Source organism: Leuciscus leuciscus (genome assembly GCF_965113295.1).
Source record: "Leuciscus leuciscus genome assembly, chromosome: 1".
Taxonomy (NCBI): Eukaryota; Metazoa; Chordata; class Actinopteri; order Cypriniformes; family Leuciscidae; genus Leuciscus; species Leuciscus leuciscus.
Genome location: NC_138725.1, coordinates 20,798,564 through 20,941,921, shown reverse-complemented (window position 1 = coordinate 20,941,921; position 143,358 = coordinate 20,798,564). Strand labels below are relative to the sequence as shown.

Below are 143,358 nucleotides of genomic sequence, written 5' to 3'. Positions count from 1 at the left end.
CAGTCAAATTAACAATAAATTAACATGGTGAGTAACATTTTATAAACAATATTGTCAATATTGTTTGTTTTCCCTCTATTTTGCTGACTAGAATTTCAAAATGAAGCCCTACCAGAGTCTCAATGCAACAACAGAAAGCGATTGAACCCTGAATTTTGTGAACAGTTACATAATCCTATATAATTATAAATTCAATTGTTATAAGACTTTACAATATTACTGTTTGTTGTTGTATTTTTTTCAAAACTTGAAACTTGTGTGTGTGTGTGTGTGTGTGTGTGTGTGTCAGTTGGATTTTTTTATGTTTTTGAAATAAGTCTCTGCATGCGCTCCCCCAGCCTGCATTTATTTGATTAAAATATAGTAGCCTAGGCTATAAACTACAGTATTGTGATCTATTATTTTTATATTTTATAATATATTATAATTGTAACGATCTCATAGCTTTATTTATGCAATTGTAAATACAGTGAAAATACATGAATGCCCGATCTGATGCCGCTTTCTGTGTATGCACTGGAAAGATGGATTTTCCTTTAATGATTTAATTTGACTGGTGTTGCGTCCCAGGGCGTATGCATTTGTGTTTTATAATGTGTAAGTGTCACTCATTGATTTATTGAGTGTGTGTGCTGCCAATGGACCCAACGGCCTGCTGGGAGTTGTAGTTTTGTTGTATGTTTTGTCCAATTTCCTGTGCTCCTCCCTGTCCTCATCTAGGTGATGGGACCTACCAGCTGTTCCTCATCAATGGCAAGAGGATCCAGTATTCAAGCAGAGCCGGAGAGAGAGACTGGGAGAGAGTTCTTCTCCCAAGAGCCTGAGACTGGGAGAGAGTTCTTCTCCCAAGAGCCTGAGACTGTTGTGTTACCAGACTTGGAGTGTTGCTCTTGTTGGTGTATGTGAAGCTTAAATGTGTTGTTACGGCTGTAGTGGCAGCTTTGATGTGTTAAGCTTAAACCGAGGTCAACTTAAATGTCTTGTGGCTGTAGTGTACAGCTTTGAATTGCTTGCCCGTTGTTGAGTGTTGGAGCAGTAGGGAGTGGGTGCCATTTTTCTTTTCTCCTGTTTGTTTGTTTGTTTGTTTGTTTTTTTGTTGTTGTTTTTTTTTTTTTTGTTAGTTAGGAAGTAAGGTAAGAGTTGTGTTGTTTATTGTTGTAGGTTAATTAGGTTGTCCTTCTACCGGCTAGTGATCTTTTGTTTGTTTTGGCTTTACCTGCTCCTGAAGAACACGCTTCATTTCTTTTTCTTTTGGAGCTGTTTGTTTAGGATTCTTTTTGCACTGTATTTATCACTTATTGTAAATAAATGTATTGGAAATCTTACTTTGTGTATTGTGTGCTGGCACTCAGTGTAGGTTCACTTTTCTTTGTCGCTGTTCATTTTTTGCTTTAAAGTGACTTTCCCTTTTGCCCCTAGAACATGAATTGGGAACATAACACTGGTAACAGTGGGTATTGTGTAATTATTCTTATAGAATGTAGTCTTTTCTCTCTCTCTCTCTCTGTTTTGCATGCGTGGTCATAATCATTATTGTTGTTATTATTATTCTATATATTTTTGTTTGCCTCTGTCACAGTGTATTCAGTGTATACTGTTCATAGGCAACACCAATAGGTGTCATGTGACACAAAATAAACATATGACCACTGTTGTACAGTATCCATTACTTGGACTTATTTAAATGTAGTATTAAAAAAAAGCCAAAAAGATCGTCGCGCTGCGATGGGAGTATGCCCAGCCAGATCTGCCGAGCCGTCTAGCGATCAATGGGTGAGTTCCTGCCTGTCCGCACTCAACGACAATAGTAAAGGGCGCTCGGCAGCGATTTATACCACAGACTGGGCCTGTCTTTCACTTCGACGGTAACTAAAAAAAAAATTCAAGCTGCGATTTTTTACGATGGAGATCCTCGCGCGATCGAGTGTAGATTGTGTTGAACACGATAAGAACAAAAAATTCTGCGTTTATTCCTTAAAACAGTCGGCATTTCCCACATTGCTTCTGCTCTGCAGCTGCTATTGGCGCACGTCACTGTTATTAAGCGCCTCCTATTGGCGTAGGTAATGTTTACCTCACGATGGTCAAGTATGTAAGGCGAACGGAACGAAACAGTCAAATTAACAATAAATTAACATGGTGAGTAACATTTTATAAACAATATTGTCAATATTGTTTGTTTTCCCTCTATTTTGCTGACTAGAATTTCAAAATGAAGCCCTACCAGAGTCTCAATGCAACAACAGAAAGCGATTGAACCCTGAATTTTGTGAACAGTTACATAATCCTATATAATTATAAATTCAATTGTTATAAGACTTTACAATATTACTGTTTGTTGTTGTATTTTTTTCAAAACTTGAAACTTGTGTGTGTGTGTGTGTGTGTGTGTGTGTGTCAGTTGGATTTTTTTATGTTTTTGAAATAAGTCTCTGCATGCGCTCCCCCAGCCTGCATTTATTTGATTAAAATATAGTAGCCTAGGCTATAAACTACAGTATTGTGATCTATTATTTTTATATTTTATAATATATTATAATTGTAACGATCTCATAGCTTTATTTATGCAATTGTAAATACAGTGAAAATACATGAATGCCCGATCTGATGCCGCTTTCTGTGTATGCACTGGAAAGATGGATTTTCCTTTAATGATTTAATTTGACTGGTGTTGCGTCCCAGGGCGTATGCATTTGTGTTTTATAATGTGTAAGTGTCACTCATTGATTTATTGAGTGTGTGTGCTGCCAATGGACCCAACGGCCTGCTGGGAGTTGTAGTTTTGTTGTATGTTTTGTCCAATTTCCTGTGCTCCTCCCTGTCCTCATCTAGGTGATGGGACCTACCAGCTGTTCCTCATCAATGGCAAGAGGATCCAGTATTCAAGCAGAGCCGGAGAGAGAGACTGGGAGAGAGTTCTTCTCCCAAGAGCCTGAGACTGGGAGAGAGTTCTTCTCCCAAGAGCCTGAGACTGTTGTGTTACCAGACTTGGAGTGTTGCTCTTGTTGGTGTATGTGAAGCTTAAATGTGTTGTTACGGCTGTAGTGGCAGCTTTGATGTGTTAAGCTTAAACCGAGGTCAACTTAAATGTCTTGTGGCTGTAGTGTACAGCTTTGAATTGCTTGCCCGTTGTTGAGTGTTGGAGCAGTAGGGAGTGGGTGCCATTTTTCTTTTCTCCTGTTTGTTTGTTTGTTTGTTTGTTTTTTTGTTGTTGTTTTGTTTTTTTTGTTAGTTAGGAAGTAAGGTAAGAGTTGTGTTGTTTATTGTTGTAGGTTAATTAGGTTGTCCTTCTACCGGCTAGTGATCTTTTGTTTGTTTTGGCTTTACCTGCTCCTGAAGAACACGCTTCATTTCTTTTTCTTTTGGAGCTGTTTGTTTAGGATTCTTTTTGCACTGTATTTATCACTTATTGTAAATAAATGTATTGGAAATCTTACTTTGTGTATTGTGTGCTGGCACTCAGTGTAGGTTCACTTTTCTTTGTCGCTGTTCATTTTTTGCTTTAAAGTGACTTTCCCTTTTGCCCCTAGAACATGAATTGGGAACATAACACTGGTAACAGTGGGTATTGTGTAATTATTCTTATAGAATGTAGTCTTTTCTCTCTCTCTCTCTCTGTTTTGCATGCGTGGTCATAATCATTATTGTTGTTATTATTATTCTATATATTTTTGTTTGCCTCTGTCACAGTGTATTCAGTGTATACTGTTCATAGGCAACACCAATAGGTGTCATGTGACACAAAATAAACATATGACCACTGTTGTACAGTATCCATTACTTGGACTTATTTAAATGTAGTATTAAAAAAAAGCCAAAAAGATCGTCGCGCTGCGATGGGAGTATGCCCAGCCAGATCTGCCGAGCCGTCTAGCGATCAATGGGTGAGTTCCTGCCTGTCCGCACTCAACGACAATATCAAAGGGCGCTCGGCAGCCATTTATACCACAGACTGGGCCTGTCTTTCACTTCGACGGTAACTAAAAAAAAAATTCAAGCTGCGATTTTTTACGATGGAGATCCTCGCGCGATCGAGTGTAGATTGTGTTGAACACGATAAGAACAAAAAATTCTGCGTTTATTCCTTAAAACAGTCGGCATTTCCCACATTGCTTCTGCTCTGCAGCTGCTATTGGCGCACGTCACTGTTATTAAGCGCCTCCTATTGGCGTAGGTAATGTTTACCTCACGATGGTCAAGTATGTAAGGCGAACGGAACGAAACAGTCAAATTAACAATAAATTAACATGGTGAGTAACATTTTATAAACAATATTGTCAATATTGTTTGTTTTCCCTCTATTTTGCTGACTAGAATTTCAAAATGAAGCCCTACCAGAGTCTCAATGCAACAACAGAAAGCGATTGAACCCTGAATTTTGTGAACAGTTACATAATCCTATATAATTATAAATTCAATTGTTATAAGACTTTACAATATTACTGTTTGTTGTTGTATTTTTTTCAAAACTTGAAACTTGTGTGTGTGTGTGTGTGTGTGTGTGTCAGTTGGATTTTTTTATGTTTTTGAAATAAGTCTCTGCATGCGCTCCCCCAGCCTGCATTTATTTGATTAAAATATAGTAGCCTAGGCTATAAACTACAGTATTGTGATCTATTATTTTTATATTTTATAATATATTATAATTGTAACGATCTCATAGCTTTATTTATGCAATTGTAAATACAGTGAAAATACATGAATGCCCGATCTGATGCCGCTTTCTGTGTATGCACTGGAAAGATGGATTTTCCTTTAATGATTTAATTTGACTGGTGTTGCGTCCCAGGGCGTATGCATTTGTGTTTTATAATGTGTAAGTGTCACTCATTGATTTATTGAGTGTGTGTGCTGCCAATGGACCCAACGGCCTGCTGGGAGTTGTAGTTTTGTTGTATGTTTTGTCCAATTTCCTGTGCTCCTCCCTGTCCTCATCTAGGTGATGGGACCTACCAGCTGTTCCTCATCAATGGCAAGAGGATCCAGTATTCAAGCAGAGCCGGAGAGAGAGACTGGGAGAGAGTTCTTCTCCCAAGAGCCTGAGACTGGGAGAGAGTTCTTCTCCCAAGAGCCTGAGACTGTTGTGTTACCAGACTTGGAGTGTTGCTCTTGTTGGTGTATGTGAAGCTTAAATGTGTTGTTACGGCTGTAGTGGCAGCTTTGATGTGTTAAGCTTAAACCGAGGTCAACTTAAATGTCTTGTGGCTGTAGTGTACAGCTTTGAATTGCTTGCCCGTTGTTGAGTGTTGGAGCAGTAGGGAGTGGGTGCCATTTTTCTTTTCTCCTGTTTGTTTGTTTGTTTGTTTGTTTGTTTTTTTGTTGTTGTTTTTTTTTTTTTTGTTAGTTAGGAAGTAAGGTAAGAGTTGTGTTGTTTATTGTTGTAGGTTAATTAGGTTGTCCTTCTACCGGCTAGTGATCTTTTGTTTGTTTTGGCTTTACCTGCTCCTGAAGAACACGCTTCATTTCTTTTTCTTTTGGAGCTGTTTGTTTAGGATTCTTTTTGCACTGTATTTATCACTTATTGTAAATAAATGTATTGGAAATCTTACTTTGTGTATTGTGTGCTGGCACTCAGTGTAGGTTCACTTTTCTTTGTCGCTGTTCATTTTTTGCTTTAAAGTGACTTTCCCTTTTGCCCCTAGAACATGAATTGGGAACATAACACTGGTAACAGTGGGTATTGTGTAATTATTCTTATAGAATGTAGTCTTTTCTCTCTCTCTCTCTCTGTTTTGCATGCGTGGTCATAATCATTATTGTTGTTATTATTATTCTATATATTTTTGTTTGCCTCTGTCACAGTGTATTCAGTGTATACTGTTCATAGGCAACACCAATAGGTGTCATGTGACACAAAATAAACATATGACCACTGTTGTACAGTATCCATTACTTGGACTTATTTAAATGTAGTATTAAAAAAAAGCCAAAAAGATCGTCGCGCTGCGATGGGAGTATGCCCAGCCAGATCTGCCGAGCCGTCTAGCGATCAATGGGTGAGTTCCTGCCTGTCCGCACTCAACGACAATAGTAAAGGGCGCTCGGCAGCAATTTATACCACAGACTGGGCCTGTCTTTCACTTCGACGGTAACTAAAAAAAAAATTCAAGCTGCGATTTTTTACGATGGAGATCCTCGCGCGATCGAGTGTAGATTGTGTTGAACACGATAAGAACAAAAAATTCTGCGTTTATTCCTTAAAACAGTCGGCATTTCCCACATTGCTTCTGCTCTGCAGCTGCTATTGGCGCACGTCACTGTTATTAAGCGCCTCCTATTGGCGTAGGTAATGTTTACCTCACGATGGTCAAGTATGTAAGGCGAACGGAACGAAACAGTCAAATTAACAATAAATTAACATGGTGAGTAACATTTTATAAACAATATTGTCAATATTGTTTGTTTTCCCTCTATTTTGCTGACTAGAATTTCAAAATGAAGCCCTACCAGAGTCTCAATGCAACAACAGAAAGCGATTGAACCCTGAATTTTGTGAACAGTTACATAATCCTATATAATTATAAATTCAATTGTTATAAGACTTTACAATATTACTGTTTGTTGTTGTATTTTTTTCAAAACTTGAAACTTGTGTGTGTGTGTGTGTGTGTGTGTGTGTGTCAGTTGGATTTTTTTATGTTTTTGAAATAAGTCTCTGCATGCGCTCCCCCAGCCTGCATTTATTTGATTAAAATATAGTAGCCTAGGCTATAAACTACAGTATTGTGATCTATTATTTTTATATTTTATAATATATTATAATTGTAACGATCTCATAGCTTTATTTATGCAATTGTAAATACAGTGAAAATACATGAATGCCCGATCTGATGCCGCTTTCTGTGTATGCACTGGAAAGATGGATTTTCCTTTAATGATTTAATTTGACTGGTGTTGCGTCCCAGGGCGTATGCATTTGTGTTTTATAATGTGTAAGTGTCACTCATTGATTTATTGAGTGTGTGTGCTGCCAATGGACCCAACGGCCTGCTGGGAGTTGTAGTTTTGTTGTATGTTTTGTCCAATTTCCTGTGCTCCTCCCTGTCCTCATCTAGGTGATGGGACCTACCAGCTGTTCCTCATCAATGGCAAGAGGATCCAGTATTCAAGCAGAGCCGGAGAGAGAGACTGGGAGAGAGTTCTTCTCCCAAGAGCCTGAGACTGGGAGAGAGTTCTTCTCCCAAGAGCCTGAGACTGTTGTGTTACCAGACTTGGAGTGTTGCTCTTGTTGGTGTATGTGAAGCTTAAATGTGTTGTTACGGCTGTAGTGGCAGCTTTGATGTGTTAAGCTTAAACCGAGGTCAACTTAAATGTCTTGTGGCTGTAGTGTACAGCTTTGAATTGCTTGCCCGTTGTTGAGTGTTGGAGCAGTAGGGAGTGGGTGCCATTTTTCTTTTCTCCTGTTTGTTTGTTTGTTTGTTTGTTTTTTTGTTGTTGTTTTGTTTTTTTTGTTAGTTAGGAAGTAAGGTAAGAGTTGTGTTGTTTATTGTTGTAGGTTAATTAGGTTGTCCTTCTACCGGCTAGTGATCTTTTGTTTGTTTTGGCTTTACCTGCTCCTGAAGAACACGCTTCATTTCTTTTTCTTTTGGAGCTGTTTGTTTAGGATTCTTTTTGCACTGTATTTATCACTTATTGTAAATAAATGTATTGGAAATCTTACTTTGTGTATTGTGTGCTGGCACTCAGTGTAGGTTCACTTTTCTTTGTCGCTGTTCATTTTTTGCTTTAAAGTGACTTTCCCTTTTGCCCCTAGAACATGAATTGGGAACATAACACTGGTAACAGTGGGTATTGTGTAATTATTCTTATAGAATGTAGTCTTTTCTCTCTCTCTCTCTCTGTTTTGCATGCGTGGTCATAATCATTATTGTTGTTATTATTATTCTATATATTTTTGTTTGCCTCTGTCACAGTGTATTCAGTGTATACTGTTCATAGGCAACACCAATAGGTGTCATGTGACACAAAATAAACATATGACCACTGTTGTACAGTATCCATTACTTGGACTTATTTAAATGTAGTATTAAAAAAAAGCCAAAAAGATCGTCGCGCTGCGATGGGAGTATGCCCAGCCAGATCTGCCGAGCCGTCTAGCGATCAATGGGTGAGTTCCTGCCTGTCCGCACTCAACGACAATATCAAAGGGCGCTCGGCAGCCATTTATACCACAGACTGGGCCTGTCTTTCACTTCGACGGTAACTAAAAAAAAAATTCAAGCTGCGATTTTTTACGATGGAGATCCTCGCGCGATCGAGTGTAGATTGTGTTGAACACGATAAGAACAAAAAATTCTGCGTTTATTCCTTAAAACAGTCGGCATTTCCCACATTGCTTCTGCTCTGCAGCTGCTATTGGCGCACGTCACTGTTATTAAGCGCCTCCTATTGGCGTAGGTAATGTTTACCTCACGATGGTCAAGTATGTAAGGCGAACGGAACGAAACAGTCAAATTAACAATAAATTAACATGGTGAGTAACATTTTATAAACAATATTGTCAATATTGTTTGTTTTCCCTCTATTTTGCTGACTAGAATTTCAAAATGAAGCCCTACCAGAGTCTCAATGCAACAACAGAAAGCGATTGAACCCTGAATTTTGTGAACAGTTACATAATCCTATATAATTATAAATTCAATTGTTATAAGACTTTACAATATTACTGTTTGTTGTTGTATTTTTTTCAAAACTTGAAACTTGTGTGTGTGTGTGTGTGTGTGTGTGTGTGTCAGTTGGATTTTTTTATGTTTTTGAAATAAGTCTCTGCATGCGCTCCCCCAGCCTGCATTTATTTGATTAAAATATAGTAGCCTAGGCTATAAACTACAGTATTGTGATCTATTATTTTTATATTTTATAATATATTATAATTGTAACGATCTCATAGCTTTATTTATGCAATTGTAAATACAGTGAAAATACATGAATGCCCGATCTGATGCCGCTTTCTGTGTATGCACTGGAAAGATGGATTTTCCTTTAATGATTTAATTTGACTGGTGTTGCGTCCCAGGGCGTATGCATTTGTGTTTTATAATGTGTAAGTGTCACTCATTGATTTATTGAGTGTGTGTGCTGCCAATGGACCCAACGGCCTGCTGGGAGTTGTAGTTTTGTTGTATGTTTTGTCCAATTTCCTGTGCTCCTCCCTGTCCTCATCTAGGTGATGGGACCTACCAGCTGTTCCTCATCAATGGCAAGAGGATCCAGTATTCAAGCAGAGCCGGAGAGAGAGACTGGGAGAGAGTTCTTCTCCCAAGAGCCTGAGACTGGGAGAGAGTTCTTCTCCCAAGAGCCTGAGACTGTTGTGTTACCAGACTTGGAGTGTTGCTCTTGTTGGTGTATGTGAAGCTTAAATGTGTTGTTACGGCTGTAGTGGCAGCTTTGATGTGTTAAGCTTAAACCGAGGTCAACTTAAATGTCTTGTGGCTGTAGTGTACAGCTTTGAATTGCTTGCCCGTTGTTGAGTGTTGGAGCAGTAGGGAGTGGGTGCCATTTTTCTTTTCTCCTGTTTGTTTGTTTGTTTGTTTGTTTGTTTTTTTGTTGTTGTTTTTTTTTTTTTTGTTAGTTAGGAAGTAAGGTAAGAGTTGTGTTGTTTATTGTTGTAGGTTAATTAGGTTGTCCTTCTACCGGCTAGTGATCTTTTGTTTGTTTTGGCTTTACCTGCTCCTGAAGAACACGCTTCATTTCTTTTTCTTTTGGAGCTGTTTGTTTAGGATTCTTTTTGCACTGTATTTATCACTTATTGTAAATAAATGTATTGGAAATCTTACTTTGTGTATTGTGTGCTGGCACTCAGTGTAGGTTCACTTTTCTTTGTCGCTGTTCATTTTTTGCTTTAAAGTGACTTTCCCTTTTGCCCCTAGAACATGAATTGGGAACATAACACTGGTAACAGTGGGTATTGTGTAATTATTCTTATAGAATGTAGTCTTTTCTCTCTCTCTCTCTCTGTTTTGCATGCGTGGTCATAATCATTATTGTTGTTATTATTATTCTATATATTTTTGTTTGCCTCTGTCACAGTGTATTCAGTGTATACTGTTCATAGGCAACACCAATAGGTGTCATGTGACACAAAATAAACATATGACCACTGTTGTACAGTATCCATTACTTGGACTTATTTAAATGTAGTATTAAAAAAAAGCCAAAAAGATCGTCGCGCTGCGATGGGAGTATGCCCAGCCAGATCTGCCGAGCCGTCTAGCGATCAATGGGTGAGTTCCTGCCTGTCCGCACTCAACGACAATAGTAAAGGGCGCTCGGCAGCGATTTATACCACAGACTGGGCCTGTCTTTCACTTCGACGGTAACTAAAAAAAAAATTCAAGCTGCGATTTTTTACGATGGAGATCCTCGCGCGATCGAGTGTAGATTGTGTTGAACACGATAAGAACAAAAAATTCTGCGTTTATTCCTTAAAACAGTCGGCATTTCCCACATTGCTTCTGCTCTGCAGCTGCTATTGGCGCACGTCACTGTTATTAAGCGCCTCCTATTGGCGTAGGTAATGTTTACCTCACGATGGTCAAGTATGTAAGGCGAACGGAACGAAACAGTCAAATTAACAATAAATTAACATGGTGAGTAACATTTTATAAACAATATTGTCAATATTGTTTGTTTTCCCTCTATTTTGCTGACTAGAATTTCAAAATGAAGCCCTACCAGAGTCTCAATGCAACAACAGAAAGCGATTGAACCCTGAATTTTGTGAACAGTTACATAATCCTATATAATTATAAATTCAATTGTTATAAGACTTTACAATATTACTGTTTGTTGTTGTATTTTTTTCAAAACTTGAAACTTGTGTGTGTGTGTGTGTGTGTGTGTGTGTGTCAGTTGGATTTTTTTATGTTTTTGAAATAAGTCTCTGCATGCGCTCCCCCAGCCTGCATTTATTTGATTAAAATATAGTAGCCTAGGCTATAAACTACAGTATTGTGATCTATTATTTTTATATTTTATAATATATTATAATTGTAACGATCTCATAGCTTTATTTATGCAATTGTAAATACAGTGAAAATACATGAATGCCCGATCTGATGCCGCTTTCTGTGTATGCACTGGAAAGATGGATTTTCCTTTAATGATTTAATTTGACTGGTGTTGCGTCCCAGGGCGTATGCATTTGTGTTTTATAATGTGTAAGTGTCACTCATTGATTTATTGAGTGTGTGTGCTGCCAATGGACCCAACGGCCTGCTGGGAGTTGTAGTTTTGTTGTATGTTTTGTCCAATTTCCTGTGCTCCTCCCTGTCCTCATCTAGGTGATGGGACCTACCAGCTGTTCCTCATCAATGGCAAGAGGATCCAGTATTCAAGCAGAGCCGGAGAGAGAGACTGGGAGAGAGTTCTTCTCCCAAGAGCCTGAGACTGGGAGAGAGTTCTTCTCCCAAGAGCCTGAGACTGTTGTGTTACCAGACTTGGAGTGTTGCTCTTGTTGGTGTATGTGAAGCTTAAATGTGTTGTTACGGCTGTAGTGGCAGCTTTGATGTGTTAAGCTTAAACCGAGGTCAACTTAAATGTCTTGTGGCTGTAGTGTACAGCTTTGAATTGCTTGCCCGTTGTTGAGTGTTGGAGCAGTAGGGAGTGGGTGCCATTTTTCTTTTCTCCTGTTTGTTTGTTTGTTTGTTTGTTTTTTTGTTGTTGTTTTGTTTTTTTTGTTAGTTAGGAAGTAAGGTAAGAGTTGTGTTGTTTATTGTTGTAGGTTAATTAGGTTGTCCTTCTACCGGCTAGTGATCTTTTGTTTGTTTTGGCTTTACCTGCTCCTGAAGAACACGCTTCATTTCTTTTTCTTTTGGAGCTGTTTGTTTAGGATTCTTTTTGCACTGTATTTATCACTTATTGTAAATAAATGTATTGGAAATCTTACTTTGTGTATTGTGTGCTGGCACTCAGTGTAGGTTCACTTTTCTTTGTCGCTGTTCATTTTTTGCTTTAAAGTGACTTTCCCTTTTGCCCCTAGAACATGAATTGGGAACATAACACTGGTAACAGTGGGTATTGTGTAATTATTCTTATAGAATGTAGTCTTTTCTCTCTCTCTCTCTCTGTTTTGCATGCGTGGTCATAATCATTATTGTTGTTATTATTATTCTATATATTTTTGTTTGCCTCTGTCACAGTGTATTCAGTGTATACTGTTCATAGGCAACACCAATAGGTGTCATGTGACACAAAATAAACATATGACCACTGTTGTACAGTATCCATTACTTGGACTTATTTAAATGTAGTATTAAAAAAAAGCCAAAAAGATCGTCGCGCTGCGATGGGAGTATGCCCAGCCAGATCTGCCGAGCCGTCTAGCGATCAATGGGTGAGTTCCTGCCTGTCCGCACTCAACGACAATAGTAAAGGGCGCTCGGCAGCCATTTATACCACAGACTGGGCCTGTCTTTCACTTCGACGGTAACTAAAAAAAAAATTCAAGCTGCGATTTTTTACGATGGAGATCCTCGCGCGATCGAGTGTAGATTGTGTTGAACACGATAAGAACAAAAAATTCTGCGTTTATCCCTTAAAACAGTCGGCATTTCCCACATTGCTTCTGCTCTGCAGCTGCTATTGGCGCACGTCACTGTTATTAAGCGCCTCCTATTGGCGTAGGTAATGTTTACCTCACGATGGTCAAGTATGTAAGGCGAACGGAACGAAACAGTCAAATTAACAATAAATTAACATGGTGAGTAACATTTTATAAACAATATTGTCAATATTGTTTGTTTTCCCTCTATTTTGCTGACTAGAATTTCAAAATGAAGCCCTACCAGAGTCTCAATGCAACAACAGAAAGCGATTGAACCCTGAATTTTGTGAACAGTTACATAATCCTATATAATTATAAATTCAATTGTTATAAGACTTTACAATATTACTGTTTGTTGTTGTATTTTTTTCAAAACTTGAAACTTGTGTGTGTGTGTGTGTGTGTGTGTGTCAGTTGGATTTTTTTATGTTTTTGAAATAAGTCTCTGCATGCGCTCCCCCAGCCTGCATTTATTTGATTAAAATATAGTAGCCTAGGCTATAAACTACAGTATTGTGATCTATTATTTTTATATTTTATAATATATTATAATTGTAACGATCTCATAGCTTTATTTATGCAATTGTAAATACAGTGAAAATACATGAATGCCCGATCTGATGCCGCTTTCTGTGTATGCACTGGAAAGATGGATTTTCCTTTAATGATTTAATTTGACTGGTGTTGCGTCCCAGGGCGTATGCATTTGTGTTTTATAATGTGTAAGTGTCACTCATTGATTTATTGAGTGTGTGTGCTGCCAATGGACCCAACGGCCTGCTGGGAGTTGTAGTTTTGTTGTATGTTTTGTCCAATTTCCTGTGCTCCTCCCTGTCCTCATCTAGGTGATGGGACCTACCAGCTGTTCCTCATCAATGGCAAGAGGATCCAGTATTCAAGCAGAGCCGGAGAGAGAGACTGGGAGAGAGTTCTTCTCCCAAGAGCCTGAGACTGGGAGAGAGTTCTTCTCCCAAGAGCCTGAGACTGTTGTGTTACCAGACTTGGAGTGTTGCTCTTGTTGGTGTATGTGAAGCTTAAATGTGTTGTTACGGCTGTAGTGGCAGCTTTGATGTGTTAAGCTTAAACCGAGGTCAACTTAAATGTCTTGTGGCTGTAGTGTACAGCTTTGAATTGCTTGCCCGTTGTTGAGTGTTGGAGCAGTAGGGAGTGGGTGCCATTTTTCTTTTCTCCTGTTTGTTTGTTTGTTTGTTTGTTTGTTTTTTTGTTGTTGTTTTTTTTTTTTTTGTTAGTTAGGAAGTAAGGTAAGAGTTGTGTTGTTTATTGTTGTAGGTTAATTAGGTTGTCCTTCTACCGGCTAGTGATCTTTTGTTTGTTTTGGCTTTACCTGCTCCTGAAGAACACGCTTCATTTCTTTTTCTTTTGGAGCTGTTTGTTTAGGATTCTTTTTGCACTGTATTTATCACTTATTGTAAATAAATGTATTGGAAATCTTACTTTGTGTATTGTGTGCTGGCACTCAGTGTAGGTTCACTTTTCTTTGTCGCTGTTCATTTTTTGCTTTAAAGTGACTTTCCCTTTTGCCCCTAGAACATGAATTGGGAACATAACACTGGTAACAGTGGGTATTGTGTAATTATTCTTATAGAATGTAGTCTTTTCTCTCTCTCTCTCTCTGTTTTGCATGCGTGGTCATAATCATTATTGTTGTTATTATTATTCTATATATTTTTGTTTGCCTCTGTCACAGTGTATTCAGTGTATACTGTTCATAGGCAACACCAATAGGTGTCATGTGACACAAAATAAACATATGACCACTGTTGTACAGTATCCATTACTTGGACTTATTTAAATGTAGTATTAAAAAAAAGCCAAAAAGATCGTCGCGCTGCGATGGGAGTATGCCCAGCCAGATCTGCCGAGCCGTCTAGCGATCAATGGGTGAGTTCCTGCCTGTCCGCACTCAACGACAATAGTAAAGGGCGCTCGGCAGCGATTTATACCACAGACTGGGCCTGTCTTTCACTTCGACGGTAACTAAAAAAAAAATTCAAGCTGCGATTTTTTACGATGGAGATCCTCGCGCGATCGAGTGTAGATTGTGTTGAACACGATAAGAACAAAAAATTCTGCGTTTATTCCTTAAAACAGTCGGCATTTCCCACATTGCTTCTGCTCTGCAGCTGCTATTGGCGCACGTCACTGTTATTAAGCGCCTCCTATTGGCGTAGGTAATGTTTACCTCACGATGGTCAAGTATGTAAGGCGAACGGAACGAAACAGTCAAATTAACAATAAATTAACATGGTGAGTAACATTTTATAAACAATATTGTCAATATTGTTTGTTTTCCCTCTATTTTGCTGACTAGAATTTCAAAATGAAGCCCTACCAGAGTCTCAATGCAACAACAGAAAGCGATTGAACCCTGAATTTTGTGAACAGTTACATAATCCTATATAATTATAAATTCAATTGTTATAAGACTTTACAATATTACTGTTTGTTGTTGTATTTTTTTCAAAACTTGAAACTTGTGTGTGTGTGTGTGTGTGTGTGTGTGTGTCAGTTGGATTTTTTTATGTTTTTGAAATAAGTCTCTGCATGCGCTCCCCCAGCCTGCATTTATTTGATTAAAATATAGTAGCCTAGGCTATAAACTACAGTATTGTGATCTATTATTTTTATATTTTATAATATATTATAATTGTAACGATCTCATAGCTTTATTTATGCAATTGTAAATACAGTGAAAATACATGAATGCCCGATCTGATGCCGCTTTCTGTGTATGCACTGGAAAGATGGATTTTCCTTTAATGATTTAATTTGACTGGTGTTGCGTCCCAGGGCGTATGCATTTGTGTTTTATAATGTGTAAGTGTCACTCATTGATTTATTGAGTGTGTGTGCTGCCAATGGACCCAACGGCCTGCTGGGAGTTGTAGTTTTGTTGTATGTTTTGTCCAATTTCCTGTGCTCCTCCCTGTCCTCATCTAGGTGATGGGACCTACCAGCTGTTCCTCATCAATGGCAAGAGGATCCAGTATTCAAGCAGAGCCGGAGAGAGAGACTGGGAGAGAGTTCTTCTCCCAAGAGCCTGAGACTGGGAGAGAGTTCTTCTCCCAAGAGCCTGAGACTGTTGTGTTACCAGACTTGGAGTGTTGCTCTTGTTGGTGTATGTGAAGCTTAAATGTGTTGTTACGGCTGTAGTGGCAGCTTTGATGTGTTAAGCTTAAACCGAGGTCAACTTAAATGTCTTGTGGCTGTAGTGTACAGCTTTGAATTGCTTGCCCGTTGTTGAGTGTTGGAGCAGTAGGGAGTGGGTGCCATTTTTCTTTTCTCCTGTTTGTTTGTTTGTTTGTTTGTTTTTTTGTTGTTGTTTTGTTTTTTTTGTTAGTTAGGAAGTAAGGTAAGAGTTGTGTTGTTTATTGTTGTAGGTTAATTAGGTTGTCCTTCTACCGGCTAGTGATCTTTTGTTTGTTTTGGCTTTACCTGCTCCTGAAGAACACGCTTCATTTCTTTTTCTTTTGGAGCTGTTTGTTTAGGATTCTTTTTGCACTGTATTTATCACTTATTGTAAATAAATGTATTGGAAATCTTACTTTGTGTATTGTGTGCTGGCACTCAGTGTAGGTTCACTTTTCTTTGTCGCTGTTCATTTTTTGCTTTAAAGTGACTTTCCCTTTTGCCCCTAGAACATGAATTGGGAACATAACACTGGTAACAGTGGGTATTGTGTAATTATTCTTATAGAATGTAGTCTTTTCTCTCTCTCTCTCTCTGTTTTGCATGCGTGGTCATAATCATTATTGTTGTTATTATTATTCTATATATTTTTGTTTGCCTCTGTCACAGTGTATTCAGTGTATACTGTTCATAGGCAACACCAATAGGTGTCATGTGACACAAAATAAACATATGACCACTGTTGTACAGTATCCATTACTTGGACTTATTTAAATGTAGTATTAAAAAAAAGCCAAAAAGATCGTCGCGCTGCGATGGGAGTATGCCCAGCCAGATCTGCCGAGCCGTCTAGCGATCAATGGGTGAGTTCCTGCCTGTCCGCACTCAACGACAATAGTAAAGGGCGCTCGGCAGCCATTTATACCACAGACTGGGCCTGTCTTTCACTTCGACGGTAACTAAAAAAAAAATTCAAGCTGCGATTTTTTACGATGGAGATCCTCGCGCGATCGAGTGTAGATTGTGTTGAACACGATAAGAACAAAAAATTCTGCGTTTATCCCTTAAAACAGTCGGCATTTCCCACATTGCTTCTGCTCTGCAGCTGCTATTGGCGCACGTCACTGTTATTAAGCGCCTCCTATTGGCGTAGGTAATGTTTACCTCACGATGGTCAAGTATGTAAGGCGAACGGAACGAAACAGTCAAATTAACAATAAATTAACATGGTGAGTAACATTTTATAAACAATATTGTCAATATTGTTTGTTTTCCCTCTATTTTGCTGACTAGAATTTCAAAATGAAGCCCTACCAGAGTCTCAATGCAACAACAGAAAGCGATTGAACCCTGAATTTTGTGAACAGTTACATAATCCTATATAATTATAAATTCAATTGTTATAAGACTTTACAATATTACTGTTTGTTGTTGTATTTTTTTCAAAACTTGAAACTTGTGTGTGTGTGTGTGTGTGTGTGTGTCAGTTGGATTTTTTTATGTTTTTGAAATAAGTCTCTGCATGCGCTCCCCCAGCCTGCATTTATTTGATTAAAATATAGTAGCCTAGGCTATAAACTACAGTATTGTGATCTATTATTTTTATATTTTATAATATATTATAATTGTAACGATCTCATAGCTTTATTTATGCAATTGTAAATACAGTGAAAATACATGAATGCCCGATCTGATGCCGCTTTCTGTGTATGCACTGGAAAGATGGATTTTCCTTTAATGATTTAATTTGACTGGTGTTGCGTCCCAGGGCGTATGCATTTGTGTTTTATAATGTGTAAGTGTCACTCATTGATTTATTGAGTGTGTGTGCTGCCAATGGACCCAACGGCCTGCTGGGAGTTGTAGTTTTGTTGTATGTTTTGTCCAATTTCCTGTGCTCCTCCCTGTCCTCATCTAGGTGATGGGACCTACCAGCTGTTCCTCATCAATGGCAAGAGGATCCAGTATTCAAGCAGAGCCGGAGAGAGAGACTGGGAGAGAGTTCTTCTCCCAAGAGCCTGAGACTGGGAGAGAGTTCTTCTCCCAAGAGCCTGAGACTGTTGTGTTACCAGACTTGGAGTGTTGCTCTTGTTGGTGTATGTGAAGCTTAAATGTGTTGTTACGGCTGTAGTGGCAGCTTTGATGTGTTAAGCTTAAACCGAGGTCAACTTAAATGTCTTGTGGCTGTAGTGTACAGCTTTGAATTGCTTGCCCGTTGTTGAGTGTTGGAGCAGTAGGGAGTGGGTGCCATTTTTCTTTTCTCCTGTTTGTTTGTTTGTTTGTTTGTTTTTTTGTTGTTGTTTTGTTTTTTTTGTTAGTTAGGAAGTAAGGTAAGAGTTGTGTTGTTTATTGTTGTAGGTTAATTAGGTTGTCCTTCTACCGGCTAGTGATCTTTTGTTTGTTTTGGCTTTACCTGCTCCTGAAGAACACGCTTCATTTCTTTTTCTTTTGGAGCTGTTTGTTTAGGATTCTTTTTGCACTGTATTTATCACTTATTGTAAATAAATGTATTGGAAATCTTACTTTGTGTATTGTGTGCTGGCACTCAGTGTAGGTTCACTTTTCTTTGTCGCTGTTCATTTTTTGCTTTAAAGTGACTTTCCCTTTTGCCCCTAGAACATGAATTGGGAACATAACACTGGTAACAGTGGGTATTGTGTAATTATTCTTATAGAATGTAGTCTTTTCTCTCTCTCTCTCTCTGTTTTGCATGCGTGGTCATAATCATTATTGTTGTTATTATTATTCTATATATTTTTGTTTGCCTCTGTCACAGTGTATTCAGTGTATACTGTTCATAGGCAACACCAATAGGTGTCATGTGACACAAAATAAACATATGACCACTGTTGTACAGTATCCATTACTTGGACTTATTTAAATGTAGTATTAAAAAAAAGCCAAAAAGATCGTCGCGCTGCGATGGGAGTATGCCCAGCCAGATCTGCCGAGCCGTCTAGCGATCAATGGGTGAGTTCCTGCCTGTCCGCACTCAACGACAATAGTAAAGGGCGCTCGGCAGCCATTTATACCACAGACTGGGCCTGTCTTTCACTTCGACGGTAACTAAAAAAAAAATTCAAGCTGCGATTTTTTACGATGGAGATCCTCGCGCGATCGAGTGTAGATTGTGTTGAACACGATAAGAACAAAAAATTCTGCGTTTATCCCTTAAAACAGTCGGCATTTCCCACATTGCTTCTGCTCTGCAGCTGCTATTGGCGCACGTCACTGTTATTAAGCGCCTCCTATTGGCGTAGGTAATGTTTACCTCACGATGGTCAAGTATGTAAGGCGAACGGAACGAAACAGTCAAATTAACAATAAATTAACATGGTGAGTAACATTTTATAAACAATATTGTCAATATTGTTTGTTTTCCCTCTATTTTGCTGACTAGAATTTCAAAATGAAGCCCTACCAGAGTCTCAATGCAACAACAGAAAGCGATTGAACCCTGAATTTTGTGAACAGTTACATAATCCTATATAATTATAAATTCAATTGTTATAAGACTTTACAATATTACTGTTTGTTGTTGTATTTTTTTCAAAACTTGAAACTTGTGTGTGTGTGTGTGTGTGTGTGTGTCAGTTGGATTTTTTTATGTTTTTGAAATAAGTCTCTGCATGCGCTCCCCCAGCCTGCATTTATTTGATTAAAATATAGTAGCCTAGGCTATAAACTACAGTATTGTGATCTATTATTTTTATATTTTATAATATATTATAATTGTAACGATCTCATAGCTTTATTTATGCAATTGTAAATACAGTGAAAATACATGAATGCCCGATCTGATGCCGCTTTCTGTGTATGCACTGGAAAGATGGATTTTCCTTTAATGATTTAATTTGACTGGTGTTGCGTCCCAGGGCGTATGCATTTGTGTTTTATAATGTGTAAGTGTCACTCATTGATTTATTGAGTGTGTGTGCTGCCAATGGACCCAACGGCCTGCTGGGAGTTGTAGTTTTGTTGTATGTTTTGTCCAATTTCCTGTGCTCCTCCCTGTCCTCATCTAGGTGATGGGACCTACCAGCTGTTCCTCATCAATGGCAAGAGGATCCAGTATTCAAGCAGAGCCGGAGAGAGAGACTGGGAGAGAGTTCTTCTCCCAAGAGCCTGAGACTGGGAGAGAGTTCTTCTCCCAAGAGCCTGAGACTGTTGTGTTACCAGACTTGGAGTGTTGCTCTTGTTGGTGTATGTGAAGCTTAAATGTGTTGTTACGGCTGTAGTGGCAGCTTTGATGTGTTAAGCTTAAACCGAGGTCAACTTAAATGTCTTGTGGCTGTAGTGTACAGCTTTGAATTGCTTGCCCGTTGTTGAGTGTTGGAGCAGTAGGGAGTGGGTGCCATTTTTCTTTTCTCCTGTTTGTTTGTTTGTTTGTTTGTTTGTTTTTTTGTTGTTGTTTTTTTTTTTTTTGTTAGTTAGGAAGTAAGGTAAGAGTTGTGTTGTTTATTGTTGTAGGTTAATTAGGTTGTCCTTCTACCGGCTAGTGATCTTTTGTTTGTTTTGGCTTTACCTGCTCCTGAAGAACACGCTTCATTTCTTTTTCTTTTGGAGCTGTTTGTTTAGGATTCTTTTTGCACTGTATTTATCACTTATTGTAAATAAATGTATTGGAAATCTTACTTTGTGTATTGTGTGCTGGCACTCAGTGTAGGTTCACTTTTCTTTGTCGCTGTTCATTTTTTGCTTTAAAGTGACTTTCCCTTTTGCCCCTAGAACATGAATTGGGAACATAACACTGGTAACAGTGGGTATTGTGTAATTATTCTTATAGAATGTAGTCTTTTCTCTCTCTCTCTCTCTGTTTTGCATGCGTGGTCATAATCATTATTGTTGTTATTATTATTCTATATATTTTTGTTTGCCTCTGTCACAGTGTATTCAGTGTATACTGTTCATAGGCAACACCAATAGGTGTCATGTGACACAAAATAAACATATGACCACTGTTGTACAGTATCCATTACTTGGACTTATTTAAATGTAGTATTAAAAAAAAGCCAAAAAGATCGTCGCGCTGCGATGGGAGTATGCCCAGCCAGATCTGCCGAGCCGTCTAGCGATCAATGGGTGAGTTCCTGCCTGTCCGCACTCAACGACAATAGTAAAGGGCGCTCGGCAGCGATTTATACCACAGACTGGGCCTGTCTTTCACTTCGACGGTAACTAAAAAAAAAATTCAAGCTGCGATTTTTTACGATGGAGATCCTCGCGCGATCGAGTGTAGATTGTGTTGAACACGATAAGAACAAAAAATTCTGCGTTTATTCCTTAAAACAGTCGGCATTTCCCACATTGCTTCTGCTCTGCAGCTGCTATTGGCGCACGTCACTGTTATTAAGCGCCTCCTATTGGCGTAGGTAATGTTTACCTCACGATGGTCAAGTATGTAAGGCGAACGGAACGAAACAGTCAAATTAACAATAAATTAACATGGTGAGTAACATTTTATAAACAATATTGTCAATATTGTTTGTTTTCCCTCTATTTTGCTGACTAGAATTTCAAAATGAAGCCCTACCAGAGTCTCAATGCAACAACAGAAAGCGATTGAACCCTGAATTTTGTGAACAGTTACATAATCCTATATAATTATAAATTCAATTGTTATAAGACTTTACAATATTACTGTTTGTTGTTGTATTTTTTTCAAAACTTGAAACTTGTGTGTGTGTGTGTGTGTGTGTGTGTGTGTCAGTTGGATTTTTTTATGTTTTTGAAATAAGTCTCTGCATGCGCTCCCCCAGCCTGCATTTATTTGATTAAAATATAGTAGCCTAGGCTATAAACTACAGTATTGTGATCTATTATTTTTATATTTTATAATATATTATAATTGTAACGATCTCATAGCTTTATTTATGCAATTGTAAATACAGTGAAAATACATGAATGCCCGATCTGATGCCGCTTTCTGTGTATGCACTGGAAAGATGGATTTTCCTTTAATGATTTAATTTGACTGGTGTTGCGTCCCAGGGCGTATGCATTTGTGTTTTATAATGTGTAAGTGTCACTCATTGATTTATTGAGTGTGTGTGCTGCCAATGGACCCAACGGCCTGCTGGGAGTTGTAGTTTTGTTGTATGTTTTGTCCAATTTCCTGTGCTCCTCCCTGTCCTCATCTAGGTGATGGGACCTACCAGCTGTTCCTCATCAATGGCAAGAGGATCCAGTATTCAAGCAGAGCCGGAGAGAGAGACTGGGAGAGAGTTCTTCTCCCAAGAGCCTGAGACTGGGAGAGAGTTCTTCTCCCAAGAGCCTGAGACTGTTGTGTTACCAGACTTGGAGTGTTGCTCTTGTTGGTGTATGTGAAGCTTAAATGTGTTGTTACGGCTGTAGTGGCAGCTTTGATGTGTTAAGCTTAAACCGAGGTCAACTTAAATGTCTTGTGGCTGTAGTGTACAGCTTTGAATTGCTTGCCCGTTGTTGAGTGTTGGAGCAGTAGGGAGTGGGTGCCATTTTTCTTTTCTCCTGTTTGTTTGTTTGTTTGTTTGTTTTTTTGTTGTTGTTTTGTTTTTTTTGTTAGTTAGGAAGTAAGGTAAGAGTTGTGTTGTTTATTGTTGTAGGTTAATTAGGTTGTCCTTCTACCGGCTAGTGATCTTTTGTTTGTTTTGGCTTTACCTGCTCCTGAAGAACACGCTTCATTTCTTTTTCTTTTGGAGCTGTTTGTTTAGGATTCTTTTTGCACTGTATTTATCACTTATTGTAAATAAATGTATTGGAAATCTTACTTTGTGTATTGTGTGCTGGCACTCAGTGTAGGTTCACTTTTCTTTGTCGCTGTTCATTTTTTGCTTTAAAGTGACTTTCCCTTTTGCCCCTAGAACATGAATTGGGAACATAACACTGGTAACAGTGGGTATTGTGTAATTATTCTTATAGAATGTAGTCTTTTCTCTCTCTCTCTCTCTGTTTTGCATGCGTGGTCATAATCATTATTGTTGTTATTATTATTCTATATATTTTTGTTTGCCTCTGTCACAGTGTATTCAGTGTATACTGTTCATAGGCAACACCAATAGGTGTCATGTGACACAAAATAAACATATGACCACTGTTGTACAGTATCCATTACTTGGACTTATTTAAATGTAGTATTAAAAAAAAGCCAAAAAGATCGTCGCGCTGCGATGGGAGTATGCCCAGCCAGATCTGCCGAGCCGTCTAGCGATCAATGGGTGAGTTCCTGCCTGTCCGCACTCAACGACAATAGTAAAGGGCGCTCGGCAGCGATTTATACCACAGACTGGGCCTGTCTTTCACTTCGACGGTAACTAAAAAAAAAATTCAAGCTGCGATTTTTTACGATGGAGATCCTCGCGCGATCGAGTGTAGATTGTGTTGAACACGATAAGAACAAAAAATTCTGCGTTTATTCCTTAAAACAGTCGGCATTTCCCACATTGCTTCTGCTCTGCAGCTGCTATTGGCGCACGTCACTGTTATTAAGCGCCTCCTATTGGCGTAGGTAATGTTTACCTCACGATGGTCAAGTATGTAAGGCGAACGGAACGAAACAGTCAAATTAACAATAAATTAACATGGTGAGTAACATTTTATAAACAATATTGTCAATATTGTTTGTTTTCCCTCTATTTTGCTGACTAGAATTTCAAAATGAAGCCCTACCAGAGTCTCAATGCAACAACAGAAAGCGATTGAACCCTGAATTTTGTGAACAGTTACATAATCCTATATAATTATAAATTCAATTGTTATAAGACTTTACAATATTACTGTTTGTTGTTGTATTTTTTTCAAAACTTGAAACTTGTGTGTGTGTGTGTGTGTGTGTGTGTGTGTCAGTTGGATTTTTTTATGTTTTTGAAATAAGTCTCTGCATGCGCTCCCCCAGCCTGCATTTATTTGATTAAAATATAGTAGCCTAGGCTATAAACTACAGTATTGTGATCTATTATTTTTATATTTTATAATATATTATAATTGTAACGATCTCATAGCTTTATTTATGCAATTGTAAATACAGTGAAAATACATGAATGCCCGATCTGATGCCGCTTTCTGTGTATGCACTGGAAAGATGGATTTTCCTTTAATGATTTAATTTGACTGGTGTTGCGTCCCAGGGCGTATGCATTTGTGTTTTATAATGTGTAAGTGTCACTCATTGATTTATTGAGTGTGTGTGCTGCCAATGGACCCAACGGCCTGCTGGGAGTTGTAGTTTTGTTGTATGTTTTGTCCAATTTCCTGTGCTCCTCCCTGTCCTCATCTAGGTGATGGGACCTACCAGCTGTTCCTCATCAATGGCAAGAGGATCCAGTATTCAAGCAGAGCCGGAGAGAGAGACTGGGAGAGAGTTCTTCTCCCAAGAGCCTGAGACTGGGAGAGAGTTCTTCTCCCAAGAGCCTGAGACTGTTGTGTTACCAGACTTGGAGTGTTGCTCTTGTTGGTGTATGTGAAGCTTAAATGTGTTGTTACGGCTGTAGTGGCAGCTTTGATGTGTTAAGCTTAAACCGAGGTCAACTTAAATGTCTTGTGGCTGTAGTGTACAGCTTTGAATTGCTTGCCCGTTGTTGAGTGTTGGAGCAGTAGGGAGTGGGTGCCATTTTTCTTTTCTCCTGTTTGTTTGTTTGTTTGTTTGTTTTTTTGTTGTTGTTTTGTTTTTTTTGTTAGTTAGGAAGTAAGGTAAGAGTTGTGTTGTTTATTGTTGTAGGTTAATTAGGTTGTCCTTCTACCGGCTAGTGATCTTTTGTTTGTTTTGGCTTTACCTGCTCCTGAAGAACACGCTTCATTTCTTTTTCTTTTGGAGCTGTTTGTTTAGGATTCTTTTTGCACTGTATTTATCACTTATTGTAAATAAATGTATTGGAAATCTTACTTTGTGTATTGTGTGCTGGCACTCAGTGTAGGTTCACTTTTCTTTGTCGCTGTTCATTTTTTGCTTTAAAGTGACTTTCCCTTTTGCCCCTAGAACATGAATTGGGAACATAACACTGGTAACAGTGGGTATTGTGTAATTATTCTTATAGAATGTAGTCTTTTCTCTCTCTCTCTCTCTGTTTTGCATGCGTGGTCATAATCATTATTGTTGTTATTATTATTCTATATATTTTTGTTTGCCTCTGTCACAGTGTATTCAGTGTATACTGTTCATAGGCAACACCAATAGGTGTCATGTGACACAAAATAAACATATGACCACTGTTGTACAGTATCCATTACTTGGACTTATTTAAATGTAGTATTAAAAAAAAGCCAAAAAGATCGTCGCGCTGCGATGGGAGTATGCCCAGCCAGATCTGCCGAGCCGTCTAGCGATCAATGGGTGAGTTCCTGCCTGTCCGCACTCAACGACAATAGTAAAGGGCGCTCGGCAGCGATTTATACCACAGACTGGGCCTGTCTTTCACTTCGACGGTAACTAAAAAAAAAATTCAAGCTGCGATTTTTTACGATGGAGATCCTCGCGCGATCGAGTGTAGATTGTGTTGAACACGATAAGAACAAAAAATTCTGCGTTTATTCCTTAAAACAGTCGGCATTTCCCACATTGCTTCTGCTCTGCAGCTGCTATTGGCGCACGTCACTGTTATTAAGCGCCTCCTATTGGCGTAGGTAATGTTTACCTCACGATGGTCAAGTATGTAAGGCGAACGGAACGAAACAGTCAAATTAACAATAAATTAACATGGTGAGTAACATTTTATAAACAATATTGTCAATATTGTTTGTTTTCCCTCTATTTTGCTGACTAGAATTTCAAAATGAAGCCCTACCAGAGTCTCAATGCAACAACAGAAAGCGATTGAACCCTGAATTTTGTGAACAGTTACATAATCCTATATAATTATAAATTCAATTGTTATAAGACTTTACAATATTACTGTTTGTTGTTGTATTTTTTTCAAAACTTGAAACTTGTGTGTGTGTGTGTGTGTGTGTGTGTGTGTCAGTTGGATTTTTTTATGTTTTTGAAATAAGTCTCTGCATGCGCTCCCCCAGCCTGCATTTATTTGATTAAAATATAGTAGCCTAGGCTATAAACTACAGTATTGTGATCTATTATTTTTATATTTTATAATATATTATAATTGTAACGATCTCATAGCTTTATTTATGCAATTGTAAATACAGTGAAAATACATGAATGCCCGATCTGATGCCGCTTTCTGTGTATGCACTGGAAAGATGGATTTTCCTTTAATGATTTAATTTGACTGGTGTTGCGTCCCAGGGCGTATGCATTTGTGTTTTATAATGTGTAAGTGTCACTCATTGATTTATTGAGTGTGTGTGCTGCCAATGGACCCAACGGCCTGCTGGGAGTTGTAGTTTTGTTGTATGTTTTGTCCAATTTCCTGTGCTCCTCCCTGTCCTCATCTAGGTGATGGGACCTACCAGCTGTTCCTCATCAATGGCAAGAGGATCCAGTATTCAAGCAGAGCCGGAGAGAGAGACTGGGAGAGAGTTCTTCTCCCAAGAGCCTGAGACTGGGAGAGAGTTCTTCTCCCAAGAGCCTGAGACTGTTGTGTTACCAGACTTGGAGTGTTGCTCTTGTTGGTGTATGTGAAGCTTAAATGTGTTGTTACGGCTGTAGTGGCAGCTTTGATGTGTTAAGCTTAAACCGAGGTCAACTTAAATGTCTTGTGGCTGTAGTGTACAGCTTTGAATTGCTTGCCCGTTGTTGAGTGTTGGAGCAGTAGGGAGTGGGTGCCATTTTTCTTTTCTCCTGTTTGTTTGTTTGTTTGTTTGTTTTTTTGTTGTTGTTTTGTTTTTTTTGTTAGTTAGGAAGTAAGGTAAGAGTTGTGTTGTTTATTGTTGTAGGTTAATTAGGTTGTCCTTCTACCGGCTAGTGATCTTTTGTTTGTTTTGGCTTTACCTGCTCCTGAAGAACACGCTTCATTTCTTTTTCTTTTGGAGCTGTTTGTTTAGGATTCTTTTTGCACTGTATTTATCACTTATTGTAAATAAATGTATTGGAAATCTTACTTTGTGTATTGTGTGCTGGCACTCAGTGTAGGTTCACTTTTCTTTGTCGCTGTTCATTTTTTGCTTTAAAGTGACTTTCCCTTTTGCCCCTAGAACATGAATTGGGAACATAACACTGGTAACAGTGGGTATTGTGTAATTATTCTTATAGAATGTAGTCTTTTCTCTCTCTCTCTCTCTGTTTTGCATGCGTGGTCATAATCATTATTGTTGTTATTATTATTCTATATATTTTTGTTTGCCTCTGTCACAGTGTATTCAGTGTATACTGTTCATAGGCAACACCAATAGGTGTCATGTGACACAAAATAAACATATGACCACTGTTGTACAGTATCCATTACTTGGACTTATTTAAATGTAGTATTAAAAAAAAGCCAAAAAGATCGTCGCGCTGCGATGGGAGTATGCCCAGCCAGATCTGCCGAGCCGTCTAGCGATCAATGGGTAAGTTCCTGCCTGTCCGCACTCAACGACAATAGTAAAGGGCGCTCGGCAGCGATTTATACCACAGACTGGGCCTGTCTTTCACTTCGACGGTAACTAAAAAAAAAATTCAAGCTGCGATTTTTTACGATGGAGATCCTCGCGCGATCGAGTGTAGATTGTGTTGAACACGATAAGAACAAAAAATTCTGCGTTTATTCCTTAAAACAGTCGGCATTTCCCACATTGCTTCTGCTCTGCAGCTGCTATTGGCGCACGTCACTGTTATTAAGCGCCTCCTATTGGCGTAGGTAATGTTTACCTCACGATGGTCAAGTATGTAAGGCGAACGGAACGAAACAGTCAAATTAACAATAAATTAACATGGTGAGTAACATTTTATAAACAATATTGTCAATATTGTTTGTTTTCCCTCTATTTTGCTGACTAGAATTTCAAAATGAAGCCCTACCAGCAGGGGCGTGTCTAGAGCATTTTCAGTGGGGGGGCCATGCTGGGGCACTGCCTCCAAATGGGGTGGCCGCCAGTGACCAAAAAAAAAAAGAAGCTAAATTCTACAGTAGCCTATATTACGTAAATCCTACTGATTTTATTTTTTTAACTTGAATAAAGTTACTTGTAAACAAATGTAGTAATAAAGCACATTTTTGATTAATTTAGTTTTTTGTCATCCCTGCATCCATTAAGTTAAATTTGAGAGCCAGTGTTTATTATTTTTTGTGTTTTCATAAAACTAACAAGTTTATAAAATAAAAGCAATTTTAATAATGAGCCATTTTAAAAACCCAGAAGCAGAAACGATGTCAACTATTTTCTTTTAATTAGTTTGGCCATTACAATATACAGTAGTTTTATTCACAATCTCTTTCAAATAATAATAATAAAAAAATAAAATAAAAACAAATTCCCCCCACTGTAATAATTCAAATGGTTTGGCCAAAACATCAGTGTTTCATTCAGCATTTCTTTCAGACTCATTTACAAAAAAGCTGAGTAACTCAGAGTTAAAGGGATGGTTCACTTTGAAATAAAATTTTGGTATGTTTTAGCTTACGTATGTTTAAGGGCATTCAAGATGTAGGTGTCTTTTTTTCCGCAGTAGTTTCAATTTTGATATTTTTAGGTCAAACCATTCTCTATAATGCAGGTCTATGATCACTATCTCAAAGAGCATGCACAATGAAGTCCAAATTAAACAATTCCCCATCGTAAGTACACATTGATGGCCTAAGACACGAAACGAGCGGTTTGTGTGAGAAAAAGAGCAGTATTTATATCGTTTTTACCTCTACACAACCACGTCCAAGTGATCTGAGGGCGCGCGCGCTTCCTGGTGTGTGACGTGTGCGCGCGTTCTAGCTGTCTGCGCAAGCTCCGGAAAGAGCCGGATGTGTACAAGAGGTAAAAAACGATATAAATACTGTTCGTTTTCTCACACAAACCGCTCGTTTCGTGTCTTAGGCCATCATTGTGTACTTAAGATGGGTTACTTACTCACAACTTGCGACCGTTGTTTCTCTGGCGCTGCACTTCTTTGAATCGCGAACTTCAGTAGAGTCTATAAACTGATTTGGCCGTAAAATGAACCAATCACAAGACATCTTATAGGGGGGGCACCTGGGGTGGCCAATCGAATTTCAGGGGGGGCCGGTGCCCCCCCTGGCCACCACGTAGACCCGCCCCTGCCTACCAGAGTCTCAATGCAACAACAGAAAGCGATTGAACCCTGAATTTTGTGAACAGTTACATAATCCTATATAATTATAAATTCAATTGTTATAAGACTTTACAATATTACTGTTTGTTGTTGTATTTTTTTCAAAACTTGAAACTTGTGTGTGTGTGTGTGTGTGTGTGTGTGTGTCAGTTGGATTTTTTTATGTTTTTGAAATAAGTCTCTGCATGCGCTCCCCCAGCCTGCATTTATTTGATTAAAATATAGTAGCCTAGGCTATAAACTACAGTATTGTGATCTATTATTTTTATATTTTATAATATATTATAATTGTAACGATCTCATAGCTTTATTTATGCAATTGTAAATACAGTGAAAATACATGAATGCCCGATCTGATGCCGCTTTCTGTGTATGCACTGGAAAGATGGATTTTCCTTTAATGATTTAATTTGACTGGTGTTGCGTCCCAGGGCGTATGCATTTGTGTTTTATAATGTGTAAGTGTCACTCATTGATTTATTGAGTGTGTGTGCTGCCAATGGACCCAACGGCCTGCTGGGAGTTGTAGTTTTGTTGTATGTTTTGTCCAATTTCCTGTGCTCCTCCCTGTCCTCATCTAGGTGATGGGACCTACCAGCTGTTCCTCATCAATGGCAAGAGGATCCAGTATTCAAGCAGAGCCGGAGAGAGAGACTGGGAGAGAGTTCTTCTCCCAAGAGCCTGAGACTGGGAGAGAGTTCTTCTCCCAAGAGCCTGAGACTGTTGTGTTACCAGACTTGGAGTGTTGCTCTTGTTGGTGTATGTGAAGCTTAAATGTGTTGTTACGGCTGTAGTGGCAGCTTTGATGTGTTAAGCTTAAACCGAGGTCAACTTAAATGTCTTGTGGCTGTAGTGTACAGCTTTGAATTGCTTGCCCGTTGTTGAGTGTTGGAGCAGTAGGGAGTGGGTGCCATTTTTCTTTTCTCCTGTTTGTTTGTTTGTTTGTTTGTTTTTTTGTTGTTGTTTTGTTTTTTTTGTTAGTTAGGAAGTAAGGTAAGAGTTGTGTTGTTTATTGTTGTAGGTTAATTAGGTTGTCCTTCTACCGGCTAGTGATCTTTTGTTTGTTTTGGCTTTACCTGCTCCTGAAGAACACGCTTCATTTCTTTTTCTTTTGGAGCTGTTTGTTTAGGATTCTTTTTGCACTGTATTTATCACTTATTGTAAATAAATGTATTGGAAATCTTACTTTGTGTATTGTGTGCTGGCACTCAGTGTAGGTTCACTTTTCTTTGTCGCTGTTCATTTTTTGCTTTAAAGTGACTTTCCCTTTTGCCCCTAGAACATGAATTGGGAACATAACACTGGTAACAGTGGGTATTGTGTAATTATTCTTATAGAATGTAGTCTTTTCTCTCTCTCTCTCTCTGTTTTGCATGCGTGGTCATAATCATTATTGTTGTTATTATTATTCTATATATTTTTGTTTGCCTCTGTCACAGTGTATTCAGTGTATACTGTTCATAGGCAACACCAATAGGTGTCATGTGACACAAAATAAACATATGACCACTGTTGTACAGTATCCATTACTTGGACTTATTTAAATGTAGTATTAAAAAAAAGCCAAAAAGATCGTCGCGCTGCGATGGGAGTATGCCCAGCCAGATCTGCCGAGCCGTCTAGCGATCAATGGGTGAGTTCCTGCCTGTCCGCACTCAACGACAATATCAAAGGGCGCTCGGCAGCCATTTATACCACAGACTGGGCCTGTCTTTCACTTCGACGGTAACTAAAAAAAAAATTCAAGCTGCGATTTTTTACGATGGAGATCCTCGCGCGATCGAGTGTAGATTGTGTTGAACACGATAAGAACAAAAAATTCTGCGTTTATTCCTTAAAACAGTCGGCATTTCCCACATTGCTTCTGCTCTGCAGCTGCTATTGGCGCACGTCACTGTTATTAAGCGCCTCCTATTGGCGTAGGTAATGTTTACCTCACGATGGTCAAGTATGTAAGGCGAACGGAACGAAACAGTCAAATTAACAATAAATTAACATGGTGAGTAACATTTTATAAACAATATTGTCAATATTGTTTGTTTTCCCTCTATTTTGCTGACTAGAATTTCAAAATGAAGCCCTACCAGAGTCTCAATGCAACAACAGAAAGCGATTGAACCCTGAATTTTGTGAACAGTTACATAATCCTATATAATTATAAATTCAATTGTTATAAGACTTTACAATATTACTGTTTGTTGTTGTATTTTTTTCAAAACTTGAAACTTGTGTGTGTGTGTGTGTGTGTGTGTGTGTGTCAGTTGGATTTTTTTATGTTTTTGAAATAAGTCTCTGCATGCGCTCCCCCAGCCTGCATTTATTTGATTAAAATATAGTAGCCTAGGCTATAAACTACAGTATTGTGATCTATTATTTTTATATTTTATAATATATTATAATTGTAACGATCTCATAGCTTTATTTATGCAATTGTAAATACAGTGAAAATACATGAATGCCCGATCTGATGCCGCTTTCTGTGTATGCACTGGAAAGATGGATTTTCCTTTAATGATTTAATTTGACTGGTGTTGCGTCCCAGGGCGTATGCATTTGTGTTTTATAATGTGTAAGTGTCACTCATTGATTTATTGAGTGTGTGTGCTGCCAATGGACCCAACGGCCTGCTGGGAGTTGTAGTTTTGTTGTATGTTTTGTCCAATTTCCTGTGCTCCTCCCTGTCCTCATCTAGGTGATGGGACCTACCAGCTGTTCCTCATCAATGGCAAGAGGATCCAGTATTCAAGCAGAGCCGGAGAGAGAGACTGGGAGAGAGTTCTTCTCCCAAGAGCCTGAGACTGGGAGAGAGTTCTTCTCCCAAGAGCCTGAGACTGTTGTGTTACCAGACTTGGAGTGTTGCTCTTGTTGGTGTATGTGAAGCTTAAATGTGTTGTTACGGCTGTAGTGGCAGCTTTGATGTGTTAAGCTTAAACCGAGGTCAACTTAAATGTCTTGTGGCTGTAGTGTACAGCTTTGAATTGCTTGCCCGTTGTTGAGTGTTGGAGCAGTAGGGAGTGGGTGCCATTTTTCTTTTCTCCTGTTTGTTTGTTTGTTTGTTTGTTTTTTTGTTGTTGTTTTGTTTTTTTTGTTAGTTAGGAAGTAAGGTAAGAGTTGTGTTGTTTATTGTTGTAGGTTAATTAGGTTGTCCTTCTACCGGCTAGTGATCTTTTGTTTGTTTTGGCTTTACCTGCTCCTGAAGAACACGCTTCATTTCTTTTTCTTTTGGAGCTGTTTGTTTAGGATTCTTTTTGCACTGTATTTATCACTTATTGTAAATAAATGTATTGGAAATCTTACTTTGTGTATTGTGTGCTGGCACTCAGTGTAGGTTCACTTTTCTTTGTCGCTGTTCATTTTTTGCTTTAAAGTGACTTTCCCTTTTGCCCCTAGAACATGAATTGGGAACATAACACTGGTAACAGTGGGTATTGTGTAATTATTCTTATAGAATGTAGTCTTTTCTCTCTCTCTCTCTCTGTTTTGCATGCGTGGTCATAATCATTATTGTTGTTATTATTATTCTATATATTTTTGTTTGCCTCTGTCACAGTGTATTCAGTGTATACTGTTCATAGGCAACACCAATAGGTGTCATGTGACACAAAATAAACATATGACCACTGTTGTACAGTATCCATTACTTGGACTTATTTAAATGTAGTATTAAAAAAAAGCCAAAAAGATCGTCGCGCTGCGATGGGAGTATGCCCAGCCAGATCTGCCGAGCCGTCTAGCGATCAATGGGTGAGTTCCTGCCTGTCCGCACTCAACGACAATATCAAAGGGCGCTCGGCAGCCATTTATACCACAGACTGGGCCTGTCTTTCACTTCGACGGTAACTAAAAAAAAAATTCAAGCTGCGATTTTTTACGATGGAGATCCTCGCGCGATCGAGTGTAGATTGTGTTGAACACGATAAGAACAAAAAATTCTGCGTTTATTCCTTAAAACAGTCGGCATTTCCCACATTGCTTCTGCTCTGCAGCTGCTATTGGCGCACGTCACTGTTATTAAGCGCCTCCTATTGGCGTAGGTAATGTTTACCTCACGATGGTCAAGTATGTAAGGCGAACGGAACGAAACAGTCAAATTAACAATAAATTAACATGGTGAGTAACATTTTATAAACAATATTGTCAATATTGTTTGTTTTCCCTCTATTTTGCTGACTAGAATTTCAAAATGAAGCCCTACCAGAGTCTCAATGCAACAACAGAAAGCGATTGAACCCTGAATTTTGTGAACAGTTACATAATCCTATATAATTATAAATTCAATTGTTATAAGACTTTACAATATTACTGTTTGTTGTTGTATTTTTTTCAAAACTTGAAACTTGTGTGTGTGTGTGTGTGTGTGTGTGTGTGTCAGTTGGATTTTTTTATGTTTTTGAAATAAGTCTCTGCATGCGCTCCCCCAGCCTGCATTTATTTGATTAAAATATAGTAGCCTAGGCTATAAACTACAGTATTGTGATCTATTATTTTTATATTTTATAATATATTATAATTGTAACGATCTCATAGCTTTATTTATGCAATTGTAAATACAGTGAAAATACATGAATGCCCGATCTGATGCCGCTTTCTGTGTATGCACTGGAAAGATGGATTTTCCTTTAATGATTTAATTTGACTGGTGTTGCGTCCCAGGGCGTATGCATTTGTGTTTTATAATGTGTAAGTGTCACTCATTGATTTATTGAGTGTGTGTGCTGCCAATGGACCCAACGGCCTGCTGGGAGTTGTAGTTTTGTTGTATGTTTTGTCCAATTTCCTGTGCTCCTCCCTGTCCTCATCTAGGTGATGGGACCTACCAGCTGTTCCTCATCAATGGCAAGAGGATCCAGTATTCAAGCAGAGCCGGAGAGAGAGACTGGGAGAGAGTTCTTCTCCCAAGAGCCTGAGACTGGGAGAGAGTTCTTCTCCCAAGAGCCTGAGACTGTTGTGTTACCAGACTTGGAGTGTTGCTCTTGTTGGTGTATGTGAAGCTTAAATGTGTTGTTACGGCTGTAGTGGCAGCTTTGATGTGTTAAGCTTAAACCGAGGTCAACTTAAATGTCTTGTGGCTGTAGTGTACAGCTTTGAATTGCTTGCCCGTTGTTGAGTGTTGGAGCAGTAGGGAGTGGGTGCCATTTTTCTTTTCTCCTGTTTGTTTGTTTGTTTGTTTGTTTTTTTGTTGTTGTTTTGTTTTTTTTGTTAGTTAGGAAGTAAGGTAAGAGTTGTGTTGTTTATTGTTGTAGGTTAATTAGGTTGTCCTTCTACCGGCTAGTGATCTTTTGTTTGTTTTGGCTTTACCTGCTCCTGAAGAACACGCTTCATTTCTTTTTCTTTTGGAGCTGTTTGTTTAGGATTCTTTTTGCACTGTATTTATCACTTATTGTAAATAAATGTATTGGAAATCTTACTTTGTGTATTGTGTGCTGGCACTCAGTGTAGGTTCACTTTTCTTTGTCGCTGTTCATTTTTTGCTTTAAAGTGACTTTCCCTTTTGCCCCTAGAACATGAATTGGGAACATAACACTGGTAACAGTGGGTATTGTGTAATTATTCTTATAGAATGTAGTCTTTTCTCTCTCTCTCTCTCTGTTTTGCATGCGTGGTCATAATCATTATTGTTGTTATTATTATTCTATATATTTTTGTTTGCCTCTGTCACAGTGTATTCAGTGTATACTGTTCATAGGCAACACCAATAGGTGTCATGTGACACAAAATAAACATATGACCACTGTTGTACAGTATCCATTACTTGGACTTATTTAAATGTAGTATTAAAAAAAAGCCAAAAAGATCGTCGCGCTGCGATGGGAGTATGCCCAGCCAGATCTGCCGAGCCGTCTAGCGATCAATGGGTGAGTTCCTGCCTGTCCGCACTCAACGACAATATCAAAGGGCGCTCGGCAGCCATTTATACCACAGACTGGGCCTGTCTTTCACTTCGACGGTAACTAAAAAAAAAATTCAAGCTGCGATTTTTTACGATGGAGATCCTCGCGCGATCGAGTGTAGATTGTGTTGAACACGATAAGAACAAAAAATTCTGCGTTTATTCCTTAAAACAGTCGGCATTTCCCACATTGCTTCTGCTCTGCAGCTGCTATTGGCGCACGTCACTGTTATTAAGCGCCTCCTATTGGCGTAGGTAATGTTTACCTCACGATGGTCAAGTATGTAAGGCGAACGGAACGAAACAGTCAAATTAACAATAAATTAACATGGTGAGTAACATTTTATAAACAATATTGTCAATATTGTTTGTTTTCCCTCTATTTTGCTGACTAGAATTTCAAAATGAAGCCCTACCAGAGTCTCAATGCAACAACAGAAAGCGATTGAACCCTGAATTTTGTGAACAGTTACATAATCCTATATAATTATAAATTCAATTGTTATAAGACTTTACAATATTACTGTTTGTTGTTGTATTTTTTTCAAAACTTGAAACTTGTGTGTGTGTGTGTGTGTGTGTGTGTGTGTCAGTTGGATTTTTTTATGTTTTTGAAATAAGTCTCTGCATGCGCTCCCCCAGCCTGCATTTATTTGATTAAAATATAGTAGCCTAGGCTATAAACTACAGTATTGTGATCTATTATTTTTATATTTTATAATATATTATAATTGTAACGATCTCATAGCTTTATTTATGCAATTGTAAATACAGTGAAAATACATGAATGCCCGATCTGATGCCGCTTTCTGTGTATGCACTGGAAAGATGGATTTTCCTTTAATGATTTAATTTGACTGGTGTTGCGTCCCAGGGCGTATGCATTTGTGTTTTATAATGTGTAAGTGTCACTCATTGATTTATTGAGTGTGTGTGCTGCCAATGGACCCAACGGCCTGCTGGGAGTTGTAGTTTTGTTGTATGTTTTGTCCAATTTCCTGTGCTCCTCCCTGTCCTCATCTAGGTGATGGGACCTACCAGCTGTTCCTCATCAATGGCAAGAGGATCCAGTATTCAAGCAGAGCCGGAGAGAGAGACTGGGAGAGAGTTCTTCTCCCAAGAGCCTGAGACTGGGAGAGAGTTCTTCTCCCAAGAGCCTGAGACTGTTGTGTTACCAGACTTGGAGTGTTGCTCTTGTTGGTGTATGTGAAGCTTAAATGTGTTGTTACGGCTGTAGTGGCAGCTTTGATGTGTTAAGCTTAAACCGAGGTCAACTTAAATGTCTTGTGGCTGTAGTGTACAGCTTTGAATTGCTTGCCCGTTGTTGAGTGTTGGAGCAGTAGGGAGTGGGTGCCATTTTTCTTTTCTCCTGTTTGTTTGTTTGTTTGTTTGTTTTTTTGTTGTTGTTTTGTTTTTTTTGTTAGTTAGGAAGTAAGGTAAGAGTTGTGTTGTTTATTGTTGTAGGTTAATTAGGTTGTCCTTCTACCGGCTAGTGATCTTTTGTTTGTTTTGGCTTTACCTGCTCCTGAAGAACACGCTTCATTTCTTTTTCTTTTGGAGCTGTTTGTTTAGGATTCTTTTTGCACTGTATTTATCACTTATTGTAAATAAATGTATTGGAAATCTTACTTTGTGTATTGTGTGCTGGCACTCAGTGTAGGTTCACTTTTCTTTGTCGCTGTTCATTTTTTGCTTTAAAGTGACTTTCCCTTTTGCCCCTAGAACATGAATTGGGAACATAACACTGGTAACAGTGGGTATTGTGTAATTATTCTTATAGAATGTAGTCTTTTCTCTCTCTCTCTCTCTGTTTTGCATGCGTGGTCATAATCATTATTGTTGTTATTATTATTCTATATATTTTTGTTTGCCTCTGTCACAGTGTATTCAGTGTATACTGTTCATAGGCAACACCAATAGGTGTCATGTGACACAAAATAAACATATGACCACTGTTGTACAGTATCCATTACTTGGACTTATTTAAATGTAGTATTAAAAAAAAGCCAAAAAGATCGTCGCGCTGCGATGGGAGTATGCCCAGCCAGATCTGCCGAGCCGTCTAGCGATCAATGGGTGAGTTCCTGCCTGTCCGCACTCAACGACAATATCAAAGGGCGCTCGGCAGCCATTTATACCACAGACTGGGCCTGTCTTTCACTTCGACGGTAACTAAAAAAAAAATTCAAGCTGCGATTTTTTACGATGGAGATCCTCGCGCGATCGAGTGTAGATTGTGTTGAACACGATAAGAACAAAAAATTCTGCGTTTATTCCTTAAAACAGTCGGCATTTCCCACATTGCTTCTGCTCTGCAGCTGCTATTGGCGCACGTCACTGTTATTAAGCGCCTCCTATTGGCGTAGGTAATGTTTACCTCACGATGGTCAAGTATGTAAGGCGAACGGAACGAAACAGTCAAATTAACAATAAATTAACATGGTGAGTAACATTTTATAAACAATATTGTCAATATTGTTTGTTTTCCCTCTATTTTGCTGACTAGAATTTCAAAATGAAGCCCTACCAGAGTCTCAATGCAACAACAGAAAGCGATTGAACCCTGAATTTTGTGAACAGTTACATAATCCTATATAATTATAAATTCAATTGTTATAAGACTTTACAATATTACTGTTTGTTGTTGTATTTTTTTCAAAACTTGAAACTTGTGTGTGTGTGTGTGTGTGTGTGTGTGTGTCAGTTGGATTTTTTTATGTTTTTGAAATAAGTCTCTGCATGCGCTCCCCCAGCCTGCATTTATTTGATTAAAATATAGTAGCCTAGGCTATAAACTACAGTATTGTGATCTATTATTTTTATATTTTATAATATATTATAATTGTAACGATCTCATAGCTTTATTTATGCAATTGTAAATACAGTGAAAATACATGAATGCCCGATCTGATGCCGCTTTCTGTGTATGCACTGGAAAGATGGATTTTCCTTTAATGATTTAATTTGACTGGTGTTGCGTCCCAGGGCGTATGCATTTGTGTTTTATAATGTGTAAGTGTCACTCATTGATTTATTGAGTGTGTGTGCTGCCAATGGACCCAACGGCCTGCTGGGAGTTGTAGTTTTGTTGTATGTTTTGTCCAATTTCCTGTGCTCCTCCCTGTCCTCATCTAGGTGATGGGACCTACCAGCTGTTCCTCATCAATGGCAAGAGGATCCAGTATTCAAGCAGAGCCGGAGAGAGAGACTGGGAGAGAGTTCTTCTCCCAAGAGCCTGAGACTGGGAGAGAGTTCTTCTCCCAAGAGCCTGAGACTGTTGTGTTACCAGACTTGGAGTGTTGCTCTTGTTGGTGTATGTGAAGCTTAAATGTGTTGTTACGGCTGTAGTGGCAGCTTTGATGTGTTAAGCTTAAACCGAGGTCAACTTAAATGTCTTGTGGCTGTAGTGTACAGCTTTGAATTGCTTGCCCGTTGTTGAGTGTTGGAGCAGTAGGGAGTGGGTGCCATTTTTCTTTTCTCCTGTTTGTTTGTTTGTTTGTTTGTTTTTTTGTTGTTGTTTTGTTTTTTTTGTTAGTTAGGAAGTAAGGTAAGAGTTGTGTTGTTTATTGTTGTAGGTTAATTAGGTTGTCCTTCTACCGGCTAGTGATCTTTTGTTTGTTTTGGCTTTACCTGCTCCTGAAGAACACGCTTCATTTCTTTTTCTTTTGGAGCTGTTTGTTTAGGATTCTTTTTGCACTGTATTTATCACTTATTGTAAATAAATGTATTGGAAATCTTACTTTGTGTATTGTGTGCTGGCACTCAGTGTAGGTTCACTTTTCTTTGTCGCTGTTCATTTTTTGCTTTAAAGTGACTTTCCCTTTTGCCCCTAGAACATGAATTGGGAACATAACACTGGTAACAGTGGGTATTGTGTAATTATTCTTATAGAATGTAGTCTTTTCTCTCTCTCTCTCTCTGTTTTGCATGCGTGGTCATAATCATTATTGTTGTTATTATTATTCTATATATTTTTGTTTGCCTCTGTCACAGTGTATTCAGTGTATACTGTTCATAGGCAACACCAATAGGTGTCATGTGACACAAAATAAACATATGACCACTGTTGTACAGTATCCATTACTTGGACTTATTTAAATGTAGTATTAAAAAAAAGCCAAAAAGATCGTCGCGCTGCGATGGGAGTATGCCCAGCCAGATCTGCCGAGCCGTCTAGCGATCAATGGGTGAGTTGCTGCCTGTCCGCACTCAACGACAATAGTAAAGGGCGCTCGGCAGCGATTTATACCACAGACTGGGCCTGTCTTTCACTTCGACGGTAACTAAAAAAAAAATTCAAGCTGCGATTTTTTACGATGGAGATCCTCGCGCGATCGAGTGTAGATTGTGTTGAACACGATAAGAACAAAAAATTCTGCGTTTATTCCTTAAAACAGTCGGCATTTCCCACATTGCTTCTGCTCTGCAGCTGCTATTGGCGCACGTCACTGTTATTAAGCGCCTCCTATTGGCGTAGGTAATGTTTACCTCACGATGGTCAAGTATGTAAGGCGAACGGAACGAAACAGTCAAATTAACAATAAATTAACATGGTGAGTAACATTTTATAAACAATATTGTCAATATTGTTTGTTTTCCCTCTATTTTGCTGACTAGAATTTCAAAATGAAGCCCTACCAGAGTCTCAATGCAACAACAGAAAGCGATTGAACCCTGAATTTTGTGAACAGTTACATAATCCTATATAATTATAAATTCAATTGTTATAAGACTTTACAATATTACTGTTTGTTGTTGTATTTTTTTCAAAACTTGAAACTTGTGTGTGTGTGTGTGTGTGTGTGTGTGTGTCAGTTGGATTTTTTTATGTTTTTGAAATAAGTCTCTGCATGCGCTCCCCCAGCCTGCATTTATTTGATTAAAATATAGTAGCCTAGGCTATAAACTACAGTATTGTGATCTATTATTTTTATATTTTATAATATATTATAATTGTAACGATCTCATAGCTTTATTTATGCAATTGTAAATACAGTGAAAATACATGAATGCCCGATCTGATGCCGCTTTCTGTGTATGCACTGGAAAGATGGATTTTCCTTTAATGATTTAATTTGACTGGTGTTGCGTCCCAGGGCGTATGCATTTGTGTTTTATAATGTGTAAGTGTCACTCATTGATTTATTGAGTGTGTGTGCTGCCAATGGACCCAACGGCCTGCTGGGAGTTGTAGTTTTGTTGTATGTTTTGTCCAATTTCCTGTGCTCCTCCCTGTCCTCATCTAGGTGATGGGACCTACCAGCTGTTCCTCATCAATGGCAAGAGGATCCAGTATTCAAGCAGAGCCGGAGAGAGAGACTGGGAGAGAGTTCTTCTCCCAAGAGCCTGAGACTGGGAGAGAGTTCTTCTCCCAAGAGCCTGAGACTGTTGTGTTACCAGACTTGGAGTGTTGCTCTTGTTGGTGTATGTGAAGCTTAAATGTGTTGTTACGGCTGTAGTGGCAGCTTTGATGTGTTAAGCTTAAACCGAGGTCAACTTAAATGTCTTGTGGCTGTAGTGTACAGCTTTGAATTGCTTGCCCGTTGTTGAGTGTTGGAGCAGTAGGGAGTGGGTGCCATTTTTCTTTTCTCCTGTTTGTTTGTTTGTTTGTTTGTTTTTTTGTTGTTGTTTTTTTTTTTTTGTTAGTTAGGAAGTAAGGTAAGAGTTGTGTTGTTTATTGTTGTAGGTTAATTAGGTTGTCCTTCTACCGGCTAGTGATCTTTTGTTTGTTTTGGCTTTACCTGCTCCTGAAGAACACGCTTCATTTCTTTTTCTTTTGGAGCTGTTTGTTTAGGATTCTTTTTGCACTGTATTTATCACTTATTGTAAATAAATGTATTGGAAATCTTACTTTGTGTATTGTGTGCTGGCACTCAGTGTAGGTTCACTTTTCTTTGTCGCTGTTCATTTTTTGCTTTAAAGTGACTTTCCCTTTTGCCCCTAGAACATGAATTGGGAACATAACACTGGTAACAGTGGGTATTGTGTAATTATTCTTATAGAATGTAGTCTTTTCTCTCTCTCTCTCTCTGTTTTGCATGCGTGGTCATAATCATTATTGTTGTTATTATTATTCTATATATTTTTGTTTGCCTCTGTCACAGTGTATTCAGTGTATACTGTTCATAGGCAACACCAATAGGTGTCATGTGACACAAAATAAACATATGACCACTGTTGTACAGTATCCATTACTTGGACTTATTTAAATGTAGTATTAAAAAAAAGCCAAAAAGATCGTCGCGCTGCGATGGGAGTATGCCCAGCCAGATCTGCCGAGCCGTCTAGCGATCAATGGGTGAGTTCCTGCCTGTCCGCACTCAACGACAATAGTAAAGGGCGCTCGGCAGCGATTTATACCACAGACTGGGCCTGTCTTTCACTTCGACGGTAACTAAAAAAAAAATTCAAGCTGCGATTTTTTACGATGGAGATCCTCGCGCGATCGAGTGTAGATTGTGTTGAACACGATAAGAACAAAAAATTCTGCGTTTATTCCTTAAAACAGTCGGCATTTCCCACATTGCTTCTGCTCTGCAGCTGCTATTGGCGCACGTCACTGTTATTAAGCGCCTCCTATTGGCGTAGGTAATGTTTACCTCACGATGGTCAAGTATGTAAGGCGAACGGAACGAAACAGTCAAATTAACAATAAATTAACATGGTGAGTAACATTTTATAAACAATATTGTCAATATTGTTTGTTTTCCCTCTATTTTGCTGACTAGAATTTCAAAATGAAGCCCTACCAGAGTCTCAATGCAACAACAGAAAGCGATTGAACCCTGAATTTTGTGAACAGTTACATAATCCTATATAATTATAAATTCAATTGTTATAAGACTTTACAATATTACTGTTTGTTGTTGTATTTTTTTCAAAACTTGAAACTTGTGTGTGTGTGTGTGTGTGTGTGTGTGTGTCAGTTGGATTTTTTTATGTTTTTGAAATAAGTCTCTGCATGCGCTCCCCCAGCCTGCATTTATTTGATTAAAATATAGTAGCCTAGGCTATAAACTACAGTATTGTGATCTATTATTTTTATATTTTATAATATATTATAATTGTAACGATCTCATAGCTTTATTTATGCAATTGTAAATACAGTGAAAATACATGAATGCCCGATCTGATGCCGCTTTCTGTGTATGCACTGGAAAGATGGATTTTCCTTTAATGATTTAATTTGACTGGTGTTGCGTCCCAGGGCGTATGCATTTGTGTTTTATAATGTGTAAGTGTCACTCATTGATTTATTGAGTGTGTGTGCTGCCAATGGACCCAACGGCCTGCTGGGAGTTGTAGTTTTGTTGTATGTTTTGTCCAATTTCCTGTGCTCCTCCCTGTCCTCATCTAGGTGATGGGACCTACCAGCTGTTCCTCATCAATGGCAAGAGGATCCAGTATTCAAGCAGAGCCGGAGAGAGAGACTGGGAGAGAGTTCTTCTCCCAAGAGCCTGAGACTGGGAGAGAGTTCTTCTCCCAAGAGCCTGAGACTGTTGTGTTACCAGACTTGGAGTGTTGCTCTTGTTGGTGTATGTGAAGCTTAAATGTGTTGTTACGGCTGTAGTGGCAGCTTTGATGTGTTAAGCTTAAACCGAGGTCAACTTAAATGTCTTGTGGCTGTAGTGTACAGCTTTGAATTGCTTGCCCGTTGTTGAGTGTTGGAGCAGTAGGGAGTGGGTGCCATTTTTCTTTTCTCCTGTTTGTTTGTTTGTTTGTTTGTTTTTTTGTTGTTGTTTTGTTTTTTTTGTTAGTTAGGAAGTAAGGTAAGAGTTGTGTTGTTTATTGTTGTAGGTTAATTAGGTTGTCCTTCTACCGGCTAGTGATCTTTTGTTTGTTTTGGCTTTACCTGCTCCTGAAGAACACGCTTCATTTCTTTTTCTTTTGGAGCTGTTTGTTTAGGATTCTTTTTGCACTGTATTTATCACTTATTGTAAATAAATGTATTGGAAATCTTACTTTGTGTATTGTGTGCTGGCACTCAGTGTAGGTTCACTTTTCTTTGTCGCTGTTCATTTTTTGCTTTAAAGTGACTTTCCCTTTTGCCCCTAGAACATGAATTGGGAACATAACACTGGTAACAGTGGGTATTGTGTAATTATTCTTATAGAATGTAGTCTTTTCTCTCTCTCTCTCTCTGTTTTGCATGCGTGGTCATAATCATTATTGTTGTTATTATTATTCTATATATTTTTGTTTGCCTCTGTCACAGTGTATTCAGTGTATACTGTTCATAGGCAACACCAATAGGTGTCATGTGACACAAAATAAACATATGACCACTGTTGTACAGTATCCATTACTTGGACTTATTTAAATGTAGTATTAAAAAAAAGCCAAAAAGATCGTCGCGCTGCGATGGGAGTATGCCCAGCCAGATCTGCCGAGCCGTCTAGCGATCAATGGGTGAGTTCCTGCCTGTCCGCACTCAACGACAATATCAAAGGGCGCTCGGCAGCCATTTATACCACAGACTGGGCCTGTCTTTCACTTCGACGGTAACTAAAAAAAAAATTCAAGCTGCGATTTTTTACGATGGAGATCCTCGCGCGATCGAGTGTAGATTGTGTTGAACACGATAAGAACAAAAAATTCTGCGTTTATTCCTTAAAACAGTCGGCATTTCCCACATTGCTTCTGCTCTGCAGCTGCTATTGGCGCACGTCACTGTTATTAAGCGCCTCCTATTGGCGTAGGTAATGTTTACCTCACGATGGTCAAGTATGTAAGGCGAACGGAACGAAACAGTCAAATTAACAATAAATTAACATGGTGAGTAACATTTTATAAACAATATTGTCAATATTGTTTGTTTTCCCTCTATTTTGCTGACTAGAATTTCAAAATGAAGCCCTACCAGAGTCTCAATGCAACAACAGAAAGCGATTGAACCCTGAATTTTGTGAACAGTTACATAATCCTATATAATTATAAATTCAATTGTTATAAGACTTTACAATATTACTGTTTGTTGTTGTATTTTTTTCAAAACTTGAAACTTGTGTGTGTGTGTGTGTGTGTGTGTGTGTGTCAGTTGGATTTTTTTATGTTTTTGAAATAAGTCTCTGCATGCGCTCCCCCAGCCTGCATTTATTTGATTAAAATATAGTAGCCTAGGCTATAAACTACAGTATTGTGATCTATTATTTTTATATTTTATAATATATTATAATTGTAACGATCTCATAGCTTTATTTATGCAATTGTAAATACAGTGAAAATACATGAATGCCCGATCTGATGCCGCTTTCTGTGTATGCACTGGAAAGATGGATTTTCCTTTAATGATTTAATTTGACTGGTGTTGCGTCCCAGGGCGTATGCATTTGTGTTTTATAATGTGTAAGTGTCACTCATTGATTTATTGAGTGTGTGTGCTGCCAATGGACCCAACGGCCTGCTGGGAGTTGTAGTTTTGTTGTATGTTTTGTCCAATTTCCTGTGCTCCTCCCTGTCCTCATCTAGGTGATGGGACCTACCAGCTGTTCCTCATCAATGGCAAGAGGATCCAGTATTCAAGCAGAGCCGGAGAGAGAGACTGGGAGAGAGTTCTTCTCCCAAGAGCCTGAGACTGGGAGAGAGTTCTTCTCCCAAGAGCCTGAGACTGTTGTGTTACCAGACTTGGAGTGTTGCTCTTGTTGGTGTATGTGAAGCTTAAATGTGTTGTTACGGCTGTAGTGGCAGCTTTGATGTGTTAAGCTTAAACCGAGGTCAACTTAAATGTCTTGTGGCTGTAGTGTACAGCTTTGAATTGCTTGCCCGTTGTTGAGTGTTGGAGCAGTAGGGAGTGGGTGCCATTTTTCTTTTCTCCTGTTTGTTTGTTTGTTTGTTTGTTTTTTTGTTGTTGTTTTGTTTTTTTTGTTAGTTAGGAAGTAAGGTAAGAGTTGTGTTGTTTATTGTTGTAGGTTAATTAGGTTGTCCTTCTACCGGCTAGTGATCTTTTGTTTGTTTTGGCTTTACCTGCTCCTGAAGAACACGCTTCATTTCTTTTTCTTTTGGAGCTGTTTGTTTAGGATTCTTTTTGCACTGTATTTATCACTTATTGTAAATAAATGTATTGGAAATCTTACTTTGTGTATTGTGTGCTGGCACTCAGTGTAGGTTCACTTTTCTTTGTCGCTGTTCATTTTTTGCTTTAAAGTGACTTTCCCTTTTGCCCCTAGAACATGAATTGGGAACATAACACTGGTAACAGTGGGTATTGTGTAATTATTCTTATAGAATGTAGTCTTTTCTCTCTCTCTCTCTCTGTTTTGCATGCGTGGTCATAATCATTATTGTTGTTATTATTATTCTATATATTTTTGTTTGCCTCTGTCACAGTGTATTCAGTGTATACTGTTCATAGGCAACACCAATAGGTGTCATGTGACACAAAATAAACATATGACCACTGTTGTACAGTATCCATTACTTGGACTTATTTAAATGTAGTATTAAAAAAAAGCCAAAAAGATCGTCGCGCTGCGATGGGAGTATGCCCAGCCAGATCTGCCGAGCCGTCTAGCGATCAATGGGTGAGTTGCTGCCTGTCCGCACTCAACGACAATAGTAAAGGGCGCTCGGCAGCGATTTATACCACAGACTGGGCCTGTCTTTCACTTCGACGGTAACTAAAAAAAAAATTCAAGCTGCGATTTTTTACGATGGAGATCCTCGCGCGATCGAGTGTAGATTGTGTTGAACACGATAAGAACAAAAAATTCTGCGTTTATTCCTTAAAACAGTCGGCATTTCCCACATTGCTTCTGCTCTGCAGCTGCTATTGGCGCACGTCACTGTTATTAAGCGCCTCCTATTGGCGTAGGTAATGTTTACCTCACGATGGTCAAGTATGTAAGGCGAACGGAACGAAACAGTCAAATTAACAATAAATTAACATGGTGAGTAACATTTTATAAACAATATTGTCAATATTGTTTGTTTTCCCTCTATTTTGCTGACTAGAATTTCAAAATGAAGCCCTACCAGAGTCTCAATGCAACAACAGAAAGCGATTGAACCCTGAATTTTGTGAACAGTTACATAATCCTATATAATTATAAATTCAATTGTTATAAGACTTTACAATATTACTGTTTGTTGTTGTATTTTTTTCAAAACTTGAAACTTGTGTGTGTGTGTGTGTGTGTGTGTGTGTGTCAGTTGGATTTTTTTATGTTTTTGAAATAAGTCTCTGCATGCGCTCCCCCAGCCTGCATTTATTTGATTAAAATATAGTAGCCTAGGCTATAAACTACAGTATTGTGATCTATTATTTTTATATTTTATAATATATTATAATTGTAACGATCTCATAGCTTTATTTATGCAATTGTAAATACAGTGAAAATACATGAATGCCCGATCTGATGCCGCTTTCTGTGTATGCACTGGAAAGATGGATTTTCCTTTAATGATTTAATTTGACTGGTGTTGCGTCCCAGGGCGTATGCATTTGTGTTTTATAATGTGTAAGTGTCACTCATTGATTTATTGAGTGTGTGTGCTGCCAATGGACCCAACGGCCTGCTGGGAGTTGTAGTTTTGTTGTATGTTTTGTCCAATTTCCTGTGCTCCTCCCTGTCCTCATCTAGGTGATGGGACCTACCAGCTGTTCCTCATCAATGGCAAGAGGATCCAGTATTCAAGCAGAGCCGGAGAGAGAGACTGGGAGAGAGTTCTTCTCCCAAGAGCCTGAGACTGGGAGAGAGTTCTTCTCCCAAGAGCCTGAGACTGTTGTGTTACCAGACTTGGAGTGTTGCTCTTGTTGGTGTATGTGAAGCTTAAATGTGTTGTTACGGCTGTAGTGGCAGCTTTGATGTGTTAAGCTTAAACCGAGGTCAACTTAAATGTCTTGTGGCTGTAGTGTACAGCTTTGAATTGCTTGCCCGTTGTTGAGTGTTGGAGCAGTAGGGAGTGGGTGCCATTTTTCTTTTCTCCTGTTTGTTTGTTTGTTTGTTTGTTTTTTTGTTGTTGTTTTTTTTTTTTTGTTAGTTAGGAAGTAAGGTAAGAGTTGTGTTGTTTATTGTTGTAGGTTAATTAGGTTGTCCTTCTACCGGCTAGTGATCTTTTGTTTGTTTTGGCTTTACCTGCTCCTGAAGAACACGCTTCATTTCTTTTTCTTTTGGAGCTGTTTGTTTAGGATTCTTTTTGCACTGTATTTATCACTTATTGTAAATAAATGTATTGGAAATCTTACTTTGTGTATTGTGTGCTGGCACTCAGTGTAGGTTCACTTTTCTTTGTCGCTGTTCATTTTTTGCTTTAAAGTGACTTTCCCTTTTGCCCCTAGAACATGAATTGGGAACATAACACTGGTAACAGTGGGTATTGTGTAATTATTCTTATAGAATGTAGTCTTTTCTCTCTCTCTCTCTCTGTTTTGCATGCGTGGTCATAATCATTATTGTTGTTATTATTATTCTATATATTTTTGTTTGCCTCTGTCACAGTGTATTCAGTGTATACTGTTCATAGGCAACACCAATAGGTGTCATGTGACACAAAATAAACATATGACCACTGTTGTACAGTATCCATTACTTGGACTTATTTAAATGTAGTATTAAAAAAAAGCCAAAAAGATCGTCGCGCTGCGATGGGAGTATGCCCAGCCAGATCTGCCGAGCCGTCTAGCGATCAATGGGTGAGTTGCTGCCTGTCCGCACTCAACGACAATAGTAAAGGGCGCTCGGCAGCGATTTATACCACAGACTGGGCCTGTCTTTCACTTCGACGGTAACTAAAAAAAAAATTCAAGCTGCGATTTTTTACGATGGAGATCCTCGCGCGATCGAGTGTAGATTGTGTTGAACACGATAAGAACAAAAAATTCTGCGTTTATTCCTTAAAACAGTCGGCATTTCCCACATTGCTTCTGCTCTGCAGCTGCTATTGGCGCACGTCACTGTTATTAAGCGCCTCCTATTGGCGTAGGTAATGTTTACCTCACGATGGTCAAGTATGTAAGGCGAACGGAACGAAACAGTCAAATTAACAATAAATTAACATGGTGAGTAACATTTTATAAACAATATTGTCAATATTGTTTGTTTTCCCTCTATTTTGCTGACTAGAATTTCAAAATGAAGCCCTACCAGAGTCTCAATGCAACAACAGAAAGCGATTGAACCCTGAATTTTGTGAACAGTTACATAATCCTATATAATTATAAATTCAATTGTTATAAGACTTTACAATATTACTGTTTGTTGTTGTATTTTTTTCAAAACTTGAAACTTGTGTGTGTGTGTGTGTGTGTGTGTGTGTGTCAGTTGGATTTTTTTATGTTTTTGAAATAAGTCTCTGCATGCGCTCCCCCAGCCTGCATTTATTTGATTAAAATATAGTAGCCTAGGCTATAAACTACAGTATTGTGATCTATTATTTTTATATTTTATAATATATTATAATTGTAACGATCTCATAGCTTTATTTATGCAATTGTAAATACAGTGAAAATACATGAATGCCCGATCTGATGCCGCTTTCTGTGTATGCACTGGAAAGATGGATTTTCCTTTAATGATTTAATTTGACTGGTGTTGCGTCCCAGGGCGTATGCATTTGTGTTTTATAATGTGTAAGTGTCACTCATTGATTTATTGAGTGTGTGTGCTGCCAATGGACCCAACGGCCTGCTGGGAGTTGTAGTTTTGTTGTATGTTTTGTCCAATTTCCTGTGCTCCTCCCTGTCCTCATCTAGGTGATGGGACCTACCAGCTGTTCCTCATCAATGGCAAGAGGATCCAGTATTCAAGCAGAGCCGGAGAGAGAGACTGGGAGAGAGTTCTTCTCCCAAGAGCCTGAGACTGGGAGAGAGTTCTTCTCCCAAGAGCCTGAGACTGTTGTGTTACCAGACTTGGAGTGTTGCTCTTGTTGGTGTATGTGAAGCTTAAATGTGTTGTTACGGCTGTAGTGGCAGCTTTGATGTGTTAAGCTTAAACCGAGGTCAACTTAAATGTCTTGTGGCTGTAGTGTACAGCTTTGAATTGCTTGCCCGTTGTTGAGTGTTGGAGCAGTAGGGAGTGGGTGCCATTTTTCTTTTCTCCTGTTTGTTTGTTTGTTTGTTTGTTTTTTTGTTGTTGTTTTTTTTTTTTTGTTAGTTAGGAAGTAAGGTAAGAGTTGTGTTGTTTATTGTTGTAGGTTAATTAGGTTGTCCTTCTACCGGCTAGTGATCTTTTGTTTGTTTTGGCTTTACCTGCTCCTGAAGAACACGCTTCATTTCTTTTTCTTTTGGAGCTGTTTGTTTAGGATTCTTTTTGCACTGTATTTATCACTTATTGTAAATAAATGTATTGGAAATCTTACTTTGTGTATTGTGTGCTGGCACTCAGTGTAGGTTCACTTTTCTTTGTCGCTGTTCATTTTTTGCTTTAAAGTGACTTTCCCTTTTGCCCCTAGAACATGAATTGGGAACATAACACTGGTAACAGTGGGTATTGTGTAATTATTCTTATAGAATGTAGTCTTTTCTCTCTCTCTCTCTCTGTTTTGCATGCGTGGTCATAATCATTATTGTTGTTATTATTATTCTATATATTTTTGTTTGCCTCTGTCACAGTGTATTCAGTGTATACTGTTCATAGGCAACACCAATAGGTGTCATGTGACACAAAATAAACATATGACCACTGTTGTACAGTATCCATTACTTGGACTTATTTAAATGTAGTATTAAAAAAAAGCCAAAAAGATCGTCGCGCTGCGATGGGAGTATGCCCAGCCAGATCTGCCGAGCCGTCTAGCGATCAATGGGTGAGTTCCTGCCTGTCCGCACTCAACGACAATAGTAAAGGGCGCTCGGCAGCGATTTATACCACAGACTGGGCCTGTCTTTCACTTCGACGGTAACTAAAAAAAAAATTCAAGCTGCGATTTTTTACGATGGAGATCCTCGCGCGATCGAGTGTAGATTGTGTTGAACACGATAAGAACAAAAAATTCTGCGTTTATTCCTTAAAACAGTCGGCATTTCCCACATTGCTTCTGCTCTGCAGCTGCTATTGGCGCACGTCACTGTTATTAAGCGCCTCCTATTGGCGTAGGTAATGTTTACCTCACGATGGTCAAGTATGTAAGGCGAACGGAACGAAACAGTCAAATTAACAATAAATTAACATGGTGAGTAACATTTTATAAACAATATTGTCAATATTGTTTGTTTTCCCTCTATTTTGCTGACTAGAATTTCAAAATGAAGCCCTACCAGAGTCTCAATGCAACAACAGAAAGCGATTGAACCCTGAATTTTGTGAACAGTTACATAATCCTATATAATTATAAATTCAATTGTTATAAGACTTTACAATATTACTGTTTGTTGTTGTATTTTTTTCAAAACTTGAAACTTGTGTGTGTGTGTGTGTGTGTGTGTGTCAGTTGGATTTTTTTATGTTTTTGAAATAAGTCTCTGCATGCGCTCCCCCAGCCTGCATTTATTTGATTAAAATATAGTAGCCTAGGCTATAAACTACAGTATTGTGATCTATTATTTTTATATTTTATAATATATTATAATTGTAACGATCTCATAGCTTTATTTATGCAATTGTAAATACAGTGAAAATACATGAATGCCCGATCTGATGCCGCTTTCTGTGTATGCACTGGAAAGATGGATTTTCCTTTAATGATTTAATTTGACTGGTGTTGCGTCCCAGGGCGTATGCATTTGTGTTTTATAATGTGTAAGTGTCACTCATTGATTTATTGAGTGTGTGTGCTGCCAATGGACCCAACGGCCTGCTGGGAGTTGTAGTTTTGTTGTATGTTTTGTCCAATTTCCTGTGCTCCTCCCTGTCCTCATCTAGGTGATGGGACCTACCAGCTGTTCCTCATCAATGGCAAGAGGATCCAGTATTCAAGCAGAGCCGGAGAGAGAGACTGGGAGAGAGTTCTTCTCCCAAGAGCCTGAGACTGGGAGAGAGTTCTTCTCCCAAGAGCCTGAGACTGTTGTGTTACCAGACTTGGAGTGTTGCTCTTGTTGGTGTATGTGAAGCTTAAATGTGTTGTTACGGCTGTAGTGGCAGCTTTGATGTGTTAAGCTTAAACCGAGGTCAACTTAAATGTCTTGTGGCTGTAGTGTACAGCTTTGAATTGCTTGCCCGTTGTTGAGTGTTGGAGCAGTAGGGAGTGGGTGCCATTTTTCTTTTCTCCTGTTTGTTTGTTTGTTTGTTTGTTTGTTTTTTTGTTGTTTTTTTTTTTTTTTTGTTAGTTAGGAAGTAAGGTAAGAGTTGTGTTGTTTATTGTTGTAGGTTAATTAGGTTGTCCTTCTACCGGCTAGTGATCTTTTGTTTGTTTTGGCTTTACCTGCTCCTGAAGAACACGCTTCATTTCTTTTTCTTTTGGAGCTGTTTGTTTAGGATTCTTTTTGCACTGTATTTATCACTTATTGTAAATAAATGTATTGGAAATCTTACTTTGTGTATTGTGTGCTGGCACTCAGTGTAGGTTCACTTTTCTTTGTCGCTGTTCATTTTTTGCTTTAAAGTGACTTTCCCTTTTGCCCCTAGAACATGAATTGGGAACATAACACTGGTAACAGTGGGTATTGTGTAATTATTCTTATAGAATGTAGTCTTTTCTCTCTCTCTCTCTCTGTTTTGCATGCGTGGTCATAATCATTATTGTTGTTATTATTATTCTATATATTTTTGTTTGCCTCTGTCACAGTGTATTCAGTGTATACTGTTCATAGGCAACACCAATAGGTGTCATGTGACACAAAATAAACATATGACCACTGTTGTACAGTATCCATTACTTGGACTTATTTAAATGTAGTATTAAAAAAAAGCCAAAAAGATCGTCGCGCTGCGATGGGAGTATGCCCAGCCAGATCTGCCGAGCCGTCTAGCGATCAATGAGTGAGTTCCTGCCTGTCCGCACTCAACGACAATAGTAAAGGGCGCTCGGCAGCCATTTATACCACAGACTGGGCCTGTCTTTCACTTCGACGGTAACTAAAAAAAAAATTCAAGCTGCGATTTTTTACGATGGAGATCCTCGCGCGATCGAGTGTAGATTGTGTTGAACACGATAAGAACAAAAAATTCTGCGTTTATTCCTTAAAACAGTCGGCATTTCCCACATTGCTTCTGCTCTGCAGCTGCTATTGGCGCACGTCACTGTTATTAAGCGCCTCCTATTCATAGATGCCACCGACGTCACAACAAATAGAACGCCGCCATATTTGCGACCGACTCGCCCGGTATGGCCGCCCAAACTGCCCATTTGAATGAGAGAGAGAGACAGAGATACCTGGAGAAAAATTATATTTTAGGCTCCGATCCTTATTTGTTACCCCCAGTTTTCTTTAGTCCATTATTATCTGCCCCAGACTTGCCCCAATTGGCCTTTCATGATATAGAAATACTTAAGTCATAGAGCTTCATGGCGCGCGTTCATGAGAGTCGAGGCGATGTCATGAATGAATCTATGAATCTGCAGCTGTTCAGCATGAATGAATCTATCTAATCCGTCCATCAGCACAGCCAGAGACATCAGCCGAATATGATAAAATACTGCCATATCTGTCCGAAAGAACAGATGTTCAATTACAGAGAGAAGGTTTAATACACACAAATATCGAAATGAAAGAATCTTTCGAGTCGAATCTTTTTGAATGATTCACTCACGATTCGGCTGCGATTAAAAGCTATCAAGAGGTAAGGTCATCAGTGATTATAATATAACGACTTAAATTGCAGTTTGTTCGTCACATAAAGCTATCATATGAATAAATAACTATATTAATATAACGGACGAGTCGTATTAGATCACTTTTATGATACTTTTGTGATGTTTTTTTTGTCTTTTATTATTATTATTTTTTTGCGTGACAGCCCCCAGTAGGCTAACGTTACTCATTCAATTTCATTACATCGACAAGAAGAGTCTCCATTAGGCTACATATTCAAAAATGTCCCTTTGTCTTCCACGGAAAGTAAACTTAAGGGTTTGCACATGAAGGTGAGTAAATGACGGCAGAATTATCATTTTTGGAAGAACTAGTCCTTTAATATGCATTTCAAGGATGATATTATGCATCGTCTGCAGAGCTAACGTTACTTACACAAAATAACATCTAAAGCGCATGTGACGAAGACAATATCTTTATGAACTTCAGAAAAATATTTCTTAGATTTAGGTAGGTATTAACTAACAGACAGACAAACAGTTATATTCAAAACAACCCCAAATCTTACTAACTTACCATGATAAAGTGCATTTAAACAGATCCAACAATAAAATGAAGACAAAACATTATCTGTCTGTATAATGTTGGCCACTGAGAGTATAATGGAAATATAATTAACCACAAACCAACATGAGACTTCAAGTCTTTTAAATAAATGATTCTCTTCTTTTGGTATAGAATAAAATACCAGTTCAGGGTTCCTCTTTAGGCTGTTGTTGCAGCCAACTGCACAACATATTGCAGGCACTACTGACACCGGCGGTCGCAAAGATGGCGGCGCAAAGCTACAGTGACGTCATGTGAATCGAATGAATTGGCGTAGGTAATGTTTACCTCACGATGGTCAAGTATGTAAGGCGAACGGAACGAAACAGTCAAATTAACAATAAATTAACATGGTGAGTAACATTTTATAAACAATATTGTCAATATTGTTTGTTTTCCCTCTATTTTGCTGACTAGAATTTCAAAATGAAGCCCTACCAGAGTCTCAATGCAACAACAGAAAGCGATTGAACCCTGAATTTTGTGAACAGTTACATAATCCTATATAATTATAAATTCAATTGTTATAAGACTTTACAATATTACTGTGTGTGTGTGTGTGTGTGTGTGTGTGTGTGTGTGTGTGTGTGTGTGTGTGTGTGTGTGTGTGTGTGTGTGTGTGTGTGTGTGTGTGTGTGTGTGTGTGTGTGTGTGTGTGTGTGTGTGTGTGTGTGTGTGTGTGTGTGTGTGTGTGTGTGTGTGTGTGTGTGTGTACAGATGCTTGAAAATATTAGGCTAGAAATATCTAATAGTGAATTAATAACTAAATTAGCCTAAATAAAAAATGTAAATGTCACAGGCCGGGGTGGGCCAATCAGGCTGCACCCACCCCTGGAACCCCTCTTTCACCCTTGGGGAGTCGGACAGAGGCCAAGCACAACAACAACAGAGAGAATGATCAAAAAGGTATATTTTATTTATGATTAGAAGGTTAAAAGTCTTAAAAGGTAGAGGTCCGGTGAGTAGGATTTCTTCGGTTCCCAGGCCAGAAGGGGAGCCTAGAGGACTTCGTGGGATTGCCGTCAGGTAAGTGTATGGTACGTGTGTCTTGTAAGGAGGAAGAGGAAAGGGGGAGGGGTTTATGGCCAGGGGCGTGGGTCCTCTGACCGAGGTCTTTCACCGCCCACCAGATGGCGGCGGCTTTCCCTTCTGTCTTTCCCAAAGGCGGACAAACACACAGAGCAGGCGAAAGGATGACCAACTGGATTCTTTTACTGTGGAGCAGCCAATGGACAATCTCTCACAGTCTTCCTCAAAGGCGGGCGTACACACAGAGCTGGTAAGAGGCGATTTCTGCAAGCAGACAGGTGAGCATTCATGTAAATCTTCGTGGTTCACATAAGACAGAGGACTTACAACTGGAGTCTTTCACTGCAAAGCAGCCGACGAACAGTTTCTCGCAGTCTTCCTCAGAGGCGGGCTTCACACAGAGCTGGTGAGGGGTTAATTCTGCAAAGCAGACAGGTGAGCATTCATGTAAATCTTCGTGGTTCACATAAGACAGGGGACTTACAACTGGAGCCTTTCACTGCAAAGCAGCCGATGAACAGTTTCTCGCAGTCTTCCTCAGAGGCGGGCTTACACACAGAGCTGGTGAGGGGTTAATTCTGCAAAGCAGACAGGTGAGCATTCATGTAAATCTTCGTGGTTCACATAAGACAGGGGACTTACAACTGGAGCCTTTCACTGCAAAGCAGCCGATGAACAGTTTCTCGCAGTCTTCCTCAGAGGCGGGCTTACACACAGAGCTGGTGAGGGGTTAATTCTGCAAAGCAGACAGGTGAGCATCCATGTAAATCTTCGTGGTTCACATAAGACAGGGGACTTACAACTGGAGCCTTTCACTGCAAAGCAGCCGATGAACAGTTTCTCACAGTCTTCCTCAGAGGCGGGCTTACACACAGAGCTGGTGAGGGGTTAATTCTGCAAAGCAGACAGGTGAGCATCCATGTAAATCTTCGTGGTTCACATAAGACAGGGGACTTACAACTGGAGTCTTTCACTGCAAAGCAGCCGATGAACAGTTTCTCACAGTCTTCCTCAGAGGCGGGCTTACACACAGAGCTGGTGAGGGGTTAATTCTGCAAAGCAGACAGGTGAGCATCCATGTAAATCTTCGTGGTTCACATAAGACAGGGGACTTACAACTGGAGTCTTTCACTGCAAAGCAGCCGATGAACAGTTTCTCACAGTCTTCCTCAGAGGCGGGCTTACACACAGAGCTGGTGAGGGGTTAATTCTGCAAGCAGACAGGTGAGCATTCATGTAAATCTTCGTGGTTCACATAAGACAGGGGACTTACAACTGGAGTCTTTCACTGCAAAGCAGCCGATGAACAGTTTCTCACAGTCTTCCTCAGAGGCGGGCTTACACACAGAGCTGGTGAGGGGTTAATTCTGCAAAGCAGACAGGTGAGCATTCATGTAAATCTTCGTGGTTCACATAAGACAGGGGACTTACAACTGGAGTCTTTCACTGCAAAGCAGCCGATGAACAGTTTCTCACAGTCTTCCTCAGAGGCGGGCTTACACACAGAGCTGGTGAGGGGTTAATTCTGCAAAGCAGACAGGTGAGCATCCATGTAAATCTTCGTGGTTCACATAAGACAGGGGACTTACAACTGGAGCCTTTCACTGCAAAGCAGCCGATGAACAGTTTCTCACAGTCTTCCTCAGAGGCGGGCTTACACACAGAGCTGGTGAGGGGTTAATTCTGCAAAGCAGACAGGTGAGCATCCATGTAAATCTTCGTGGTTCACATAAGACAGGGGACTTACAACTGGAGTCTTTCACTGCAAAGCAGCCGATGAACAGTTTCTCACAGTCTTCCTCAGAGGCAGGCTTACACACAGAGCTGGTGAGGGGTTAATTCTGCAAAGCAGACAGGTGAGCATTCATGTAAATCTTCGTGGTTCACATAAGACAGGGGACTTACAACTGGAGCCTTTCACTGCAAAGCAGCCGATGAACAGTTTCTCACAGTCTTCCTCAGAGGCGGGCTTACACACAGAGCTGGTGAGGGGTTAATTCTGCAAAGCAGACAGGTGAGCATCCATGTAAATCTTCGTGGTTCACATAAGACAGGGGACTTACAACTGGAGTCTTTCACTGCAAAGCAGCCGATGAACAGTTTCTCACAGTCTTCCTCAGAGGCGGGCTTACACACAGAGCTGGTGAGGGGTTAATTCTGCAAGCAGACAGGTGAGCATTCATGTAAATCTTCGTGGTTCACATAAGACAGGGGACTTACAACTGGAGTCTTTCACTGCAAAGCAGCCGATGAACAGTTTCTCACAGTCTTCCTCAGAGGCGGGCTTACACACAGAGCTGGTGAGGGGTTAATTCTGCAAAGCAGACAGGTGAGCATCCATGTAAATCTTTGTGGTTCACATAAGACAGGGAACTTACAACTGGAGTCTTTCACTGCAAAGCAGCCGACGAACAGTACTCCTGAGTCAGTGATTCAGTATTTCACAACGTTTTTCTTCTCTGTAAAATATATCATAGTTAACTTCTTCACACAATCACAGTATTGTAATGCAGGTCAGTAGATAGGCTCCAGCAGATTTAAGTGTATAAATTCACACAACGAGACCGTGCATCACATCACTTCATCACTGCAAGTCATCACTCCAAAGGGAAATACAAAGCTTAAGGCCGTCGCCCATTTCCTAATCAGCATTTACAACAACCATCTTCACATGTGAAAAGTCAGCGATCGAATCTCGTACTCACAGTTCTCATCAAGTTTTCCTTATTCCAGCGTCTTCCCTCTTTCCACGAACGTGCCTGAATCAACACCTGCCCTTGAATGACCGTGCCCGTGGCCCATTCACTCTCATCACAGCTCAGCCCCGAACTCAGCTCCAAACATTGCTGTAAGCACTGCACAAGCACCACCCCAAAACACCGCGTTCTCCCTCTCCCTTTACCTCTCCTTTTATGCTCCTCTTAGCGTGTCTCGCTCTCAGCCTTCGCTCACCTCGGGCCCAGCTGCCGGTGATCTCGGATAATTAATTCCTGTTTACGGGGCGCTTACGCTGGTTCAGGCTGTGTAGGTGTTTCACTGTTTAGGTTCCGGGGGAGTCGCGGCAAATTTTAGTTCCGCTTTACAGGGGACTGATGTATTTAGTCACCCCGTGACATAAACATTTTGAACGTTGTTTTGATAAGTCTTTTTTACCAAGATTTAAATCTGTAGCTATAGGCTAGCGCTGCGCATGTGTAGGCCTATTCTCATACGTTGCGGAGTTTTAGGTGGGCGGAGACTCTATTTCTCATTCATGTGCTTTGCGGGACAGCGTAAGAGATATTGTTAGCTAAAAACTAAACAAAAGTTTATGTTAAAAAGTTTTGCTTATAATCTATTTGTTTGATGTATTTTTTAACTGTTGTAGTTTGATATGTTTGATATGTTGCTCACGTTTGAAACATTGTTTAAAAAACATAATTTACCATTTTTCTGGTATCTTTAAAAGTCGTTCGTGAAAGACATTCTATAACTTTCTATAGACATTCTATAATATTTTTTTTTACAGGTTTTAAAATCTGTAGGTGAAGGAAAACATTCTAACTTGTTTTACATTTTTCTGATAGGCCTAACGTTTTAAATACTACACCTTTGTATTTTAAAGGTCTGTATCATTTTAAAAAGTTATATGTGAAAGTGTTACATGTCTGTGAAAAGAAAACTGTTTGCCTGCCGCTTACGTTTCACGGTTTTACAGTTTAAATCACATAGTTTTGAACAGATTTATTATTTTTTTACTCCAAAACGCATTCTCAAACAATGATCAGATTTCTCCATTGGGAGATGTGGATTATCCTATCGAAGAGTGAATAAATCAGTAGTGAATATTTGTTAACTTCACCAAAAGTCCAAAATTAACTGAAACATGAGTTTTTTTATTTTTTAAACAACTATTATTTTTTATAAATGTTATTTACTAGTGTAATTATAAATAAATCTAGCGTTAGGTGGGCGGAGACTCTGCTTCACACATGATCTATACTCAATCATGTTTCTACCGGCGATGAGTGATGTAGTATCATACGGAACTTAAAACTAAACTTTAGTAGCATATTGTATTTTAGTTGACGTTGTTTTGAACGTTTTTTTAATTTTTTTTATCTGTATGTGAACGACCACATTCTAACTATTTTCAGATAACGTTGTAAAATGTACGAATACTAAACCATTGCATTTTAACTTTATGCCGTGTTTTTAAAAAGTTTTACATATATATGGAAAGCAAAACTTTTCTTTAATTAAAAATGTATGAACGCTAACGACATGTGTATTTTAAATTTATATATTATTTTTAAAATGTGTGTTTACCACCCTTTGTATTTTAATGATAAACATTGTATTAATGTCTTTTTTTGTATGTGATTGTGAAAAGTACACCTTTAAATGTGGACCGTGGGAATTTTCCCACGTTGGAGGGCTCAGTCCAAAAGTTGGGAGGAGTGGGGGTCGGTGTTTGTGTGAGTGTGAGTTAAATATAATTTCTCCTATGACATAGGCGAAGCAAGGCATAGCATGTTTATTAATATAGCACATTTTATACACTGGCAATTCAAAATACTTTACATTGAAAGCAAGAAAGGATTAAATAATCACAAAATGTATTCAGCCAATCGATGCTTTTCTGTGGGTATCCATTCGTTGCAGCCGGTAATCCTATTGGTGCGTATCCATCAACAGATCCAAATGTGTCGCTCCATTTTAAAAAAAGCTACGTGATTTTAGAAAAAATCTGTTCCAACTAGGGATGCACCGAAATGAAAATTCTTGGCCGAAACCGAAAACCGAAAAAGAGGAAACTAAGGCCGAAAACCGAAACACCGAAATAAATTATGCCAATTATTAGTACCATTGCATTTATGGCTATGACTGTGTACTAACTTTACTATAATCAAGGCATTGCATAAATTAATATTAAAGTTTCAAAGAATAAATCAATTAAAATTGTATGCAAATATTTATTTAGCACATTGCAAAGTATAAAATTAAATGTTTAACTTGACCCCACTCATGTGTACATTAAATAATAATGTAAAAGCCTACTGGCCTGCAGAAAGGTTTAAAAATGAAATGTTCTCTCATAAAAACAAAGTGCATTTAGGTCAATACTGCCATAGCCCATAATAATATCTGCAGCTATATGCTCATGGACGTGAGTTGCAAAAACCATAAACAGCTAAGGTAAACACACACACCTCTGATAAATTACGGCTGCTCTGCACACACACGCAAAGTCTCTCGCTCCTTCTCTCTGCCGCGCGCGCGCTCATGCTCGCTCGCGATTCCGGGAGATTTAAACTAATTTGCGGGCATCAGGGAGCCGCTATCAATACGCGGGAGACTCCCGGAACTTCCGGAAGACTTGGGACGTCTGTGTTTTAAAAATCGCTGTCCGTGGGTCACTCTCAGATATATTGAAATACGTCCACACCGCAGATATGTTGCTTCAGACAAGCACGTGCAGGTCGCGGTATCTGCTGTTTGCGTCATCACAACATTTCGGCCGTATTGTTTCGGTGATAAAAGTCTTTCGGCCGAAAACCGAAAATGCACTTTTGGGCCATTTTCGGCCGAAAATTTTCGGTGGCCGAATATTCGGTGCATCCCTAGTTCCAACACATGTAAACATTCCATTGAAACATGAATTTTAAATCGTAGTAGGCTATTTTAAATGCTCATCCTCAGAAATAGGCTACGAACATTTGGGTACATCCATTCCAAAAAAGTATGTAAACGTAATCCTCTGGGTGTTTTTTTATATAATCCGTGAGAAGTCGGTATCTTGCAACCGTGGTTAATCCAGCCCACTCTGCTATGAAAACCGGTTCACTCCCATCATCTTTCAAATCTCTCCATTCTCCTGTATAAAATAAAATCCAATCCCTTTCCGTAAAAAAACAAATTGGGATCCTCTGTTGTATTCGTTGTGAATCGCTCGTCGTTATCCATTAACCAATCTGACTTCGCACGCACGTCCTCCAGAAAAGTATTTCACTTGCGCTCCGCCGGCTCGTGGAGAAATCGCGTTAAACGGGTCCTGGTAACTATGTTTTTTTTTTTTCGCGGCGCTAAGGTCGAATCCTCCATAGCTTCATCAATGTTTCAGGAGTTTTGGGGTCTGACGTAGCCATAGTGTTCTACTTGAATAAAACCACAAGTAGCTCTTGTCATGTTTGCGCTCCTTTTTAAACAGCTCATGTGACTGTGATGCTGTGGGAGGGGGATTCCCGTGAGTGATGTCATTTTAGGGAGGCCCTTAAATCAAAATTGACCTATGAGCTTTGAGAGGGGCGTGTTAGGGGGTGTGGTCTCTCCGGGCCGTTGCATCGGTTTTCTTTGGTCATTTAAGTCTGGCCACTGAGATGACCGGATGTGTTTTCTTTTTGGGAGCTTGAAGGGGGGTGTGGGAATTTCCCACGGTGACACCTGTTGGGGGGGGGCTAGGGGCGGGGTTTGTGTGTGTCTCTCTGTAGGCCTCAGAGTACTTCATTTCTGTCTGACCTGTGGACTGAATGGACGCTCTCCACTTTGCTCCACTACAACGAAGCACTTATATATCTTTAAACTCCGAGTCTTTAACAACTGGGTATGTAAAAACGTAACACTTTTTAAACTAGTTTGTGTTTTATGTAAAAGTTTTACAAATACTGTCTGAAAGTTAAATGCTTACAAATCAATCTTTTCTGTAAATTAAAAAAACTCTTAACTTGTTTTAATGTTTTAACATCTTTAAATAACACTAACTCATTTTTAATATCTCTTTTAGAGAAAAATGCAATTTTAACTTATTTCATTGATGTTTTGAAAGTGATGAATGTACATCTGTCTTCTTTAATAAAAACACTGATCTCACACTCTGGCTATGTCTTTATTGTACATTTTTTTTAAAGTTTTAATTTACACTGTTTAGAACTACTGAGCGTGCGAAATTTTCCCACGCTTCAGATGTTCAACCCCTAAGGAGGCGTGACACAAATCCGATTTTCCCACGGTGTACGTACAGCCCATAAGTGGGAGGAGCTAGCGTGGGAATATTCCCACGTCAAAAAGGGGCGGGGCTTAGAGGGGCCATAAATCACTCAAAAGTGACATATGGTATCCCTCTATACTCTCTCTGGCCTATTTATTGGGGTAAGCAAATATCCGTGCAGATTTTAGTGGGAAGGAATTATTGGAACGTTGGAGTGGAAAAAGAAGCACTGATGAATGATACTCCACAAACATCTTCAGATTTTAGTTTTATTGTACATAAAAAAAATAATAATCAAAAAGGGGTAAATTGTGTCAAATGAATCTAAATTCATTCTAATTTTAAATTTTAGATACACTTATAGAAACAAATAAACTTTACATAAAATAAACATAAAATTACTTAAAAAGCATTGGACTACCTGCAAAAAAAAAAAAAAAGAGTTTGAAATTCAGTTTATTCTGTGGAATCAAAACTGATATGGAGAATTGTGAAACCATGATATTGTTACTGTGAAGTAAAATTGAGATTTTGGTCATATCGCCCATCCATATCCTTTGCTAGATATCAGAAAAGGTTCCCACAGTTTTACATACATGAGTTTTTTAATAGTGTTCACCACTTGTAATAGACTACATTGTAACCAGAAATAAGTATATAAATGGCTGCTATTTTGCATATGTTTATTTGTAATTGCCAGAAAGAAAGAAAGAATGACAGAGAGGGCAGAGATGAGTTTAGGAATGTAAAGTCAGTAGGCCTGTGTAGTTTCTTCATTCACTGTGACCTATACCTGCACTGGATGGCCAATTTCACATTTTTGTATATTTTCAAAATACAAAATACTGTATTTGTATTTAAATACATTTTTCCACACAGTATTTTGTATTTGTATTTTAAATACATTTCCATGTCATGTTGCTGAAATGATGTATTAGCAAACCTTATTTAGCATTACATATCGCTAGACTAATTACTTACATACTGTAACGTTAGTTACCGTTATATTATCTTACTAGCTATTTATAACTTATAGAAAGAGTGCAACATTATAAAGTTACATTACATGTATTGCAAAATACGTAATGATTTGAGGACCAAGTTTGTAGTCAAAGTATATTGCAGGCCATAGTCAATGTAAAGGATATTGTTGATGTTTCGTCCCTACCAGTGAATGTGCGATAACTGTTTATCCGCAGTCATCAGCATATGTTTACTAGCCTGCGCGTTCACGACAGGCTCCGTTGTGGTGGAGAAGGAGCTGTGGAGAGAGGGCTGTAGCGCAGCAGAGAGCGAGGGGGAGTAACCTGTAAGATGTGCTTGTTCAGATTTTCAGGCTAAGTCAACATTTTCTAAAACACCCTACCGCAGCTTTAATTAGGAAATCCTCCACATTTAATTTCATTTTATTTCCTACCGTATCAGAGAGAAAAGCAGAGGCGCACTGATCTGCCAGTCATGGGTCTTTCACTATGTTTGCACAGTGATGCATTTAAAAGTTAATGGCCAAACGGAGCTTTATAAAAGTTAACATTGTTGTTGCTATTGAATATAACATGGATAACATTAAATACATATTTTTATCAGATTAAATGTTGATTATTAGTCAGTCAAATCCCTTTATCTAAACCTCTCTACTTAACCATCTGTCGTGCACACCCAGCATAACACTTTTTACTCGTGTTTGTAGTTCCTCCTCCAAAAGCCAATGGGTTGTGGGCAATATTAGCCTTTGTAGTGAGCACTGCAGGGATCTACACTTTGAAAATCTACCAGAAATAGTAGACCATCTGGGGACTTTTGACATACTCTTTTCAACATACTATGATTTGGGACACACTTTTCTAATCTCACATTTAAGATGGATATTACATGCATTGGGACGCTGCGACGGTACAAACTTTTTGTGTCTTAAATCAAATTCAATTATTACATTTTTTATGCCACTATCCGGAGACCTTTAACCATCTATTCTTTCATAATCCAATCAGATATAATTAGATTTTCTTAGAAACTTTGCATAAGGATCTGAAACCGCACGTATGCATATTCTTAAATAAACCAGTGTTTGGTTCCCCCTGAGGCTCTTTACTCATGCTAAGCATGCGTCATATCTGGATTCATCTTCAGCTGTAATTTATCACTGCAGTAATCGTGCGTTATTGATATAGCAGCCCTATCATTCCACAGCATAATCTCCAGTAATGTTGTGAACATCAGATTGATGTTATGAACACATCAAGCACAAAAACAGTTTGAAACACTACATATAAATGTAGACACTCACAGACATCAACATTTAACACATGAATCTCAACAATGGTGACAATCAACATAATATTCAGATAAACAGACCAACTCTGAACATTACAAAACAAGCTACCAAAAGAAAAGGTTGCACATGTTGTGGCCTTCTTAATCCAAGGGCATCTTCTGTTTGGAGTTGGTGATGGGGCATTCTTTGTGAGTTTTCTGGTTTTGTCATTGTTATCATTGCGTTGAATGCATTTTGTATAGTGAAAATTGATGTTTGATATTGTTTGGAACAGCATGTTTCTGTTGTTAATAATATGCATGCATGTTTTCAAGTGACATTGCTTAACATCTTTGATATTGTTTGCAAAAGACATGTTGTGCCATGCCCCTGTCCTTTCTGCTCCAAGTTTTGCTCTGTCCTTCAAGTTGTAGGTGGATGCAAGTTCTTCAGCGGCAGGTGCTGTTTTGCTGCAAGAAGACTCGGCTGGTGTAGAGCATCCTGAGAGTTACTTCTCCAAGAAGTTGGGAGGTAGTTGTAATCCGGTGGTGGTTTACACTGATCACAAACCCTTAGTATTCCTTTGGAGAATGTGTAACTCAAATCAATCATTCTTTAATCATTCAAGAATGCAGTCTTGACATTCGGCATCGAAAAGTTTCAGAAAATATTGTTGCCGATGCACTTTCTAGAGTATACAGTGTGGATGATTAGGATGCAAATAACAAGTATAAATGTTTTTGGGAATATCTAATTTAATTTCTAACATTTCTTTGGGATTATTGTTTGTAACTTATGGGTGGGGGTGTTACGTCCAAAGACGTATATTTTTGTGAGAGCTGCATGGTACAGTGGTATGTGTTTCATTCTTTCTGTTGTTTTTGTTTTGTGTCTCTTGCTCTCCTATGGCTCCTCCCACTCTTTCACTCTGCCAGGTTGCTGATTGCATCCCCAGCTGCACCTGCTTACCAACCAGGAGGGAAGCAGCATAAAAGCAAGCAGAACTCTCAATTGTGGAGAACTTTTCTCCAGAGCATGGTCTGTGTCCTGCCTGGTCCAGTTGTTTGGAGCTGTTGTGCACCTTTTTTTTGTGGATCTGTGCTGTAGCCTGCTCATTGTTGAATGCTGTAGCCTAATGGTGCGTTCACACCGGACGCGAACAGCGCGTCAGGCGCGAGTGATTTCAATGTTAAGTCAATGCAAAGACGCGTTACGCGCGTAAAAAATTCCTGCGGCGTGAATGAGGCGTAGAGCGCGGCGCGGAAGACGCGAATATGCCTCATTCGCGCGTCAAGTTCGCGCGAATGGCGCGAATTGAGCGTCTGGCGCGTTAAGCGCGTTATGCGCGAATGTTTTATGTAGTGCTTTTTGTGCATTCTCGTGTTTGACGCGAATTCGCGTCTGCCGCCCGAGTTGAAAAATCTGAACTTCTGCGTCAATTCGCGCCGCGTTAACCAATCAGGAGCCTGCTTGCTGCTGTCACGTGGTGAAGTGACAGTTTACAATGTTATTTTATGTTTGGCCTCAATAAATTATTTTGTAATATGACTAAAATGCACAACAAAGCAAATCTTTCACATAAAAACTCGATTTCAATATATGAGAGATAACGTTACTCATTTTGTATTGAATGCTATTTATTCCATATCTATTCTAGATTATATGAAACATTATTATTCTAATGTAAAGACAACAAACACAATTTAGTGTATAAAAACAAAAATCACAGGACAGGTTTCACTTTTGGAGGCTGACTTCATTTATTATCAAAACAAAAATAAATGACAGATTAGGTGGGTGCGTGCGAGGGTGAACCTCGCGCCGGGCTGTAGAGCGCGGGCTCGTCAGGCAGCGACCACTCGAGGCCGAGGCCTTACGGCCTACGCTGTCCTCGTCAGCGTCCTCACCGTTAGGTCCACCAAACCTAGCTCCTGGAGCAAATTGTGAAACTCCTGAAACCCTCCGGAGGGTCTGGTGGACCCGAGTACAGCGACGATGTCCCCTACGCAGCTGTTTCTGCTCTCCAGAGCATATACGAGCGATGACTCTTGCGCTGGGTACAAAGTCAATTGCGCTGGGTGTAAGATAGGGCCCTACAAGTGTTAACATCTTCACAACATGTGTTGTCCCTGAGCATACACACTACAAGTGTTAAAATCTACACAACATGTGTCATTTTTAACACAGCTCTTTTTACGGGTTGTGGTGTTAAACCAAATGTAATAAAATAAAATAAAATCTGAACAAAATGGCTTCTTTAAAAGCAAAAATCAGTTTCTAGAGTGACCTGGATTTCTTCCAGTTTCTCAAAGAAGAAACTCTGAGAATCTTCTCATCAGATTTTGAAAGTTTTCTTGGAACAGAATCCTTGTAAAACACTTCAGTTCATTTTCACTTCAGTTCTCTAATACATGTTGTTTCACTTCTGCATCTGGAGCGGAAGCAGGTTTTTTCAAAGTCAGAGCATCTCTGTTTTCCTCCACTGAGTGATTCAGGGCAGGTTTCTCTCTTAGTGAGCGGGAGGCTGGAAATGTGAACCCTGGAGTCATTAGAGAGCACTTTGAAAAATCTCTGCTTGTACTGTTCATCTCTGTGTTTCTTAGTGAACTCATTTATTTATTTTGGTGGAGAAAATATACAAACTAATGAGTGGTGTCTCTGGCTCTATATTTCTGATGGAGCAAAAGCGATCACTTGCTCAACCCCAAATAAGGGCTAATAGAAACAACTCTAATACACAGCAAAAACTCCCGTGTTAAATTAACTCTCCTGGGAGTTCATTTGGCTCCAGACTCATAAGTCTTAAATTGTTAAAATATGATTATTAAATGAACACTGAAGCAGTGTTAAAGTTAGAGAAAATTAAGTGATTAAATGAGCAATGATTGAGCATTATTGAAGACACCTGGGGACTCATTTATAACCGTTGCGTACGCACAAAACAGGACCTGAAAGAGACGTACTCCACTTCACACACATAAGTTGTGATTTATAAAAACAAAACTTGACGAGAAAATTTGCGTACCTGCATGCAAACTCTGCGTACGAACCCATGCGTACGAACATCTGGAGATGGAGCAGTTTGGCGACACCGATGGTGAGCTGGAGTTAAGTGTCTTTTTGGTCACTTTTAGACAGAACATTTTAAGAAAATTATACATGTACAGAAAGATAATACAAATATAATTTCACTCACCAAGCCTATCGCATGAAGCAAACATCTATACTTTCTTAAATGTCCGCGCTAATGAGAGCGTTGGGCCATTTAGTGAAACTGACGCATATTTATCTAACTGCAGATCAAGAAAAATCATAAATCTTCATTATGAGTCCTAATCATAAATACAATGCATGTTCACAATAACAGTTTAAATAAATAAAATAATGATTTAAACTATGTTTTACTTCTGATATAAATTTTACTTCTGATATAAATCTGATAAAATTTAGATTAAACATTCTCATTAATGAAGTTAAATACTTAAATTAGTACATGAAATCATTACTGAGAAGTTACAATATATATATATATATATATATATATATATATATATTCAATAAATATAAATATTTATATATTCAATAAATATAAATATTTGTAGTGGATGTCATGCTTTTTTACACTTTTCCTCTGGCATGTTGTGTTTTAATGTTTTAACTACAGAGAGAATTGCTTATCATGATAACAGCAGATTGTCAGAGAAAATATTTTCGTTCAAATAATGCACAACAAGGTCTATCTGTTTCCATTAAAGATATAAATCAATTAATACAATTTGGCCAGTGGAAAAGATTGAGGAAAACTTTCTCTGAAATATAAAATATATTTTATACTATTTGATTCATTTATTCAAAACCAAGGCAAGGATAGGCTACCAAATTATTGTTATCAATGTAATGTGATGACACATCCGTATCTCATATTTTCCTAATGTCTTGTACCATTAAATTTGGTATCACGTGGATGCATGCAATGCAAATGATATGCAGATGAGTATATGCATAGTAAAACTAGGCATTGTAAGCTCATATATGGTTATTTCAGGGAGGATACGCATGTGTGCACAATCGTCCACTGACTGGGATTTATAAAGTGTATTTTGCGAAGGTTCTGGCGTACAAACGGTTTTATAAGTTTGAATATTACGCCATTTTTGGCTTTCAGGCGCACGTACAATTTTAGTAAGGATCCTACGCACAGTTTTATAAAAGAGACCCATGATGTTAACAAGCAGAATCATCAAAGGAGAAATCACCTTTAAATCACCTTTAAACATTTCATTCATTTCAATGACAACATGGCACCCAACAACAGTGATAGACTTTTCAAAGTCAGGTCACTTATTGATTCACTTATTGATTCGCCATTCAAAGGAAAATCAAGTCTCAAGCAATATATCCCCAATAAGCTATACAAATGGGGATACAAGATATTTGTGCTTTGCGACACAAAAGGCCTGGGGCCTCATGTACAAAGACTTGCGTTGAATTCATACTAAAACATTGCGTACGGACAAAGCTGTAAATGTGCGTACGCACAAAAAAACCCAGATGTATGAATCTCTGCGTACGAAGGATCCCACGCATATTCTCTTTGTACATCCCAGTTAACGTAAAATTGAGCGCACATGCACGAGCACAACGCCCCACCCAGTCTCCTCCCTTAATTAAATTAATTTAAATATGGTAATGAGTCCAGTTTGGCAAAAGAAAGCAGTAAGAAAATGGCGGCAAGAAACGAAACTTTACAGAGAGTGAATTGGAGGTGCTACTATCGGAGGTAGAAACGAAAAAAAAAAATATTTGGAACTTTGTCCTCCGGAATTAATAACAAAAGGAAAAAATATGAGTGGGAGAGTTTGGCTGATGCCGTCAATGCGGTGGGATCTGAAAGTCGCACTGTAGAGTAGACTGAGTACAGATGAGACACTTTTTGCGTTTAGATTTTTCACACAAAAAAATAGACACTGAAAAGAAGTGAATTTCCACATGACACGACACACGACATTTCATTACCTTGTAGACTAAGATATTATCAATCAATAATACCCACAAGTAGTTTATATTTTCCACAATTAGCTCATAAAAATAAGGTGCTTTTTGTCTCAACTTTGTCTCAACTGTACCCATATCATGTGGTACAGTTGAGACAGTGCATGGTACAGTTGAGACACCCCATCTTTAATGATGTGAAGGTAACAAACCATTCATTGTAAATAAATTAAAAAATAAAGACAAATAAAGAAAATAACAATTGGGCAACATTTTTGTTTATTCATTCATTTATATTCATTCATTTTATTTAAATTAGCACTGGTTAAAATGTATAAAGCAGGAACAAGATATGTAACAATATTTATTAATAAAACACAGTTTAAATATCACAAATATCACATTTTATTTTCATTTGCATCCTATGCTGGCTAATTACGGCGTTTAAACTGTTATCATAACACTGAACAACTAAACAATGTTATGTTAACATTACATTAGTTCCTAATAGAACTCTATCGGGGGTACAGTAGATATGTGTCACAACTGTCCCCCGCTGGCCACCTCGCACATTTCTCTAGATTTTGCAATTACCTTGCATGACACAATACCATGAAATACAGAATAACGTTTGTGGTGATACCAGTTACGTTTAACAGTCACATAAGGATAACAAGCTACTGTATTCATTGTGGAGAGTGCATGGTGAAGTGAACGTCATATCTTAGAAAAAAAAAACTTTCCCCGATATCTTCGGATCGGAGATGCGTCCGTTGTTCAAATTTCCCACGATCAAAGAGGACACAAATACGCATGTGCACAGCAAAAATCACAACTTGTGCTTGCTGCGAACGCAAGTTATTTAAGGTGTCTCAACTGTACACATGTTTCAACTGTACACAGTCTACCCTAAATGACCTTAAAAAGAAATGGTCTGATATAAAGGTGGACATTACACCAAAGCTGCCATTGCCATAGACTAAGGGTTGTATCAAGGTTGATAGAATATTCCCATAAGGCTCGACAATATATGTCAATTATTTTATGAATTGCAAATTAATAGCAATGCTTCCCACAGGTGGTGGTGCGATAGACTTGTAGAACAATTCGTTGTGTAATGTTTGCAACTTCACTTCATTGCCTGTAAGAGTCGCCAACGGACAAAAACAATGAGAAATGTACGTACGCCAGACATGAAATTGGCGTGGAGGAACGCACGTTCTCGCGTTAATTTCACTGTTAGTACATACGACCATAAGCGTGAAAGCTGGCGTACGCAACGTTTTTGTGCGTACGCAAGATTGATACATGAGGCCCCTGGTGCATTCATTTGACATCTTTGCAGGGAAAATTGAGCCTGTACAAGGACAACCAGACATTGGGGCAAGTGGAAACATTGTGCTAAAGCTTGCACAAGTTATCCATGGTGCTGTCAATCATCTGGTGTACTTTGACAACTGGTTTTCCTCCTTGGATTTCTTTGTTGCTCTTGCAAACAATGGGATACCAGCTCTTGGGACTGTACGACAATGTCGCCTGCGAGGGTGCAGTTTCAGTGCAGACACAGAAATGAAGAAGAAGGGAAGAGGCACACTTGAAGAGCAACAGGTTTTGTTGATAATGTGGAAATAAGAGCAGTCAAATGGTTTGACAACTGAGGGGTGATCGTTGCAAGCACTTTTGCCAGTGCACAGCCTGTTTCCAACATTGAAAGATGCGATAAAAATCTGAAACAGAAAGTGACTGTGGAATGGCCAAGCATCATCAGCCTGTACAGCAAGTTCATGGGCGGCGTTGATGCTCTTGATGCACTGATTGCATATTACCGCATCCACATAAGGATACTCATACTGTGAGCAGGTCATGTTTTCTCTTGCAGTAACAAATGTGCTTTATAAACACAATGTTGGAACAGTCAGAGAAAAACTAATATTAAAAAGTGAAAAGGGTCAAGGGCCCAGCTAAAGCAAACACTGACCACCAAAATGGTAACTTGAAAATAAAAATTCCATAAAACATTACCGTCTAAACTTCTGTTAAATCTCAAGAACTTTTGTCGATGTATGACAGAAATAAAGTCAAACTGGTAATAATAAGTGCAACAATGTGTAATGACTCGAAGTCAGTTGTAGTTCTTGTGTTTCTCTTTTTTCTGTTATTGTTTTTTCTCTTTCCATCAATGATTCTGCTTATTAACATCAGGTATCATCAATAATGCTCAATCATCACTTAATTATCTCATTAACTTCAACACTGCTTCAGTGTTCATTTTAACACCCTGTAGTGTGGACACATATGTACACTGAGGAGTGTTAATTTAACACTGGGGATTTTGCTGTGTCCAGAATATTACACAGGGATAAGTTACGTAAAATAAAGTGTATCAAGATTGTACTTAATTGTACTTCATGTGCATCTATAAACCTTATCCATCTCGGCTTATTACATATGTGTAACAGTAGCTGCCTATTACATGTGCGTAATTACAATCTGTTCCATAACTTAGTTACATGTTAATTACATTTTGTTACATGTTATTACAACGTCTACTGCTAAGTAATTAATTAAGTAATTACTCTGTAACACGGACACTGTCAAATAAAGTGTTACCCTCTTTTTTCACTTTGTGAATATGGTCATTGTCAACAGCTGGATGTTGTATCGGCGGGATTGTGAGTCACTGACAGTCCCAAGAAAGAAGAAGAATGATTTGCTTGCTTTCAGAACATCTATTGCATAGGCACTCTGCATGCAAGGCAAGAATCTGTCAAAGAAGAAGAGGGGGTGGCCTTCATTGGATGTTGAAAGGGAGATTGAGAAGAAGAAACATCGAGGTCCATCTACTGTTATGCCGACACATGAAGTCTGTTCAGATGCTGTGGGTCACTAGCCAGTGATTGAAAGTGAGCGACAACGCTGCAAACTCCCACAGTGCAAGGGCCAGACTGTAATCAAATGTGCAAAGTGCACCGTTCACCTGTGCCTCAACAAGAACAAGGACTGCTTTCGTGAATTCCACAAGTAAGACTGTCTCATGCAAAGACACTTCAAGTGACATGGTCACTTTCCACATGACCCAGTTTCACATGACAGATGAAAAGTTCAGTAAATGCTTGTATCCTGAGAACTTTGAAATCTAAAAGCAGGCCAGTAAAGTTTGAGAAACCCTGCCCGAGTGACTCATGCATACTGTTTCATGTATCTGCTAAACAAATCAATCTCACAATAAGCACATTAGGCAATCTGAACTTGCACATTAGGCAACACTTTAAATCATCCACCCTTTCTCCAGAGCTGTTAATTTCACATATTATAGTGTGTTCTTTTGTTCACTATGCACTGGAGAAACAGGGAAAGAGTTAAACAGAGTGTAACATGGAATGTATAAAAACTACTGTCAATGTTAGGGAGTAGGAGAGTGTTTTGTTTCTTGCTGTTGTCAAGATTCATTCATTTGTCAATTCAAGTTGAAAAGTTCTAACAACTTTGTGACATGAATAAAATCTACATACCTGAGATGGGAAAATGTGTTTTATTAATTTTACCATTTTGTAAAAAAAATACCATAAATGCCTCTTGTCGCTAATTTGCATCATACCTAAATTTATATATATTCTATTTGCTATAGACAAATTAACAATCTCAACTTGCCAGAAACACACATAATAATTTTTTTTTTATATAATTGTAAATAAATTCAGGCGTCAAGGGGTTAAAGAATAGCACAGTTCACTCCACAACTATAACGATAACCGCACAGAGAAACAATATTGTTGGAATTACTTCTAGAACTATATTTTCTCCAGCTGAAAAACTTGTTTTGGATATTAATGTTGATATTGCTATTTACCTGTCTCAAAGAAATATTATTTTGCTTGCTTTTAAGTTTATGCCATATAAAGATTGAATGCCATATAAAAATGTAATGCTGCTAGGAAAGAACCAGCAATTCTTAAAATGGTGTTAAAGTAGAAACAAATGCATTTGACTTCCTCTTTTTTTTTTTTTTTGAAAAACAGGATGAGATAAGCAAAGTTGTGAAAGTTAGTTTCCTGAACTTAATGTTTCTTAAAAAACATATGTTTCTGAACTTAATGTTTCATATACTGATTGGCTTCATCACTGCCTCCTCTCCACCAGTAAGCTGGTGTGTGATGGGTGTTCTGGCGCAATATGGCTGCCGTCGCATCATCCAGGTGGATGCTGCACATTGGTGGTGGTTGAGGAGATTCCCCCTTCTATGTAAAGCGCTTTGAGGTCTCAGAAAAAGCGCTATATAAATGTAACGAATTATTATTATTATTATTAACCAAACATAGAGGTTGGGGGTGAAACACAGGGGTGAAGAGAACAAGTTGAAACTACCAGACCGACGAAGACTACAGTGAGCAAGAGTGTTAGAAGAAGACAACAGCGTAAATGACAGAGGAAGGATGGTTTGTATAACTACAAACTGAACCTCAAAAAAGCAGCACAAGTGAGTCTTCTCCGTCATTCCTGAAAGGCTTCAACCTGCGGGCGGGGGAATAATATGAGTGAGCTGATTCAACTGGAGAAGCACATCCTTCCCACAGCATCAAATCAGTGTCAAAATGACAATAATGTATAGCTATAGGATATAAAAATGACAAACATTCAGTAGTCATTTGGTTTGTATACATAGATTATGTGTCTTGGCTTTTTTTTTGCTTTTTTTTTTCTGAAAGTCATGTGATTTACTGGAAAGAGAGAGCAGACATGTGACATCTCAGTAACATGCAGATCCTGATTGGCTGACATGCATCTTGCATAACATGAGTACACTTATTTAAGCCCACAACGTAACGGCAAAATAATACAGCAGAAGAATTCAAGAAAACAAGACACATCTCTTTGGAACACACATTTTCTCAGGTTTGACTTTTTACACATTTACATTTATTTGTTATTTCACTTTTACTTAAAAACATTTAATCATTTCTAATTCATGCGCGTTTTGGGAATGTTTTTTTTGTTTTGTTTTTGGCTATTCAGAATGTATCCTGTTTTTTTATGTTGTGCATGTGTGTCTCACGCAGGTTATAGGCAGATTAGTGATTTTTAAATGTGGAAGCGCTGAACGCGTTTTAATGCATGGTTAGACAGTAGGATACACCTCATCGATGCAGCAAGCAGATAAGCCCAGAACGAGCCCATTTATATAGAAACCCTTTCCAAAAAAATTTGAATATCATGGAAAAGTTTATTTATTTCCATAATTCCATTCAAAACATTAAACTTCCAAAGATTTTAGATTCAGGGCCCACAATTTAAACAATTTCAAGTATTTAGTTGTTTATTTGTACATAATTTGGGCTCCCAGCTCATAAAACCCACGAAAATAGGATTTCAAAAGAATTTAATATTACATGAAATCACACAGTAATTACACAGTGATACCATGGTCATTGAACCAGGTTTTGGTTCTTTTGGCAGTGTGGGCAGGTGCAAATCCTGCTGGAAAATGAAGGAAGCCTGAAGTGCTCTGAAAATGTCCTGGTAGACGGCTGCGTTGACTCTGGATTTAATAAAGCACAGTGGACCAAAGTCCTCTTTTCTGATGAGAGCAAATTTTGCATCTCATTTGGAAACCAAGGTCCCAGAGTCTGGAGGAAGAATGGAGAGGCACACAATCCAAGATGCTTGAAGTCCAGTGTGAAGTTTCCACAGTCTGTGTTGGTTTGGGGAGCCGTGTCATCGGCTGGTGTTGGTCCACTGTGCTGTCCACTCAATGCAGCCGTCTACCAGGACATTTTCAGAGCACTTCATGCTGACTTCATTTTCCAGCAGGATTTGCACCTGCCCACACTGCCAAAAGAACCAAAACCTGGTTCAATGACCATGGTATCACTGTGTAATTACTGTGTGATTTCATGTAATATTCTATTTTTTAAAAATCCTGTTTTTGTGGGTTTTATGAGCTGGAAGCCCAAATTATGTACAAATAAACAACTAAATACTTGAAATCGTTTAAGTTGTGGGCCCTGAATCTACAGGGTGGGCCATTTATATGGATACACCGTAATAACATGGGAATGGTTGGTGATATTAAAGTCCTGTTTGTGGCACATTAGTATATGTCATGGTCACCACCCATCTTGAGGAGTGTGCCCCCTCACATATACTAATGTGCCACAAACAGGACTTTAATATCACCAACCATTCCCATGTTATTATGGTGTATCCATATAAATGGCCCACCCTGTATAATCTATGGAAGTTTAACGTTTTGAATGGAATTATGGAAATAAATAAACTTTTCCATGATATTCAAATTTTTTGGAAAGGGTCTGTAGTGTTGTGCCATGTTTGAGAAGTTCATTCAATAAGGATGATTATCGGAGTGCATATAAAGTACAAATTTGCTTGATTAGAGACAATTGAAAAGATTTGTTTGTTTTTTTGCCGAGTTTTGTACATCATACGTTTTGATTGAGAAGCAGTGTTATGGATTAAGTGCTCAACTGGACTGATCACGTTGAGTTTTCCGAACGTGTTGTACGTGAGGTAGAAACCACTACAGAACCGAAGCACCAGGGGCCTCATTTATAAAACTTTACGTAGGATTTGCGTCAGAAGTGGCGTACGGATGAAACATAGGACGTGCGTACGCACAGAAATATTCGGATTTATAAAACCGTGCGCACGCACATCCTACGCAGTTTTCCCTTAATAAATCACAATCAATTCTAAATGTAGCGCAGCTTTTGCGGCTTCATGTCACGCCCATAGTTGCCCATAAATAGTCTGTGAAACGCCCACAAGTTAATATTCATAGATTGCGAAATCATGGCAAACACAGAGGAAAACCAAGAAACGTAACTTCACTCACGCGCAAGCGTGAAGCGCATGATCAGCCATTGTGCGTCATTACGCATTGTACTTTTATAAGTAATGGTTGTTCAGCCAACGAAGCGTTTTTTAGAGTGCTGTTACCAAAGTCACTGTAAGAAGAATCTCTAGAACTATGAATAACTTGTATGATATTTGACAAATACAACTTTATCAGTATCTTGGTGTTTACTGATTATTCCTAAAAAATAATAATTGTTTTAACTATGTTGAAAATGACAAATTCTGGAAACTTTGTTGCAAATTGGGAACCACATATAAAATAAATGTAAAATAAAACAGTTAAAATAGTATTTAGCTTGATCTGATGTTGACAATAAATATAAAAATGTCTCAAACCTCCCTTTACTGACCATTTGTTGAAGAAAAAAAACCCAGAACATTCTGTACCATTTCATAGTTGAACTGTTTATCTAAAAGTGATGAAGTGCTTGAATGTTTCTAACATGGATGTTCTTCGGCATCATGAATGAACGAAGAATAAACACCAACCTTTTTGTTCTTCAGGATCTTCAGTGTGTTTCATTCTGCAGGGTTCTGGATCACTCATGTTCTCACTGTCCTCTTTAATAAACTCAGTCTTTGCAGATTTCAGCTCTTCCTGATGCTCTGATGCTCGTCTTCACTTGTAGCTGATGGGAATTTACAGCATTTATTGGATATTTGCTATGGGAGGAGCTTCACTGATGATGTAATTGAAGTGGGAGGAGTTTCGATGATGATGAATTGCAGTAGGAGGAGCTTCAATGATGATAAGCTTGTTCGACTGGAATCGGCGCTGCACAGACCGAATGACAGTGATCAGTGAATGACATCAAAGTACCACGAGAGCGAATAGAGAGCAGAGAGCAGCTCCTTATGCTTTTGAATTGCTCTCACGGTGCTTTGATGTCATAATCCGATTGGTCTGTGCAGCGCCGATTCCAGTCGAACAAGCCTAATGTGATTACAGTGGGATGAGCCGATCTGCCAAAATAAAATAAAAAATCTATTACTGAGTTTGTTTTTATAATAAAATGACACTTATGTCTGTCTATCTATTCATCGTAGGCTACAGTAACTGATGCCAATTCATGAATTATTTTTAATGCTAATACTAACATTATTTTGCTTCACTAAGATACAGGTATCTAGAAATAAAGAAAATAATATAAATACTCAGCTCGTACTGACATCAACTAGAAAATAACTTCATTGTGTGACATACGCTATTGTTATTGAACTTTTGTTACATCATTTTGACACATCCCATATATCACATAACATGTAAACATGTTATTCATTATCTGGATGTGTTTTCTGGTCATGTTACTATTGAAGCTGATGTGACATTATATATAATAATATATTATTATTAACTGATAATAACTGATATTATCTTTTTATGCTGGGTTAATTTCTTCAGAATCAGAAACAAATGCTCCCACCCAGAGCTCTGTTTGTCACAGTTACCCAAACAAGTCCAATACAGAAAGTGATTTTTTCTTCTTCTTCTACGTTTGTAGCAACAATGACATCCGGACAGCTGCTTTTCACATTAAGTGAATCATGGGGTTATCAAACAAACCCCCTCCTCAAAATCAACAAACCGCACCACGCGATGAGCTTCAAGCAAATACAAATCACACATTGGCTCCAGCTAGTCGCAACAAATGGTCGTTTCGCGACACTTTATGGCCCTTTTGAGGGTAAACTAGACACATGACACCACATCCCCCAGCCTTGCAAAGTTTCTGCATTCCAAGCCCCCATTTCTCTCTATGTGCAAAGAGATAACGAAACTCTATGCGACATTCCAGACTGAGAAGTCACCACACATAAATGCACAAATGTCCTTTGTATGTAACTCAGATGTTCTGAAATTAGCGAATCATGATTTTCATACACAACCTCTTTTGTCAGAGGAGAAGACAAGAACTTCTGTTTTGACCGCCTTAGGGTTAATTCCCTAGTGCTGAAACCTCCCGCAGCACCGCGTGACTTTACACACCCACAGATTTTCCCTTGACTTACCATAGGACATTACCAACATGTTGATATATTTCTGAGGTGCCTTTTGTTATGACCATGTCATATTGGGGTGTCTACGATTTTGTAATGTGGTAATCAAGACTTTAAATGTGTGTAATTCTGCATATCTCCTGTAACTTCGCATTGCTACAACCTTCATGTGATGCGTTTGATGTCTTTGTAATTCTCTTAATCTAACAGAATCGAATTCCAATAGCAGAATGCAGTAATATACATTGTTTACACATTTCATATTTCTGGAACCGAAAGGCTTAAGTCAATCGTCACTGTAACTCGAGCCAGGAGACTGTTCCAAACGAACAAAGGGATCTTCCCGCCTAAGAAAATCTCGACAGCTGATTCGTCCTACACGAAGGAGGGGACGGCACATGGGACACTGATAAAAGTCCAAACCCTCTCTCAACTCTCTCAACTCTCTCAACTCATCCTCTCTTCGGACCTTCTTCTCCCCGGCGCAGCGCTTCTCCAAGGAACATCTGAAGGAGGCCCTGGTCTTCTCTATCGAGCGAGCACATGTTCGAGTCGTAGCTGCGCCCTTTGCAACCAAGACTTTAAACCTCTCCCATCCCGGGAGATTAATCTTATTTTCCGGTAAACGTTACATTCAGTGAGCCTTTTTAACTTCTCGCGACACCGGAAAACCCAGCAGAAACAGGACACCACCCTCGCTTCCTGCATCAGCCTCAGCCTCACACGAAAGAGCACAGAATTCTGCAAGTAACTTACATTATCTGATAACGGCTGTTTCCAGGGGTCTCGTGAACAAAGGTCTCTGTATGTAATAATTACTAACTTTCCCTTCTCTTTCTTTTCTTTCTTTCATTTCATCTCATTCTGATCACTTATGTTATTGTTTGGTTATATGTTTGTTTGTTTATTGTTTGCATTGTTACGTACGTTTATATTCGTAGCTCATATAATCTTTAGTTTCACATTTATTAAAATTCATAAATACTTTTCACTGTCTCTGTGTTTGAAAATCCACCTTATAAGTCAATGAAACTAAAAGATCTAAAGCTACAAGCTTGTTATTATAGACTACAATTGAGTAGTTTTAATTAATAAACTCAGAAAGTTTGATGTCCGTGGCCAGAACATAAAACTTTCTTGGAGTTTGTAAATACCCCTTCTTAACTGTAATGATCTTACATTTATTCGCTGGACGAATTGAATGGTGATCAGACCAGTTACAGAACAAGGTAATCTCGATAATTGATAAAATAAATGTACATGCGACTTATGAATTATGACCATGAGTCATAATTATTAATATTTCCAAAATTCCCTATATTCTTGAGCTAATTCACATTTACCCCGAGTCATTATTGTTACATGTTATTGGTGGAGAATGCGGGCAGTTTCAAACTTTATTTGGCGGACAAATTCATTTTCAGTTGAATGTGTATTATGGCTATTTAATAATTGTACACGCGTTTTGAATTGTGAGATAAGTCGCTAAAGCGAACTCACTCAGCTGACGTTAGGCACAAAGCCAGCTCAGCTCTTCAAATGAACAGTTTCAAAAATGTCTAAGCATTTTTATCACTGTTAAGTGCTAAAACTGCAGTTCATCATTTTACATTTGTCCCTGTAAAGACGAAGCAAACTCTTTGCAGTGGGTACATGGAATATGATTTAAACCGACTAAATAAGAAATCTCTTCTTTTTAGTGCGAAGACGTAAATCTGATCTGGGCAGTGCCTCAGTTTTTCAGTCGTAATAGGCCTTACTATATACAATACGTTAACGATAAAACTCCTGGTCAAAAATTGGCCTCGCGATCCAATTTTGTAAACCTAATGCATATCACAAATTTTGATTAATGTTTATGGGAGGTGGAACAGATGCAATAATTCCTGTTCACAGATGTATTAAAACAGAAGAAATAATTCCTGTTCACAGATGTTTAATTCCTGTCCTGCTCACAGCTCTATATATTAAAACAGAAGAAATAATTCCTGTTCACAGATGTTTAATTCCTGTCCTGCTCACAGCTCTATAAATTAAAACAGAAGAAATAATTCCTGTTCACAGATGTTTAATTCCTGTCTTGCGCACAGCTCTATTAATTAAAACAGAAGTATTGATACCTGTTTTTATTTAAACCGTTCCATGTATAATGTGTAATTAAACAGACGTGTAATCCCTGTTAGTCACATGTTGTGAAACCCGCGTAATTTTTCGCATGCAACCGAGCGCAAAATGAGCCCATATTTCAGATAAAAGATAAAAATCGGCAGTCTGAATACCCCACTGACCAACACTAGAGGGCAGCCTTTAGGTGGGTGGCAGTTCTCAAATTACGCGCCCCACCGACGTCATCCTGCATGAGCGCAATAACGCCCTCTGGTGGACGCTCTCAGATAATACCTGCTTTCATTTTTCTGCTAATAATTTTCCTTTTTCTCTCCCCCGAGGATAGAATGAATGGTTTGACTCAAATATTCACCTGCATTCAAAGCTTAGCTTATGCTGATATTATTTGGAGTTAGACAATTCTTCTTTTCTGTTTTGACTGTCACACTTTAAGTGAAGTTCGAAAAAAAACCCGTTTCGAATTAAAGCTTAGATTTGATCCACCTAGTCCACCTAGGAGGAAGCACGCCACCGTGTGGCCATCTTGGTTCGACTTATCAATATCTGTTTCACCCCCAGTCTGCATTGAAGTGTCTCAACATTGCTACCCTTCTCGTTTGATTATTTTATAATCAATACTAATAACTTCAGTGTTATTGTAAGGATTATAGGAAGTCATTCTGATTTTTCAGTTTAATTATTGTATAATTAGTATTGATACTCCACTGTTATCATTCTAATTTTCTTTTCTTCTTTATTATTATTTGGACCTCTCCTTGCATGCTTATTTGAGTTTTAATTTAAACCAGTTTGAATTTTAATTTAAATTGTGTTCACTAACAACCAGGTGGACCACGGAGAAGGAATACGCCCCTTTCCTTTGTGGCACAAACCCACTGCGGGGCCTATCCCTCTGCCTGCGTCTCAAGCCTGTGTTGTTTATTTGAATTTTATTTCATTGATAATTTTTTTTTTCTCTTTCCCCAGCCTCTTCAAAGGGGGGGGTAGGTTATTCCGATAATAAACCATCAGTTATCATAATCCTTTTCATTGTATCATTATTTAGTAAAGCCTTTGCCTCTGACTCCTGCATACATATTTACTCAATTTGATGAAACCAGAAAGCCTTAATTCACTTTAAGTCTAACATCTTAATCCCTTATTGTGTATCTATTGGCAGGACTCAGTCAGTGCACTGTGGTGATCCGAAAGTCATCTCTGGTGGTTTCCGGTGGGCGGGGATCATCTGTCCGGCGTTACTGACACTGCGCTCCGTCTGGTGTTGGGACAGTCGGAGAGTCTGACCGCGCCCGCTGGTTTCCACCTGGATGACCTCTATTCACCCCAGGTAAACTGAAATTTGATAAAACCCATCCACTTATTATGAACCACAGAATACTAGATATTCCTCCGGATATATTTTAAGTGTTTGGCCCACCTTTCTCTCTCTAAGACACACCTTCTTTCGAGGTCCTGTCCCGATAATCCACGCATCTCCTGGCCCTATCAGGAACTCTAGCAGTGTTAATAGGCTTAGGCCTCTTTATTTTCTTTAATTTTTTTTTATAACACTCCCCGTGTTATTGTTTGTGACATTTCATTGCAGACCAATTCACTTCCTTGTGTTGTGTTTCCCTCTGATCTTCCCTACCTTCAACTTTGTCTTTTTCTCCATTCTGTTGTGATTTGTTTCTCTCATTTCACTTAGACACAGAACCTAAGAGAGACCCCAGGAAAGCTGAATAATAGAGTGACGATCAAAGCAGGCGTCGCTAGATGACCCCAGGCTACCGCCTGTCCAAATCTCTATTGTGGGTTTTACCCATACCCACGAAATTACCCATACCCACGGCATAGCCGTATGAGTATAGCTCATTAACCCAAAAACAAACTTGTATTTTGTCTCTTTTTGTGTGTGTGCTGTGCTTCTCTCGCTCACAGTAAGCCGAGATGTCAAGCTCACCCAGTCCCTCAGTCCGCTGGGACGACCTCGAGACATGGCTGCGAGAAATGACAACAACCGTTCTACCCCAGGACGCCGCTGACCCACAATGCCTGGACCAGTTGAGACCTACGATCCAACCCAGAAGTACGACCACGAGCAGCTAGCCAAAATCTTCGGAAAACTCGCACTCAACCTCGTCACCAAGGCCCGGGTTAGCGAAAGGACCAACCTCGACCTGGAGCAGAAGGCAGCCGCACTACAGCTCCAGGCCACAGAAGCCCGGAAGGAGCGAGCTCACACACAGAGTCGTCTAGACCAGCTACTCTTCCTGACCGAGGAGGAGGACGAGACGGACACAACGCTACAACAGGAAGTTGAAAGACTTCAAAATGCCTTGGACGATCTTCGTCGGCACACAGACCAAAGACAGCAGTCGGAGGAAAACACCCGGAAGGAACTCAACGAAAGGCTCCAACGGGCTGAAGCTCTCCTTGAGAGAGCAGAGACTGAAATCCATCAGCTCAGTCAGCAGAGACACGATCTCAGAGACGAACTTGACATTGTTCGCAGAGAACTGAGACATTCTTACAGACTTAACAGTGACCGGGAAGGGGAAGAACATCTCACACCATTTCCCCCTTCCAGCGAGTCCACGCCTGTCAGCCAAACACCAAAAGCTAAAGGGGGCGGAGCTGTAAAGGGTCAGAATCCTCTCCAGACGGATTGGGCCCCCAGCAACAGCTCTCCTCCCACAAGCCTTGACAAGCTGGCCAGAAACATTCCTACGTTTGCCGGGGACAACAGTGTAAATTCGTATATTTGAGACATTGATTTTCACCTACAAACTGTCGCCAACGTGACAGCTTGGGACAAATTGTACTTGTTAAGAATCACCTGAAGCAGAGATGTGCGTAGTTTTCTGGATCGTCAACCAGAGACTGTCAAAGCAGATTACAAGCAACTGCGACAAGCTTTGATCCGTGAATTCTCTGACCCAGAATCAGACCAAGGGTTTATCACGGCATTTGACGTCAAACAGGCCCGACTTGAACACCCACACTCCTACTATGGCCGACTCCGACAAACGTTCTTCGGAGCAATCAACACACCACATATGGAAGAAGATATAACCTTTAGAACTTTGTTTCTGCGGAATCTGCATAGCACCGTGAGTAAACATCTCGGTGTGCTCGTCTGCCCACGAACCATGTCTACTCGAAAACTCAGAGACCTAGCCCACAAGGCTTACACCAAGCAAAGGGCTATGGATGAAAAGACTGTAAAAACACACACAATCTACTCCGTCTCTGAGCACTGCTCAGAGTTAGACACAGAAATTGTCCAACAACCCCCCAGTCACAGACCTTACCACAGAGAATCAACACCGTTCCAGGCCAGCAGATGGCAGCACAACTGTGACGGTGCTCATCCAAAGCATCGGACCGAGCACTCGGAAAGATTCTGGAACCAGCATCACTCGCCGTCCAGAACTCCAAGCCCAGACCGTCGAACCTGGAACCACTCTCCCCAGAACACTGGTGAGCCCGAGTCTTCTCACACAACAGATGAAGACAGTGCAGCCACGTCTGACACAGACACAGAAAACGAACACTAACACCGACTGCTTCAAGGTCATGACTGAACTGCAGTTGAGTAACCAGACCAATGTCTGCACCACATACAGACAACCCACCCACCCACCCTAACGATTGCACAGCACAAACGAACTTTACCAACTACACTGCACGCCTCAGAGCCGCTTACGCTACCTCCGCTGTGTACAAAGAAAGTCATGCGGGCCTCTGATGAACAGACTTTTCCTTTGCCATCCCACACCTTGGTGACCTGTCATGGTACCATCTTACGAAAACAACCTGAACCAGACAGCACTGGAACTCCCATCCTCCAAGAACTACAACTTCACCTTAGATCCAAATCTGGACCTCTGGTTTGAGAAAAGGGGGGGGGGGGGGGTCCAAACTCATGAACATTGCTCCTGTCAACACAGCCCTCCAAGCATGGGCAAATGCCCAGCCTGAATACCTCACCTGTGTCCAAATCTGGACCGCAGCTGACACTGTGCTGTGTCTCTCCACGGTCACCGACCACGCCCCGACACTCGTCTTGGCTTTCATCCTGTACAGGATTCAACGAGATGTGAACATCTACAGCCAAGCTCACGAAAGCCGTGTCCGAAGGTCTCAGAGGGAATCCCCGGAAAGGGGGTGCCAAGTCAGAGACCACGCCGAACCTCCGCGAGCTGAATCCTCAGCTTCTAAGTACCATCTGCTATCCTACCATCATGATCCACCTGCTACACGGCCATCAGGATTCACCTGTCATCCATTGTGCTAATTTGTTGTTCGATGAAGTCCATCCCCGGGCTTCATCTAACAAAAAGGGGGAATTATGTAGCAACAATGACATCCGGACAGCTGCTTTTCACATTAAGTGAATCATGGGGTTATCAAACAAACCCCCTCCTCAAAATCAACAAACCGCACCACGCGATGAGCTTCAAGCAAATACAAATCACACATTGGCTCCAGCTAGTCGCAACAAATGGTCGTTTCGCGACACTTTATGGCCCTTTTGAGGGTAAACTAGACACATGACACCACATCCCCCAGCCTTGCAAAGTTTCTGCATTCCAAGCCCCCATTTCTCTCTATGTGCAAAGAGATAACGAAACTCTATGCGACATTCCAGACTGAGAAGTCACCACACATAAATGCACAAATGTCCTTTGTATGTAACTCAGATGTTCTGAAATTAGCGAATCATGATTTTCATACACAACCTCTTTTGTCAGAGGAGAAGACAAGAACTTCTGTTTTGACCGCCTTAGGGTTAATTCCCTAGTGCTGAAACCTCCCGCAGCACCGCGTGACTTTACACACCCACAGATTTTCCCTTGACTTACCATAGGACATTACCAACATGTTGATATATTTCTGAGGTGCCTTTTGTTATGACCATGTCATATTGGGGTGTCTACGATTTTGTAATGTGGTAATCAAGACTTTAAATGTGTGTAATTCTGCATATCTCCTGTAACTTCGCATTGCTACAACCTTCATGTGATGCGTTTGACGTCTTTGTAATTCTCTTAATCTAACAGAATCGAATTCCAATAGCAGAATGCAGTAATATACATTGTTTACACATTTCATATTTCTGGAACCGAAAGGCTTAAGTCAATCGTCACTGTAACTCGAGCCAGGAGACTGTTCCAAACGAACAAAGGGATCTTCCCGCCTAAGAAAATCTCGACAGCTGATTCGTCCTACACGAAGGAGGGGACGGCACATGGGACACTGATAAAAGTCCAAACCCTCTCTCAACTCTCTCAACTCATCCTCTCTTCGGACCTTCTTCTCCCCGGCGCAGCGCTTCTCCAAGGAACATCTGAAGGAGGCCCTGGTCTTCTCTATCGAGCGAGCACATGTTCGAGTTGTAGCTGCGCCCTTTGCAACCAAGACTTTAAACCTCTCCCATCCCGGGAGATGAATCTTATTTTCCGGTAAACGTTACATTCAGTGAGCCTTTTTAACTTCTCGCGACACCGGAAAACCCAGCAGAAACAGGACACCACCCTCGCTTCCTGCATCAGCCTCAGCCTCACACGAAAGAGCACAGAATTCTGCAAGTAACTTACATTATCTGATAACGGCTGTTTCCAGGGGTCTCGTGAACAAAGGTCTCTGTATGTAATAATTACTAACTTTCCCTTCTCTTTCTTTTCTTTCTTTCATTTCATCTCATTCTGATCACTTATGTTATTGTTTGGTTATATGTTTGTTTGTTTATTGTTTGCATTGTTACGTACGTTTATATTCGTAGCTCATATAATCTCTAGTTTTACATTTATTAAAATTCATAAATACTTTTCACTGTCTCTGTGTTTGAAAATCCACCTTATAAGTCAATGAAACTAAAAGATCTAAAGCTACAAGCTCGTTATTATAGACTACAATTGAGTAGTTTTAATTAATAAACTCAGAAAGTTTGATGTCCGTGGCCAGAACATAAAACTTTCTTGGAGTTTGTAAATACCCCTTCTTAACTGTAATGATCTTACATTTATTCGCTGGACGAATTGAATGGTGATCAGACCAGTTACAGAACAAGGTAATCTCGATAATTGATAAAATAAATGTACATGCGACTAATGAATTATGACCATGAGTCATAATTATTAATATTTCCAAAATTCCCTATATTCTTGAGCTAATTCACATTTACCCCGAGTCGTTATTGTTACAGTTTATGCTCCACACCTTTTTTATTTAGAGACTTGCTAGAAAGTTCATATATTGTGTTTGTGATAAGCCATGGATACAAGTTGAGATGGAGCAATGTAAGGAGAAAGAAAAACTTGCTTTGGTTTGTTACATCACCTTCCCAATAAGGAACATCCATACCAAATACGGCCTGGGTCTGTTTTTCATTTATGACTCTCTCACTCTCTGTTTGCTTTTTCCTTCTTCTCTCTGCAGAGGAAAGTAGGAGGCGTGGAAACATTGTGTGGCTTTTCTCCAGGATTCTCTGAGTAGTGTGTTCTGTCCCAGGCTGGAGTGATTGGCACTGCTCCTCTGGAGAGCACACAGTCAGCTCAACGGACGAGAGTCTCACAGCAAAGCTCAAGCACACAAGCTGATCAGCATCATCTGTGTCTGACCCATCCATAACAGTTCACAGAAGGAAGATACCAGATAGAAGATAATGACCTAAGAGTTGTCTTTTTGCAGATATTTGAAATTCCATAGAAAGACAGCGCTCTGAATTCTGTATTCCAGGGGTAAGTGGCTTAATTGTGCAAATACATCTTTGCAAAAGGAGCGTTTAAGTGCATGAGTGAGACTGTGCAAGATGGTGTGGCTGTTAGTGTGTTTTGAGGCATGCATTCTAAAAAATGTGCTAAAATCCATTTTACTCAAATCTGCCGTTGCATACCCTATAAAGCTTGGTTTGTTCCAATGAACACATTGTGTAGGCAGTTTTACTTCTTAATTATAGTTTTAATGTTAAGAATTTACTGGGTACTGTAAATTCCAAAGCTTTGGGAGAAACAGGGAATTGTTCTTGCACCACAGGAAAAGGCATTGCAGAAGAGGCAGAGCAAAGTGCTCAGATAATAGAATACATGAGGAGGGGTTGTGTGCTAAGGCAGTGGTTCCCAAAGTGGGTGCCGCGGCAACCTGGGGTGCCGTGACAACTGGCTAGGGGTGCCGCAGAATCTCAGCTTTATTTTCCAATTTAAACAGCCTAAAAAAATCGTACCATATAATAACCTTTTACAGCCAAGGATATAATCGTTAACGAAAACGAACGCAAAAGCGATTTACACAAACGCTATTTAAAACACGCAGAGTATTCGTTCAACTGCATTTCCTTTCCCTGCTCTCGTCTCTGTCACTCATGCGTCTCTCACATGCGCGCGCGCGCACACACACACACACACACACACACATACACAACCCCTCCCCTCCGTGCACACCGCGTCTCCATGAGAACGAGTGTTCGTTCGACGTTGAAAGCAAGCAAGTTCGCGAAAGGTTGGTATCTCTATCTCGTGAACACCTTTACACAATCACACATTAAAAAGTGGTATAAAAATATTTTCAATTCTGAATATAATTTTGTCAGTGTGTTATTGTCGACCCGAGAAGCGATTGCGCCTTCTTTAGAAAGTTAACTAGTCGCAAGTTTGAGGTAAAATGCACTTTTTGGTTGTGGTTGTCGATGTCAAAACACTATATAAGCTGTGATTCAAATATTAAATAATGTTATGTCATTATGTCTTTTTGAATCTTGCCCCTGACAAATAACCCAAATAAAAAAAAAAACACTTAACTAACACTAAAACTAATAAAAACTAAAAGAAAACTAAGCATTTTCAAAAAATAAAAAATAAACTAAACTAGCAAACCCACTTTAAAAACGAATTAAAACTAAACTGAATTTGAAAACAAAAAGTCAAAACGAAATAAAAATAAAAACTAGCCTAATGAAAAATGCAATAGGCTAACCCTGTTTACAGCATATTTTAAAATCATATCAAAACACCAACATATGCATGTCCAAACAAAAATGAATAAGCGAAAAAACACTGATATATTTCATACATTTAAAGTTGAAATGTTTATTTACCGCTAATTGGACTGTTCTCGGTCCGCTCGCTCCGCCCTTTGTAGTGGTGCGCGCTCAATTTTAGCCTATATTTCACGCAGATTGACAGGACAGGGCAAATATGGATAAATTTATAGGTTTAAACAAAAGAAAAGCAGAAATGTCACAGCCAAGAAGACCGACGGACATCAACCTGGGACCACCACCACCCAAAAAAAATAAAACTAGACAGTACTCTGAAAGCTACCTGGCTTACGGTTTTACATGGATCGGAGATGCTAGCTGTCCCACGCCTGAATGCCTCGTCTGCAGGGAAAAGCTATCAAATGCAGCAATGGTACCGAGTAAGCTGAAGAGACATTTAGACACGAAACACCACGGTTTAACCAGCAAAGACATAGAATACTTCAAGCGACTAAAAGCACAAAATGTTAAACAGAACCAACAAATGATGTCATGTGTGCGTGTGTCTGATAAAGCTCTGGAGGCAAGCTTCTTAGTAGCAGAGCTAATTGCCAAATCAAAGAAGCCCCATAACATTGCTGAATCACTCATTTTGCCAGCCTGCAAAAAAATCGTAGGGGTAATGATAGGTGAGGACGCTGTCAAAGAAATGGACAAAATCCCATTATCTGACAACACAATTAAACGTCGCATTGATGACATGGCTGCTGATATAGAAACACAACTAACCGAAAAACTAAACAAAAGTGGCAAATTTGCACTCCAAATTGATGATTCTACGGACTGCAGTGGACACTGTCATCTCCTGGCCAGTGTGCGATATACTGATGAGGAATTAATTATGGAGAATTTTTTTTTCTGCAAAGAACTAACAAGTCGTGCAACAGGGGAAGAAATGTTTATTGTCATCGATACGTACTTGAAAGAATGTGGTCTAAACTGGGGCATGTGTCATAGTATTTGCACAGATGGAGCTGCATCTATGACTGGAAAAGTAAAAGGACTGGTAACTATGGTGAAGAACCAAAACCCAGATGTGCAGATTACCCACTGCATGCTGCACCGCGAAGCACTCGTCGCAAAAGCAATGCCCCCAGACCTGACTGTAGCATTAGAACAAGCTGTCAAAATTGTAAACTACATTAAGTCACGACCATTGAAGTCCCGATTGTTTAACATACTGTGCAATGAAATGGGGTCTGAGCATCAGAGTCTGCTGCTGCATACGGAGGTGCGCTGGCTGTCACGGGGCAAGGTGCTTTCCCGTGTCTATGAGCTTCGAGATGAACTCAGGCAGTTTTCAACTGAGCACGACATACCCCACAAAGAACAGATCAACGACGACTCGTGGTGGGCTAAGATTGCATACCTCGCAGACATTTTTAGTCACTTAAATGAGCTTAACACAAAGATGCAAGGAACGAAAGAAAACATTTTAACAGCAACAGACAAACTTAACGGTTTCAAGGCCAAACTCAAGCTGTGGCAAGAAATTCTGAAAAATAAAAACATTGACATGTTTCCCTTAACAGCAGAGGACCCCGCTCGCAAGACTCCAGTTCTATTCAAATCTATAGCTGCACATCTGAAGACGCTACAGGAAAGGTTTGAGGTTTACTTCCCCGCTGGCGCTGATAATGAAAACTTTGACTGGATCCGTGACCCCAACAAAGATGTTGCCAATCAAATCGCAAGAAGAACTGGCGGAACTTCTTATGGATCGCACTTTAAAATTAAAATTTGGAGAAATGTCTTCAGATGAATTTTGGCTGCATGTGGGACACGAATACCCATCTATCTCAGAATGCGCCGTCAATGTGCTGTTGCCGTTTTCAACCTCTTACTTGTGCGAGCTAGCGTTCTCATCCCTAGCATACGTGAAAAACAAAAAAAGGCAGCGTCTGTCAGTGGAGCACGATCTACGAGTTGCACTATCCTCAATCAACCCCCGTATCAAGAGGCTGTGCTCGCAAAAGCAGGCACATGTGTCCCATTAAAATGCCCGCGACAGTTCCCTGCAAAGATATTTTATTTTTTAAGTTATAAGTTATAAGGTCAGGTTTGAACAAAGCAAACGAGGAACTAAATAAAAAAATATTTGGAGTTGTTTATTATTAAAATAATTAATTATTATGTTTAAATCAGTTTTGTTCCAATGATTCTCACATACAGTAGCCTAATTGATTAAAATCAGTCTGTTGACGTGTGTCCAGTTATAAATGGACATATGATTCATCTGAAGGGGTTGTTTCGCCTCATATTATGTCTGTTGTGATGCATTCATAATAAATTCATGCTGCTTTTTATGCTTCATTTGTTGTTTGCTCATCTGGATATAATTGTATATATGTATGTACAAATGTTCGGTTAGTTTAATTGGGTTAGGGTGCCGTGGAAAAAAAAACACTACAAAAGGGTGCCATGCTTTCAAAAAGTTTGGGAACCACTGTGCTAAGGGTGTGTTCAGAGTGAGAACTTCAGCAAAGTTTTTGAGACAACTGTTACAGTATGTAATCAAGTGTTTGTGATATGGTTGCACAGAACCTAATTGATTCTGGTGTGTAAAATCCACATTTTACTAGAAGGATGTTTTGTAGAATTATCACCATAACTGTTTGGTTGAGTTGTTATGCTGCTTTTTGTTTAGAAAGATTATATCTAACACACCCGGATGAGGATAATACTAATTATGAGCTGGTTTAAACAGAAGCAAGAAGCAGAACAAGTCAGGAAGCTATGTTGCACTTTTCTACCACTGCAGACACTATTCAGATTTTTTTTTAAATTGTATTGAAGCTTCTGCCCAGCACTGTAAAGACAGGGTGATGTGAAACACTTTTTCCACTGTCCCTGCCAGATTGACAAAGAATGCTGGGAGAGTTAGACATTAATCTTAAGTGAAGCAGAACCAGATGTGGACCCTTGAAAACACCAGAAAAATTTGATTCATTACAGTTCTTTCCCACTGACATACATACATACAGGAATACAGACATAATTGTCACACATGCAACACCGTAGGGTACTAATAATCACTGTTTAGGGGTAGATGAGGTATAAAGGTTTACTTCTTATAGTACTGTCCCGGTGACAAGCTAAAGGTAAAAAAAAAAAAAAAAAAAAAAAGTGTGGCCTCTCCAATGTTGGGCCAAGAGGTTGTTATCCCCACTTAGACCACTAGAGGCCAGTGTTGAAACCTTTAATAACCTTTAATGAATTAGGCAGCAAAATCATGCTGGAAAATCCTGTGAGAGATTTCCATGATTTGAAAGTGTAATATTTTTGCAGTGTGCAGTTGCTTTTATTGTTGTTTTTGCCTCTGATTCATGGAATTTGTGATTAATTAAATGTATTTGTTATTTCTTTCTTTGTATAGTGACAACAATTCACATGGAAATGCCAAGTTTTTCATATGGCTGTACTTGTAGGAAACCAAGTACTTCTCTGACACACTGCTATTTAAAACATGCAGTTCACATAATGTTATATAGTGTACGTTTCCATGTAAGACCATTGTGTGCTGAAGTCTGAAAATATTTTTAATTATTCTGCATCCAAATGAACTAAATGCCAACCGAAAGAACTCACAAAGTAATCTTGTTTATGGACCTCTTATTTTAGGTTTTAGCTGTGATAGATGTGATCAATAAGTTTTGTTCTGTTAGTATTGATTTGGTAGAAATTTATGTTGCAGTTTATGCTATTTATTTATGTTCCTGGTCTTTTGTGCACAATGCACGTAATTAATTTAAACTATATGGGTAAGGAGAGACCCTGATTGTAAAACGCTGTGGGTGTACAATAATAAAATGTGCTATATAAAAGCTTCATTCATTAATTCAATTATTCACACACACACACACACACACACACACACACACACACACACACACACACACACACACACACACACACACACACACACACACACACACACACACACACACACACACACACACACACACACACACACACACACACACAGATAGAAAGATAGATAGATAGATAGAAAGATAGATAGATAGATAGATAGATAGATAGATAGATAGATAGATAGAAGTTTACTTATGGAAGTAAAAATGTTGTTAGCAACTCTTTGTGTTGTTAACAATGATGTTTTTAAACAATGATGTTTTTAAAGAGTAGCATACAACATAATTAACATAATTGCAATTCATTCTTTGTGTTGTAAAATGGCAGGTGCATTTCTAATAAATTAATTAAAACTATGATTTAAAGGCACATTTCATTCAATATTGAGCTGAATAAAACTGGAATGTTTGACTTGGGCCAATCAATTATTTTTCAGAACAAATTAAACTGTCCCAAATGGGTTTGGTCACGTTGACAGTGATGTTTTTATAGGTCTAACTCTGAGAGCCTCTTAACATGCACTATAAATTAATATGTATTCCTCAAGTTTTTTTATTTTATCACATTTGCGTGTATGGTAACATGGCAGCCAACCACCAAAACTAATTAATTTGTACTATGACTCAAGGATTCAGTTCAGCAAATCTGAGACTGATGTGATGGAAAGCATGTCATTTTCCTATAGTCCAGTCTAAAAGGTTTTACAACAGTACTTTTCAGTGTGATTCTGAGCTCAACAAGGAGGGGACATTCTGTGTCCTGGCATCTGTCTGTCCACAAGCTATTGCATTTTTGTTTGTGCCCAGTACTCTGATGCTTTTTTTTCTTAATGTGTGAACCTCTTATTGCTTTGTGGTATTTACTGGCAAGTGAGGACAGTTGATGTGGGAAGAAATCCTTTTCCTCCTGAAATCCTGAAATCTGACAGCTGTGTGGATTTGGCTCATGGGGTGGAAACAGGTCACATAAATCTCACTGTGCTGCCAAAACTTTTCCTCTCCTAAAAATAAGCGTAAACAGTCCTGAGGTATTTCAGAGAATGTTTATGTCATATTTTATGAGTAAAGATGAGAACACAAACAACCCAATAAGTGATTATTTTTAGAATATTGACCTTTTGAGACCTATAATTTGATAGCAAAACATTATCAAACTGTCCAAAGTTATGACAGAACTGTGGATGAACAACAGTCATATGTGTTTGTGCCATTGGAAGTGAGTACAAGTTCTGGCACAAAGTGATGATGAGTGAGAGAAACAAAGCTTCAGAGGTGTATATACTCCATATAGTATGGTGTAAATTCTTCCCAAAAACTTAAAAGCAGTTTTGTTTTGTTTTTTCAGCTGTCTATTCCGATGCTTTTGTGGACAATGGGGAAGAACCGGTTGTTACTGTATGCCCTTTTGGGTATAATGGCTTTTGGTCTATTCCCAAAACTTGAAGCTCAGGATGGTAAGTTAAGTTCAGCATTTTTTTTTTTTTTTTTTTTTTTTTTTTTTTTGAGATGCAAACTTCCAGTTATGAGTGAAGACATGTTAATTTTACTGTGCTGCAGACAATTCACAAGTAAAAATCATAAATGTTTTTGTTAAATATTCAGTTTTTATTAGACCCCCCATTAATGCTGGTCACTTGAGTTAAAAATTTGAAATATAAAGACAGTGAAGAGAAACATCTACAGTTTCAGTAAAGGGAGTTGAGCACGTATTTAAATAACTGATTTAAATACTGTAAAGATATTCAGAGTGGTGTGCTGTAGTTTGTTTAGAGCTCCCAATGATCAAGAAGAATTCAACAGAACACAGAATTTCAAGTTTACACTAATCCTGAAGGGTCTCAAGAGCTACTGTCAGCATTGGGAATGGCCACAGCCAGTTAATATTGACAACGGGTAATTCATGCAAAACGTTCCCAGAAATAACCCAATTAACATTCCCCCACACTGATAACATGACTAGTTTTGTCACATTCACATTTTCTGTCTGCTGTGACTCCTCTGTTTTTAGTGCCTTCTCGAAAAGAGGCGTGAGATAATGGATTTTAGGTGTAACAGATTTTCAAAACCACCAACATCCATCCAACTGTCTTTCTGTCTCTCATCATCCGTTCACTAATTTATCCATAATTTCTGTACTAAATTCAAAAAAAAAAAAAAAAAGTAGATTCACTTCAAATCGGATGCCTAAATTCTTTAAAGTATGGCAAGGTGTCACTGATTTATGTCTTTGAGACTTTAGAGATCATCAGCAGCTGATGATGGCTAACCACCCAGCGCAGCTTATGTCTTGAGAGCTTAATGTCTGATACGTATGTGTGTGCTGACTGTCTTCACTGTTTAACCATATAAAAAAGAAAAAATGTTTCTCCACCATTGATACAGTGATGAACCCATATGTTTTCATCTTTGAAATGTTTGCTATGCATTTTTCACTAAATTCAAACATTAAAGACCCCGTAAATCAAAATTTAGTTTTGGAAGTAGAATAAAGTTTTGTCACTTTTACTCAATATGCACTTTCCTTTTAGCCATCAATATTTTTCTTGAAAATCAGGCCTAATGTATTGATGACTTGTCTTACTGATGTCCCTCACTTTAATATCTGCTGCAACCGATCATCAAGCAGTAGCCTAAATTTCTGAAGGGTCAGTAGCCTAAATTAATTTACACCCTTCTACACCCTTCTAACCGTCAAGATGGGTGTGGCCAGTGTGTATATAACGAGGGCTCACGACCTTATACTCTTAATTGACGGATCAGAGAGCGTTGGAGCTGCCAACTTCCCCCTCATCAGTGATTTGGCTGTCCAAGTGATTGAGGGGCTTGCTGTGGGCAGGGACGCAATCCGTGTAACCCTCGTGCTTTATGGTGCAGATCCCGAAATTCAATTCTATCTCAATAGCTATGACAACAAAGAGAGTGTCCTCGGTGCTCTCCGGGGGCTTGAGTACCCTGGCGGGACTGAGTCAAATCTGGGGGCCGCCTTGGAGGAGGTGGTAGACAGTCTGTTGGGCCAAGATGCAGGAGGCAGGGCAGCGGAAGGGGTGCCCCAGGCACTGGTGGTAATAAGTGCTGGGGAGTCCACTGATGATGTCAGTCAGGGCGAGAGGGCCCTAAAGCAGGCCAGTGTGTACACCTTTGGTATTGCTGCGGGTGATTCTGCTACTGCCCAACTGGAAGCTATTGCTACAGACAAAAGCTTTGTTCTGTCCGCTCCTGATGTCAAAACAGTGGCAAGCATGGTGACCAGATACTGCCATACATTAATGGGGTCGTCGAGCACACCATTGTGATTCAAACAGATTTCACAGAAGGTATGTAATTACCGTATGAGAGGGATTCCATAGAGAAACTGAAGAAAAAGGAAATAATAACAGTACATTGTCATGGGCGTGGACATCTAAACAAATAATAATAATAAAAAAAACGTAATATTTTTAGGTGAAAGGTTTTAGTGACCCAAAATATCTTTCTTTCTTTTTTTTTTAAACAACATACGCATGGTGTGTTTACAAATGATCCATACAAACGTACTCGGTTACCTAATGTAACCTCGGTTCTCTCTAGAAGAGGGAACGAGTATTGCGTAAGTTGCTTACGCTACGGGGAAAGTCTTCTTTCTTCGAGATCTGAAGCCAAAAATTATCCTTAATTTTGTATTCATTGTCAACGCAGTGCGGCAGCCGGCAGACCAAGGCAGGCTATATAAGCGTGCTCATTGGCTGCTCGGCGGCAACTGCTTAAGCCTATCAGTGAGCCTCGTGAAACGTGGCCTCCAATGAGGGTGCTTCGCGCCCTCCACACCCTTCTAACCGTCAAGATGGGTGTGGCCAGTGTGTATAACGAGGGCTCACAGGCTGAATATCTGGTTTTCGTAGTCTGAAGCGCAAAAGCTCGTGGCGCGACACGGCAGGTTACGCAATACTCGTTCCCTCTTCTAGAGAGAACCGAGGTTACATTAGGTAACCGAGTACGTTCTCTTACGAGAGGTTCTCTCGTATTGCGTAAGTTGCTTACGCTACGGGAACCCCTTGCAAACGCCGTGCGCGCCGAGCATCCAGCACATGAATCCCAGGGAGGCCGGGGAAAAACATTCTGCTGGAACAGGTGGCCGGTCGGAGAGACGGGCCAACACAGTACAAAGCACTTCACTCAGTGTATAAAATAGAGCGGCGCGGCCGGTCTATAAGTATATATCAGTGCAAAACAGTGGGGCCGGCAACGCGAGCCCATACAGTACATAAGCACACATTAGGGTAAGAAAAGAGCGACATCATCGGTCTTTTACGAAGAGAATAACCCCCCGCGCAACAGAGTGGAAGACGGGCGGCCAGCAGCGCGGGCCAGCACCGGTAAACAGCGCGTAACGGGGAATGAGAAACAGAGCGGCCCAGCTGGTCTGAGTATAAAACACTTCACCCTAAGTACCATACCAGAAATATCGCCAGCATGTGAACGTAGTCTGCACATAAGCGACTGGGCAGAGCATACATGTCACTTATACTGACAGCAATTTAGCCTGTAAGGCGGGAACTTCCAGGTTATAAAACCTCACGAATGTCGATGGGGAGGCCCAGCCCGCCGCCATACAAATATCGTGGATAGAAATTCCACTGGACCAGGCCCGCGAAGAGGCCATGCCTCTAGTAGAGTGGGCTCTGATACCCAGAGGGCACTGCAGGTGTTTGGAGGCATAAGCTGCTGCAATCGCGTCCACTATCCACCTGGACAGGCTCTGTTTCGAGGCGGCGAGACCCTTGGTGCGTCCACCGAAGGAAACAAAGAGCTGCTCGGAACGCCTGAAAGCGGCGGAGCGCGTGAAGTAAACTCTCAGCGCCCTGACAGGGCATAGGAGGTTATCACTGTCCCCATTATCATGATGCTGACAGAGCCGAAAGGGAAATGATTTGTGCCCTAAAAGGGGTTCCAATCTCTTTGGGGATGTAACCGTGTCTCGGTCTGAGAATGACTTTCGAGTCGTTCGGTCCGAACTCAAGACATGCAGGGCTAACAGATAGCGCGTGCAAATCCCCCACGCGTTTTACTGAAGACAGAGCTATCAGAAAAACGGTTTTGAGCGACAGGTACTTTAAATCCACGGATTCAAGCGGTTCAAAGGGAAAAGCCTTCAGGGCCTCCAGGACCAAGGACAGATCCCAAATAGGAACCGAGGGGGGCCGCGGGGGATTCATCCGTCTAGCTCCTCTGAGGAAGCGGATAATAAGCTCGTTCCTTCCTATTGCCTGGCCGCGCGTCGTCTCAGCGAACGCTGCAATAGCCGCCACATACACTTTGAGCGTGGAAGGGGACCTGCCTTTGTCCAACAGCTCTTGTAGGAAGGAGAGCGGAGAGCACCCGTGAGACCCAAGGATCCAAGCTCTTAGTAGCGCACCATTTAGAAAACACCGACCATTTAGACGCGTAGAGCCGTCTCGTGGAGGGAGCTCTAGACTGCGTGATCGTGTTCACGACCCCTTCTGGCAGGTCAACGGGTATCCGTTGATTACCCATGCATGCAGAGACCATCATTCTGGATGGGGATGCCAGATCGATCCACCGGCTTGAGAGAGGAGATCCTTTCTCACCGGGATCGGCCATGGGGATGAGTGCGACAGCCTCACTAGCTCTGGGTACCAGGTTTGGTTCTCCCAACACGGGGCTATAAGAAGCACTGGGTGGTGCGTTTCCCTGATCCTCGTAATGACCTGTGGTAACAGGGAGATCGGGGGAAAAGAGTACAGCGGGAGGCTGGGCCATGTCTGGGACAGCGCGTCCTCGCTTTTCGAGAAAAATTTCGGGCAGTGAGCGTTGTCTCTCGACGCAAAGAGGTCGACCTTCGCTCTGCCGAATAGGCGCCAGAGAAACTAGACTGCCTGGGGGTGCAGGGACCATTCTCCCGGGGGAATGATGTCTCTGGACAGTCTGTCTGGACCGACATTCAGGTGGCCTGGCACGTGCGCGGCTCTCAGCGAGCGGTGAGCCCACACGAGAAGGCGTTCTGTCAGCTTGCACAGGTTCCTGGATCTGACACCGCCCTGTCGGTTCACATAGGATACCACGGACATGTTGTCCGAGCGGACTAGCACATGGTGATCCTGTATGAATGGGAGGAAGCGCTTGAGCGCGTTCTCGACCGCTATCATCTCCAAACCGGTTTGCCCTCGAAAAGAGCGCCCCAACCTGAGGTGGAAGCGTCCGTCGAGATAACTTTGCGGTGTGAGATGGCTCCCATTGTCACTCCCCGCTGGTACCAGTCGGCCGCTAACCAGGGCTTAGGTGCTGAAACGCAGCTCTGAGTCACTCTGATTCGAATGCCGCCGGAAGCCCAGGCTCTGTGAGGCACTCGGGCATTCAGCCAGCGTTGTAGCGGGCGCATACGTAACAGACCCAGCTGAAGCACTGCTGCAGCTGAAGCCATACAACCCAGCATCCTCTGAAATGTCTTGAGAGGTGCGGTGCTGCCCGGCTGGAAGGACGCGGCCAGGTGTCGAAGCAGCGTGCGCGCTGTGTCGACAGGCGGGCCGTCATTGCCACAGTGTCCAGATCCAAACCCAGAAAAGAGGTTGATTGACTGGGCACTAATGAGCTCTTGGTCCAGTTGACCGTGAGCCCCAGGCTGTCCAGGTGACTTAGAAGCACTGTTCTGTGGGCGATGAGTTCGGCCTCTGACTGTGCTAGAATTAGCCAATCGTCCAAGTAGTTCAGAATTCACATTCCCCGACCCCTCAGGGGAGCGAGAGCCGTGTCCATGCACTTCGTAAATGTACGGGGTGCCAACGACAGGCCGAAAGGCAGGACGGTGTACTGATATACCTGACTGTCGAAGGCGAATCTCAAGAATGGCCTGTGACGGGGTATTATCTGGATCTGAAAGTACGCGTCTTTTAGATCGAGAGATATAAACCAGTCCCTCGGGCGAATTTGCGCGAGAATTTGCCTGGTTGTGAGCATTTTGAACGGTCTTCTCTTAAGAGCCTTGTTCAAACGTCTTAGATCCAAAATTGGTCTGAGAGCACCGTCCTTCTTGGGAACGAGGAAATAACGGCTGTAAAAGCCCGACTCGCTCATAGAAGGGGAAACCGGTTCTATAGCCCCTTTGCACAGAAGTGTAGCTATTTCTGCTCGAAGTAGATGTGCTACTTCTCCATTCACTCTCGTCTCGGTACGCGCCTGAAAGCGCAGGGGGCGGCGAGCGAACTGCAGAGTATAGCCCTTTTTTACTGTGCTTAGCACCCATTCTGATGCGCCTGGAATAGCTTCCCACACTTTTGAGTCTGAAGCCAGGGGCAGAATGGCCTCCGGGCTCTGATCACCGCGCGTCGCGGGCTCGAGAGCTCGAAACGGAGGGGTGGGCGCAGCGCGCGCGCTCTTGGTGCTTAGATACGGCGGATCGCACGCAGCGATAGCTGGCCGTTTTACACACAGTGTCCCGGTGGCTTGGACGGGGAACATATAGTGTGAGGCGCGACGCGCCAGGGCGGCGTCGGGGGCGAAATGTTCGTTAGTATGTGTGAGCGCTCGAGGGCGGGCACAGGACTTGCATTTAAAACATGACCGGTCGTGAGAGGCCGTGTGACAGAGCGGGCAGTGAGTAGGTGTGGGCACGGTGAGGTGGACACGTGACCTACTTTTAACACTCGAGCGGCTTCTGCCTGCTTTATGAGAGTGGGCTCTGTGAGAGACACGGGATTTGTAGTGCTTGTGTGCAGGGGTGAACACGGAAACGTGGGCACATTCACTGCATTTGAAACACATACGGCGTGAGCCGTGCAACCAGACATTATGCTCATTAGAGATTTCTCTGGGTCGCCGTGAGAACGGTGGTTGCGCGCAGGCGAGCGGGTAGATATACCGGCTCGTTGACTGCGAGGTAAACATCTGCAGTAGCTGTGGCAACGGGGACTGACAGAGCGTGACGCTTTGACAGTGGTACAGCCGCAGCGGGACTTAACCGTCTTTTCTTCCCTCGTGTTTAGACGCTCATAAATACTCGAGCACCATGAGTAGGAGTGGTACGAGAGGCGGGTTCGTTTTCTGTATGTAAGAAAAACTGGCCGCGAGCTCGGAGAAGCGAACAGCATACATTTTTATCTGCCGCGAGAGCCAGGATCGAACACGGGTCTCTAGGGCGAAAGCCTATGATTCTGCCACTGAACCACAGGGGAGAACACATTACCTTTCAGTTAGCGCGAGGATATAAGAGAGCGACCTCATGTTTGTTTGCAGGCGTGCGTGTATAAAAACAGGCTCGTTTACTGCAATAGTAATATTTCCAGCCGCCTGAACTTAAGAGGGGACTGAGAAATGTGTGAGAATTGGCGGTTTGTCCGGCCACAGCGGGACTAAAACACTCTCTCTCCTCTTTTCGCCGGTGAGTGAGGTGCGCGCGCTGAACGTTGCTCATGACCGTCCGCTCTGTTATCCCTTGTGAACAACGGCGCAATCTGCGCGGCCCAACAAGGGGGAGAGCGGGTTCGCTTTCTGTATGTAAGAAAAGCTGGGCGCGAGCTCGGAGAAGCGAACAGCATAAATTTTGAACTGCCGCGAGAGCCGGGATCGAACCATAGACTGTAAAAAATATGGACAAAGCGTCTGTGACGCTTGACGCTTGACGCGGAAAATCGCCTGATTTTCCAAGATGGCGCCACCCATACCCCCCATAAACGGCTTCAAACCCGTTCTTCAGAAAGTCTATGGGTGGCGCCATCTTGGAAAATCTTGGGAAATCCTAACCCCGCCCACCTTCTGACGCAGCGCGCGTCACTCAGCTCGCTCTGCTACTCCGGTTATCTCTGTGTATATTTTAGGTAACGAAATATATTATAAAACATCATACTAACTCTTTTCGGTTTCATTTAAATAAATCTTAAACATTATAGCCACACAAATGTGGTTCAGGCAATGCGTATTGATCACTGCACATAACGTTTGCCTATTTATATATAAAAATAAAAAATATATAAAACACAAACCTGCCTCTTTTCGTTTTAAATATAATATAAAAATATTAAACATTTTAATATGGTCCAGGCAATTTGTGCATTTGTACTAAACAACAGATGTGGCAGTAAACAACATTACAGATCATATTCGTTGTATTAAAATTTAAAATGACAAAACTCAACCCAGTCTCTTTTTGTTAAATTTCACTTTTATCAATATTAGCCATTGATAAAAGGTACAAGAAGCTATACAAATAAAGCAAACAATTCAGTCAAACATACAAAGTCAGCGCTCGAGTCTAACCATAATGTCACAACGGTAAAATTAAATAGCTTATAAAGTTATGAAACTTCCCCTCAGCCAAAACGATTGGCCAGGGAACAAATTATAGAAATTACAAGACCAAAAATCGCCCGTTAGATATACACAAGACGAATTATATCTCATGTTTAACCACTACAGAGACGCCAGAGTCCACGGCAAACCTCGTCAAGCCGAGGAAAGGCTGTTCCAGGCGGGGTACATGAGCTCCGAGCGCCCGGTCATCAGTGGATCTCAAAACTGGATAAAATTTTCATAAATCTTTATAAATAAACCACAGATTTGAGCTTTAAACAACTACATTCTCGCCTGAAAAACTCTTAAAACTACATTTCATGATACAGAAACAGTAGTATTATATGTCAACTGTATTAAAAAATGGCGCTTCTTATGTTGTCATTCTCCGTGGCGCTGCCTTGTCAGCTGTCAATCAAGCTGTCAATCAAAGTTAACCACGCCCTTATTGTCATACATTTTATATCTAAATACGATCTAAACTAACGAGTTAGAAAAAAATTCACAGCCCTCATGGTTGTCAGGCACTCGGAACCTATCGAAAAATACAATAAAAGTCCATGGGACCAACCTGTAAAAACATGAATTTATGCTGTGAAAACGGACATTTTAACATGGGGGCTATGGACATTTGCTCCCTTTTGGGACCTTCCCCTAGCGGATTTTCGATGTATTGCAGTTTTTCGCACTTCCGGATAGGCTTCATTTTTCAGATCAGAGGGTTGCCGCTTGGATCGAACACGGGTCTCTGGCGCGAAAGCCTAAGATTCCGCCACTGAGCCACAGGGGAGAATACAATAGCTTTCGGTTAGAGCGAGGATATAAGTAGCGACTGGGCTATTTGAATCATTCGTTCGTTTTGTTCTGAATTAACAAATTCTGACTCTCTGTGTTCTTTTCGGTACATTCCTTCATAATTACAAATCATACGCCGGCTCCAGAGAGACTGGAGCAAATGGACTTTTCTGACACTTATGGCATCTCAGAGATACTCCAGAAACCTGAAACCAACATTCTTCTTCCCTGTGGGGAGCTTCAAAAGGACCCACAGAGAGATAACGAAACTTTCTATGTGACACACACACACACACACACACACACACACACACATACACGTCTATATTACTAACAGGGGACTATCGCTCTACACTGGCCAAGAGGGGACTAGTGTTTCTGGTCATTTTGAAGGAACAAAAATGACATACAAAATTTTCTTTTAAGCTCTTTTTTCATAATATAACTTCAAATATGCATTTTTTTATTTAAAAAAAAACATGCCAAGTGGGGACCTGAAACTCTGAACGATCTCTATCTATACTAGTGGGGACTTGATAGCCTGCAATGGAGCTGTGTGTGTGTGAACAGTGAAGTGAACTGGCAGAGAAGTCTGCCTTCATTATGTAACTCTCTCTCTCTCTCTCTCTCTCTCTCTCTCTCTCTCTCTCTCTCTCTCTCTCTCTCTCTCTCTCTCTCTCTATATATATATATATATATATATATATATATATATATATATATATATATATATCCTATCAGTTATCAAAAAATTTTAAATACGATTTGTTTTAGGAAAGACCATTTAAATCTACAACGGGGTAAAAAATACAGACGGCCCGACGGCAACAGTTCAAAAGCAGAGGCGAGAATATCCTCTTATCATTCATAATATTATTTTTCTTATTTAACGCTCTCTCTTCATAGATACTTTCTATGCTTGGTTATGCAGTCCCTAACAATTTACTTGTTACTACTTTTCTTAATAATTTCTTCTGTACCTCAGTAGCAGTTCCATACCAACAAATAATACAGAATATCATAACACTTTCAATGAAAGCACTATAAAACATCAGAAGCTTTATGTTGTGGACATTACAGCAAAGTTATTGCTTTAAGAAATTCATTCTCTGTTGTGGCCTATTAATTAAAACATAATTTCTACTCTAATAAAATCAATAGACATGTCCTTATTTTTCTGTTTCCTTTGTTTCTAGGATGTTGATGTACAGAGATATTCAGTGTTTGAAATATTGCTCAATTTAAATGCAACCAAACATATGTCGTTCGTTACCATCCAACAGTGGACCTTTCTTTAAGATCTAATTCAAAACTTTTGAGTTGACTTGCTGCATCTGGTCATTTTGAAGAAACAAAAATGAAATCATTTTTTTCATAATATAACTTTAAAAAAAATTAAAATAAAAAAAATGAAAAAAAATAAACATGCCAAGATTGAATCTCAACTCTGAACGATCTCTACCTATACAACAGTGGACTCACAATAGCCTGCAATGGAACTGTGTTAGTGTGTGTGAATAGTTAAGTATGTCTTTATTTTGTAACTATAAGTTATATATATTTATATATAGGCCTTCATAGATACTTTCTATGCTTGGTTATGCAGTCCCTAACAATTTACTTGCCATTGTTATGTGCCATTGCACTCACACATACATGTCTATATTACTAACAGACCAATGTCACTCTACACTGGCCAAGTGAGGACTCAATGAACGATGTCTATCTATACAAGTGAGGACTTGAACAGTGTGTGTGTGTGTGTGTGTGAACAGTGAAGTGAACTGGCAGTGAAGTCTGTCTTCATTATGTATATATAGTATATTATATAGTATATTATATATTATGCCTTTTATCATTCATAATATTTGTTTATTTTATTTAACACTTATTTTCTCTCTTCATAGATACTTTCTATGTTTGGTTATGCAGTCCCTTTAGGGTTTATAGGATTAATCAAACAGAAATAGCTCTTTAAGGTAACGATTTCAGGTCACTATAGTGACCTATATTTAGTATAGCGTAAAGCATACTTTATACAGTGAATAATGATTTTATTAATCAAAATGAACTTCGCGTCCCCAGTTGGATGGTAAAGAACGATACGTGTTTGGCTGCTTTGTACATTTCTTGCCATCACAAACACACTGTAAAGATTTTGGAGGTCAATCTCAAAATGTTATGTCGAAAAACTAAAGTGCAATAAATAATACACGCTTTAGGGTCTGTTTACACGACATCATTTTCAACTGAAAACTGAAAACGTTTTGGCCGTTCATTTCAACGAAAATGCCATTTTGGGGGCCTGACAATGAAAGCTTTTGAAAACGAGTTTTTGTGAGCTCATCTAAAGTGAGGACTAGTTATGCCTTGTAAAGCATTTATAAAGGAGATTTAAAGGCTGTTAATATTTCTATGTTCTCTATCGTGTTGTGTTTGTTTCCTTTTTCTGTTTAGAAGATAACTGAGTCTTTAAATCTCCTTTATAAATTATTTACAAAGCATAACTAGTCCTCACTTTAGATGAGCTCGCAAAATAGTGAACTGACCACTACTAAATGCTTTATAACTGCCTGAATCTACTACATTTACTCACACTTTCTAAGTGATCTTATTAATCACTGTAAACACCTAAATAACTGATTTGTAAATAATGCTATACTTCATTTAGAAATGATAAATTGATTTAATAAAGTATGAAAATGCAATTATTAAACACATTATAGATATGCTTCTAACTCAATAATACAGCGTTTAAAGGTGTATTTATAAACTGCTTACTAATGTCTGCTTTATGAATTATGATTTATCTGTTTACCAATGCTTAACTAATGATTAATAGGATGCAGTTTTTATAAAGGGTTACCATATATATTATATTATATTTCTCAAAATATAACTTCAAATTTGCTTTTTTTTTATTAAAAAAAAAGCATGCCAAGAGGGGATCTGCAACTAAATGTTATAATTATAATGTAATTATTATTATATTAAGATATTAATAATGTGACTGATAGTATTGGCTGCCTATTAATTAAAACATAATTTCTACTCTTAAAAAAAATCAATAGACATGTCCTTATTTTTCTGTTTCCTTTGTTTCTAGGATGTTGATGTACAGAGAAAGTCAGTGTTTGAAATATTGCTCAATTTAAATGCAACCAAACATATGTCGTTCGTTACCATCCAACAGTGGACCTTTCTTTAAGATCTAATTCAAAACTTTTGAGTTGACTTGCTGCATCTGGTCATTTTGAAGAAACAAAAATTAAATCATTTTTTTCATAATATAACTTTAAAAAAATCAAAATAAAAAAAAATAAAAAAATTAAACATGCCAAGATTGAATCTCAACTCTGAACGATCTCTACCTATACAACAGTGGACTCACAATAGCCTGCAATGGAACTGTGTGTGTGTGTGTGTGTGTGAACAGTTAAGTATGTCTTTATTTTGTAACTATAAGTTATATATATTTATATATAGGCCTTCATAGATACTTTCTGTGCTTGGTTATGCAGTCCCTAACAATTTACTTGCCATTGTTATGTGCCATTGCACTCACACATACATGTCTATATTACTAACAGACCAATGTCGCTCTACACTGGCCAAGTGAGGACTCAATGAACGATGTCTATCTATACAAGTGAGGACTTGAACAGTGTGTGTGTGTGTGTGTGAACAGTGAAGTGAACTGGCAGTGAAGTCTGTCTTCATTATGTATATATAGTATATTATATAGTATATTATATATTATGCCTTTTATCACTCATTTTGAAAACGATGCCTTTACCATCTGCATGTAAACAACATAAACGTGAATTTGTGAAATTGTTACGTCATTCCAACCCGGTCACACTAAATGCGTCTCTATAGCACACATTGTGTTTATTGTGCAATTTATACGTGCATATGATAGGCATGGGTGGGTTTAGGGTAGGTTTAGTAGTGGTGTGTAATATGTAATATGTATTATATGTTTGGTTAGGATTAGTTTTGTAGGATGTGTGTGTATTACACTCAATAAAGTGCGTATTATATGCATGTAAAAAAATATATTTTCGCGTAAAAATTGCACGATAAACACAATGCGTGCCATAGAGATGCATTTTCATGAGATCAGGCAGGTCATGCACAAGTATATAACATGGTCACATGCGTACTTATCATCACGTGTTCACATGTTCATGAGTATTTGAGTTTTTTTTTTTTTTTTTTTTTTTTTTTTGACAAAGTAAGAAAGGTTTGGGGTGTGCACAAACAAATATCTTCAGTAACTGGATCTAGTTTCTATCAACTCCGTCTTTTGTCTAAAATTAAACACTTCCTAACTGACAAAACACTAGAGATGGCTGTTCATGCTTTTATTACTTCCCATTTAGACTACAGCAACTCATTGTATTGCGGTATTTCCAAGTCACAAATCGCTCGCCTTCAACTGGTCCAAAATGCTGCAGCAAGATTTATTCACAAAAGTAGTAAATATAATCACATGATGATGATGATACATTTTATTTATATTGCGCTTTTCTGCTTTACATATAGCCTCACATTCAAGCTGGGGGCAAGCTGGGGCCAGTTGTACTGTTAGAGGGGCCAGTTTAGACCTTATTGTTGTCATATCATTTTCTGCACTGCACTATAGGCATTAACAGGCAAAATACCATGATTACCAATCATTCAACAATGTATTTGCATTGCCATTATATTTTTTAAATTTGCATTACATATTCAGAATCAGTCACATTAACTGCATTCTACGATTTTTGTGTTTTTTTTGCAAAAAGATCAGCAAATTCATCTAGGTTTAAGGCCTTTGCCCTCCTTGACTCAATACTTAGAACACCTAAATTGCTTAATCTGTCATCTGACATTGTGGACCTGAGATAGGTTTTCACCAGCTTTAGTGCATACAATATAATATACAATTAAATTATGCTTATTTTAAATGTATTGTGCAGGCTAGGTATAAAAAATATAGGAAAAACCATGATAATATGAAACGCTTCAAAACAGAGCGCACAAAGCGCGTATGCGCATCGCGGGTGCAGAATGATGTGCTCAAAGCAACATGGAGTCACAGTGTTCAGAGCTGCACAAGTGCGCATTTAAAAGTTCACGGCACAAAGCGAAGAAATTTCGAGCGCACAAATCCTAGTGTAGCCTATATCTGTCCAACAGTTTATTGATCATTTGTTTCTTCACATAGTGAAGTTTTAAATTCCAGTTATTGTGCGTTTGATGCCGATTCATAGTCCTTGTGGTGTGAACAGGCACACGGTAGCGAGTCGTTTTAAAACAGCAACAAACATAAAATACAAATACACAAAATAAAGTCATTTTATGCAAATCCACAGCCTTTTATCTACAGATCAAGCATTATAATGTGTATATATCATATTGGAGAGAGTTTTACCGTGCATATATATAACATAATATAAATTAACATTACAAAAGTTAATGATAGTACATTTCAAATACCTAAAAATTGACAATTAAGTGATTTTGTTCGAGTCAAAAATATTACTTAACATTAATGAACCAACGGTACACATTTTTTACTTTAGCAATCTTATGGGTTGTGGTCTCTCAGACATTGGCAGTAATAAAAATACAATAAAAACATAGTTTCCCTTTGGACTTAAATTACATATCTTTGTGGTATACGGTAGAAATATTGCACATTTCAGTCTAGCTTAGGTTTTTAAAATAAATAACACAGTCTTGGAAATAATATGTAAGCATGTGCAAATAAGCCTGTATAGTAAATCAAGTTCTGTTGGTCTTTGTGTTTAAGTGAGAAATTAATTCATTTAAATCGAAAGATCTCAAAGTTTATAAGATCTTTCAATTATGTTTAACAGTTTTGAGCGTATAAAAGAGTGTATAAAAATGGGCTCTGAGTTTTGGCAGTGGTTGTGTCTAAGTGAAATATGTAGTTTGGAAGATGTAGTCACTGAATGCATTAATACAACATTGAATGACACAGACATTTGCAACACTTCTACAGTAATACCGTAGTAAAATATTTTCAGAATCTAAAAAATTAAATACTATCAAAACAATTAGATGTAGCTGAACACATACAGGTATTAATCTTTCAGTTTCATCACCATCTATAAAAAGGGGAAACTTGGGGGAAATGTGTACTGTACTGTAAACAATGACCATGTGACATAAAATGCTGTGAATTCTGAACAACAGAAAACAGCAGAAATATGTTAGAATTCTACCCGTTATTTGTGTGTTTTTTTATTTAACGTTTGTTTTTGGGGGGTAAAACCTTTTCTAGTGTTCTGGAAGAATGAGTTGATCTGAGAATGAAGTTTCAGTGCATTTTGAATGTGAAATGAACTGCTGTCAAGCTGTAAGTTGGTTTGGAGAAGATATCATGGTCTTTTAACCTGATATCATTTAAGACATCATTTAAGACTGTGGTATAAATGATTGAATGATTTAACCATAACTCATTACTATCCTTGATATTCTAAAATAGGTATTTTTCATGTGTATGTAGACTAGGCTGTGTATATTGAGTTGTTGCACTTCCCCCCCACACGCAATTTACATATCAATGCAGGAAGGCCTTAAAGGCCAGTGTTTTTCTTAGGTGAGAAAACTGGCCAACAACCCCCAGAGTAGTGTTACCAATATCTGTGCAACTTCTCAAATACACTAGAATAAACTAGAGAAAACGCTGGGATTTACCCTGCCAAATTAAATTAAATTACAGGTTTTTACAATCGCTATGACACATTTCTCAATATTTAGGTACATTTTCAAAACTCTTCACTCAGTTCTCCTAACCAACTTACAGCTTGACAGCAGTTCATTTCACAATCAAAATGCACTGAAACTTCATGTCTCAGATCAACTCATTCTTCCAGAACATTAGAAAAGGTTTCACCCATACACTTAGTGATACACTTTGTCACACATAAAACAAAAAAACACAAACAACAGGAGCATTACACAATGTTTTCTTTTGTAAAATGCTTTCATAAAACAAGAATGACACTATCTACTGTTTATAATTCACTGCAGTTGATGTTACATAATCCTTTTTGATTACAGCCCAGTTATCATCTATGATAATATTGAGCAGGTGGATACCTATAAGTATATAGGTGTGGTCATTGATCGTTGATTTACTTGGAAAGCCCACATTGATTATCTTTGTTCAAAATTCCGGCAACGATTGTATTTTTTTAAGAAGACTTAGGCTGTTCGGTGTAAATCAGAGAATTATGCAATTATTTCATTATGCCGTTTTAGGTAGTCTTTTAAATTATAGGATGCAAACTTCATATGGCAATCTTTCGGTCCAATTAAAATCACAGCTTGCATGTCTTGTGAAAACTGCAATGTAAGTTATGGGTGTAAGAGAGTACTCATCACTTCAATCAATTTACGAATCGTGGATTTTTAAAAAAATGCACAGACAATAGTGAGTGATTCAAGCCATGTTTTATTTCCAATGTATCAGCTTCTGCCATCATGGAGACGGTATAGAGTCCCACTGAGTAAGAGTAACCGTTAGAGTATCTATTAATATGTTAAATAGCAAGATGTAGTTATACATATATGTAGTTTTTAACTCTTTTTGGTTTGTGTGTGTATGTATATGTTGTGTACTAATGCAGCTTTGAGTCCAAGACAAATTTCCTGAAAAAGGACAATAAAGTAAAGTATACTAACAAACTAACTTTTTAACATTACTGTACTAAAATATTCCTAAGTTTCCCCTTTTGTATAGATGGTGATGAAAATGAAAGACTAACACTTACATCTAATTATTTTGATATTATTATATTTTAGAATCAGAATATCTATTTCAATGTGATATTACTGAAATTAATTTTTAACAGTTTAACAGTACTATTATTATTAACAGTTTTAAAAAGAGTATGTAAACGTGCAAATTAGCCTGTATAGAACATAAAGTTCTGTTGGTGTTTGTGTTTAAGAATAATTAATGTAAATGGAACAAAATGCATTCAATGACATCTTTCAAAGCAGTGATCCACAGTTTAGCTCACATAGACGGAAGGTGTGATCACTGTGTGAAGAGAGTTTTGAAAAAGTGACTTTAGAATTGGGAAACTTACATTTTATTTGTGTTTGGAATAATCATTAATTTAGTTTCATTGTAAACATAGTGCTAAACAAGTAAACAAGATTTTATATTTAAATATTATATTATAATATATAATACTGATTTCAGAATTGTGCAAGGTGTATTTTCCGGAATCTCTGTGTGAACGGGGCTTATGTGAGCCAAACTGTGGATCATTTATTATTGCTTTGGCAAAAAAAAAAATATATTTCTAACTTAACACAAACACCAACAGACATTTATGTTCTATACAGGCCAATTTGCAGATGTTTACATTCTCTAATCAAAACTGATGTTCAAAACCTAATATTTAAATTCTGAATCTAAAAAAAACAAAAACAAAAAAATATATATTTAACTAAACACCTATACAAGTGTTAATCTCAGTTTCATATTTTTGTACAGTATTGTAAACGTGGATAATGTAACATTAACTGCAGTGAACAGTAGATAGTGTAATTCTTGTTTTATTTATTTTTTAAATACATTTTTACAAAAGAAAACTTTACAAAATAAATTTGGCAGGGTAAATCCAAGCGTTTTCTCTAGTTTATTCTAGTGTATTTGAGAAGTTGCACAGATATTGGTAACAGTACTCTGGGGGTTGTTGGCCAGTTTTCTCACCTAAGAAAAACACTGGCCTTTAAGGCCTTCCTGCATTGATATGTAAATTGCGTGTGGGGGGGAAGTGCAACAACTCAATATCACACACCCTAGTCTACATACACATGAAAAATACCTATTTTAGAATATCAAGGATAGTAATGAGTTATGGTTAAATCATTCAATCATTTATACCACAGTCTTAAATGATGTCTTAAATGATATCAGGTTAAAAGACCATGATATCTTCTCCAAACCAACTTACAGCTTGACAGCAGTTCATTTCACATTCAAAATGCACTGAAACTTCATTCTCAGATCAACTCATTCTTCCAGAACACTAGAAAAGGTTTTACCCCCCAAAAACACACGTTAAATAAAAAAACACACAAATAACGGGTAGAATTCTAACATATTTCTGCTGTTTTCTGTTGTTCAGAATTCACAGCATTTTATGTCACATGGTCATTGTTTACAGTACAGTACAAGTTTCCCCTTTTTATAGATGGTGATGAAACTGAAAGATTAATACCTGTATGTGTTCAGCTACATCTAATTGTTTTGATAGTATTTAATTTTTTAGATTCTGAAAATATTTTACTACGGTATTACTGTAGAAGTGTTGCAAATGTCTGTGTCATTCAATGTTGTATTAATGCATTCAGTGACTACATCTTCCAAACTACATATTTCACTTAGACACAACCACTGCCAAAACTCAGAGCCCATTTTTATACACTCTTTTAGGCTATGTTCACACTTAGCGTCTTTTTTGACAAGAAAAAGTTGACAACGGCGTTTTTTTAGCAAAAAAAAAAAACGCTGGCAGCGTTTCGGTTACAAATAGCAGCCGAGCGCGTCTTTTGTTGCTATAACAAGAGCTGCAACAGTAGCCTAGTGCTGTGTGATGCAAAAGATGTCGAGAAAGAGAAAGTTGGCTCTTGCGTTGGCTTTTGAAGTTACCGGGGAGGAGAATGTCGGTTCACAAAGACGTTTGTGGGTGCACGACAGACAGTTGTTCTTGTTGTTATGGAAACGACAGGTCTCGCTACTCGCTTGTCATTGGTCAGCTGTCAAAAAGGCGCTTGACGTAGGGCGTTCTTTTCAGAAAAGTTGAACTTTTTTCAACTTAAAAAGACGCTCTGAGCTGCAGAAAAAGACGCAGGCGGTGGCGTCTAAAAAAGCGCTCAGGACTTTTTTGAAAAAACGGTTTACTCCATAGGGTTATAATGTAGAACAGACGCTGGCAGTTTGAAAAAAGACGCTAAGTGTGAACATAGCCTTATACGCTCAAAACTGTTAAACATAATTGAAAGATCTTATAAAGATTGAGATCTTTCAATTTAAATGAATTAATTTCTCACTTAAACACAAAGACCAACAGAACTTGATTTACTATACAGGCTTATTTGCACATGCTTACATATTATTTCCAAGACTGTGTTATTTATTTTAAAAACCTAAGCTAGACTGAAATGTGCAATATTTCTACCGTATACCACAAAGATATGTAATTTAAGTCCAAAGGGAAACTATGTTTTTATTGTATTTTTATTACTGCCAATGTCTGAGAGACCACAACCCATAAGATTGCTAAAGTAAAAAATGTGTACCGTTGGTTCATTAATGTTAAGTAATATTTTTGACTCGAACAAAATCACTTAATTGTCAATTTTTAGGTATTTGAAATGTACTATCATTAACTTTTGTAATGTTAATTTATATTATGTTATATATATGCACGGTAAAACTCTCTCCAATATGATATATACACATTATAATGCTTGATCTGTAGATAAAAGGCTGTGGATTTGCATAAAATGACTTTATTTTGTGTATTTGTATTTTATGTTTGTTGCTGTTTTAAAACGACTCGCTACCGTGTGCCTGTTCACACCACAAGGACTATGAATCGGCATCAAACGCACAATAACTGGAATTTAAAACTTCACTATGTGAAGAAACAAATGATCAATAAACTGTTGGACAGATATAGGCTACACTAGGATTTGTGCGCTCGAAATTTCTTCGCTTTGTGCCGTGAACTTTTAAATGCGCACTTGTGCAGCTCTGAACACTGTGACTCCATGTTGCTTTGAGCACATCATTCTGCACCCGCGATGCGCATACGCGCTTTGTGCGCTCTGTTTTGAAGCGTTTCATATTATCATGGTTTTTCCTATATTTTTTATACCTAGCCTGCACAATACATTTAAAATAAGCATAATTTAATTGTATATTATATTGTATGCACTAAAGCTGGTGAAAACCTATCTCAGGTCCACAATGTCAGATGACAGATTAAGCAATTTAGGTGTTCTAAGTATTGAGTCAAGGAGGGCAAAGGCCTTAAACCTAGATGAATTTGCTGATCTTTTTGCAAAAAAAACACAAAAATCGTAGAATGCAGTTAATGTGACTGATTCTGAATATGTAATGCAAATTTAAAAAATATAATGGCAATGCAAATACATTGTTGAATGATTGGTAATCATGGTATTTTGCCTGTTAATGCCTATAGTGCAGTGCAGAAAATGATATGACAACAATAAGGTCTAAACTGGCCCCTCTAACAGTACAACTGGCCCCAGCTTGCCCCCAGCTTGAATGTGAGGCTATATGTAAAGCAGAAAAGCGCAATATAAATAAAATGTATCATCATCATCATGTGATTATATTTACTACTTTTGTGAATAAATCTTGCTGCAGCATTTTGGACCAGTTGAAGGCGAGCGATTTGTGACTTGGAAATACCGCAATACAATGAGTTGCTGTAGTCTAAATGGGAAGTAATAAAAGCATGAACAGCCATCTCTAGTGTTTTGTCAGTTAGGAAGTGTTTAATTTTAGACAAAAGACGGAGTTGATAGAAACTAGATCCAGTTACTGAAGATATTTGTTTGTCAAATTTTAAAGGCCCATCTAAAAGCACACCCCAAACCTTTCTTACTTTGTCGCAAAAAAAAAAAAAAAAAAAACTCAAATACTCATGAACATGTGAACACGTGATGATAAGTACGCATGTGACCATGTTATATACTTGTGCATGACCTGCCTGATCTCATGAAAATGCATCTCTATGGCACGCATTGTGTTTATCGTGCAATTTTTACGCGAAAATATATTTTTTTACATGCATATAATACGCACTTTATTGAGTGTAATACACACACATCCTACAAAACTAATCCTAACCAAACATATAATACATATTTACGGAGCCCCCCTAGTCCCACTTTGGCAAAAAAAAAATATTATAACTATCTTGTGGCCTCAAGATACTAACTCGTGGCCACGAGAAAGTGAGTTTTTTCAAGGCGAACGTTCCTTTTAATGTTTCCATGGCGACGCGTCACGCGATACACCGCAGCCACAATAATACTGTATGACAGATGTGTCGCTTTTATTTCGCTTTTCCTTTTTTATTCAAAATATTCACAAACTTGCTTACCATGTCATCAACTAGCCCCTGAGAGTACGGCGCCACATTTAGAATGTTTAGTGCTGCCAGATCCAAACTGTGCTTTCGCGCATTGGCTGGCGCTGAGCCAGAGTCGGACGCGTTCAGCGCTGTCATCACAACTAAGCAGTTTTTTCAACTTCATAATGTTTATTTTTGGTTTCAGATATTTAAATACACATAAGCACGAGTAAAACAATACATTTGGAGTTTGTAAAACACACTGATGTCTGTGGAAGCAGCAATAACAATCTATTCAAATATAATTTGCCGACATGTGTTATTCATATTAGACAAACATAGTGCAAGACAAGGAACAATAAAGTTTACTCTATTCTTCTCAGTTCACCGGCCACTTTCTTGCATTTATTTCGGGAGAAACTGATGAATTTACGTGCTGTAAATCCGACTGACAGGACAACATTGCAGCGCCCATCTCATGTTATTATAGATCAAGATTATTTATAAAGGTTTTTAAACGAGCCAGAGTCGGACGCGTTCAGCGCTGTCATCACAACTAAGCAGTTTTTCAACTTCATAATGTTTATTTTTGGTTTCAGATATTTAAATACACATAAGCACGAGTAAAACAATACATTTGGAGTTTGTTAAACACACTGATGTCTGTGGAAGCAGCAATAACAATCTATTCAAAGATAATTTGCCGACATGTGTTATTCATATTAGACAAACATAGTGCAAGACAAGGAACTATAAAGTTTACTCTATTCTTCTCAGTTCACCGGCCACTTTCTTGCATTTATTTCGGGAGAAACTGATGAATTCACGTGCTGTAAATCCGACGGACACATGCAGCGCCCATCATGTTATTATAGATCAAGATTATTTATAAAGGTTTTTAAACGACTAAACACACTCACTTACACGTATGTGAGAGTCGGAATATCAGATAGGCTAGTTGATGACATGGTAAGCAAGTTTGTGAATATTTTGAATAAAAAAGGAAAAGCGAAATAAAAGCGACACATCTGTCATACAGTATTATTGTGGCTGCGGTGTATCGCGTGACGCGTCGCCATGGAAACATTAAAAGGAACGTTCGCCTTGAAAAAACTCACTTTCTCGTGGCCACGAGTTAGTATCTTGAGGCCACGAGTTACTATCTTGAGGCCACGAGATATACTATCTTGAGGCCACGAGTTACTATCTTGAGGCCACGAGTTACTATCTTGAGGCCACGAGTTAGTATCTTGAGGCCACGAGATACTATCTTGAGGCCACGAGTTAGTATCTTGAGGCCACGAGATACTATCTTGAGGCCACGAGTTATTATCTTGAGGCCACGAGTTACTATCTTGAGGCCACAAGATAGTTATAATATTTTTTTTTTGCCAAAGTGGGACTAGGGGGGCTCCGTACATATTACATATTACACACCACTACTAAACCTACCCTAAACCCACCCATGCCTATCATATGCACGTATAAATTGCACAATAAACACAATGTGTGCTATAGAGACGCATTTAGTGTGACCGGGTTGGAATGACGTAACAATTTCACAAATTCACGTTTATGTTGTTTACATGCAGATGGTAAAGGCATCGTTTTCAAAATGAGTGATAAAAGGCATAATATATAATATACTATATAATATACTATATACATAATGAAGACAGACTTCACTGCCAGTTCACTTCACTGTTCACACACACACACACACACTGTTCAAGTCCTCACTTGTATAGATAGACATCGTTCATTGAGTCCTCACTTGGCCAGTGTAGAGCGACATTGGTCTGTTAGTAATATAGACATGTATGTGTGAGTGCAATGGCACATAACAATGGCAAGTAAATTGTTAGGGACTGCATAACCAAGCACAGAAAGTATCTATGAAGGCCTATATATAAATATATATAACTTATAGTTACAAAATAAAGACATACTTAACTGTTCACACACACACACACACACACACACAGTTCCATTGCAGGCTATTGTGAGTCCACTGTTGTATAGGTAGAGATCGTTCAGAGTTGAGATTCAATCTTGGCATGTTTAATTTTTTTAATTTTTTTAATTTTGATTTTTTTAAAGTTATATTATGAAAAAAATGATTTAATTTTTGTTTCTTCAAAATGACCAGATGCAGCAAGTCAACTCAAAAGTTTTGAATTAGATCTTAAAGAAAGGTCCACTGTTGGATGGTAACGAACGACATATGTTTGGTTGCATTTAAATTGAGCAATATTTCAAACACTGACTTTCTCTGTACATCAACATCCTAGAAACAAAGGAAACAGAAAAATAAGGACATGTCTATTGATTTTTTTTAAGAGTAGAAATTATGTTTTAATTAATAGGCAGCCAATACTATCAGTCGCATTATTAATATCTTAATATAATAATAATTACATTATAATTATAACATTTAGTTGCAGATCCCCTCTTGGCATGCTTTTTTTTTTATTAAAAAAAATTCAAATTTGAAGTTATATTTTGAGAAATATAATATAATATATATGGTAACCCTTTATAATAACTGCATCCTATTATCATTAGTTAAGCATTGGTAAACAGATAAATCATAATTCAGAAAGCAGACATTAGTAAGCAGTTTATAAATACACCTTTAAACGCTGTATTATTGAGTTAGAAGCATATCTATAATGTGTTTAATAATTGCATTTTCATACTTTATTAAATCAATTTATCATTTCTAAATGAAGTATAGCATTATTTACAAATCAGTTATTTAGGTGTTTACAGTGATTAATAAGATCACTTAGAAAGTGTGAGTAAATGTAGTAGATTCAGGGAGTTATAAAGCATTTAGTAGTGGTCAGTTCACTATTTTGCGAGCTCATCTAAAGTGAGGACTAGTTATGCTTTGTAAATAATTTATAAAGGAGATTTAAAGACTCATTTATATTCTAAACAGAAAAAGGAAACAAACACAACACGATAGAGAACATAGAAATATTAACAGCCTTTAAATCTCCTTTATAAATGCTTTACAAGGCATAACTAGTCCTCACTTTAGATGAGCTCACAAAAACTCGTTTTCAAAAGCTTTCATTGTCAGGCCCCCAAAATGGCATTTTCGTTGAAATGAACGGCCAAAACGTTTTCAGTTTTCAGTTGAAAATGATGTCGTGTAAACAGACCCTAAAGCGTGTATTATTTATTGCACTTTAGTTTTTCGACATAACATTTTGAGATTGACCTCCAAAATCTTTACAGTGTGTTTGTGATGGCAAGAAATGTACAAAGCAGCCAAACACGTATCGTTCTTTACCATCCAACTGGGGACGCGAAGTTCATTTTGATTAATAAAATCATTATTCACTGTATAAAGTATGCTTTACGCTATACTAAATATAGGTCACTATAGTGACCTGAAATCGTTACCTTAAAGAGCTATTTCTGTTTGATTAATCCTATAAACCCTAAAGGGACTGCATAACCAAACATAGAAAGTATCTATGAAGAGAGAAAATAAGTGTTAAATAAAATAAACAAATATTATGAATGATAAAAGGCATAATATATAATATACTATATAATATACTATATATACATAATGAAGACAGACTTCTCTGCCAGTTCACTTCACTGTTCACACACACACACACACACTGTTCAAGTCCTCACTTGTATAGATAGACATCGTTCATTGAGTCCTCACTTGGCCAGTGTAGAGCGACATTGGTCTGTTAGTAATATAGACATGTATGTGTGAGTGCAATGGCACATAACAATGGCAAGTAAATTGTTAGGGACTGCATAACCAAGCATAGAAAGTAGGGGTGCACGATTCAGAAAATTTCACGATTCGATTCGATACCGATTTTTAGACTCAAGATTCGATTCAAAATCGATTTTCGATTCAAAAACGATTCTCGATTCAAAAACGATTCACAGTATGTAAATGTAGTTGACTTTTTCCTGTGTGATTGCAGTAGACATACAATTTAAAAGAAAATAAATAACAAATTAAATGAAGTTTGATATTACTTTGTCTTCATAAAAACTTTTGCAACTAAACAGTGCAAAGTGCCAAGCTTTGGCCAGCTTTCGAATACATTTAATTCAAGTTTAAATTTAAACTTAAATACTTTTTTTTTTTACATTTAGCTTTAAAGTGCTGTAGTCAGATTAAACAAACAATGCTGCTAAATGTAGTTTAAGGAGTAGGCTATTGACGGCAAAATAGGCTACAGAATATTTCGTTCTGTATTGACAGGTGCAATTTTTGAAAATCGATTAAAAAAAATACAATAAGCCTACATTATATCTGCATTTATGTCAAAACCTAGACTTTCAAACATCAAAATGTCATTTATTAATATGAATATTCGTGTCAAAATGACATATAAACATTCTATTTTGCCTGGAAACGCTTCCAACACGCTTGCGTGTCGCGAGAAAAATAGGCGTCGGTTCTATTTCTAGCATGCACACGTTTTCCGCACGACTCGGGCCACACCTGAGACGCACGTGTCACGCAGGCTGTGTGCAAGCTCTAACCTGTTAACATGGGAGCCGAAATAAAAACAGACACGCCACAAAGCCAGCCAGCCAGCCTTCCTTCTGCTCCGCTTCGCTTCTGCTGCACTTCTTCTTTTGGCTATGACAAGAGTGTGCAGGCGTAAGTGTGAATTCGATGCAGCGCCATCTATGGGAATGGCAAGCTAAACTCATTTCAGGACAATACCAAAAAATGTATATTAAAAAAACAAAACAAAAAAAACAAGAATCGATTTTTGGAATTCTATGAATCGATTTTGAATCGGTAACGTTTGAATCGCGATTCATATGTGAATCGATTTTTTTGCCCACCCCTAATAGAAAGTATCTATGAAGGCCTATATATAAATATATATATAACTTATAGTTACAAAATAAAGACATACTTAACTATTCACACACACACACAGTTCCATTGCAGGCTATTGTGAGTCCACTGTTGTATAGGTAGAGATCGTTCAGAGTTGAGATTCAATCTTGGCATGTTTATTTTTTTTAATTTTAATTTTTTTTAAAGTTATATTATGAAAAAAATGATTTCATTTTTGTTTCTTCAAAATGACCAGATGCAGCAAGTCAACTCAAAAGTTTTGAATTAGATCTTAAAGAAAGGTCCACTGTTGGATGGTAACGAACGACATATGTTTGGTTGCATTTAAATTGAGCAATATTTCAAACACTGACTTTCTCTGTACATCAACATCCTAGAAACAAAGGAAACAGAAAAATAAGGACATGTCTATTGATTTTTTTTTTTTTTTTTTTTTTGTAGGAATGATGTTTTAATTAATAGGCAGCCAATACTATCTGTCGCATTATTAATACCTTTATAATATAATAATAATTACATTATAATTATAACATTGAGTTGTAGATCCCCTCTTGGCATGTTTTATTTTATTTTTTATAAAAAAAATGCATATTTGAAGTTATATTCTGAAAAATATTATATAATATATATATGGTAACCCTTTATAATAACTGCATTTAATTAATCATTAGTTAAGCATTAGTAAACAGTTAAATCATAATTCATAAAGCAGACATTAATAAGCCGTTTATAAATACAGCTTTAAATGCTGTATTATTGATTTATAAGGATATCTATAATGTGTTTAATAATTGTATTTTCATACTTTATTAATTATCAATTTATCATTTCTAAATGAAGTATAGCATTATTTACAAAGCAGTTATTTAGGAGTTGTCAGTGATTAATAAGATCACTTAGAAAGTGTGAGTAAATGTAGTAGATTCAGGGAGTTATAAAGCATTTAGTAGTGGTCAGTTCACTATTTTGTGAGCAAAAGTGAGGACTAGTTATGCCTAGTAAAGCATTTATAAAGGAGATTTAAAGACTCATTTATCTTCTAAACAGAAAAAGGAAACAAACACAACACAACACAATGATAGAGAACATAGAAATATTAACAGCCTTTAAATCTCCTACATAACTAGCATAACTAGTCCTCACTTTAGATGAGCTCACAAAAAATTGTGAACTGACCTCTACTAAATGCTTTATAACTACCTGAACTACAGTAGAAATACATGTTAATAAAGCATTTATTAACACACTAAGTAACTATTACTATATGTCTGAATAATAAGTGTATGATGTATGAATGTACATTGAATTAGTTTAATCATTTACTCACACTTTCTAAGGGATCTTATGAACCACTGACAACTCCTAAATAACTGCTTTGTAAATGATGCTATACTTCATTTAGAAATGATAAATTGATCATTAATAAAGTATGAAAATACAATTATTAAACACATTATAGATATGCTTTTAAAACAGGAATAAAACATTTATAACTGCATTTATATACTGCTTATTAGTGTATATTAATGCTTTATAAATGAATTAACTCTTTACTAATGCTTAACTAATGATTAATAGCGTGCAGTTATTATAAAGTGTTACTGAAAGCTCCTGAACTAAGCAGTTAAACAGCAGCTCTACAGTCTCAGAGCCTCTCTAGGACAGCAGCCATTCAGACAATAGAGAAGTGTGAACGACGTGTGTTAATGGGCCACTGCAGTTCCTGCTCCAGCCTACAGGAGCGCTGCTGAGTATGGACTTAAACACACACACACATGTAAGTCCCCACTTGGTCAAAAATGTACAAAATTAACCAGAGCGTGTTTTGGCTGATTTTAACATGTTTTAAAGCATGACCAACAGGGGACTTGAAAAATGTCCCCACTTGGCTCGACGGTCCCCTGTTAGTGAGTGTGTAACGACACCAAGGTCCCCAGTTAGATAGATAGACGAGTACACACACACACACACACACACACACACACACACACACACACACACACACACACACACACACACACACACACACACACACAAACATCCCTTTGTGTTTTGAATTAGGATAGAATATCCTTTAATATAAGTACAATTACATTATGCATGTGTGATTAGTTTTGCTTTATAATAGAGGTGTGGTTTTGAAATGTATTCTTTAATCAATAGTGTTTTAGTTAGAGAATGTTCACCAACGTTGCAATAATGTACATTGTTTTACACTTTTCATATTTCTGGAGCTGAACGGCTTACTCTCATATCCCTCATGACTCATTCGAGTGGGCGTTGTCTTACAAGACAAAGAAAATCTTCCCGCCCGAGATGCTCTAAGATGATTGGTCTGCGTACGCAAAGTAGGCGTACATTAAGTCTTTCCATAAGAAGACCGAGCTAGAGTTCTTCAGAGAGCACTTTTACGAACCCTCTTCGTCAGCGAGAAGATCCATATGGCTCCCTTTCAGGGAGCATTCTCCGTTTTCTCTTTTATTTCCTTTAAAGGGATACTTCAGGATTTAGCATTAAGCTTTGTATTAGTAGAAAACCTGTAGTATTTTCGAATTACCATGCTTTCCACCCTCATATCCCCCTGAGACAAGAGATTTATGTATTTTTTGTCTGGAAAAAATCCTCCGATGACGCAAAAATCGTCATTTTGCGTCATCGGAGGATTTTCTGGCCAGAGGCTAAAGACTACAGCCAGTAGAAGGCGTTGTTCCGCATGTTTTCAACCCGCCCATAGAGGGTGGGGGATCTCACTCACAGAATGTACACAGTGTCAGCCGTCTTTCTTTGGAAGCTAAGCTAACAGGCTCTTGTTCTGTGGAGAAAGCTGAATAGTATGAGAAAGCTGAGTAAGTAGGGGTTACCATCCTCCTTTTCCCGGACTTGTCCAGCGGGCGAGATCGTTCAAAATGTCCGGGATTCAGCTTTTGCGTTCTGCGGTCGCCATTCACTGTTTACATGCACACCTTTTGTTTCAATCTAACTGAATTCATTCCGATTGGTGAGTCTGAATGTAGTGTTTACATGAACGCTAAACAAGTAATCGGTTGATGTGCGTTTTACCATTGCTAAGAAAATTCCCGCTCCTCCGTGAGAGATGCAAGACCCGGCGCGTCTCAGTAATGACGCCACCGGCCTCGCGCCGTTCTCCCGCGGCCGTCAGCCTCGTCCTGCTCGCCACAGTAAACATAATGAATGGCGACTGTAGAACGCAAAAGCCGAATCCCAGACATTTTGTGCGATCTCTAAATCCCTGGCAAACTCATCACGTAGGCTAGCCTAATAGCCTTGTTGTTCAACTGCGCTCTCTTACCGGTAGGCGTGGCCTCCTAGGGCAGCGAAGCAAGTGCATACTGGGAGTTGTTGTCTTTCATCCACATAAGCCAAAAATACATTTTCTGGCTTTTCTCAGTCTAGAAAGCTCCAAATTCAAAAATTTCTTCACATTTCTTCTACTTAAATGACCTATTTTAAATACACATTCATCTTCCCAGAGCTGAAGTATCCCTTTAAGTCTTGTCTTTATTTTCGTCTTTGGACTCTACCTACGTTCAATGAAGCGAACGTAGCCGGCAACTTCAACCTTAAAGAGATTTGAACCTCCCGCGGCTCGCACTCCTCTTCTTTAAGGACGTGCACGAGCACTGCGTCTGAGAGAATTCCTGGCTCCATGGCTCCTTAGGGAGTCCTCATCTCCGTTTTATTTTCTTTACTAAGTTGTATTCCCATATTTGCCTCTCCCTCCACAAAGGGAGATGAACTCTGAATCATGTTTCCGGCAACTTCACGTTCGGTGAACCTTTAAACTTCGCGCAAGTCTGCTCACCCCAAAGACACGAGGAAACACGCCCCGCTCTAAAAAGAGCTCTTCTTCAGCAAATACAAAGAGAACCATACGCAAGTAATGATTTTTGATTTGATTGATGTGATTTCTTGTTGTTTCACTCAAAAGGTTACTGTCTGTGATTTTGCCTAACTGTGATCTTTCTTTGATCGCACAGGTTAGTTTCACTTTCTCTCATCTCTCTCATTGTCCGATCTCTCTCTCTCTCTCTCTCTCTCTCTCATTTTCGTTATCCGTTTAGTCTTGTATTGTTTAACTGTATGTTATGTACATAGACATATAATCCGTGTATATTGTATAGTCCGTATATTCTGTAGTTTTGCATTTATTAAAACCATTATATCCATGACTGTTTCTGTTTAAATGCTCGTAATTACAAAGTCAATGAGATTTTTCGATCCAAGCTATATGCTTTATCTTGTTACGATTTAAGTAACCTAATTTTATAAACACAGCGAGTTGGGGTTTTTTTTCAAGGCCAGAAAAAAATACTCTTTCTTGCGTTTGTAAGAAGGATCATTTTCTTTGAGAGTTGAAGTTAATCTTACGTTAATGTTTGCTGGACAAACAGATTGTTTGATAACTAAATTAATTCCATTGAAAGTTATCCCATAACTTCGATTTGAAATAAGATTGTTGATATATGAATGAGGAATTATAATTCGTTGTGATTGGTTATTCATATATACACTGTTAACCCTTGCTGTAAAAAAAGGCGTAATTCTGACAGTATCATACTATTTTCCATTAAAACAGTAATATACCGTAGGAAATAAAAATAGCCTACAGGGATATACTGTAAATGAACAGTGCTCAAAATCGACACTCAGAGGCTGTTTTCCCAATCACACCCTATACCCTCATTCACTATTCCCTACATTAGTTCACTAATATAGTCCCGTTGACAGAGTGAATGAAAAGAAGAGAGTGAATTGAGACACTGATGAACACCTGATAAGCAGAATCACTGAAGGACAGAGAAAAAAGAACAGAAAAAAGAGAAACACAAGAACTACAACTGACTTCCAGTAACACTGAGTGTGAAACCAGTTTACAAACCAGTTTACGATTATTTATTTCATACATGTACAAAAGTTCTTGTTGAGAATTAACAGAGATTTAGTAAATAATAAAGTTTGTTGTCACCATGATGGAGATCAGTATTTGCTTTAGTTGGTCTCTTGTCCCTTGACTTCTTACCTTTCATCTCTCTCTGACTGCTGTAACAGTGAGTTTATAAAACACATTTGTTATGGCAAGAAAAAGTCAAGAGGAAGATGATCAGGTGTTTTTATTCTTTTGTGATGATGTCACAATCATCTTGGACTATCTGATTTTCAGATATTTCCTGTATATATTCATTGAAATTATGGGTATGTCATATTTAGGATAAATCTGTGTATCTACAAAATGAAACCAATATTTCTGTAATCAGGTCTTCTGAAAAATAACAATCATATAGTGCATTCAATTTTATTTTACTCCTGCTTGGCTCAGACACACACAGATATCAACAATCAGCACATGAATCTCAACAATGGTGAAAAGTTTCATGTCGCAATGTATGCTGGGTTCCAGGATAATATAAAGCTCCCAGCATGCACTGCTGCATGAATAATAATAAAAATATTAAAAAAATATTGCAAAAGTAATTTATTGCTGTGGTTTCACAGTAGTGCTAATGTAACACTTTTGATCAAGGATAAAACACTGAATGAATAAGAATTAATTCCTTAGTGAATGAACAGGCAATATGATGATTTTGTCATCATAAGCATTACAACCACAATCATTCATAAACTGTGTGCACACAAGTGTGTGACTTGCAAAAACACAGCTCAAGCAGCAAAAGAAAAACAAATGTTTTAGCATCAGCATCCCAACTAAAGCAAGCACTGATCTCTATAATGGTAACTTCAAGCAAACATTTTCAATAACAACTTCTGTATGACAGAAATAAAGTCATACTGGTTAATAATAAGTGTAATAATGTGGAATGGCTGGAAGTCAGTCGTAGTTATTGTGTTTCTCTATTTTCTGTTCTTGTGTTTCTCTTTTCTTCAGTGATTCTGCTTATTAACAGCAGGTGTTCATCACTAATGCTCAACAATCACTTACATATTCCCTTAATTATCTCACTGCAACACTGCCTCAATGTTACTTTTTACTCTTTGTAGTGTGGATTTCCCTGTGGGGTTGAAAGGGTTAACAGTGTAAGATAAAAAGACACACCCACAAAATGTATTTTAACAGTAATAAACTGTAAGTTATAAAACAGGTTTATACTGGCAACACTGTTGCCAGTAGTTTACTGTAAAATTTCGTTTTTTGGGTCACCATTGTGCAGAAGAGTAGAGCCTGTGCTTCAGTCCAGGAGAAGACCTACAAACATCGATGATATGCTGCATGTTGCTTTATTTTACAGGCGGTGACTGTGTAGTTGCTGGTCCAGTGGAAATCTCTTTATTTACAAAAGTTTTGTTGTGGTTTCAAATGAAATAAGTTCACAGTAATACTTTGCTCACGTTATTAATGCATTATACATTTTAGTTTAATACATTTAAATGACAGTTGGTCAATTTAAGGTTTCTGCAAGTGAAATTAGTTAACTCGAGTTTTAGTGCATTTCACAGTAACATACTGTAGATTACAGTAAAGAACTGCACAATTAACAGTAAATTACTGGCAACAGTGTTGCCAGTATTTTACTGTAAAAAAACCCGGTAAGGTCTAACAGTGTACATATCGATCTAGTTTCAGTTTCGATAAATTAATGTAACTGTAATATGCAAAATATTAATTATATTCATGATTAATTATTAAAATTCCCTATAGATCATTTGAGCTAATGTTAAAATGTACTACTAATGCCAGTGCGGTTACATAAGAGAGCGTCATCATGTCTTGTGACGCCGTTTGCTTGCAGGCGTGCGTGTATTTATAACAGGCTCGTATACTGCGATATGAACAATTCCAGTCGCCTGAACTTAAGAGGGGACTGAGAAATGTGTGAGAAATGGAGGTAGGTCCGGCCACAGCGGAACGAAAACACTCTGTTCTCCTTTTCGCCGGTGAGTGACGCGCGAGGACGGAGTAGCTTTCTTGTAACGTAAAGAGAGCTCCAAGACCGTCCGCTTCTGCCATCCCTTGTGAGCGGCGCAGTTTGCGCGGCTTGAACAGAGGGAGAGGAAGCTCGCTCCGAGACCGTCCGCTTCTGCCATCCCTTGTGAGCGGCGCAGTAGCGCGGCTCGAACAAAGGGAGGGTGTCTATCTCATTCGCCTCATCCCCTGACGCGGCGGCGGCGCGGGCGAGAGCCGGCGGTTGAGCGGCCGGGAGGGGGGGCGGAGAGGGCGAGAGAGAAGCTCGAAGGAGAGGTTCCGGCGAGCTCCTCAGTCACATTAGTCTCCGGTGGTCTCTGCGAGCGGCGCTTCTTGCGCGGCCCGGCAGGGACAGGCGGAGCGACAGCTTGGTCGAAAACTTCAAATCGAGCCCGCAGGGTCGACATTGAAAGTTCTTCGCACTCGGGGCAGCCGCCTGTAGAGAGTGCGGTGGCGGTGTGCTCGCGGCCCAGGCAGAGAGCGCAGATGACGTGGCGGTCTTCGTTGCTGAGCGGGGCGCGGCACGAGCCGCAGGAAAAACAAGGCATTTTGACAAAAACGCCTCGTGCTCTTTTAGAACAGTGAGAGAAAGTGTGTGTCGCTGGGCGAACACACACAGCAGTAATAAAAGGATATGTCGCCGGATAGCGTAGCAGGCACGGATGGCTGAAGGCGGCGAAGGCGGCCGGCTTCCTCAGGCGCTGTCCTAAGCTTGCTGGTCGCTGGTTTCAACGGCGGCGGCTCTCAAGATCCAGCGATGCGTAGAGCTTCACTGAAGACTAGAAAATCAGATATTCAGCCTGTGAGCCCTCGTTATATACACACTGGCCACACCCATCTTGACGGTTAGACGGTCGTTTCACGAGGCTCACTGATAGGCTTAAGCAGTTGCCGCCGAGCAGCCAATGAGCACGCTTATATAGCCTGCCCTTGGTCTGCCGGCTGCCGCACTGCGTTGACAATGAATACAAAATTAAGGATAATTTTTGGCTTCAGAACTCGAAGAAAGAAGACTTTCCCCGTAGCGTGAGCAACTTACGCAATACGAGAGAACCTCTCGTAAGAGAACTTAGAAACAGTTTGTGTGTCCTATAAGATACAATATTTAGACTAAACCAAGAGTAGCACATGCAACCCATTAACACTCCTGGGGCCCTATTTTAACGATCTGAAACGCAAGTGTCAAAGCGCAAAGCGCAAGTAACTTTGTGGGCGGGTCTCGGCGCTGTTGCTATTTTCCCGGCGGGATAAATGACTATTGCGCCAGGCGCAAATCTAAAATGGGTTGGTCTGAAGTAGCTTCATTATTCATAGGTGTGGTTTGGGCGTAACGTGAAATAAACCAATCAGAGCGTCATCTCACATTCCCTTTAAGAGCAAACGCGCTTTTTCCATAGCGGATTGCTATTGAAACGGCGGATTTGCCAGGCGCGCGCCAGGAGCGGTTCACAGCCAAGGAGAGCAACGCTCTCGTCACGGCCGTAAAAGAGAGAAGTTACATTGAAATGGAGAAACCCACCCAAATTAACTTCGGTTAAACAGGCGTATGATAATTTGGGTAAATGTGTAAGCTAGATGTATGCTTTTATAATAAATAGTCTATCTATCTATCTATCTATCTATCTATCTATCTATCTATCTATCTATCTATCTATCTATCTATCTATCTATCTATCTATCTATCTATCTATCTATCTATCGTAATAATGTATTCAAAAATGAAAACTGCTGCTTCTGTGTAGATGAGAGAATCAAAGTGTAGGCTATGTGCGTTGTGCACACGCTACATTGATTATGGCCAAGCATGCGCCCTTAAAATAGCATATGAATAACATGCGCAACGCGCCACTGACTTTAAACTATTTTTTCCTGGTTAGTGGCGCAATTGTTTTCTAAACCTGCAAAATAGCATGAATGAACGTTTGCGCCGGAACACGCCTCCTCTTTGCGCTGAACCGCCCCCGGGAGCGCAAGTGTATTTCCTAACTTACCGACGTGCTTCTGTGGAGGGAAAAGTCCGCTTTGCGCGGGTGCAAAATAGGAATGATACATGCGTCGGTGTACAAAGTCAATTGCGCTGGGTGCAAGATAGGGCCCCTTGTATGTTTATATTCAGGATATTAATACATTTAGGTCATAGCATTTGTATCTATTTCTATTTTAAATAAATGATCACTTTATGCTAATTGATTTCCATTATTTGTACTACTTCTAATATATGTTACATATATTGATATATTACAACTTTTACTACTTTTATATATGTTAGCTTTATGGCAAGTAAAAAAATGGTGATAGTTATTAATACATTGTTTCTGTAAAACATCATACATTTTAAATAAATGATAGCTAACTTCTTCATAGGTTACCTGATTTTGGTTTGAATTTGCGGAAGGACTAAGTAGAATTGTTTTTTTGTTTTGTTTTTTTTTAGCTTTGGCTGTTGGGAAAAGAGATATCATTTTCCTCATTGACAGTAGCATGGGTGCCACCATAATCAATGCAGTGCGAGAATTCATCAAAAGGTTTGTTGACACCATGCCAATTGGACCTGATCAGGTGCAGGTCGGAGTGGCCATGTTTTCCACCACCCCAAAGTCGGAGATCAACCTCAACTCATTTAGTTCAAAAGAATCCCTAAGCTCTGCTCTCTCAAGAATAAAACCCAAACCTTCGGTTGAAGTCAACATCGGGGCTGCCCTGGATTTTGTGAGAACCAACATGCTCAGACCTGAGAGTGGGAGCCGCATTCAAGATCAAGTGACACAGCTTGTGTTGCTCCTGACCAGTAAAAAATCTAAAGACAGTGTTCAACAGCCAGCTGAAGCTCTTCGTCAAATGGGTGTTCTAACTTTGGCTGCAGGCTCCAAAGCTGCTGATGAGGCTGAGCTCAAGCAAATAGCTTTTGATGAAGCTGTGGTTTTCATCCTGAAGGACTTCAGGCTGTTGCTGCGCATCCCCAGAGAAATTATATCGCATCTCTCTACATTGACTGGTGTTGTTGTGACAGAGGGCCCAACTGAAACGGGTAATATTCTACAAACATTAACCCATTAACCCATTCTACACCCATTAACACTCCTTGTATGTTTATATTCAGTATATTAATACATTTAGGTCATAGCATTTGTATCTATTTCAATTTTAAATAAATGATCACTTCATGCTAATTGATTTCCATTTTTTTACTACTTCTAATATATGTTACATATATTGATATATTACAACTTTTACTACTTTTATATATGTTAGCTTTATGGCAAGTAAAAAAATGGTGATAGTTATTAATACATTGTTTCTGTAAAACATCATACATTTTAAATAAATGATAGCTAACTTCTTCATAGGTTACCTGATTTTGGTTTGAATTTGCAGAAGGACTAAGTAGAATTGTTTTTTTTTTGTTTTGTTTTTTTAGCTTTGGCTGTTGGGAAAAGAGATATAATTTTCCTCATTGACAGTAGCATGGGTGCCACCAGAATCAATGCAGTGCGAGAATTCATCAAAAGGTTTGTTGACACCATGCCAATTGGACCTGATCAGGTGCAGGTCGGAGTGGCCATGTTTTCCACCACCCCAAAGTCGGAGATCAACCTCAACTCATTTAGTTCAAAAGAATCCCTAAGCTCTGCTCTCTCAAGAATAAAACCCAAACCTTCGGTTGAAGTCAACATCGGGGCTGCCCTGGATTTTGTGAGAACCAACATGCTCAGACCTGAGAGTGGGAGCCGCATTCAAGATCAAGTGACACAGCTTGTGTTGCTCCTGACCAGTAAAAAATCTAAAGACAGTGTTCAACAGCCAGCTGAAGCTCTTCGTCGAATGGGTGTTCTAACTTTGGCTGCAGGCTCCAGAGCTGCTGATGAGGCTGAGCTCAAGCAAATAGCTTTTGATGAAGCTGTGGTTTTCATCCTGAAGGACTTCAGGGGGTTGCTGCGCAACCCCAGAGAAAGTATATCCCATCTCTCTACATTGACTGGTGTTGTTGTGACAGAGGGCCCAACTGAAACGGGTAATATTCTACAAACATTAACCCATTCTACACCCATTAACACTCCTTGTATGTTTATATTCAGGATATTAATACATTTAGGTCATAGCATTTGTATCTATTTCAATTTTAAATAAATGATCACTTCATGCTAATTGATATCCATTACTTTTACTACTTGTAATATATGTTACATATATTGATATATTACAACTTTTACTACTTTTATATATGTTAGCTTTATGGCAAGTAAAAAAAATGGTGATAGTTTCTGATAGTTTCATTGTTTCTGTAAAACATCATACCTTTTAAATAAATGATAGCTAACTTCTTCATAGGTTACCTGATTTTGGTTTGAATTTGCAGAAGGACTAAGTAGAATTGTTTTATTTTTATTTATTTTTTTAGCTTTGGCTGTTGGGAAAAGAGATATAATTTTCCTCATTGACAGTAGCATGGGTTCCACCATAATCAATGCAGTGCGAGAATTCATCAAAAGGTTTGTTGACACCATGCCAATTGGACCTGATCAGGTGCAGGTCGGAGTGGCCATGTTTTCCACCACCCCAAAGTCGGAGATCAACCTCAACTCATTTAGTTCAAAAGAATCCCTAAGCTCTGCTCTCTCAAGAATAAAACCCAAACCTTCGGTTGAAGTCAACATCGGGGCTGCCCTGGATTTTGTGAGAACCAACATGCTCAGACCTGAGAGTGGGAGCCGCATTCAAGATCAAGTGACACAGCTTGTGTTGCTCCTGACCAGTAAAAAATCTAAAGACAGTGTTCAACAGCCAGCTGAAGCTCTTCGTCGAATGGGTGTTCTAACTTTGGCTGCAGGCTCCAAAGCTGCTGATGAGGCTGAGCTCAAGCAAATAGCTTTTGATGAAGCTGTGGTTTTCATCCTGAAGGACTTCAGGCTGTTGCTGCGCAACCCCAGAGAAATTATATCCCATCTCTCTACATTGACTGGTGTTGTTGTGACAGGGCCCAACTGAAACGGGTAATATTCTACAAACATTAACCCATTAACCCATTCTACACCCATTAACACTCCTTGTATGTTTATATTCAGGATATTAATCAATTTAGGTCATAGCATTTGTATCTACACTCTTAAAAGAAATGGTTCTATTTAGAACCAGAAATGGTTCTATCACCCGCTTCATATATGGAACTCCAAAATGGTTCTATATAGAACCATTTAAAAGGGTTCCATAAAAAGAACCCCAAATGGTTCTTTGAATCCAAGTTAGATGGTTCTAAATAGAACCATTTAAGGGTTCTTTATTATTAAACGAGTTATTATTAAATAAGAAAATATAAACAATCCAGAAAATTCAAAAAGTTTAAATTTATTCAATTGATTCTACAAAAATATTAGTGTCATATTTAAAATTACACCTCTGTATACTTCTGTATTAGACAGCAAATTTCACATTTACATTTAAGATGTTTAATTACATTTAACCATTTAGTTTGAATTATTTCATTTAAGCATTTTCACTTTGCAATAAACATACATAAGCTTGTTTATGTACATATACAGTACTTCACTTTTACATGTCTCTCTGAAATGAGGAAAAACAAATCATTTTTGATATTTGACAATGCAGATAAAATCAATACATGAACAATTAAAACATCTATTAAATGGCACTACAATGTATTGGTGTTCTTGTGTCATGCTCTTGTCTTAGTTTAAGCATATATTTTTGAATAAAAGTCATTGTGTGCTTAATGTCAACCGGGTATTGCACATTGAAAAGAAAATAGACTGCAAACAGGCATTCCACAGCCTGTGTCATGTCGATGTCTGCCTCTCTTATGATGTTCACATTGTCCATTATAATGCTGACGCTTTCAGCCTTGAAGGGATCAGGAGAGCCGTTAAACACAATGGTTGGTGAAGGACCTTTGGGTTCCTGTAAAACAAACATTTCACCTTTTGAGTGCTTTTCACCAATTAACAGAAGTCATCAAATAGACTTAAAATTACCCCATAATTTACTCACCAACAAGCCAAACAATGTGTATGACTTTCTTCAGTTTAACACAATCTGAGATATATTTAATAATAAAAAGCTTTGTAATGTGTTTGAATGTCAACATTAATGATGACTGAAGAACATTCAACATGCTACCACGTCAGCTCCACTTTGATTTCTCTGAATCTCATTGGTTCTTTCGTTCTTGTAACTGAATCGTTCATGACACAACACAGATATGACAGCTAAGCACGTGACACACAAGAACCAACAAGCCTCATAATTATTAATGTGGAGCTGATGTGCCACCCCATTGGATGTTATTCCTTTATCTATACATAGTCTAATTATAGCAACCTATCTTGGCAAATTTAATCTTTTTATCTCACTAACGTACCATTTGTACGTACCATTTTGCTTTAGAAGACAAGTATTAACCCCTGGAGTTGTACAGATTTCTTTTATGATTTAAATTGGGATGCTATTCAATAACATTACAAAGCACACTGTTAAACCTTGCTGTAAAAAAAGGCGTAATTCAGACAGTATCATACCATTTTCCATTAAAACAGTAATATACCGTAGAAAACAAAAATAGCCTACAGGAATATACTGTAAATGAACAGTGCTCAAAATCGACACTCAGAGGCTGTTTTCCCAATCACACCCTATACCCTCATTCACTATTCCCTACATTAGTTCACTAATATAGTCCACTTGACAGAGTGAATGAAAAGAAGTGAGTGAATTGAGAAACTGATGAACACCTGATAAGCAGAATCACTGAAGGACAGATAAACAAGAACAGAACTACACAAGAACAACAAGAGTGTGAAACCAGTTTAGAAAGAGCTTTATTGCCAAGTGTGCTTGCACCCACAAGGAATTTTTCTTGGTACTGAAGCTTCCAGTGCACATATACAAATACAAATACAACAAGAAACATAGTAATACAAATTCTAAGAATAAAATATATAAAAAAATAAAATAAAATAAAATAGTATAAAAAGTAAAAAAAAGGGGTCACAGTTGGGTTTAGTCTGAATAAACATTTACAGATTATGAACATATTTACAGTATTTTGAGAAGTATGAATAATATAAATATAAATATCACCTGAGTTAGAGAATATTACACTAGACAGTGGGAGTCTAGTGCATGTTACAGATTATGAACATATTTACAGTATTTTGAGTAGTATGAATAATATAAATATAAATATCACCTGAGTTAAGAGAATATTGCACTAGACAGTGGGAGTATTGCACTTGCAGGCATATGCCTTGGGGGGCATGTTAAGTGTTCAGAAGGGAAATGGCCTGTGGAAAGAAACTGTTCCTGTGCCTGGATGTTCTTGTGGCCAGTGATCTGTGTCGCCGTCCTGACGGTAACAGTTCAAACAGGGGGTGTCCAGGGTGAGTGGAGTCTGTGATGATTTTACCTGCTCTCTTCCTCACTCTGGAAGAGTACAGGTCCTGGAGGGTTGGCAGGGGGGCACCAATAATCCTCTCTGCTGTCCGGACTGTCCGTTGTAGTCTCCTGATGTCCGATTTGGTAGCTGAACCAAACCAGACAGTGATGGAAGTGCTTAAAACAGACTCAATGACGGCTGAGTAGAACTGGATCAGCAGCTCCTGTGGCAGATTGAACTTCTTCAGCTGGCGAAGGAAGTACAGTCTCTGCTGGGCCTTTTTCACAATGGAGTCAATGTGATTTGCCCACTTCAGGTCCTGAGAGATGGTAGAGCCCAGGAACCTGAATGACTCCACTGCTTCCACAGTGCTGTTCATGATGGTGAGAGGGGGGAGTGCTGGGGATTTTCTCCTGAAATCCACAATCATCTCCACTGTTTTGAGCGTGTTCAGCTCAAGGTTGTTATAGCTGCACCAGACAGCCAGCTGTTCAACCCCCAGTCTGTAAGCAGACTCGTCACCATTTTGGATGAGACCGATGACGGTGGTGTCGTCTGCAAATTTCAGGAGCTTGACAGAGGGGTCTTTAGAAGTGCAGTCATTAGTGTACAGGGAGAAGAGCAGTGGGGAGAGAACGCACCCTTGGGGGGCGCCAGTGCTGATGGTGAGGGTCCTGGATGTGAGCTTCCCCAGTCTCACTCGCTGCTGCCGGTCTGTCAGGAAGCTGGAGATCCACTGACAGATTGAGGATGGCATGGAGAGCTGAGTCAGTTTGGCTGTGAGAAGATCAGGGATGATGGTATTGAAGGCCGAACTGAAGTCCACAAATAAGATCCGTGCATAAGTCCCAGGTCTGTCAAGATGTTGCAGGATATAGTGCAGTCCCATGTTGACTGCATCATCCACAGACCTGTTTGCTCTGTAAGCAAACTGAAAGGGATCCAGAAGGGGTCCAGTGATGTCCTTCAGATAGGCCAACACCAGTCTTTCAAACGACTTCATGACCACAGACGTGAGAGCGACAGGTCTGTAGTCATTAAGTCCAGTGATTTTAGGTTTTTTGGGAACCGGAATGATAGTGGAGCGTTTGAAGCAGCAGGGAACTTCACACTGCTCCAATGATCTGTTGAAGATCTGCGTGAAGACTGGGGCCAGTTGGTCAGCGCAGGCTTTTAGACAAGCAGATGAGATGCCGTCTGGGCCTGAAGCTTTCCTAGTCTTCTGTTTTTTGAAGACTCGGCTCACGTCCTCCACACAGACCTTAAGCTCAGGTTGGATGGCAGAAGGGGGGAGGAGAGGGGTTGCAGGAGGTGATGGTGGATGTGTGAAGTGCACATCAGAGCGGGTGTGAGGTGTGAGTCTGGGCTTCTCAAACCTGCAATAGAATGCATTGAGAGTGTCAGCCAGTTGTTGATTCTCCACAGATCGGGGGGATGGTGATTTGTAGTTGGTGATGTTCCTCAGGCCTCTCCAGACTGATGCCGGGTCGTTGGCTGAAAACTGGTTTTTCAGCTTTTCAGAGTAGCTTCTTTTAGCAACTCTGATCTCCTTTGTCAGTCTGTTTCTGGCCTGGTTATACAAGATTTTATCCCCACTTCTGTAAGCATCCTCTTTGGCATGACGAAGCTGTTTGAGTTTCCCAGTAAACCATGGTTTATCATTAGTGAATGATAAGAATGTCCTGGTAGGAATGCATGTATCCTCACAGAAACTGATATATGATGTTACAGTATCTGTGAGCTCATCCAGATCGGTGGCTGCAGCTTCAAAAACAGTCCAATCAGTGCAATCGAAGCAGGCCTGTAGATCCTGCTCTGCTTCGTTGGTCCATCTTTTTACAGTCCTTATTACAGGTTTAGCTGATTTCAGTTTCTGCCTGTAGGTCGGTATAAGATGAACCAAACAATGATCAGAGAGCCCCAAAGCTGCCCGTGGGACGGAGTGATACGCATTCTTTATCGTGGTGTAACAGTGGTCCAATATATTACTGTCTCTGGTAGGACATGTAACATGCTGTCTGTATTTTGGCAGTTCACGGGAGAGATTTGCTTTGTTAAAATCCCCAAGAATGATTAAAAGAGAGTCTGGGTACCTTTGTTCCATTTCAGCTATATGTTCAGCCAGCTGTTGTATCGCCGCGCTCACACACGCGTCTGGAGGAATGTAAACATTCGCGAGAATGAATGAGGAAAACTCCCGCGGCGAGTAGAAAGGTTTACAGTTTATGAAATGTGCCTCTAAATTAGGAGAGCACATCTTCTTCAGTGTTGTTACATCTGAACACCAACTTTCGTTAATGTAGAAACACAATCCACCACCTCTCGTTTTCCCCGTTAGTTCCGCGATGCGATCCGCTCGGAACAGCTGAAAGCCCGGCAGATGTAGTGCGTTGTCCGGTATGGCTTCACTCAGCCAGGTTTCAGTGAAGCACAGAGCAGCGGAGTTTAAAAAATCCTTGTTAGTGCGGGTGAGGAGAAGAAGTTCGTCCATTTTGTTAGGAAGAGATCGGAGATTCGCAAGATGAATACTGGGGAGTGCAGTACGGAGGCCGCGCTCGCGGAGTTTAACCAGCGCGCCAGCGCGCTTCCCGCGTTTGCGTCTGACCGCGCGTTTGAACAACACCGCTGCCCCTCCGACGAGAATGTCCAGTAAAACGTCTGAGTAATCAAAATCTGTAAAAAAGTTGTCTGGTGTGTGTTTCCTAATGTCCAGTAGTTCGTCTTTGGTGAAACTGATAGGAAAAGAATGACTAAACGCAGAACAAACCAACAAAAACAACACAATAACTGGAGAGCTCCACACCGAGGCAGCCATCCGCGGCGCCATCTTGGATCATGTGTCCAATAATCGCAAACCAGTTTACGATTATTTATTTCATACATGTACAAAAGTTCTTGTTGAGAATTAACAAAGATTTAGTTAATAATAAAATTTGTTGTCACCATGATGAAGATCAGTATTTGCTTTAGTTGGTCTCTTGTCCCTTAACTTCTTACCTTCCATCTCTCTCTGGCTGCTGTAACAGTGAGTTTATAAAACACATTTGTTATGGCAAGAAAAAGTCAAGAGGAAGATGATCAGGTGTTTTTATTCTTTTGTGATGATATCATCTTGGACTATCTGATTTTCAGATTATTCCTGTATATATTCATTGAAATTATGGGTATGTCATATTTAGCATAAATCTGTGTATCTACAAAATGAAATCAATATTTCTGTTATCAGGTCTTCCGAAAAATAACAATCACATAGTGCATTCAATTTTGTTTTACTCTTGCTTGACTCAGACACACACAGACATCAACAATCAGTACATGAATCTCAACAATGGTGAAAAGTTTCATGTCGCAATGCATGCTGGGTTCCAGGATAATATAAAACTCCCAGCATGCACTGCTGCATGAATAATAAAAAAAAGAAGAAATATTGCCACCATTGTTGAGATTAATGTGCTAAATTGTGATATCTAAACTAAAAATATGTTTCTAAAACATAGTGTAGCTCTATTTTTTTTTTGGTTTATGCATGATGTGTTAAAAAAAAGAGTCATAGCAACTTATTGCTGTAGTTTCACAGTAGTACTAATGTAACACTTTTGATCGAGGATAAAACTCTGAATGAATAAGAACTAATTCCTTAGTGAATGAACAGGCAATATGATGATTTTGTCATCATAAGCATTACAACCACAATCATTCATAAACTGTGTGCGCACAAGTGTGACTTGCAAAAACACAGCTCAAGCAGCAAAAGAAAAATGAATGTTTTAGCATCAACATCCCAACTAAAGCAAACACTGATCTCTATAATGGTAACTTCAAACAAACATTTTCAATAACAACTTCTGTATGACAGACATAAAGTCATACTGGTTAATAATAAGTGTAATAATGTGTAATGGCTGGAAGTCAGTCGTAGTTATTGTGTTTCTCTATTTTCTGTTCTTGTGTTTCTCTTTTCTTCAGTGATTCTGCTTATTAACAGCAGGTGTTCATCACTAATGCTCAACAATCACTTACATATTCCCTTAATTATCTCACTGCAACACTGTCTCAATGTTACTTTTACTCTTTGTAGTGTGGATTTCCCTGTGGGGTTGAAAGGGTTAACAGTGTAAGATAAAAAGACACACCCACAAAATGTATTTTAACAGTAATAAACTGTAAGTTATAAAACAGGTTTATACTGGCAACACTGTTGCCAGTAGTTTACTGTAAAATTAATTTTTTGGGTCACCATTGTGCAGAAGAGTAGAGCCTGTGCTTCAGTCCAGGAGAAGATCTACAAACATTGATGATATTCTGCATGTTGCTTTATTTAACAGACAGTGACTGTGTAGTTGCTGGTCCAGTGGAAATCTTTTTATGTACAATAGTTTTTTAGTGGTCTCAAATGAAAGAAGTTCACAGTTTTACTTTGCTCACATTATTAATGCATTATAAATTTTAGTTAATACATTTAAATGACAGTTGGTCAATTTAAGGCAGTCGGTTTCTGCAAGTGTAATTAGTTCATTTGAATTAGAATTTAGTGCATTTTTACAGAAACAAACTAGACTACAGTAAAGAACTGTACAATTAACAGTATTTTACTGGCAACAGTGTTGCCAGTATTTTACTGTAAAAAAACCCGGTAAGGTCTAACAGTGCAGTGTAAACAGTACAAAGCTTATGACTAAGGAAGAGTGAGTAAATTATAGGGTACATGTAATAATTTTTTTTTAAAAATTGTTACAAATTTGCCATAAGGGTGAGTAAACTGACTAATATTTTTATATTTGCATGAACAGTTCCTTTAATTCAAGTCAAGTGCATCAAATGTTAATGAAACTACAGAAGACTATACTTACACTATCTACACAGTAGAGGAAGCTGGCGTTTTCTTTAAAAAGTGCTGGCAATAAAATGAGTGCAGCATTCCTAACGAGACCTACAAACAGATACAAATTATTGTATATTAGGTACAGAAATCAATTAAAGGGATAGTTTACCCAAAAATGAAAATTCTGTCATCATTAACTCACTCTTGTCATTTTAAACCTATATGGCTTTCCTTCTTCAGCATAACACAAAAAAATATATTTTGAAGAATGTTGGTAACCGAACAATGCTGGTACCCATTCACTTCTATTATATGGACACCAAACCAATGCAGGTCAATGGGCACCATCGTTGTTTGGTTACCATCCTTCTTCAAAATATCTTTTCTGTGTTCTGAAGAAGGAAGTCATAAAGATTTGAAATGACAAGAGGTGAGTAAATGATGACAATTTTTATTTTGGGGTAAACTATTCCTTTAATATTTGCATTATTTTAATACATGTTTTCACTCATACAATTTATAGTAGCTACAACCTTTACATTGACACTAGAGATGCACCGATTAGAGATGCACCGATTGATCGGCTGGTGACCGGAATTGGCCGATTTTCACGTGATCGGCCATGACCGGCCGGTCAGTCTGACATATGCCGATTTTATGCCGGTCAAATGCACTCGGGCGCCGCATGATTAACATCGAGCAACATCAGCATCACACGTGCACACGGAACGCACATTTAGGAACCTCAATTACGGCCGTTTCACACCGCAAATGTCAGCGGCGCGTGAGCAGCGCGTGAGCGTCAAGCAGGAGCGTCGCATGAGCAGCAGTGAAGTGGGTTTCGGCGCGGGTCTATTTTTGCAGCGCTGCTCACGCTAAATTAAAGTGAAAGCACACTTTTGATGGACAAACTAAAAATTATTTCATACAAAAAGTGCTCAAAATGCACAGAATAAGTATGTCTAGTGTGTTTTAACAAGAACTGGAGTATGTCAGAAAAGAAAACGAAGACGAAGATTTACCCATTTAAACTTGTTTTCATTATTCAGTTTTGGTTGCAAGTATGGTTATGATTATAACAAAGAAATAAAGTAAACTATCCAGAAATTATAGAAATATAGAAATATCTTTTTACTGCAAGGCTATATATATATATATATATATATCGGAAATCGGAATCGGCCTAAAAAATTGTAATCGGAGCATCTCTAGCACCGATTACAATTTTCTTAGCCGATTCCGATTTCCGATTTTTCATTGAGTTTGACCTGCCGATACCGATTTTAGCCGATTCCGATTTCATTTTTTCTAACCACTTTACAGCACACTCAAATATTTTTTTTCTATCTTTTCTTTAATAGAACATTTTGCATAGAACATAGATAATTTTTTTAACAGATAAGCACTATAAAATAGAACTATATAAATTACTCCTGGTGTGGGAAATACACAGCATATCCTTGCAGTATAAAGATATTTCTATATTTCTATAATTTCTGGCTAGTTTACTTTATTTTTTATAATCATAACCATACTTGCAACCAAAACTGAATAATGAAAACAAGTTAAATGGGTAAATCTTCAACAAATATTTTTGAGTCTTCGTTTTCTTTTCTGACATACACTCAAAAAAAAAAAATGTTGTCTAAAAATAAGATTTATGTATTTGAATTGCATAACAAATTTCCATGCATTTGGATTACATAGTTTTAACATAAACCAATCAATAATCTGAATGTGATTCATATTTTTAAGTCATATCTAAATGAAACAGATAAGATTTATGTAATTGTATTAATAAACTGAATGTGATTTATATTTGTCAGTCGTATGTAAATGAAACAGGTAAGATTTATGTAATAGTACACAGAAAAACGCCCATGTTAAATCAACACTGCTCAGTGTTCATATGTGTGCACACTACAGAGGTAAAGCGGTGTTGAAGTTAATGAGATAATTAAGTGATGATTGAGCATTAATTATGAACACCTGCTGTTAACAAGCAGAATCACTGAAGGAAAGAGAAACACAAGAACTACAACTGACTTCAGCCACAGCCTTAGATTGACATCAACTGAAGAGAAAAGAAGACATTAAATCTGTGAAGATCTCAGCAGAGGAGGATTAAACAACTCCACAAACAGAATTACCAGCTTCACTTATTACTAACCAGACTGACTTTATTTCATTTCCGTTTTAATGAAATCAATAGTTATATTTTAAGTAACCATGATGGTGGTTAGCGTTTGCTTTAGTTGGGCTCTTGACCATTGACTCTTTAACATAAAATTTTCTCTGGCTGCTATAATTATGTGTCTATAAAACACGTTTGTTGCAGCGAAAAAGCCAAGAGAAAAAGAGATCAGGTGATGTTGGCTGTTTATTGATGAAGGTGTAATCATCATATTGTGGCTTGAATCACTTATCTTTTTAAGTGTCTAATGCTTTGATTATTGGGCTTATGTGATTTTGTTTTATTTATTATAGTAGCTGTGTGACCTGACAGCATTAGATCCAACAGTTAATCAAATAATATAAAGAATTTTAAAAACATTTAGTGCAGTAAACTTTCTACATTATTACATGGACATCAAGAATCAGTGTATGACTCTCAACAATGGTGACAATCAATGAAATGCTTCATGCTGCAGTGCATGCATGCATTGCGGCATTAATAAATTATGCATCAGGATTTTTTGTATCTTTTGTCACCATTGTTGAGATTCATATGCTGTTTCTTGATGTCTGTGTGAGTCTAAGTAATGCCATAGATGAAAGGTTTTTGTGCACTAACTATAAAAAAAAAAAGTATATTGTTTGATAAACAACACTGTTAGATTTCATGCTGTAAAATCAAATGGCTTCTGTTATGAATAAAACAATATTAAAAAGCATTAGACACTGAACAAGATCAGCGAATGAGGCAATTACATGATGATGACTTAGTCGTCATCATCATCAATAAACAGCCAACATCACTTGATCTCTTTTTGTCTTGGCTTTTTTGCTGCAACAAACGTGTTTTATAAACACATAATTATAGCAGCCAGAGAACATGTTATATTAAAGAGTCAATGGTCAAGAGCCCAACTAAAGCAAACGCTAACCACCATCATGGTGACTTTAACCCTCTGAGGTCGAGAAACGCGCCCACGCGTTTTGCTGGATTTTTTTCACATAGCAGCAACATAAACTTTAAAAAATCCGTCATTTATGGTCATATAAATAAAATAAATACATGATTATAAACTATAGAGGGTCTTCTTTTTTTTTGTGTACACTCACATTAACATCAAAACCTTGTTTTTATTTTTAAATAAATAAAATAAACAGGGTGCGCTTTCAGCTCACTCTGTCTCCGCAAAAATCTTTCTGAAACAAGTCTGGAAAACTCAGCGAATACTTATCACACAACCATGAAACATGCGTCTAAAGAAAGCTTTAAATTTCTACTTTAAAATAAAACAGTTCACATTCAAAACAAATATTCTCCTGCAATGTAATCTGTATGAAACTAAAGAGAAGTACAGTTTCTCCCGTCTCATCTAATTATCTGTAATGAGTTCACGCCCTCTCGCAGAGCGCGCTATTCATAAGATAATGTGCTGAGGTGATATGCAAAATAAGGTAAACGCCCCCTGAAATGAGTTCACACCCACTCGCAGAGCGCGCTATTCATAAGATAATGTGCTGAGGTGATCTATGCAAAATAAGGTAAAAAGCCCCCTGAAATGCCTTAAAACCAGCAAGTTTCATTCTCTCACTTTCCTGCGCCGTTGGAAGATGACACACAGCCCTTCAGCTCGTCCTGGATAGCAATGAAGAGTTCACTTTTTCCTCAGAAGAAGAACAGGACTCTGACAACGAACGTTTGTATTTTTGAAGAGCGACTTGATCCAGCCGTGGATATTTCGGATGAGTAAGTCTTTTTAAATTTACTTGCATTAGTTGACAAGCTATTTTGTATAAACGTAGGCTACATATTTTACTGGTTGGACCATTTCCATACTTGTCATTCAGAGTAATTATATTTAAATTGTCTAGGCTATGCTTTATAAAGTAGGAGAGAGGCTTCATGCAGTCTGTTTTCTTTCGTTTTTAATAGTTTTGTTTAAAATAACACATTTCGAGCTTTCTATATATTTCTCTGGTATTTTAGGCAAAGCTTATGAGTTTGGGTTCATTTATGAGGCCTCCAGTTCCTGCTATTTTTAATTCTTATGTTTTAAATACAGGCATTTGGTTGATGAAACAACTATTAAAATTAAGATACAATTAATACAAAACGAAATTCACTTTAAAGAAAGGCTTTATACAAAAAATAAACTTAATGAAATGGTCAAAATCTTCTCTGCCCACTCCATTTGTCTCGCGATTGCGCATGATCTTACTCATGCTTTTCACTTTTCATATAATCAACATAAATGAAATTAAAAAAAATAATGATTTTATTTAAACCTAAATATGAACTAAATTGTTTTATTTAATTTTAATGACTAGGCTACAACACGTAGGCCAATTAGCCTACAGTACAGAGAAATTAGTTGACAAGCTATTTTAAATAAACGTAGGCTACAGATTTTACTGGTTGGACCATTTCCATACTTTCCATTCAGAGTAATTTATATTTAAATGGTCTAGGCTGTGCTGTATAAAGTAGGAGAGAGGCTTCATGCATAAATAAACTTATTTGCACAAACGCGTTTCGGCGCGTGCCTTCAGAAGACTTTATACAGCATAGCCTAGACATGCTGTATATATGTACAACGTTTAGATTATAGGCCTGTATGAAAGTTAGAATTTTGAAATTAATTTAGAAAATATTATGTATGTTTAGATTATATTTTGACTAGTGTTTATGCTGCCTCATTATCATCAACGAAGAGTGCTTGCAAATATCTATTGCAAATGTGTGTATGTGCTGAAATGTGTAAATATGCCCAGCTGATGAATTGCAAATGTGTTAATGTTTGCGTTGTGCTATCTCCGGTAATGGCCCATTACACGCAATATATGCCTACAGCACGTGTCTACAATTATTTGCATAAGTTATTCATATAGACTAATGATAGGCTACTATACTTTGAAATATTTATGTTATAATAGTTTTCAACTTTTTTTAAAACAGGAATGCTGCATCTCCTTCATCTGCAACTCGGAGGGCGCGCAGCAACACAGTTGAACGTCAGAAAGAGTAAGTACATATTTACCCATGTTTGTTCAATTTTGTTTATATACTTATTACAATATGAGCCTGTATGAGTTTATTTATTTTTGGAGGTTGGTTGATAATGTTACATATTTTTTCTTTGTGCTATCTTATCAGCATGCTAATGCCCATCAGTTGTGCATGTGCTGGAATAGTACTCTATATGATAATAATAGTTTTGAGAACAACTGAAAAGTAAGTACACTTATTCCCTTTCTTTCAGATATTAGTATAATTCTGTTTACATATTCTGGTTTTACATAGTCCATACAAACATTATGTGTCTGTATGGCTTTGCATCTGGCCAATGTTACTGCAAATTGAAATGCAGTTGTTATATTTTGTGTAATAAACATGCTCACAGTTGTTTGTTTGTTTTACAGCTATAAAGGTGATGGTGATCATCAGACACCTGTTGCAAAGAGGGCCAAGACAAACATTCAGACAAGCAACAAGCAGTCTACTCTGTCATGGAAAACAGAGACTGACATTGATATGGTTCCACAGACTCTGAGATTCCTGCCTGCACGGGAACCTGGACCACAGCTGAGTTTAAAACATTGCAAATTTAAAACATTTAGTTCCTCCTCATAGAGGAATTACAATAAAACAGTGAAAAACAAAACCTTTGAATCTCCTCTTTGTTCAGGCTGCCTCTCTTGATGGCCCATTAGTCATTGGGGGAGTGTCTATGTCACACCCCTGGTCTGAATCTCATTAATATTGATGAGCGATTACCCCTCCCACGCATAAACCTCTTCTGACAAAAAAAACTGTTTTACAATGTTTAAATCAATGTATTGTTTTAAGAGAACGATCAGGCAGGATGAATTTCACAT

General features: G+C 38.8%; 2 protein-coding genes and 2 long non-coding RNA genes across 4 annotated transcripts; 3 read left to right on the top strand and 1 right to left on the bottom strand.

The window, feature by feature from the left end:
- Positions 1-53,841: 53,841 nt before the first annotated feature.
- LOC309511668 lies at positions 53,842-57,032 on the bottom strand. Its single transcript, XR_014210749.1, has 2 exons — positions 54,936-57,032; positions 53,842-54,241 (listed from the first exon to the last, which is right to left on the bottom strand). It is a non-coding gene; the product is annotated as an uncharacterized lncRNA (long non-coding RNA).
- A 15,890-nt stretch (positions 57,033-72,922) lies between these two features.
- On the top strand, positions 72,923-81,935 carry LOC309493652 (uncharacterized protein; the record flags this gene model as incomplete). Its single annotated transcript, XM_082162839.1, has 2 exons — positions 72,923-77,859; positions 80,348-81,935. The coding sequence occupies exon 2, from the start codon at positions 81,219-81,221 to the stop codon at positions 81,933-81,935; it is 717 nt and encodes a 238-aa protein (XP_082018965.1). The 5' UTR covers positions 72,923-77,859; positions 80,348-81,218.
- Positions 81,936-85,640: 3,705 nt separating this feature from the next.
- LOC309499068 (collagen alpha-3(VI) chain-like) lies at positions 85,641-130,748 on the top strand. The gene is made up of 5 exons (XM_082170072.1): positions 85,641-85,913; positions 92,426-92,534; positions 127,536-128,129; positions 128,520-129,113; positions 129,501-130,748. Exons 2-5 carry the CDS (start codon positions 92,438-92,440, stop codon positions 130,085-130,087), a joined length of 1,872 nt encoding a protein of 623 aa, XP_082026198.1. The 5' UTR covers positions 85,641-85,913; positions 92,426-92,437; the 3' UTR covers positions 130,088-130,748.
- A 9,200-nt stretch (positions 130,749-139,948) lies between these two features.
- Positions 139,949-143,144, top strand: LOC309486796. The gene is made up of 3 exons (XR_014201687.1): positions 139,949-141,229; positions 142,439-142,714; positions 142,903-143,144. It is a non-coding gene; the product is annotated as an uncharacterized lncRNA (long non-coding RNA).
- The last annotated feature ends 214 nt before the right edge of the window (positions 143,145-143,358 follow it).

Coding starts and splice junctions, on each gene's coding strand:
- LOC309499068 (XM_082170072.1), top strand. CDS start 92,438: ATGCTTTTGTGGACAATGGGGAAGAACCGGTTGTTACTGTATGCCCTT. Junction 92,535..127,535: donor AAAACTTGAAGCTCAGGATG/GTAAGTTAAGTT, acceptor GTTTTTTTTTAG/CTTTGGCTGTTGGGAAAAGA. Junction 128,130..128,519: donor AGAGGGCCCAACTGAAACGG/GTAATATTCTAC, acceptor TTGTTTTTTTAG/CTTTGGCTGTTGGGAAAAGA.